The sequence below is a fragment of the Rana temporaria genome, chromosome 1 (genome assembly GCF_905171775.1).
Source record: "Rana temporaria chromosome 1, aRanTem1.1, whole genome shotgun sequence".
Classification (NCBI taxonomy): Eukaryota; Metazoa; Chordata; class Amphibia; order Anura; family Ranidae; genus Rana; species Rana temporaria.
The window spans coordinates 41,916,980-42,061,158 of record NC_053489.1 but is presented as its reverse complement, the minus strand read 5'-3'; positions in this window follow the sequence as shown (position 1 = coordinate 42,061,158).

Here is a 144,179-nt window from a genome sequence, read left to right as displayed (position 1 = left end):
ATTCATAGAATCAGTTACGCATAGATAGGGCTGAGATCCGACAGTGTTACACTGTGTTACACTGTCGGATCTTTTTTTTGGATTTAAAAATGGCGCCGGGGGCGTTCCCGCTGATTTACACTGAATAATATGTAAATCAGCAAAATACGCGAAATTCACTAACGTACGCGGACCCGACGCTGTGTTCTTACGTCGTTTCCGTAGCGCGGTACCCGTCGTATACTTACCCCTGCTAAAAGCAGGGGTAAGTATTGTTAAGTATGGCCGTCGTTCCCGCGTCGATTTGTATTTTTTTTTACGTAGTTTCCATAAGTCGTTCTCGAATACGGAACTACGTAGTTTGCGTATGCATCAAAACCACTGACGTCCTAGCGACGTCAGTGGGAGCAATGCACGCCGGGAAATTCCCCGGACGGCGCATGCGTATTTAAATCGGCGCGGGAGCGCGCCTGATTTAAATAGTACACTCCCCCAGCCGCGGAATTAGAATTCCGCCGGGGGAGTTAGGATCTGCCGTCGCAAGTTTGGAGGTAAGTGTGTTGTGAATTTGACACTTTCCTCACAAACTTGCGAGGGCGGATCTTAAAACACATAGGTTACACGGATCTAAAGATCCGCTAACCTTTGTGAATCTGGCCCTATATGTCTATATGAAAGTCATTTAGAACAGCTTACTGAACACCTTACTGAGGAGGAACAGGAAGTGAGAAATTCAGACAAAGAAAACAAAGAAAATAAAACATTTAGAAGGGAAATCGAAGGAAAAGGTAAGTGAAAAAAACAATGCACTAGCTTAAAGGAACCTATTTAGAAAATAAAAAACAAACCTTTACAACCCCTTTAAGCTTACTTATTGAATATTGTATTGACTGTTTCTTTATTGTATCTATATATGTTTTGTGCAACCATTTTTTCTCCCTGAAGAAGGAATATAAAAAACATTTTCTGAAACACGTTGGATTAGGGTTCAGCTGTGAACATCTCCTGTTGGGCCATTATTCCATCCTGGTCGGCTCGGCGCTCCAGCCCACCTTACGAATCAGGTTTTGTTATTTTATCATCATGTTATGCTCTTATGTATTTTATTGTCCCCTCTTGGGAAATACTTTTATATTATGTGACAAACTATTATTTTTTCACACTCCCCTAATCTGCCTATAAAGTCCACACTGGGGCAATTTATTTCTTAAAGGGGTTGTAAACCTTCATGTTTTTTCACCTTAACGCATACTATACATTAAGGTAAAAAAACACCTTGCAGTGTCCGGCCGCCCAGCCCCCCCCCCCCCCGTTTTACTTACCTGAGCCCCCGAATTTCCGTGGGTGCGATCCATGGGTTCTCCACGGGTTCTTGGCTCTTCATTGGATAGATGGATAGCAGCGCAGACATTGGCTCCCGCTGCAGACAATCAAATCCAATGACGCGGGCAACGGGGGACGGCGCAAAGTCCTGCATTCGGCTGCTATGGACGCTGAATGCTGGACATGGGAGTGTGCCCGCAAGGTAACCCCCTTGGGAGAGAGCTTCCCAGAGGGGGTTATCTGATGCGAGGAGGAGCCGAGAGAGCCATCGTGGGACCCCAGAAGAGGATGTTCGGGGCCACTCTGTGCAAAACAAACTGCACAGTGGAGGTAAGTATGACATGTTCGTTATTTAAAAAAAATATCAAATCTATAATATCACTTTAATTGCATTTGGGATATCAACAGGTGGGTTTCTACGGTGGTTCATTAGCTCCTCCCCCTTGACACATCTATAGAGAAAACCTAGCATAAACTATTTCCTTTCAGGCACTCTATAAGAATATATACATTACTGTGACACAGTTTTAGGCATTTGTAAAAAAAATTATAAAATGCACAGGCTAAGCGATTGACGTATGACAAAAGCTTCCCCCCGGCGCATACGGCCGCGTCACGAGAAAGAAGCCGGACTGCGAGTCGGCTCTATACGGCGCCTGTGCACCGACGTTCGGCAACTCGTGAGGTGGCCGTATGCAGGGCTGGCCTTTGGGGTGTGCAAGCTGTGCGGCCGCACAGGGCGCCATGGGCAACAGGGGCGCCGTGCGGCCAGAGGGGGCAGGCCGCACCAGGGTGACACACACTGGGGGGTGTCAGGCCGGCACCCCCCTCCATGACTTAAGCAGTGACAGTGCCGCCGCCACCGCTCCGTTACTTTAGGCAGCGTAGCGGCAAATAAGAGCTGCAGGGAGACTCGAGGCACAGGCAGATACCGCAATACAAAGGGGGGTGCGGGGTGACATCGCTGCATAATCCATCCCCTCTTCTCACAGCCTCGGCTGAGCTGTCCCAATTAGCGGTGTTCGCCACTTCTCACAGAACACCTGATGTCACACAGGCACAGCCGAGTAAAGCTGCCTCCCCCACCTCTCTGTTTACGTGTACAGAGGGGGAGGGGACCTTCTGTGCATGTACTGCCGCATGCTGATCTGAGGTACTGACTGGGAGGGGAGTTTGCACTGGGGGAGTCTGCACTGGGGAGGGTTTGCACTGGGGGGGTGTGGTTGCGATGAGGAGGGTTTGCACTGAGGGGGGTTTGCACGGGGGGGTTGCACTGAGAGGGGGTTTGCACTGAGGGGGGGTTTGCTCTGAGGAGGGTTTGCACTGAGGGGGGTTTGCACTGAGGGGGGTGTAAACTGAAGTGGGGTCTGCACTGAAAGGGGGTCTGTTTAATATTAAAGGGTCCGGAGGTGCAGGGGGATGTGTAATGTAAAGGGGTGCAGGGTGCTGTGTAATGTAAAGGGGTCCAAAGGTGCAGGGGGCTGTGTAATGTAAAGGGATGCAGAGGTGCAGGGGGCTGTGTAATGTAAAGGGGTGCAGGGTGCTGTGTAATGTAAAGGAGTCCAGAGGTGCAGGGAGCTGTGTAATGTAAAGGGGTCCAGAGGTGCAGGGGATGTGTAATGTAAAGGGGTGCAGGGTGCTGTGTAATGTAAAGGGGTCCAGAGGTGCAGGGAGCTGTGTAATGTAAAGGGTTTGCACATGCACTTAAATTAACTGTTATTAAAACAAATTATTTGTTACAAATATTTTTTTCCTCTTTGTGTATGTTTAGGTGACCAGGGGGCGAGGGGTGAAGATGGGGGGGGGGCGCCACAGGATTAGCTCGCACAGGGCGCCTGAACACCTAAGGCCGGCCCTGGCCGTATGCGCCAGGGGGAAGCTTTTGTCATACGTCGATCCCTTAGCCTGTGCATAGGAACGCCCACTCCCGGGGGAGAAAATAACGATACAGCGGTATGTACGGCAAAAAAAAAAAAAGATCAGCATACTGTCAATGTCGGAAGTGAGCTCAATGTAATGTTAGAATTTTTTTTTTAGGGTGAACCCCCGCTTTAACCTACGAAGCTCATATACTTAAAATAAATACAATCCAATATTTCACTCTTTACTTTTAAAACAGCATCATTACTCGCAGGTATACTTGTACACAGTTAAGACTTTTTCAGGCATATGGCTTAGTGCATGATTAAGCAATTATACCAAACAGGCACTTAAGATCAACAAGATATTGTGAAGGTTATAATACCATGAATAAATCAAATAGAATAAGCTGTGTAAGAGAAATGAATTCTGGCGAAAGAAAGAAAGACACTTTCTTTTATGAAGTTGAGGTAGCTGAAGACGGTCCAATGTAAAAAAAAAGGCTGGCAAGGCACAGGGTGCTGTTTGGCAGAAGCCTAAAGTAACAGGCAGTATTAAGGATCCAAAGCACAGCGGTTAGCCAAGAAAACTTAGTGCAGCAAGTTAAAAACACAAAATGCTGACTTCCCTAAGATTAGAGTGGTTTGGGAGCCGATCGCTCCATGGGTTGAGGTGTTAGCCTCTGGACCCATGGAACTGACGCCTCAAAATTTTCTGTTCCATGGGACCCTGATGTCTATTAGATCCTATAGAAAAAGTATTAACCCGCATTTATTGAACGCATCCAAATTACTAATACCCAGGTTATGGAAACAGACCAGGGCCCGGATTCAGAAAGAATGGCCTAAGTTTCTGCTGGCGTAGCGTCTCTCATATACGCTACGCCGCCGTAACTTTGAGAGGCGAGTACCGTATTCACAAAGAACTTACGCCCTAAGTTACGGCGGCGTAGCGTAAATGGGCCGGCATAAGCCCGCGTAATTCAAAGTAGGCTGGCAGGGGGCGTGTTGTATGGAAATGAATCGTGACCCCACGTAAATGACGCGCATAACCAACGGCGCATGCTCAGTATCACGTCAAATTTTCTCCTTAAGTTACGCCGGCTCAATGCTTAGTCGACGTGAATGTAACCTACGCCCATCCCCATTCTCGCACGACTTACGCAAACGACGTAAAAAATACGACGCTGTTCCGACGTTTCCGACGTCCATACCTAACATGACTTACCCCTGCTTTATGAGGGGTAAAGTTACGCCGGACCGACGCCTTACGTAAACGGCGTAGCTAAATCCGACGGGCGCAAGTACGTTTCTGAATCGGCGTATCTACCTCATTTGCATATTGAACGCGGAAATATACGCGGAAATATACGGAAGCGCCCCTAGCGGCCAGCGTAAATATGCACCCAAGATACGACAAGTTCAGGGGAATATGGGCAGGATGGCAATGCTGCTCCGTAGAGATTGGATAGAGCAAATAATATATAGAGCCGTATGCTGGGGTTTGGATGCACAAGGGCCCCTGGGATGAGAGAATAATGCCACGTACACACGACCGTTTTTCGATCTTTTCGTTTGTCGTTTTTCAACCCGATCATTAAAACGGTCTTGCCTGCACACGATCGTGAAAACAAAAATGCTCTAGCAATGTGCGGTGAGGTACAACACGTACGACGGCACTTTAAAGGGGAAGTTCCATTTGGATGGCGCCACCCTTGGGGCTGCTTTTGCTGATTTTGTGTTAGTAAAAGACGATTCGCGCTTTTAAGTCTGTTACAGCGTGATGAATGTGCTTACTCCATTACGAACGCTAGTTTTACCAGAACGAAGCGATCCCGTCTCATAACTTGCTTCTGAGCATGTGCGTTTTTTCATGTCGTTAAAGCCCACACACGACCATTTTTTACGACGCTAAAAACGACAACGTTAAAAACGTCATGAAAAATTAGAGCATGTTCAAAATTTTTAATGCCCATTTTTACACAGTGAAAAATGCTCCGGAGCCCACACATGATTGTTTTTAATGACATAAAAAAAAAACTTAATTTTTTACAACCCGAAAAACGGTCGTGTGTACGCGGCATAATTTTCTTTTTTCTTGATTTTTTTTGTTGATGCTGTTATTTGTTTTCCTCTACCTTTCTCTCCATTTGCACATGTGTAGGGGTGAGAATGATACACGGGACATTTTGAATTAGATACTGTCCTCTGAGGCCTTGTACATATGATAGGTTAACCAGAGGACAACGGTCTGAAGGACCGTTATCATAGGTTAACCGATGAAGCTGACTGATGGTCCGTCAGAACGCGGTGACGTAAAACACAACGACGTGCTAAAAAAAATAAAGTTTAATGCTTCCAAGCATGCGTCGACTTGATTTTGAGCATGCATGGATTTTTAACCGATGGTCGTGCCTACTAACGATCGGTTTTGACCTATCGGTTAGGAATCCATGGGTTAATTTTAAAGCAAGTTGGCTTTTTTTTAACCTATGGTTAAATAACCTATGGGGCCCACACACGATCGGTTTTGACCGATGAAAACGGTCCATCAGATCGTTTTCCTCTGGTTAACCTATCGTGTGTACGAGGCCTAAGGCCCCGTACACACGAGAGGATCCATCCGCTGGAATTGATCCGCGGACCGGCTCCAGCGGATAGATCCTATGGTGTGTACACTCCAGCGGATCTGTTTCCGCGGATTTTTATCCCCTGGGATGGATTTCAAGCGGATAAAAATTTGAAGACATGCTTTAAAATCTATCCGCTGGAATCCATCCCAACGGATTGATCCGCTGGTCTGTACAGACTCACCGGATCAATCCGTCCGAATCAATCCCCCGCATGCGTCGTAATGATTCGACGCATGCGTGGAATTCCTTATATGACAGCGTCGCGCACGTCGCCGCGTCATCATCGCGGCGACGGCGCGACACGTCATCGCGATGGGATTTTGCCGCGGATTTCGATCCGATGGTGAGTACACTCCATCGGATCCAAATCCGCGGAAATCCTCGAGAGGATTCTCGTGTGTACTAGGCCTGAGGGGATTTATATAGAGAGGGAGAAACCAGCCTGTCCTAACCTGCACTCAACCGCATACTTTTACACCTGTCCCAGCTTTACCTGGCAATGGACCCCACTGTGACTCCAATGCAAAGGGCTGTTTCTGGGAGACACTCCTAAGTAGGTGGTTAGAGCAGTGGTTCTCAACCCTGTCCTCAGGTACCCCCAACAGGCCATGTTTTGGGAATTTCTCTTAGATACATTAGCTATCCAAAATACCAAGCCATTGACTCTGATTTAAAGTACCTGTGCAAGATAAAGGAAAACATGGAAACATGGCCTGTTGTGGGTACTTGAAGACAGGGTTGAGAACCACTGGGTTAGAGGAAGTAGCAGTCCACACCAGAAAGTGTCTCTTCAAGAGTTTACTAAATTTATAATGCAAAATACAGATCATATGGTGCACAAGGACTTTCAAGGACGTGTGATCGGGCATTCCTCCCACCTTTTTTGTTAATAGCATGGAGATTCAACCTATACAGTCCTTGAGACATATAAAACATTGTCGGGGGTTTCACTCTCCTGCATCTACTAACAACTGAAATAGTTTTGTATGGACTGACCCTTTAACCACTTAAGACCCGGACCAAAATGCAGCTAAAGGACCAGGCCCCTTTTTGCGCGGTCGTGCGACGTGGCTCCCAAACAAAATTGGCGTCCTTTTTTTCCCACAAATAGAGCTTTCTTTTGGTGGTATTTGATCACCTCTGCGGTTTTTATTTTTTGCGCTATAAACAAAAATAGAGCGACAATTTTGAAAAAATTTTAATATTTTTTACTTGTTGCTATAATAAATATCCCCCAAAAATATATAAAACAACTCATTTTTTTCTCAGTTTAGGCCGATACGTATTCTTCTACCTATTTTTGGTAAAAAAAATCGCAATAGGCGTTTGTGCAAAATTTATAGCGTTTACAAAACAGGGGATAGTTTTATTGCATTTTTATTATTATTATTTTTTTACTACTAATGGCGGCGATCAGCAATTTTTTTCGCGACTGCGACATTATGGCGGACACTTCGGACAATTTTGACACATTTTTGGGACCATTGTCATTTTCACAGCAAAAAATGCATTTAAAATGCATTGTTTACTGTGAAAATGACAATTGCAGTTTGGGAGTTAACCACTAGGGGGCGCTGATGGGGTTATGTGTGACCTTATCTGTGTTTCTAACTGTAGGGGGTGTGGCTGTAGGTGTGACGTCATTGATTGTGATTCCCTATATAAGGGAACACACGATCGATGACAGCGCCACAGTGAAGAACGGGAAAGCTGTGTTTACACACAGCTCTCCCCGTTCTTCAGCTCCGGGGACCGATCGCGGGACTCCAGCGGCGATTGGGTCCGCGAGAACCATGGCCGTGGTCACGGAGCTTCGGACCGGGTCGCGGTACGTGATTGTGCCCAGCCGTGCCATTCTGCCAACGTATATCGGCGTTAGGCGGTCCTTAAGTGTTTAAGCATACAACATGGCGCCAGTGCCGGCCCAAGAAATTTTGCTGCCTGGTACCAAGAATGAAATGCTGCCCCCCCCAAAAAAAATTACGCCCACCAAAATGCCCCCACATGCATTATTTTATTTCATGATAACTAAAGTGGACCTATCATGGCTCTATACATGTATATAGGAGTATAAAAAGGACCTGTTATGGCTCTATTCATGCAATTAACCCCACAGTGGAGCGGAGAGCGGAGCGGAGAGCGGAGCGAAAGGAGCGGTCAGGGGGGCAATTAGCCACACAGTGGAGTGGAGAGTGAAGCTGGCGGAATGGGATGGCGTGCAGGCAGGAAATTTGCTGCCCCCCTGAAAGTGCTGCCTGGTACAATAGTACCATCGGGTCCCATGGTAGGGCCGGCCCTGCATGGCGCCTCTGTAGCTAGTTGGGAGTTTATTCCTGGTAAGTTGCCTTGTTACTGTGATTTACTTTCCGCCATTGAAGTTTGCAAAATTATCTGATAAACTTTTGTCTCTTTCCAGACAAATGCAGCAGATGGACAAAGTTGGTGGCATTTAAAATCAATGTGAGAGCGATGTTCTGAACTTAAGTGAAATAGCATCGGCGGAATACTAACGTGTTTTAATTAGATTGTTGCCAATTGCAGTATAATGGATTGCTAGCACTGCTTTATTTGTTCACAAGTGTATGCCCAGAAAATAGTTTGTATTTACTTTTCTTCTTTCCTTGTTCTTATTAGTAAAAAGTTTTAGTTTGATATTTCTGAAAGAAATAATCCAGTTAGGCTTAAGGCAATGTTTTTTCTCTGCTAAAGGTCGTATAGTTGAAAAAAACCCAAAGCCAAGCTTTGGCTAAGCAAGGCAAAGCAACGGGCATAGTTAAGGCTGAATTCACCACCCACCCTACTTGCCCCCTGATGCCATGGGTACTTCCTTTCTTTCCTTGGGGGCTGTGGTTGGGCATCATGACAGCATGAGCCCACAAGTACTGGGTTGGTTGACTCTGGCTGTCATTTAAACTATAAGATGAGCGATGCTGGACGGTAAGTTTGCAGGGCACAGTTCCAGGGACTAAGGGCCAGATTCACGTACAATAGCGCCGGTGTAACGTAACCTGTTTACGATACACCGCCGCAAGTTTCCAGTTTTAGTGCCCGATCCACAAAGCACTTACCTGGAAACTTGCGGCGGTGTATCGTAAAGACGTCCGGTGCAAGGCGGGCCAATTCAAATGGGCGTGTGCCATTTAAATTAGGCGCGCTCCCACGCCGGACCTACTGCGCATGCTCCGTTTCGCAATTCCCGTCGTGCTTTGCGCGCAGTGACGTCATTTTTTCGAATGGCGACGCGCGTAGCGTAATTCCGTATTCCCGGACGGCTTACGCAAACGACGTTCATTTTTAAATTTCGACAGGGGAACGACGGCCATACTTTATACAGCAATACGATTGCTGTGTAAAGTTAGGGCACCTAAAACGACGACTAACTTTGCGACGGGAAACTAGACGAACGCGAAAATCCGTTGTGGATCGCCGTAACTCCTAATTTGCATACCCGACGCTGGTTCACGACGCAAACTCCCCCCAGCGGCGGCCGCGGTACTGCATCCTAAGATCCGACAGTGTAAAACAATTACACCTGTCGGATCTTATGGATATCTATGCGTAACTGATTCTATGAAACAGCCGCATAGATAGAACAACAGATACGACGGCGTATCAGGAGATACGCCGTCGTATCTCTTTTGTGAATCTGGCCCAAGGTGAATATTGAATCACTTAAAAATAAATAAATAATAAAGATGCTGCAAAGCAGGGATATGGACGTCATGTTTGTGGCTGTCAGAGTCTTTCAATGCCTCATGGGACTTGTAGTTCTGCAACAGCTGGAGGTCCGCTAATTTCATATCCCTGCTGTAAAGCATGGGTCCTCAAACTACGGTCCTCCAGTTGTTAAGGAACTACAATTCCCATCATGCCAAGTCATGTCTGTGAATGTCAGAGTTTTACAATGCTTCATGGGATGTATAGTTCCGCAACAGCTGGAGGGCCTTAGTTTGAGGATCTCTGCTGTAAAGAATAAGAGCTGATTAAGAGTGAAGCATGCCCTAGGTACTTGAAAATATCACTTAAACCAGCGTTTCTCAACCAGGCCCTGGACTTCATCCAGACTGGCCCACTTTGACAGGTCTCTCCCATGGCTGCCGGACAACTCCCGCACCCCCCCCCCCCCCCCGCCCGGCCATCCAAGCCCCCTCTCCCCCTTCACTAGCCGTTCTACTTTAAAAGAGTAGAACGGCTGGTACTGGTACTCCTATAGGCAGTACCAGTGGGGAAGCTAGACATTATTTCACCCGGGGCAAAGAATCAGTTCGGTGCCCCCCCTTATGGGACAAGATTAGGCAGAAGTGAGAAACTCCCAGGCCATAGCTGTTGAGTCAGCTGTCTGTCCCCTCCCCCATGCTCTTCTGTCGTCCCCCCTGCTCCTCTGGTCCTCCCCCTGCTTCTTTGTTCCCCCCCAGGTGAGCATTGCAGGGAGGGAGAGGAGGCGAGCGCTGCGGGAAGGGAGAGACAGAGGAGCGGAGGGGGGCGGCGGTCCGCTGTCACTGAAGCCGGCCCACTGAGCCATCGGCCCACCGGGAAACTCCCTGTAGTCCCAATGGCCAGTCCATCCCTGGGTTCCTCCATAGGTTGCAATTGGTTCCTTGAGCAAAGAGCAATTGCTGCCTCTCAGATGAATTCACACCGACACCTGGATCTTTTTAGCTACCTGTAAGGGGGTAATTCTTCCCAGTGACTACAAGTGTAAGGAGCATTCTTCCCACTGACCATCACACTAATGTATCATGAGTAGAGTTGAGCGAACCCGAACTGTAAAGTTCGGGTTCGGTACGGACTTTGGGTTTTTCCCGAACCCGGACCGAACCCGAATAATTGCTGAAAGTTCGGGTCCGGGTTCGGAGTTCGGGAAAAAAAATGCGCGGAGGTCCCCCCAAATTCAATAACCAGACCCGCTAGGTCTGGTATGGATATTAAGGGGAACCCCGCCGTCAATTTAAAAAAAAAATGATGTGGGGTTCCCCCCAAATATCCATAACCAGACCCTTTGCTTTGACGTTTCTTTTATAGGGGAGGCAGGGCCACGCGTCACGTGACCCCGTCCCCCTCTGACGCACACTCTGCTACGTCACTGGGACAGCCCAGACATGCCCCTTGCATTAGAGCGGGACGGGGTCACGTGACACGTGGCCCGCCTCCCCAATAAAAGAAACGTCAAAGCATCGGCGCGTCATTCGCTGAGCTGTGCTCTGAATGAATGGATGTTCTCATCGCTGGACCAATCGTCCGTCGCTGGAGACATCACCCGGCGCTGGATAGAGACAACGTTGGAGCAGGGAGCAGCATCGATCATCTATTTTCACCGCTGGATTTTTATTTGGTTTAATTAATAAAGTAATTTGTTCTACGGTGTGTGTGTGTGTGTTTTCTTTCTGAAAACTACTATTTACACTTCCTTTGTGAAATGGTAGGGGTACAGTGTACCCCATTACCATTTCACACAGGGGAGGGGGCCAGGATCTGGGGGTCCCCTTTGTTAAAGGGGTCTTCCGAATTCTGATAAGCCCCCTGCCCGCATACCCCCACAACCACCGAGCAAGGGTTGTGGGGATGAGACCCTTGTCCCCATCAACATGGGGACAAGATGCTTTGGGGGGCACCCCAAAGCACCCTCCCAATGTTGAGGGCATGTGGCCTGGTACGGTTCAGGAGAGGGGGGCCGCACTCTTTTCCCCCTCTTTTCTGCGGCCGGCCAGGTCAACGTGCTCAGATAAGGGGTCTGGTGTGGATTTTAGGGGGAACTACACGCCATTTTTTTTTTTAAATTTGGGGTGGAGTTCCCCTTAAAATCCACACCAGACCTGAAGAGTCTGGTTATGGATATTTAGGGGGAACCCCACATCATTTTTTTTTTAAATTGACGGCGGGGCTCCCCTTAATATCCATACCAGACCTAAAGGGTCTGGTTATTGAATTTGGGGGGACCTCCGTGCATTATTATTTTTTTTTTTACTAAAAGTCTGTGTCCAATTGACTTCAATGGGGTTCGGAGTTCGGGTTCGCTGAGACTGGAAAGTTATTTCAAGGGTTCCTCTGCATTGAAAAGGTTGAGAAAGGCTAAACAAAAACGAGAGATATATAGGGCCCCTAGCATTGATGTTTAGCAAACATTCTCTGTAGGTGAGTTTTCTAGATCCATGTGTTTTGAATGGCCATGATTGATCCTCCAGCATAGAATGATTAGTAAAAGTCTCATTCACTGCTTTATGAATTAGACCTGTTAGTTTTCAGTAATGATCCGCCCCGTGAACCTCCGCTTGCTCAGCGGGGATCGCTCCGTTGATCCCCGCTAAACTGGCGGATGACAGGGCGGTCCCCGCACACTGTGCAGGGACCGCCCTGTCTTTTCTCCGCTCTCCCCTATGGGGGGATCGGATGAACACGGGCCGTCTGTCCGTGTTCACCCGATCCGATCCGCCAGACAGATGGAAAAGTAGGTTTTCCCTCCGTCACACTTTGGCGGATCGGAGCGGGTCGGATGTCAGCGGGCATGTCACCGCTGACATCCGTGGTTCCATAGAGGAGCACGGCGCGCCCGTTCAAGTCCGCCTAAAAACTGGCAGGCGGACCTAAACGGTCCACCCGTGTGAAAGAGCCCTGTGTTTTCATTTATTTTATATTATTTTTTTATTTAAGCAACTTTTTTTTAATGGCATATTTGTGTTGTGTAACCTTTTCATGTGGGTGTTCATTATTTCTATATTTGTGTATTTTTTATTTTGATTTCTTTACTGTCAATTTTTTTTTTTTTTTTGTGAAAAAAAGAAATGTAAAATAATGAGGCTAATGAGTGTCCGTTTTTGGCACCATACCACATCCAGGATAGTTGAAAGGAGCTTTCATAATCTAAAGTGGATTTAAACCCTCCATACACCCAGTGAAGTGAACAGTCTCAGATGATATACAGAGATGAACTAAATCTCCCTACAATAGTGTTTTACATGTATATCTTCACATTTATATACTGTTTAGAAAGTTCAGATCTTGTTAAGAAATATTCTCTTCCTGTTTAACACAGTGTGATGTCTGGACATAAAAAGTGACCACACTAAGCCCCCGTTCACACCTAGGCGTATATACGCCTGTAGTGCGACGCCGCAACCGCCCCTGAGACGCTGGAGGGATGATTTCACATTGCCCTCTATGGAGATGGTTCACATCTCCACGGTGAACGCGAACGCCGTACGCCTGCCGCCTGAAAAAAAGTCCCGGACCTTTTTTTCAGGCGGCTTTCGGCGTTCGGCATAGGAGATGTGAACCATCTCCATGGCTGCATTCACAATCGCGGCGTTTTGTCGCCGCAAATTGCGTTACAAAGCGCCGCAATTTGTCGCCGCAATTCGCGGGACAAAACGCAGCGATTTTGTACGCCAAGGTGTGAATGCAGCATAAGCAAGAGAGTACATAGTGGCCAGTTCTCTCGCTATGCTGGGAACTCAGTGGCCCGGATTCAGATAGAGATACGACGACGTATCTCCTGATACGCCGTCGTATCTCTGAGTTCCGACGGTTGGATCTATGCGGCTGATTCATAGAATCAGGTTCCGCATAGATCTCCCTAAGATCCGACAGCTGTAAGTGACTTACACCGTCGGATCTTAGGCTGCAATCTCCCGCTGGCCGCTAGGTGGCGTTTCGTTTTTTATACGCGACGAATATGCAAATGAGGAGTTCCGCCGATTCAGAAACGAACGCCCGCCCGTCGTGTTTTTTTTTACGTCGCTTGCGTTCGCCTTTTTCCGGCGTATAGTTACCCCTGCTATGTGAGGGGTATCCTATGATAAGTATGGCCGTCGTTCCCGCGCCGAGTTTTGAATTTTTACGTCGTTTGCGTAAGTCGATTCAGAATACGGCCGGGCGCAAGTTACGCTCACGCCGAAACCAATGACGTCCTAGCGACGTCATTTGGAGCAATGCACGCTGGGAAATTTAGCAGGCGGCGCATGCGCAGTTAAATCGGCGCGGGGACGCTCCCCCTAGCCGGGGAATTTGAATTCCACTGGGGGATTTACGATACGCCGCCGCAAGTTTTGAGGTAAGTGCTTTCTGAATACAGCACTAGCCTCAAAAATTAGCGCAGGCGGATCGTAAATCAGATAGATTACGCGGATCTAAAGATCCGCTAATCTATCTGATTCTACCCCAGTGTGCTCTCCTTCAATGATCAGACTTGTCCTGACACGCCCCTGCTGCACACCCTTTCCCTTAGAAGACCAGTGTCCTGCTGTTTCTCTTCCCCCAGCTCTTAGACCCAGTTCACACTGGGGAGTTTTTCAGGCAGTACAGCGCTAAGAATAGCGCTGCTATACCGCCTGAAAAACTCCTGCCCAGCAACCCGAGGGCTTTCACACTGAGGCGATGCGCTGGCAGGAGAAAAAAAATCTCCTGCCAGCAGCATCTTTGGAGCGATGAGAGGAGCGGCATGTATACCGCTCCTTCCCATTTAAAACAATAGGAAACTGCGGCAATACCACCCGCAATGCGCCTCTAAAGAGGCGCATTGCAGGCGGTATTAAAACCCTTTAACGGGGTTAATACCGCACCGCTACTGGCCGAATCCCGCGGCAAATCCGGCGCTATAGCGCCATTATTTTTAGCGCCGCTATACCGCCACTGCAGCTTCCGCCCCAGTGTGAAAGGGGCCATATGCAGTTGAACTGGAATGTGATAATTTATAAAAAAGGGGAAAAGGGTATTTATAATGTTTTTTTTTATATCTATAAAAACATTTTTTGCCTTTCATTTCTATTTTAACTGAATGTACAAGGTGATTGTTTACAATCACTTTTAAGTCAATGCTTGATGAAACAAGCTTTTACCTTTTTTTTCCTCTACTGTGCCCTAATCAACAAATGGCAGCAGACAAGGAGAAACTGCAGGAATTTAACCAAAAGTGAATTAACAATTTTGTTTGATTGACCTTTTGCAAGGAAAATATACCCAACGCGAGTTATTATTTTACCGTTTTATCTTGGAGTAAATTTGAATATATGTTTCCCATTTCACTGGCTTGCTGTGCCATTGCTTCACATTGATATTTTGTATGCAGATTTGTAGATTCTCCCCCTAGCAACATTCTGTAGGTCAAACAATACAATCAGAATCCTGCAGAATGTCTTCGGAGATATAATAATTTACGGGGTGAGACATGGAGAGACTGGATTGTGTTCAATCAATCATTAGGAGTCTGAGCTGATCCTAAGAACATAAAGCACATTCACTTGCTGTGCAATACTCAATAGAAAAAAAAACAACATATATGAAAACTATGGCTGCCTTCATGCGCATTCAAAAATGTAAGGGCCCTTTATACTGCAATGTCGTGCAACAAAGCATGTATTTTCAGCCCATTCAAAACTAATGTAGTAAAAAGCAACTAAATACCATGTATAAACCATTGTAAACTCCTTAAAGGGTCACTGAAGGCAAATTTAAAAAAATAAAAATAAATAACTAACATGTTATACTTACCTCCACTGTGCAGCTCGTTTTGCACAGAGTGTCCCCGAACCCTGTCTTCTGGGGTCCCTCGGCGGCTGTCTCGGCTCCTCCTCGCAAAAGCTTTCCACCTTCATGCGAGCGAGCGAGCTCGCATGGTGGAAAGCTTTTGCGAGCGCGCTCCCGTGATACAGCGGCGGGCATAGCCGCCGACTGTATCACTCGGCCCCACCCCCCCGGCGCGCCACGCCATCCGCAGTGATTGACAGCAGTGCCAGCGTCTGCAAGTCGTTCAGAATACGGCCGCTCGACTTGTGACTGGGAAAAAACCATGGGAATCAATCTCACCTTCACTGAGATCCCTTCATTGGTTGCCAGTAAAAGACAGAATCACTTTCAAGGCACTCTGCCTAATACATAAGTGTATTCAAGGCAACGCCCCCCAATATCTATGCGAAAAAATAAAAGCCCATAACTAGGGTTGTCCAGATACCGATACTAGTATCGGTATCGGGACCGATACCGAGTATTTGCGGGAGTACTCGTACTCGCGCAAATGCTCCCGATACCTAAATAGAATACTTTTTTTGTATTTATCAACATGTTCTATGAAAATTCTTTGAGTTTTTTACTACTGCGTGACAAGCAAATAAAACATTTTTATTCATTTTTACTCATTTTTATTCTTTTATAATGTCTTGAGTTAGAGTTCTTCATAATTCTAAAGAAAATATCCTTAGTCTGTATTGTGGTTTGAAAACTGTCACATGACATTTAAAAAAAGTATCGGTATTCGATATCGGCGACTACATGAAAAAAAGTATCGGTACTTGTACTCGGTCCTAAAAAAGTGGTATCGGGACAACCCTACCCATAACCTCAATCGCATTCTGCGATCCACCAATCAAAACCTCCTCCAGATACCCAAAGCCAGATACAAGTCCAAAGGAGATCGAAGATTTGCAGTCCAGGGACCTCGCCTGTGGAATGCACTACCAACCACCATCCGACTGGAGTCGGACCACTTGGCCTTCAGGAGAAGGATTAAAACCCATCTCTTCTGAGGTCAAGGGGTTCCTTACCCATGAAATAGATACAGCGCCCAGAGGCGATTCAGTTTGCATGTGTTGCGCTTTACAAGTCTCTCTCTCTCTCTCTCTCAATCCGTCCAGCCTAGCCAATCATCTGCCAGGCTGGGAACCGAAGAGGATCACGTGGACGCGTGCGGGACTTTCGAGGGGTCAGGTAAGTAAAACGGGGGTTCGGGGGGGGGGGGCGGTACCGTCGGATGTTTTTTCACCTTAATGCATAGGATGTATTAAGGTGAAAAAACATTTACCATTACAACCCCTTTAACCACTTCCTTACTGGGCATTTAAACCCCTTCCTGACCAGAGGACTTTTTGCGATTCGGCACTGCGTCGCTTTAACTGACAATTGCGCGGTCGTGCGACGTGGCTCCCAAACAAAATTAACGTCCTTTTTTCCCCACAAATAGAGCTTTCTTTTGGTGGTATTTGATCACCTATGCGGTTTTTATTTTTTGCGCTATAAACAAAAATAGAGCGACAATTTTGAAAAAAAAAAAAAGACATTTTTTTACTTGTTGCTATAATAAATAGCTAAATTTTTTTTTTACGTTTTTTTTTATCCTCAGTCTAGGCCGATACGTATTCTACATATTTTTAGTAAAAAAAAAATCGCAATAAGCGACTGGTTTGCGCAAAAGTTATAGCGCCTACAAAATAAGGGACAGAATTATTATTATTTTTTTTTTTTTTTACTAGTAATGGCGGCGATCTGCGATTTTTATTGGGACTGAGATGTTATGGCGGACACATCGGACACTTTTGACACATTTTTGGCGCCATTCACATTTATACTGCAATCAGTGCTATAAATATGCCCTAATTACTGTATAAATGTGACTGGCAGGGAAGGGGTTAACACTAGGGGGTGAGGAAGGGGTTAAATGTGTAGCCTAATTAGTGTTCTAACTGTGGGGGAAGGGGGTGACTGGGGGGGTGACCGATCTGTGTCTCTATGTACAAGAGACACAGATCCGTCTCCTCTCTCCCCTGACAGCACCGCTGTCTGCGAGAGCCGGGAATGAGAGATGATCTCATATGTAAACATATGAGATCATCTCTCATTGGCCGCACAGATCGCCTAGGAAACGGCCACTCCGATTGGCCGTTCACGGCGATCTGTGACTGGCTGTGTCCAAAGGACACGGCCAGCACAGCAGTTCCCCGCTGCGCGCTCGGGAGCGCGCGCGGGGAACGTGCAAAGGGGCGGCCGTAAAAAGATGGCCTGTTAGAGATTGGGAGCCGCGCTGAGGCCGTACAAAGTCGTACGGCCGTCAGCTAGTGGTTAATAAAAAATCATTGGAAAATAAAAAATAGAGCAGACTGCATTTTATTTGCAGAACATGTTCATTGTGGGGGTACATGGGGGTGCCCATGCACATAAAAACAACAGGTTAACTTTAATGCAGACCTCCACAGCAGTTCTGCCTCCAAAAGTGAAATTCCGATGTAAGCTTCAATAACCTGTTATAAGTTTGCAATGGACTATAGACTGCCCTTGTGAAACTGCTGATGTGCCCAGAAATGCCTATCTGCATCCCAGTACCTGCATGATTCCCTATTTGTTCTATTCAACAACTTGTTATCAGTAGAGTTGAGCGGACACCTGGATGTTCGGGTTCGAGTCCGAACCCGAACTTTAAAAAAAAAGTTCGGGTTCGGGTACCCGAACCCAAACTCCGAACCCCATTGTAGTCAATGGGACACGGACTTTTAGAAAGAAAAAAAAAATGCGCGGAGGATGGATATTTAGGGGAACCCCGCCGTAAATTTAAAAAAAAATGACGCGCGGTTCCCCCTAAATATCCATAACCAGACCCATTATCCGAGCACGTTGACCTGGCCGGCCGCAGAAAAGAGGGGGGGACAGAGTGCGGCCCCCCCCTCTCCTGAACCGCACCAGGCCACATGCCCTCAACATGGGGAGGATGTCCCCATGTTGATGGGGACAAGGGTCTCATCCCCACAACCCTTGCCCGGTGGTTTTGGGGGTATGCGGGCGGGAGGTTTATCAGAATCTGGAAGACCCCTTTAACAAAGGGGACCCCCAGATCCTGACCCCCCCCCGTGTGAAATGGTAATGGGGTACACTGTACCCATACCATTTCACAAAGGAAGTGTAAAGTATTGTAAAAAAAACACACTGACACCGTACTGACACCGTACCGAACCCGAACTTTACAGTTCGGGTTCGCTCAACCCTAGTTATCAGCACCTGTGCACTCCAAGCTTGCAGTTAGCTTCAGTGGTTCCCTGTGCTCCTCTAGTCATATTCTTGCTCTGTGTCCCCCCACACACCAGCCTGCTTCCAGTCATCCTGTCAGGAACCTAAGGCCGGCCATGCTCATTTTCATACTCGTGCTCATACTTGTGAGCATAGATGTATAACTGGAAGTGCAAAAATGTTACCAAGCACGCTCATGGGAGGCACACACCATGGCACACATGTAGACACACTGTAAAAGAAACCTGGGTAACAAGCACACATTGGCGCATGGGCACGGGCATACCAGGATGTGCACAAGAAAAGGCTTGCACTGGCGCATGCCGGCTCGCGCGCGGGTGCCAGTGCGCCTATTTAAACCAGGCAATGACCTAAACACTTTTCTGAGTGGTCTTTCAGCTAGTTTCCTGTTACCAGAAATGTTCCTGTTCCTTGTGTCTGACCCGGCTTCATCTGTACCTGTCTTGGATCTCCGCCTGCCTACCTGTGACCTCAGCTTGTTTTGACTCTGCTCCTGCTTTATGTTCCTGTACCTCGCCGCCCGACTGTGTACCAGACCTGGCCTGCATCCTGACTTAGTCTCTGCCTCACGTCTCTGTACCTGCTCTGCTTGGCTGTCGATGACCTCCTGACTTCCATTCCGGCTACGCCTCCGCCTGCTGTTCCAGCAACAAAGAGTTCCTGTCTTCAGTACCGGCCCAGTGATCTCCAGCCATCAGGTCTCTGCCAAGGCCCAGCCGGAGCCATCTACTACATCGGCTCTCGTGCCACTCTGTGTCCTATGCTCCCTGTCATCTCTACCAGGGGCTTTGGACAGGAGGTGCAAGAGAAGTCCCCTCTACTGCTCAATCTCCACCAGGTACGTGACACACACGGGCATGCCCACAGATTCTGGTGCCCGACAGCCTATTTAAACCAAGGGTCTGTCTAGTATCATTGCTGGATGGGTTCGGCTTTCCCTTTTGACTTGTGTTACAGAAAGCCTGCTTGATCCTGTTACTGAACCAGCTCTGATTCTTTTTTGGATTCCCCTTGCCTGCTTATGTCTGCTACTGGTTCATGTTACAGACCCCGGCCTGGACTTTTGATTGCTGATTTTCTACTTCGCTGCCGGCATGTTGCCAACTCCTGCTTGTTTCTGGCCTGGTCGATAATTGTGATTCTGTAGTTACAGATCTTGACTTGTGACTCCTCACTTCTGTTTATCCCATGTCAGTACTTGGACAGGGCCGTCTTTAATACAGTATGGTTTGGGCCCTGGGCAAACATTTTTTTTGGGCCCCACTCCAGCTTTTTTTGGGCCTGGCTGGTTCACATGCATGTGTTTTGGCGGCCCTCATTTGTGCAGGCACAGCAGCCCATTGATTTGAATGGGCTGCCATGCCTTTGTATATATAAAAAATAAAAGAAATAAAGAAATATATTAAAAAAAATGTTTTATATATATAAAAAAGGGGGATTGTCATCCGGGGCCCTGGGGACCTCCAGAAAAAATTGGCCCTTTAATAAAAAATAAAATAAAAATATATTAAAAAAATATATTTTTTTATTTAAAAATAAATAAAAAAAGAGGGGTTGCCATCTGGGGCCCTGGGGGCCTCCGGGCCCCTCGGGACCCCTTTAATAAAAAAAAATATATATATATATTAAAAAAATATATATTTTTTTATTTATAAAACAAAAAAAAAAAGGGGGGGGGGTTGCCATCTGGGGCCCTGGGGACCTCCGAACCCCTAAGGGGGTTGCTTTGGGCCCCCAACAGTGACAGGGCCCTGGCAGCTGCCCCTGTTTGTCCTATAGTAAAGACGGCCCTGTCTCCAAGTTCAAGTTTGCTGCACCCATGTCCTGGTACCTGTGCCCTTTCGCTGCCCTAGCAGTCCCTGTCTCCACCACCAAGGGTGCTTGGACAGGAATTCTGCAAGAGGCCACCCTCATCATCTCGTGCTTCACTTACTGTACAGACCCCATGCACACCCCAGACAAAGGGATCACTGCCAGCCTAGACTGTATTTTCTACTGATTTGTGATCCCAACACCTCTATGACTTTTGCTGCATACCTACTCCTGTCCTAGGTAGCTGACCACTTGAGTGAGTCAGAGGGTTTCAACCTGGGAGCAGCAAAACCTTGTGGGGTACTCTGGAGAAGACCAAGCAACTTCTTAGGCTCTGCAGTACTTTTAAGGACAATAACCTCCGTTGAAGGAGCAGGCATACTGAGCTGATTCCGTCTGGTGTCATCGGGTATTCCGCCTCTCCACTATTGCCGCCTCCCCAAGACTGCTCAAATCTCTCTGTGTCCATGGCTTGCCCTAGCCGCTATAATCAAACCCTGGTTATTCAGTCTGCCCCATAGAGGGGACAGACTCCCAGCTTTGATACATGTAGAACATGTTCTTACTGTGTTAAAGGAGTTGTAAAGACAGAAGGTTTTTCATCCTAATGCATTCTACACATTGGGGCCAGGTTGGGGCTCCGTGTCTGAATGGATACACGGAGCTCTGACTTGGCTTGGGTGCCCCCTGAAACAAGCTGCTGGCTGAGGGGCACTCAAATTCCGTTGACTCGATGTCCGCCAGTGTCCACCGATCATGACACGGAGCTGCAGAATGGGGAGATGCCTATGTAAACAAGGCATTTCCCTGTTCCGCCTAGTGACATGACAGAGATCTACTGCTCCCTGTCATCGAGAGCAGTGATCGCTGTCATGTCAGTGGTAGCCCATCACCCCCACAGTTAGAATCACTCCCTAGGACACACTTAACCCCTTGATCGCCCCCTAGTGTTTAACCCAGTGTCATTTACACAGTAATAAGTGCATTTGTTTAGCACTGATCACTGTATAAATGACAATGGTCCCAAAATAGTGTCACTGCGTCGCTTTAACTGACAATTGCGCAGTCGTGCGATGTGGCTCCCAAACAAAATTGGTGTCCTTTTTTTCCACAAATAGAGCTTTCTTTTGGTGGTATTTGATCACCTCTGCGGTTTTTATTTTTTGCGCTATAAACAAAAATAGAGCGACAATTTTGAAAAAATTCAATATTTTTTAGAATAGAATACGCATCGGCCTAAACGCTTATTGCGATTTTTTTAACCAAAAATAGGTAGAACAATACGTATCGGCCTAAACTGAGGGAAAAAAAACATTTTAATTATATTTTTGGGGGATATTTATTATAGCAAAAAGTAAAAAATATTGAATTTTTTTCAAAATTGTCTCTCTATTTTTGTTTATAGCACAAAAATAAAAAACCGCAGAGGTGATCAAATACCACCAAAAGAAAGCTCTATTTGTGGGGAAAAAAGGACGCCAATTTTGTTTGGGAGCCACGTCGCACGACAAAGCAATTGTCAGTTGAAACGACGCAGTGCTGAATCGCAAAAAGTGCTCCGGTCTTTGGGCAGCAATATGGTCTGGGTCTTAAGTGGTTAACGGGATCGTACATGTACGCCCTTGTGCCCAGCCGTGCCATTTTGTCGATGTATATCGTCGTGCAGCGGTCCTCAAGTGGTTAAAGCGATGCAGTGCCAAATCGCAAAAGGTGCTCTGCTCAGGAAGGGGGTACATTTTTCCGGGGCTGAAGTGGTTAATGTCTACATACAACTGAGATCCATATGGTGATAGGTGTTCTTATTCCTATAATCCAAAATTAAATTGATGAATATCTTCTCCAAGAAAAAAATCTAAACTGTGTCACGTAATACCTTGTAGATCTCGCCACTCTTGGAAACCATGCTCACTGGGAGGTGTGACCTCCAAATTATAGGCAGGTCATATTGAACTAAAGAACCTTTAAAAATAGAAAAACATAGTGGGGTAGATTCACAAAGGAGATATGACGGCGTATCTCCAGATACGCCGTTGTATCTCTGAGTCAGGCCGGTCGTATCTATGCGCCTGATTTATAGAATCAGTTACGCATAGATTTCTATTAGATCCGACCGGCGTAAGTCTCTTACACCGTCGGATCTTAACTGCATATTTACGCTGGCCACTAGGGGCGTGTACGCTGATTTACGCCTAGAATATGTAAATCAGCTAGATACGCAAAATCACGAACGTACGTCCGGCCGACGCAGTACAGTTGCGCCGCTTACGTTAGGCTTTTCCCGGCGTAAAGTTACCCCTGCTATATGAGGCGTATATGAGGCGTACCAATGTTAAGTATGGCCGTCGTTCCCGCGACCGAAATTTGAAAAATTTACGTTGTTTGCTTAAGTCGTCCGTGAATGGGGCTGGACGTCATTTACGTTCACGTCTAAACCAATGACGTCCTTGCGGTGTACTTTGGAGCAATGCACACTGGGAAATTCCACGGACGTGTAAAACGTCAATCACGTCGGGTCAGGGTTAATTTACATAACACACGCCCACCTCTTCACACTTTGAATTAGGCGGGCTTACGTCGGCCTATTTACGGTATGCCGCCGCAACTTTCTTTTAAGAATACGGCACTTGCCTGTAAAAGTTGTGGAGGCGTAACGTAAATAGGATACGTTACGCCCGCACAAACATACGCCATTCTACGTGAATCTACCACACTGTCAGTAATTTTACAGGTTTGGTGCTGCACATTTTCTGCTGTTTCCAAATTATCATCAAAATTACCACTATTTCTACAAATCTTTAGGTTAATGCAATAAAAGTTTGAATTACCGTATTTATCGGCGTATACCGCACGCCGGCGTATAATGCGCACCCAAAGCTTAAAAGGGAAGTTTAAGGGAAAAAAAACTTACATTTTGAATGCTCGTTGGTGCAGCCTTGTTGGTGTCCGTCTGCTGTCTTGCCCGGCGTCCATCGGCGGCCTTGTCTGGTGTCCGTCTGCGGCTTTGGGGGTGTCCATCTTGCCCAAGGTTGCAGCATTGTATTTTTGAGCTTGGCGCCGCAGCCGAGCTGTACAGAGCCGGATTTCCTGTGTGTTCGGCTCCTCTCGGCTTCTCTTGCGGTCCTTCAGGTGGAGCTGAGCTCCTCTCGGCTTCTCTCGCGTTCCTGCGGGCGGAGCCGAGCATGGCTGAGCCTAGCCGAGTGTGCAGTATACTCGGCTCGGCCCGGTCTATGTCGGCAGCGCTCAGATACAGCGGGAATCGGCATATAACGCGCACCCACGATTTTCCAATGATTTTAAGGGGAAAAAAGTGTGCGTTATACGCCGATAAATACGGTATAAGGATACCCTGCAATCTAATTTAAAATGATTCAAAGTTTTCTGAACTGTCCAGTTACATTCCATTTTTTTTTTCCCCAATACACCTAATTATAAAGTGCCCAAACATTTTCTATAATATTGAAATGACTATTATAAAATATTTGAGTTGGAATGTGTGTGGGCCCTGTTAGAATAGAACAAATGGAGTGTACTGGCTCTAATTTTTCTATGATCTTATCTCTTCTAGAATAACTTTAGCAGGATAAAGTGCATGTTCATGCCGGTGAACACAAGATTTTCTTATTTTCACATTATTGCTGATTAGTAGCACAAGGGAGTTAATCATTGCTCCTCGTTTCATTAGCTGCTTAGCCAGAGATCATCAGGAACTTATTATGTTACAAAATAAAGTCATTAGGGGTTGTTGAGTATTCATCAAACATTTCAAACAAATCACAGAAGATTAAAGAGAAGTCCAGTTTATAGGTGCCTAGAGAACGTTCTCCCTGTCCTTCCATTTACATATATTTGTAGGCCCTACCCAACCATGGCAGAACCCAACTGCCTAGCTCAGCTTTGTGGAGAAAACTGATTGGCTGGGTTGAATATTTTCCAGCCAATGGCTATTGTTTTACCTGGAGTGACACTGGGAAGTCCATAGTGTATTCCTCCTCAACCTCACCTTGGGTACTACGTCACATAGCGCTCCTGTTTCTCCTAAAGGTTTGACTAAGGCCTCGTACACACGATAGGTTAACCAGAAGGCAACGGTCTGATGGGCCGTTTTCATCGGTCAAAACCGATCGTTTGTGGGCCCCATAGGTTATTTAACCATAGGTTAAAAAAAAGACAACTTACTTTAAAATTAACCTATGGATTGGTAACTGATAGGTTAAAACCGATCGTTAGTAGGCACAACCATCGGTTAAAATCCACGCATGCTTAGAATCAAGTCGACGCATGCTTGGAAACTCTTAGGTAGATTCACGTACAGTGGAATAAAGTTACAACGGCGTAGCTTAGTGTGTTTAGGCTACGCCGCCGTAAATTAGCTAGGCTAGTAGTGATTCTCAATCTACTTACCTGCTAATATACGGCGGCGTAGCCTAAAGCGGGCGGGCGTAAGGGCGCCTAATTCAAATTGGTTGGAGGGGGGCGTATTGTATGGTAATGAGGCCTGACCGCACGTTTTTTGACGTTTCTTGCTACTGCGCATGCCCCGGGCGCCTACATTTCCCAGTGCGCATTGCGGCTAAGTACGCCGTACGGGCCTATTGATTTCGACGTGGATGTAAACGACGTAACTCCCGATTCGCGGACGACTTACGCAAACGACGTAAACAATTCGAACCTCGCGGCGGGAACGGCGGCCATACTTTAACATTGTTATTCCACCTCATAGGTTAGTACGTTCGTGAATCGGCGTACAAGCTCATTTACATAATCTACGCCGGCCGCAATAGAAGCGCCACCTAGCGGCCATCCGAAAAATTGCAATCTAAGATAGGACGGCGCAAGCCGGCCTATCTTAGATATGTTTAAGCGTATCTCTGTTTGAGCATACGCTTAAACATACGGCGGCGTAGATTCGGAGTTAGGTCGGCTTATCTACTGATAAGCCGGCCTAACTCTTTCTGAATCTACCTATCTGAACTTCATTTTTTCCAGCACGTCGTTATCTTTTACATCCTCAGCGTTCTGACATGATCGGTTATTTAACCTATGGTGTGTAGGTGTGACGGACCATCAGTCAGCTTCATCGGTTAACCTAGGACAACGGTCCTTCAGATCGTTGTCCTCTGGTTAACCTATCGTGTGTACGAGGCCTAAGAAACGTTGTAGAGCTCTGAAATATGTTACCGACCACATCCTACATCATGTCCGGTGTCACTTCTAATTCCGGCCCAGCCGTTGGCTTACGTTCCAGCATGATTATGGCTCTCACTGGTGGATACTGTTTAACCACTTCAGCCCCGGACCATTTGGCTGCCCAAAGACCAGAGCACTTTTTGCTATTCGGCACTGCGTCGCTTTAACTGAAGATTGCGCGGTCGTGCGAACGTGGCTCCCAAACAAAATTTACATCTTTTTTTTCCCACAAATAGAGATTTCTTTTGGTGGTATTTGATCACCTCTGCAATTTTTATTTTTTGCGCTATAAACAAAAATAGAACGTCAATTTTGAAAAAAAAAACACAATATTTTTTTACTTTTTTGCTATAATAAATATCCCTCAAAAATATATAAAAAAAATGTTTTCCTCAGTTTAGGCCGATAAATGGTAAAAAAACAAAAAACGCAATAAGCGTTTATTGATTGGTTTGCGTCTACAAAATAGGGGATAGTTTTATGGCATTTTTATTAATATATATATATATATTTTTTATTTTTTTTAAGTGTATTTTGTGCGTGTACTCGAGAGAGGAGCCGGACTGCAGGAGTTGGGAGTAGGCGGGCCTCCCTCAGAGGCAATCTGCCACCTTTCTCCATGCCCCGGGTGGCAATGGTGGGTGTGTGAGGGGGTCCTCCCACACAGCCCGCCCTACCTGCTCCGCTTTGAAGCCCAACGGAGCAGAGGGACTCCCTATAGGGGAGCGAGAGGATCTAGCCCGCTCAACCAGCCCCGTTAGCCCTTCGCCTTTCTTTTTTTTTAGAGACCGCGTGGTCAAAGTGCGTGCATGTTAACCCAATTTCGAGTGCGTGTAAGTGTGGTGGTTTTTGTGGGAGGGGGGTGGGCGTACTAAGCACAGGCTTACCTCGCATAGCACACCCACCGGGAGCCGGGCTGAGACCACCAAACTCAATTCACATGTAGCTGACCCCTAGCTGCAGAGGTGAATGGCTTGTCAGTGCAGTGCCAATCGCGTTGAGCCACCGCAGCTCCCCCTATTAATATTTTTTTTTAACTAGTAATGGTATCTGCGTTTTTTATAGTGACTGCGACATTATGGCGGACACATCAGACACTTGTGGCGCTATTTTGGGACCATTCACATTTATACAGCGATCAGTGCTATAAAAATGCACCGATTACTGTGTGAATGTGACTGGCAGTGAAGGGGTTAACCACTAGGGGGCAAGGAAGGGGTTAAGTGTGTCCTAGGGAGTGATTCTAACTGCTAGGGGGCATGGCTTACTGTGACATGACACTGATCGCTGCTCCCGATGAGAGGGAGCTGACGATCAGTGTCCTGTCACTAGGCAGAACAGGGAGATGCCTTTTTTACACAGGCATCCCCTGTTTTTCAGCTCCATGACACACGATTGCGGGACACCGGCGGATATCGAGTCCGCGGGTCCCACGGGCACGATCATGGAGCTTGCAGCAGAGCCATGTCTACGTTGATTTTCCTGTCCGTGCCATACTGTCGACATAAATGTGCGTGACCCGGTCCTTAAGTGGTTAAAGTGATTGTAAAGTGTCGTTTTTTTTTTCTTCCAAATAACAAACATGTTATACTTACCTCTAATGTGCTGTTGGTTTTGCACTGGGCAGCCGGGAACCTCCTCTTCTTGGGTCCCTCTTGACTGCTCCTGGACTCTCCCTCCTGTCGAGAGCCCCACAGAAGCAGCTTTCTATAGGGGCACCCGAGCCGAGCTGCAGCTCTGTGTGTCCATTTTCTCTCTCCCAATTGGCTAACTGACTTTGATTGACAGCTGGGAGGCTGCTACACACAGAAGGCTTTTTACCTTAACTACTAGCCGACCAGCCGCCGTCATTCTACGGCGGCAGGTCGGCTCTCCTGGGCGAGAGCCCGTAGTATAACATCGGCTCTTAGAGCGGCCACTAGGGGCCGCTCTAAATGTGTCAAAAGTGTCCGAAGTGTCCGCCATAATGTCGCAGTACCGAAAAAAAATCGCTGATCGCCGCCATTACTAGTAAAAAAAATATATTAATAAAAATGACATAAAAATACCCCCTATTTTGTAAACGCTATAACTTTTGCGCAAACCAATCAATAAACGCTTATTGCGATTTTTTTTTACGAAAAATACGTAGAAGAATACGTATCAGCCTAAACTGAGGAAAAAAAAATGTTTTTTTATATATTTTTGGGGGATATTTATTACAGCAAAAAGTAAAAAATATTATTTTTTTTCAAAATTGTCGCTCTATTTTTGTTTATAGCGCAAAAAATAAAAACCGCAGAGGTGATCAATTACCACCAAAAGAAAGCTCTATTTGTGGGAAAAAAAGGGCGCCAATTTTGTTTGGGAGCCACGTCGCACGACCGCGCAATTGTCAGTTAAAGCGACGCAGTCCCGAATCGCAAAAAGTGCTCTGGTCTTTGGGCAGCAATATGGTCCGGGGGTTAAGTGGTTAATGCATAGAATATAAAAAAAAATTCTGACTTTACAATTTCTTTGAGCCTTGCATCTCTCCTTATCTGGATGTCTCCTGCACAACAAAGTTGCTTCCTGGTTCCATCTGCCAGCATTTTGAACGCTTTCTATCAAGTCCTGCAAGTGACTGAAGATGATCCTGTTTTTCTTCCATTCTTATGAGGGAATTTTTAACCATTTGTTAAACTGATACACTTAGATTGTGGCGCCTTCTGCTTTTTTGTTTATTGTAGTGCACACGGATCATCCAATACTCTGCTAGAAGAACTGCAGCCATCATACAATTGAGTCTCACTAATTAAATTTATTTACAGTTGTTTACATACCCAGAATTTATGATTTCTTGGCCATATTTTTCAGAGAATATGAATGATAGCACGAAAACATTTTTGGCACTTGTGGTGAGTGTTTGGCTGAAGACATTTAATATCAATCAACTGTGTTTACTCCTTTTAAATCATAATGACAAGAGAAACTACCCAAATGGCCCTGATCAAAAGTTTACATACCCCATTGATTTTGGCCTGATAACATGCACACAAGTTGACACAAAGGGGTTTGAACGGCTATTAAAGGTAACCATCCTCACCTGTGATCTGTTTGCTTGTAATTAGTGTGTGTGTATAAAAGGTCAATGAGTTTCTGGACTCCTGACAGACCCTTGCATCTTTCATCCAGTGCTGCACTGACGTTTCTGGATTCTGAGTCATGGAGAAAGTAAAATAATTGTCAAAGGATCTGCTGGAAAAGGTAGTTGAACCGTATAAAACAGGAAACGGATATACAAAGATATCCAAGGAATCCAGAATGCCAATTAGCAGTTTTCAAACTCTAATCAAGAAGTGGAAAATAAGGGGTTCTGGTGAAACCAAACCACGGTCAGGTAGACCAACTAAAATTTTAGTCACAACTACAAGGAAAATTGTTCGGGATGCAAAGAAAAACCCACAAATATCAGGACTCTCTGAAAACATGTGGTGTGGCTGTTTCAAGATAAACAATAAGGAGGCACTTGAAGAAAGATGGGCTGTATGGTCGAGTTGCCAGAAGAAAGCATTTACTATGCAAATGCCACAAAGTATCCCGCTTACAATACGCCAAACAGCACAGAGACAAGCCTCAAACCTTCTGCCATAAAGTCATTTGGAGTGATGAAACCAAATTTGAGCTTTTGATCCACTATAACTAAAACTCATGTACACTGCTGCTGGTAAACGGACGTTTAGGAGCAGTTGGGCATTTGGGCATTCAGCTGCCCCTGAACTCTCCTATATGTTATCTTTTCAATACTGTACATGTGCACAATTGTAATATTTTTTTAAAAATGCTCCTAAACGCAAATGCGGCAAAACACAGCAAAAAACACCGCTAAACGCAGCATGTAAATGTGGCTAAACTGACGTTTTTAAACGTTGGATTCTAGCTGTCAAGTTAAAATCGTTCAGGAGAAGTTAAAGGGTCACTAAAGGAAAAAAAAAATTTGCTGAAATGACTGTTTACAGGGTATAGAGACATAATAGTTAACTGATTCCTTTTAAAAACGATTAAAAATAGATAAAAAACAATCATATAATGTACCTGTAGTTTTTTAGTTTCGTTTTTGCATTTAGTTTAGTTTAGTCTGTGCTGGACAGTGCCATAGAGCAGTATTGGTTTGAAAACTAAACTAAAATCTCCCAGTACTGTGTTGATCAGGAAACAGATAACCAGGAAGTGTCCAGAACAGAGGAGAATTACAGCAACATCAGAGCAAAAATGAACAATGAGGACATGAAACCAGGACTGGCTGTGAAAAAAGCTGCGCTGCGAAATGTGAAACAATATCAACGTGACGTTCAAATATAAATAGGTGCTACATGCACAAATCACTAGTGAATTCTAAGAAAACTAAGAAAACAAATGAATAGTGCAAAGTCCATATGAGTGGAGAAATCGCAGAGAATATCAAAAAGAAGGCAGAAAATTCTCCAAATGGGTGAAAAGTATCCTGGCAGTATCCCGTGAATCTGTAAGACAGATGATAGTGTCCTCCACCAGTATATCCTAGCTGCTTACCAGATAGTTGAAATAATCAAGCATGTAGCCAAGTAAAACCACCGAGACGGTTTCCAGGATCTCCAGGGTACGTTTTTCACTTTCACAAATCAGACCACTCAATCTCCATAGTGTAACCCAAAAGAGAGAAGGCTGACATAGTGTTTTACCATAAAAAGGGTTTTTATTAATAAAAGATGTTGCACTTACAATTATGCAGTAAAAATCGTGCGTGTAGTTTGTTTAGCCGGCCGGCTGTACTGTCCGCTCGTCCTTCCGGATAGACAGCGCAAATCCTGGTGACGTCAGCACGCCGCTCTTCCCAACGCCGTTTCGTCCAATGACTTCTTCCAGGGGTACGAGCGGCGTGCTGACTCACCACTCTTTTAAAGCACAGAACAACGCCCAGGACCGCCCAGCTCTGAGCTTCAGTGATCGCGGGCGCAAGCCGCCATATTTGAATTGGGATCCTTGCCCTTATTACACGGCAGTAGAAAAAAACTCAAAGGCAGACATTTAAAGAACCAGAGGGCATATTAACGCCATATAATTCTTGTAATCTGAACAACTGAATGCTCAAATCAGCTAGATTGAAAATCTAATAAAAAAAGGGGTTAGATTATGAATAAGGTATAACGCTCTACATAATATCCAGCCCTAAAAAATCAAGAGGAAATGTATGTTGCATCAATTATTTAAAAAGATAAAACACAAAAATAAAATGAAAATATTAAAAAATGTGTATATACAGGCCCTCTGTATATTTGCAATCGTAGGATATACACCATTAGCTGAATAGGTAGCAGTTAGAATACTGCCATCTTGTGGCCACAGCAATAAATTGAGCATTAAAACTTTTTTACAAAGTAGTAAAAACCTGGTAGGTCAAACAAATTGGAGCCTCTCATTAAGGAGGATCCAGAATGTTAACACTCCAGTATTACTAATTGAATTCAACGGTACAACGGTACAGTTAAAAATGGATTAAATATATATCCATATCTTAGATGGAATTTTGGAGAGAAAAAAGAACCAAATTATAGGAGACCATGAATATAATTTAAAATATAGAATGCCCTGATATACCAAAACTCAGAGCTGGTTTACAAAGAATAATATTACAAGAATCTAAATCAACCATTATCTATAAAGGCGTTAACATCAGTCTCTATGTTTAATCCAAAAGGGACATATGTGCGTATTTTGTATATCCAGGCCATTTCGAGCCTGGATAGTTCTCTCACCAATGAATTACCTCTCCAATGGGGGTCGAACTTGTCGATCCCGATAAAAAGAGTGCCTTCAGGGTTGCAATTATGGTGTTGTTCATAATGGCTGGATACAGAATGCTGTAGGAATCCAGACCTAATATTGGTGATATGCTCACCCAATCTGACATTCATAGGTCTTTTGGTCCTGCCAATGTATTGCAACCCACAAGGGCACTCTAAAAGGTCATCGACAAGTTCGACCCCCATTGGAGAGGTAATTCATTGGTGAGAGAACTATCCAGGCTCGAAATGGCCTGGATATACAAAATACGCACATATGTCCCTTTTGGATTAAACATAGAGACTGATGTTAACGCCTTTATAGATAATGGTTGATTTAGATTCTTGTAATATTATTCTTTGTAAACCAGCTCTGAGTTTTGGTATATCAGGGCATTCTATATTTTAAATTATATTCATGGTCTCCTATAATTTGGTTCTTTTTTCTCTCCAAAATTCCATCTAAGATATGGATATATATTTAATCCATTTTTAACTGTACCGTTGTACCGTTGAATTCAATTAGTAATACTGGAGTGTTAACATTCTGGATCCTCCTTAATGAGAGGCTCCAATTTGTTTGACCTACCAGGTTTTTACTGCTTTGTAAAAAAGTTTTAATGCTCAATTTATTGCTGTGGCCACAAGATGGCAGTATTCTAACTGCTACCTATTCAGCTAATGGTGTATATCCTACGATTGCAAATATACAGAGGGCCTGTATATACACATTTTTTAATATTTTCATTTTATTTTTGTGTTTTATCTTTTTAAATAATTGATGCAACATACATTTCCTCTTGATTTTTTAGGGCTGGATATTATGTAGAGCGTTATACCTTATTCATAATCTAACCCCTTTTTTTATTAGATTTTCAATCTAGCTGATTTGAGCATTCAGTTGTTCAGATTACAAGAATTATATGGCGTTAATATGCCCTCTGGTTCTTTAAATGTCTGCCTTTGAGTTTTTTTCTACTGCCGTGTAATAAGGGCAAGGATCCCAATTCAAATATGGCGGCTTGCGCCCGCGATCACTGAAGCTCAGAGCTGGGCGGTCCTGGGCGTTGTTCTGTGCTTTAAAAGAGTGGTGAGTCAGCACGCCGCTCGTACCCCTGGAAGAAGTCATTGGACGAAACGGCGTTGGGAAGAGCGGCGTGCTGACGTCACCACGATTTGCGCTGTCTATCCGGAAGGACGAGCGGACAGTACAGCCGGCCGGCTAAACAAACTACACGCACGATTTTTACTGCATAATTGTAAGTGCAACATCTTTTATTAATAAAAACCCTTTTTATGGTAAAACACTATGTCAGCCTTCTCTCTTTTGGGTTACACTATGGAGATTGAGTGGTCTGATTTGTGAAAGTGAAAAACGTACCCTGGAGATCCTGGAAACCGTCTCGGTGGTTTTACTTGGCTACATGCTTGATTATTTCAACTATCTGGTAAGCAGCTAGGATATACTGGTGGAGGACACTATCATCTGTCTTACAGATTCACGGGATACTGCCAGGATACTTTTCACCCATTTGGAGAATTTTCTGCCTTTTTTTTGATATTCTCTGCGATTTCTCCACTCATATGGACTTTGCACTATTCATTTGTTTTCTTAGTTTTCTTAGAATTCACTAGTGATTTGTGCATGTAGCACCTATTTATATTTGAATATATTTGTCACGTTGATATTGTTTCACATTTCGCAGCACAGCTTTTTTCACAGCCATTTGTATTTATGTCCATCTAACATATGAGTTGCAGCAGCTTGTTTTTTTGTTTTTCATCTGGTTATTTTTATTTTGTTATTTTTATGTTTTTTATTCATTCGTGGCTGGTCTCATACCATTTATGTTTGAATTGACCAGCGCAGTATTTATTCCTATACACATGAAACCAGGACTGCAGTAAGATAAAGGAAGCTATTTAGCTAAAAAAAAAAATCCTTTAGTGACCCTTTAAACGAAGTCCCATGTACACAAAGCCTAAACACTATGGGCTAGATTCAGAAAACACTTACGCTGGCGTATCTACAGATACGCAGCGTAAGTGTAGAGATGCGCCGTCGTATCTATGCGCTTTATTCACAATACTAGATACGCCTGAAATATGGCTTCTTCCGACCGACGCAAGTCTTAGTACTTGGGTGCATATTTACGCTGGCCGCAAGGGGCGCTTCCGTCGATTTACGCGTCAAATATGCAAATGACCTAGATACGCCGATTCACGAACGTACTTGCGCATATTTACGCTGGCCGCAAGGGGCGCTTCCGTCGATTTACGCGTCAAATATGCAATTGACCTAGATACGCCGATTCACGTACGTCCGGCGTAAGTTTACCCCTCATAAAGCAGGGGTAAGTCATGTTAAGGTATGGACGTCGGAACAGCCGTCGATTTTTACGTTGTTTACGTAAGTCGTACGTGAATGGGGCTGGGCGTAGGTTACGTTCACGTCGTTGCCATTGAGCCGTCGTATCTTAGGGTGTAAATTCGACGTGATTCTGAGAATGCGCGCGCATGCGCCGTTCGTACGGCGCTCCATTTACATGGGGTCACGATTCATTATAATACAACACGCCCATTACCAGCCTACTTTGAATTACGGGGGCTTACGCCTGCCCATTTACATTACGCCGCTGTAACTTAGGGAGCAAGTGCTTTGTAAATACTGTAATTGCCTCTCTATGTTACGTCGGCGTAGCGCATAAGAGATGCAGTACGCCCGCACAGAGATACGCCGATCTCTGTGAATCTGGCCCTATATTTGGAGAGGAGTCAACAAGGCCTGTGATGAAAGGTACACCATCCCTACTGTGAAACACGGAGGTGGATTGCTGATGTTTTGGGGATGTGTGAGCTACAAAGGGGCACAGGAAATTTGGTCAAAATTGATGGCAAGATGAATGCAGTATGTTATCAAAATATACTAGATGAACATTTGTATTCATCAGCCAGGAAGGACATTGGTCCAACATGACAATGATCTAAAACATAAGGCCAAGTTGACCTGTCATTGGCTACAGCAGAATAAAGTGAAGGTTCTGGAGTGGCCATCTCAGTCTCCTGACCTCAATATCATTGAGCCCCTCTGGGGAGATCTCAAACATGCAGTTTATGCAAGACAGCCCAAGAATTTACAGGAACTGGAGGCTTTTTGCCAAGAGGAATGGGCAACTTTACCATCTGAGAAGATAAAGAGCCTCATCCACAAATACCACAAAAGACTTCAAGCTGTCATTGATGTTAAAGGGGACAATACACGGTATTAAGAACTGGGGTATGTAAACTTTTGATCAGGGTGATTTGGGTAGTTTCTGTTGTGATCATGATCTAAAAAGAGTAAACACAGTTGATTGATAATAAATGGCTTCAGCCAAACACTAACCATGAGTGAAAAAAAAGTTTTTGTGTTATCATTCATATTCTCTGAAAAATGGCCAAGAAATCATAAATTCTGTAAACTTATGAGCACAACTGTACCGACGGAATTTATAAGTCTTCTTTATTGCACTATTGAGTTTGTTTTTCTAAACCCTAACTGGATGACAAAAACAAAATACTGTTTTTACCATTTTTCTTCCTTCTGTGCAGCTAAAAAACTGTTAATCTCTTCCATTATGTTTGGGGACACTACCTGTCTACATGAATGAACTCTACCAAAGAAAAGATAAATACTTTATTGTCATTGCAATGCAAATTACAATGAAATTCTATAAAAGATCCACAGATGTATACAGTAAAACCTTGGATTGCAAGCATAATTTGTTTCCGGAAACATGTTTGTAATCCAAAGCACTTGTATATCGAAGCGAATTTCCCCATAAGAAATAATGGAAACTAAGTCCTTCAGTGTATAGTCCATATAAAAAGATTATAGCAATGTGACAAGGTTGTGTAACCATAAAATGTCCATCCACAAATGGCCACCTCCACAAGGGGATTAGCAGTAAAATCCAGCAGAATCCAGAGAGTACAAAAGAGGAGATGAACCTTCAAGTGTAGCAATATGGTTACTTTTAATGAAGGTACAACATCTGTGGTCATTGGGAATAACTACCTCCTTATAGATAGCTAAAATGATCAATGTTGTCAGTCGGAATTTATCGAAGAGGCAGAAATTGCCAATGCTGAAGGAACCCCTGGCAACCTCTGGAGCAGTGGTTCTCAACCTTCTAGCGCCGTGACCCCTTGATAAAATTTCCCAAGTTGTGGGGACCCCTAACAGTAAAATTATTTGCTTGGCAAGACAAGTAATTTGCGCCCCTAACCCACAGACATTTAGCGCTCCCTGAGTCCCTTCCACTCGTACAGTGTTAAAACCCCTTATGGTACATTTTAGGATGTACCACTCTTTCTCTTTGTTCTCCTATTTTTCCCTTGTATCTCTCTCTATCCTAATTTCTTGTTTTTTTCCCCCATCCCTCTCTCTAGCCATCTTTCTTGTTATTTCTCTTATTCTTCTCTCGGTTTCTCCCCCTTTTCCTCTCCCTTCCATGTATTCTCTATTTTTATTCCTTCACTTACTCCTTGGTGGGAGGCCACAGGAACGTACCAGCTGGGAGGTCACATGCTCCAAGGACAGCCCTGCTGGGGGGCCGCAAAAGGCTGGGAGAGCAGTGTGGGCTTCAGGAACAGCCCAGGATTCGGTGACCCCTGGCAAATCATCATTTGACCCCCGAGGGGGTCCCGACCCCCAGGTCCTGACCCCCACTGCTCTGGAGGAACACTAGGGTTCCACGGAACCGTGGTTGAGAATTACTGATTTAGGGACTGGTTCACTCTTGGAATGAAACTTTCCTTGAATCAGTTTGTCCTCACCTTTATATTTCTGAACCTCCTCCCAGATGGCAGGAGTTCAAAAAGATAGTTTCCAGGGTGGGACGGGTCACTCGCTATTTTGCCCGACCTGCTGACACAATGGGACTTGTACATTTTGTTTACACGTCATTGCTTAGGGTGGACTACCTAATTCCAAAAGCAGTGGAACATATCTGTGCACTGAACACAGGACCATCTGCATAGAGCCCTATACAGAAATTACAGTGACAACTTAAGAGAACATTTGGGAGACCAGGATAGATCGTTGTCACCCTATAACAGGAAGTGTCTTACAATGACCTTCATTGCAGGATCACTACATGGTTTTTTTTTTTTGGTTTTTTTTAACGGTCGATTTCAAAAGATTGAAAATTACTTTCGAAATTTCTACCTATACATGTTAAATATTTTATACTGTAAGAGCTTATTAATTGGGCTTAACTAATCCAACAAGACTATTAATAGAGCTGTATGTGGATACTCAAGTATGCCTCCATTTAAGAAACTTTTCCTTTGCTTAATTAGCAACCGATAAAGCTTGCTAGACGTTGGATAGCAATTACACATTAAATAATGATGATCTGTGTCAACAGATCTTTTCCTTCCCAAAATTCACATACAAGTGCAGGCTCATTATTGAATGTCTTCATTTAAACAGGGGACAGCTGACAGGCAGGCAACCAAGCATAGAATAAAACATCAGCTGAATGGAAAATTAGTGAACTGGTACTAGGAAGGCGGCAGGCAGATAATGTTGTAATACAAGCTGAAAATCGGGACCGGCAACAAGTTAATGAATCACAAACCAAAGACAGGCCAGAGTTCCAACCAGGACCGAGAACAAAAAACAGGGTCTAGAGCAGTGGTTCTCAACTTCGGTCCTCGGGACCCACTTACAGGCCAGATTTGAAATATTACCTTGAGGAGAACGTTTCAGTTAATTTCAGTTATTTTGAAAACGTTTCAGTTATTTTGAAAACGTGACCTGTTAGTGGGTCCCGAGAATCGGAGTTGAGAACCACTGGTCTAGAGCCTAACATAAGACAGATTACAAGCCAAAAGGTGGCAGGAACAGTTTGGAAATGTAGCACCATATTAATGGAAACAGAGGTCAAGGTTTGAACTCTGTTTTCATTAAAAGTAATGTGTTTTGGTTAAATTAGCATTACTGTAGTAAAAAAAACAGGCAGGAAGTGATCCATAGTCCCGTCCCTCCCCTTCCTTTCCTTGCCTCCCCTCCGTCCTTCCTACCTTCTTTCCTCCCTTCTTTTTTTTCTTTTCTTCCTTATGTTTCCTTCCTTTCTGCCTTTTCCTTTTCTTCTTTCTTTCTTTCTTTCTTTCTTTCTTTCTTTCTTTCTTTCTTTCTTTCTTTCTTTCTTTCAATTCTTCATTCCTTCCCTTTTCCTCTCCTTCCTCCCTTCTAATTCTTGCCCATTCTTCTTTTCCTGCTTTCTTTTCTCCTCCTTTTTTTTTATCCTCTCTCGTGCCTTCTTGCTCACCCTTTCTTTCCTTTTCTTTTCCTTCCTTTCTTCCAATTCCTTCCTTTCTGCCTTTTTTTTGCTTCTTTCATTATTTTCCTCCTTTCTCCTTTCCTACCTCCCTTCCCTTTCTTTCCCATTCATTCATTCATCATTGCTTCCTTCCTTCCTCCATTTCTTCCATTCTCTTTCTCTCTTTTTTTTTTCTCCCTCCCTCCTTTCCTTTCTTCACCATTTTACATTCTTCCTTCATTTCTTCCTCTTTCTTTCCTTTTCCTTCCTTCCTTCTCTTTCTTTCTTCCTTCTTTCCTATCCTTCCTTTACCCTTCCTTCCCTTCCTTCCTTTACCTTTCCTTCCTTCCTTCCTTCCTTCCTTCTCTTCCTTCCTTCCTTTCCATCTTTTCCCATCCTTCCTTTACCTTTCCTTCCTTTCCTTTCCTTCCTTCCTTTCCATCTTTTCACATCCTTCCTTTACCTTTCCTTCCTTCTCTTCCTTCCTTCCTTTCCATCTTTTCACATCCTTCCTTTACCCTTCCTTCCTTTCCTTTCCTTCGTTCCCTCCTTCCCTTAGGCCCCTTTTCACACGGGGCAGTGGAGGTGCGGTGACAGTATAGCGGGGCGTATTTACCGTGATATTCGGCCACTAGCGGTGCGGTTTTAATCCCCGCTATCGGTAAACACCCGCTCCTATACCGCTCCAAAGATGCGGCTAGCAGGACTTTTGGAGTGGTCCTGCTAGCCTAATGCTTCCGTGTGAAAGCCTTTGGGCTTTCACATTGAAGACTGTAGGGCACGATTTTTTCAGGCGGTATAGCAGCGCTATTTTTAGCGCTAAACCGCCTGAAAAACGTGTTAGTGTGAAAGGGGCCTTACTCCCTTCCTATCTTTTCACATTCTTCCGTTACCTTTTCCTTTCCTTTCCTCTTTTGCAGAGTCCATAAAACTATTGGCAAATAGATTTCTAACATTCTCCCAGCTATTACCTTTGATAGTTACAGAGCTTTATAGATCTTCCCCTGAGAGTTTCCCCTTAGGTGAAGATTAGTCCTACCTAGGGCCTTATTCATTCTTAATCCACCTATAGCTTGTATACAGCCACACCATTGACTTTTTGCCTGCACTGCCTGTCCCACAACAGAAAGGCCATAGGCATGCTCTCCAAAGTGAGTGGTGCTGTCACAAGAACAGGAACATTCCCTGTCACTTGTTCCATTGACAACTGAAACACATTGCTTTTATCATCCCTTTCTGTAGCAGACAGTGATTGTGGGCGCCAGGACCAACAAAAGATGAATCCCCCTAGGTGGAAATTGCTACTGCAATGATATCTTTCTAGGGGTTTTTACCCTTGCCTACTCATTATGAACCAAAGCAAAACTGGGCTTTATGAGTACATAAATTTTCAACCTACATAAGTGATATTAGTGTGTTAATATAGAAACACATAGGTAGATTCAGTAAGAGTTAGGCCGACTTATCAGTAGATAAGCCGACCTAACTCAGAATCTACGCCGACTTATGTTTAAGCGTATGCTCAAACAGAGATACGCTTAAACATATCTAAGATAAGACGGCTTGCGCCGTCCTATCTTAGGTTGCAATTTTTTGGATGGCCGCTAGGTGGCGCTTCTATTGCGGTCGGCGTAGAATATGTAAATGAGTTGATACGCCGATTCACGAACGTACGCCCGGCCGCCGCAGTAGTTTTACACCGTTTCCGTAAGGCATTAGCAGGCCTAAAGTTATTCCATCTATTAGGTGGAATAACAATGTTAAAGTATGGCCGCCGTTCCCGCCGCGAGATTCAAATTTTTTACGTTGTTTGCGTAAGTCGTCCGCGAATCGGGATTTACGTAGTTTACGTCCACGTCAAAATCAATAGGCCCGTGTGGCGTACTTAGCTGCAATGCACCTTGGGAAGTGTAGGCGCCCGGCGCATGCGCATTAGAAAAAACGTAAAAAACGTGAGGTCAAGCCTCATTACCATAAAACACGCCCCCCTCCAACACATTTGAATTCGGCGCCCTTACGCCCGCCCGCTTTAGGCTACGCCGCCGTATATAAGCAGGCAAGTACATTGAGAATCATGTACTTGCCTAGCTAACTTACGGCGGCGTAGCCTAAACACGCTAAGCTACGCCGCCGTAACTATAGGCTTCTCTACATGAATCTACCTAACAATTTCTTACAACAGGACCTGCTTCTTATCTCCTTCTCAATGACACTGTTAGTTCTATGGCAATCTGTCCGCTGTCCATGGTACTGAAATACAAATATTAGCTAGTCCAGCAGAGTCCTCTGCAAATATGTGTTGACCCAGCCTTATGCCGCGTACACACGATCATTTTTCGGGTTTTAAAAAACGACGTTTTTAAAAAAAGTACTTTAAAACGATCATGTGTGGGCTTCAGAGCATTTTTCGGGTTCTGAAAAACTGCCAATTTTTTTTTCGAACATGCTCTATTTTTTCACGACGTTTTAAACGTTGTCATTTTTCGGGTTGTAAAAAATGATCGTGTGTGTGGGCTTTAACGATGTGAAAAATCCGTGCATTCTCAGAAGCAAGTTATGAGACGGGATTGCTCGTTCTGGTAAAACTACCATTCGTAATGGAGTAAGCACATTCATCACGCTGTAACAGACAGAAAAGCGCGAATCGTCTTTTACTAACAGGAAATCAGCTAAAGCAGCCTCAAGGGTGGCGTCATCCGCATGGAACTTCCCCTTTATAGTGCCGTCGTACGTGTTGTACGTCACCGCGCTTTGCTAGAGCATTTTTTTTTCACGATCGTGTGTAGGCAAGGCCGTTTTAATGATCAAGTTGAAAAAAACGTTGTTTTTTCTAGACCCTTAAAAACGTTGGCCCCGGATTCAGGTAGATTTGCCCCTTATTTACGGAGGCGCAGGGCAGCATTTTTGCCCTGCGCCCCTGCAAATTTACTGCGCTATGCGCGATTCACGGAGCAGTAGCTCCGTAAATTGCGTGTGCGCTGTGTAAACTTGCCCTGCGTAAGGGCGCCTAATGTAAATGATCCCGTAGGGGGCGGGAATCATTTAAATTAGGCGCGCTCCCGTGCCGAGCGTAGAGCGCATGCTCCGTCGGGAAACTATCCCGACGTGCATTGCGGCAAATGACGTCGCAAGGACGTCATTTGCTTCAAAGTGAATGTGAATGGCGTCCAGCGCCATTCACGAATCACTTACGCAAACGACGTAGATTTCAAATATCGCGACGCGGGAACGACGAGTATCCTTTAGCATTGGCTGCGCGTGCTATTAGGATGTGCAACCTTACGCGAAACCCGACGTACGCAAACTACGTAAATTGCGTACGCAGGGCTCGCGCAACGTTGTGAATTGGTGTTAGTATGCAATTTGCATACTATACACTGAGCACAATGGGAGCGCCCCCTAGCGGTCATCGCTAGAATGCAGCCTAAGATATGCGGGCATAAGAGCCTTATGCCAAGCAGATTTTAGGCTGCAGTCGGCGTTACGATGTTCCTGAATCAGGAGCATTCGTAACGCCGGGGCAAGTAAGCAATTGCGCTCTGTAACCTATGGTTACACAGGCGCAATTGCTTCTTGAATCTGGGCCGTTGTTTTTTACAACACGAAAAATGATCGTGTGTACGCGGCATAATGCCTCGTACACGCACGCGTTTTCTTGGCAAGAAACAGCAAGAAAACTACTGCAGAGTTTTTTTTTTTTTTTTTTAAATTGTTTATTTATACACAGCAAGAAACTGGTCCACATGAACCACAACAGAAACATTACAGTCATTGTATCATCACACTCAGAGAGGTTGAATAAATGAAAAAAAAAAAAACAGAAATTTGAGATACCGGAGAGGACAGCTTTGCGGGGATAATACCTGGCATTAATATATAGGTCATCTTACCCGGGTGTGTCCCCCCGGACTCCCACCTCCACTTCCCCACCAGCTCCGCCCCCGCTCAACTCCCGGCTAGAGTCCAGAGCCGATGGGGCGTGACATGTTAGTGTGATCCAGCGGACACAGCTCTCCCCATTTTCCGTTTTCTAAGTGTCAGTAAGTTAAAGAGCGCGAGAGAGTAGAGTGCAAAAGTCGCACAGAAAGCAGCTAGAGAGTAGAAAGATAAGGTTGTACAGCGGAGGAGCTGTACTAGAAGGGGGAGGGTAGGGTGGGAAGAAGGGAGGGGGGTGGGGGGGGGAGTCGCGAGAATGGCCTACTCGAGTCTGGGCTACCGTCGGGCTTCAGTGGCCCTCTCCAGGAGTTTTTTCTAACCGTTCGTTTGTCGACCCATCCAGTTCCAGTCACTGATCGTCACCCTCTAGGGGTTGCCCCTGAGGGCTTGGCCCTCTTCAGAGTACTTAAAAGAGTTCCACAATCTCCACGTCTGAGTGTACAGTTCAGTCTTGTCTTGTTTTGTCAGTATCAAGTCTTCCATCGTGTTGATGTCGTCCACCTTCTGTATCCACAAGGCAACCGTCGGTGGGTGTGGGGATCGCCAACAGAGTGGTATGCATGCCTTCGCCGCGTTCAGTAGGTGGCGAACGATCGATTTCTTGTATATCCGAGCTGGGGTATCGTTCACGTGTAATAGAAAATACGCCGGAGCATTCGGGACCGTACGATCCGAGAACATTTGCGTTATTCGCCTAATTTCGCTCCAGTATGTTTGTAGGCGTGGGCAAGACCAGAATATGTGCAGTAGGGTGCCCCTGTCTGCCTGACACCTCCAGCAGGTGTCCGGCACCGACGGAAACAGACGGTGTATTAGGTCTGGGGTCCTGTACCATCTCGTCAGCAACTTAAAGTTTGTCTCCTGTGTTTTTGCACATATCGACGACTTGTGTGTGAATCTAATTATTTTTTGCGTCTGAGCCGGCGTAAAGTGGCATTCCAGATCCCTTTCCCATTTACCCAGGCTCGGGATCCGGTAATCTTCCGACGGTGTAATCAGAATCGCGTGCATCATCGATAGAGCGTGTGGTAACGGTTCCGACTCCGAGCATATCTCCTCCAAGGGCGTAAGTACACGTCCAACTTCGGAGGGTGGTGTTAGCGTTCGTAGGAAATGACTCAGCTGTCCAGTTCTCAGGAAATCTAGTCTATATTGGCCCGTAGGGTCCATAATCTCAGCCACCGTTTTCCAGCGTCCTGCGTCACTAAAGTGTGAGGCCTGGAACAGACCCGAGTCTCTCAATACGCGAAACCCGGGGTCTGTCAGGCCTGGTGTAAAGGATGGGTTGCCCAAAATCGGGCGTAGGGGGGAGGCATCCGAGGATAGGCGAAACCGCGCCAACAGCCCGGAACACACCTTGATAGTGTTACTAATGAGTGGGTGACTGTTTACGTCGCTTGGTTTCATATCTTGGCACCACGGGGCAGACCTCAGCTGTACGTCGCATTGTGCCTGCTCCATCCGCGGCCAAAGCTTAGTCTGTCCATGGCGGCACCAGTCTACCAGTCGATTTAGCTGGGCTGCATAGTAGTACATCCTAACATTTGGCGCCGCGAGGCCCCCGTAATTTTTGGGCATGGTAAGTATAGACCTGCTAACTCTGGGATGTTTGCCCGCCCACAGGAATGTCCCAAGCATAGACTGGACTCGCCTAAAATAGGCGGCCGGCATATGTATAGGGAGGGCCTGTAGGAGATACGTAAATTTAGGTAGTATCGTCATTTTAAGGATACTACACCTCCCAAACCATGAGTGAAGGCCCGTGGTCCACTGATCTAGCTGTTTCTGTACCTTTTGGAGTAGTGGGGGGAAATTAAGCTTGAAGATGTCAGCTACCTTGGGCGGTATGCGGGTCCCGAGATATGTCAGGGCTGTGCTTGTCCATTTCAGACTAAAGTGTTGTTTAAGGGTCTGTAAATGCGCTTGGGGGATCCCCACTGCCATCGCTTCAGATTTGGTCATATTAATTTTTAGGTTGGAAAGCCTACCGTATGCGTCAAATTCTCGTAGGAGATTTGCCAGCGAGGATGTTGGGTTTGTCAGGGAGAACAGCATGTCATCAGCGTATGCTGAGACTTTGTGTTGACAGTTACCTATAACTACTCCCGTGATGCCAGGGTTCTGCCTGACATGCTGTAGGAAGGGTTCAAGTGTTAGGGCAAAGAGCAAAGGTGACAGCGGGCAACCCTGTCTGGTCCCGTTCGAGATCGGGAAAGGGTCCGATGTAGTGCTATTAGCCCGTACCCTGGCCGAGGGGTCTACATAAGCTGCTCCTATCCAGCCCATCATCCTCTGTCCCATTCCTATGTGCCTGAGCGTTGCAAACATGAATTGCCAGTTCACTCGGTCGAACGCCTTCTCGGCGTCCGTCCCTACAAACACTGCAGGCGTCTTGGTAGTGCTGGTGACGTGTAGGAGGTTCAGGACTTTGGTCGTGTTGTCTCTGGCCTCCCTAGTCGGCACAAAGCCCACCTGATCAAGGTGTATTAGGTCTGGGAGGTGCCGTTGGATTCGCGTGGCCACTATCTTGGTGAATAATTTAATGTCTGAATTTAGGAGTGATATGGGGCGGTAACTTCCGCACTGACCTGGGTCCTTTCCCTCCTTGTGTATCACCGCAATTTGGGCTTGAAGGGTGGAGGAGTGGAACTTTCCACCCGCGCCCACCGTATTGAACAAGTGTAGCAGTCTATCTCCCAATGATGGGAGCAGGGTCCTGTAATAGGGAACCGTGAGACCATCCGGGCCCGGGGCCTTGCCAGGCTTGGTGGATTTCAAAGCCGTCTGGAGTTCCATCATAGTGATTGGTTCTTCCAGCAGCTCTCTCACCTCAGGTTTCAGCTTCGGCATTCGGGAGTCGGAGATGTAGTTCAGGGTTCGGTCCGTTATTGAGGTCGGGGATGTGGGGGGGAGATTGTATAAGTCTCGGTAAAAGTCTTTGAATTCATTGGAGATTTGCTGAGGGACAGACACCCTCTCTCCCTTTCGTGTGGTAATGTGCGGTATGTACGACGCCAATTTCTGTGAGTGGAGTGCTCGGGCTAGCATCCTCCCACATTTATTACCCGACTCGTAAATTGTACGCCTGCAAATCTGCATCGCCGCTTTGGCCTTGTGTCGCAGTAGGTCTGTTATATGACCGCGGGTGGTATTCAGATCAGATGTTATCTGTGCCGTTTGAGTCTGTTTATGTTGTGCTTCAAGGGATTGTAGCTTCTGAAGCAATACATTAAGTTGTTCCGTTCTCTGCTTCTTCAACCGCGACCCGTTCTTAATAAGGATCCCTCTAACAACTGCCTTGTGGGCCTCCCACACCACCCCCGGATCACTGTCCTCGGTGGTGTTTGTGTTGAAGTAGTGTCCCACCTCCCTTATCACCTCTGTCATAGTGTCTTTGTCTTGCAGTAGGCTCTCGTTTAGTCTCCATGGGTGTCTTCGGTCAGTCAGGGCGTCTGTCAGGCCGTAGACCAATTGTATCGGCGCGTGGTCCGACCATGTGATGTTACCTATCAAGGTTTTTTTAACCGCCGATAGGTGCCGGTGAGGAATCAGGAACATGTCGATCCTTGAGTAGGATTGATGGGGCTTCGAGAAGAAGGTGTAATCCTTCTCGCCCGGGTGAGTCAGGCGCCAAACATCCACCAGTTGATGTTCATGGAGCGTTGCGTGCACTCGTTTACGGAGGTCCACCGACAGAGCCGAACGCCCAGCGGAGGTATCCTCCAGTGGGATCAGGGGGATGTTAAAATCACCTCCTATAATCAGTTGTCCTGTCATAAAGCGTGTCAGTTGGGTCAGTCTTCCCGCGAGAAACCTGTCTTGTCGGTCGTTAGGGGCGTAGAGGTTTGCAATTGTTACTTGTGTCTGTCCTATGCGTCCCTTTAGGAACAGCGAGCAGCCCTCCGGGTCCGTTTTCATCCCCTCTAGTGTCCACGGGACCCTGGCTGATATAAGGATGGATACCCCTCTAGACTTTGCCTCCGTGTACTGAGAGTGGTAGACTATAGGATAGAACCTATTCTTTAATATAGGGAGACTGTTGTCTCTGAAATGTGTCTCCTGGAGTAGGACCACGTCCGCCCTCATCCGGCGCATGTCATGTAGGAGCATTCTCCTTTTTTCAGGGATATTCAATCCCTTGGCATTTAGTGACACTACCGTTAGCGTATCCATTCTCGCAGATCGGGGTTAGGGGAGGAGGGGGGGGGGTAAGGTCAAGGTCGTGGCCCTCAGAGGAGGAAGAGCAGAAAGGAGAGGGAATAGGTAGAAAAGAAAATCCGCCGCGTAGATACAGCGGAGAGAAGAGAATTAAGTTAGGAGGCCTGCACTAGAGTGTGCGGCAAGAGAAAAAGTGTCTAAATTAGCCCAAACGGCTATAGCACTCGCCAGTCCTGGACTGGGAATCGAGTGTAGGCCTATGTGGGTAGGTGGATAGACAAGCCCAGCGAGACGAGCTCCCGGGCCCTATCCCCCCTCCCTCGGCCTGCAATGATGAGCGATGCAGGGCATTACAATCTATTTAATATGTTATTTAATGTAGTTGGTAGAAGAGAGGTCTAATTATGCAGAGCATCATGAAATCTGAATTTACAATTACTTATAAACTTATAAACTTATAAACTTATAAACAGACAGGAAGCAGCAACAGCATTCCCAACCCCCAACATGGGGGACGATCCCCACCCCAACATGGATACAGTAGCAGTCAGGATAACAGCTTCCCAAGGGCCTGGCCCGCCACCCCCCCCCCCCCTCCCCATGTCCTGTGTGTCCGAGCAACATCCCTTTTGGGCCTCAACATGTAGTGCTCTAATATACCGCCTGCCTCATTAAGTAACGGTTCATCCCATCCAGTGTCATCACTCTGGGTACAATCCACCATATTATTTAAGGAAACGTCTCCAGGTCCGAGTGGGGCATCCAACGACGGTGGGCTCACTTGTGCTGGAGAAACAACCATCACCATAAGTTGGCCTGGGATCTAATAGGTAGCCATCCCCCTCCCCCCGTAAGAGGGGCTGCGTCCCCCGTGTGCCTGATGTGGTTCTCTCCCCAGTGCAGGGCTCACGGATCCCCCTCCCTCAGCATCGCGGGGTGACTACCCCCGCTTGGCTAGGTAACCGTCAGGTTGTGGGTTCTGGCCTGTTTTCACTTGGGGTGTCCCCTAACAATGAGTAGGCCGGGGTGGCCCCCCGCCGACATCGTTCCCCACCCCGGTTTGCGGATATCATATGTCCCGGTACCCCATATTCACATGGTGCCTGGTGTCTGGACGGGGCAATCCGTTTTAGTTGCCATCCCCCTCCCCCTCCCCTCTTGGGAATGTTGGTGTCTGGCCGCTGCCGGGGTGAGGTTTCTCACGTTAATTCTGCATGGCGTCCGCTCCCGGCTTTTGAAGGGTGGTCTTGCAGGGGTGAGAGCTCGGTACAGTCACCAGGCGACCCTCCGGGCCTTAAAGTGAGGAGCCCCTTCCGGGGCACGGGGCAGTGTTGTGCGGCAAAGTTACATTAACAGGGGGGGGGTGAGAACAAAGTATGGATAGCGGGTTGCGGCCCAAGGCCTACTCACAGTTCAGTCGCGCTGACCTCCTCCTGAGGGGGCTCTCCGTCTCCCCCTGCCCTGTCTCTGCTGGCGAGGTGGGTATGGGACCCCAGCACCGGAGGGGCCCGATCTCCCGGCCGGTCTTGGCATCAACTGTAGCCAGTCCGGCACTGGAATCCGGTCCGCTCCCAGGAACAAGAATAGGCCGTGGAGGTCCGCCGGTGTCTGCAGGGTGTAGGCTCGGCCTTCCTTTCGGAATGTAGCTGACAGAGGGTATCCCCACCTGTATGTGAATCCGCTTTCCTTGGCCAGCTCCAGCACGGGCTTCAGCATCGCCCTGCGGCGCAGCGTTGCTCTTGACAGGTCAGGTAGTATCTTCACCTGGGCCCCCTCCACTGCGACCTCTCCACGCTCCCACGCCATACGGAGGATCCGTTCCTTCTGCGCGTAGCGCAGCAGTCTGCACACCACATCTCTAGGCCTGTCCTGTTCTGGATTTCTCGGGCCTAGGGCCCTGTGCGCGCGGTCCACCTCTACTTCCTCCGCCGGCTCCCCCAGGATCTCTCGGAATAGGCCCTGCAGCCTTCCATCCAGGGCCTCCGCTCCTACCGTCTCCGGGACCCCGCGGATCCTCAGATTGTTGCGGCGACTTCTGTCCTCCACGTCCTCCAGGTGGAGCTGCAGGGCGATCGCCGTGTCTCGGTGCTGGTCTCGCGCCCGCTCCAGGCCCGAGACCCTCCGCTCCAGGTCAGCTAGGGACGATTCGCCCGTGGTCACTCTTTCCGTGAGTGTGGAGACCTCCGCCCGGACTTCCTGAAAATCGCGGCGATGCGTCTCCTCCAGCCGCAGGATAATGGCCTCAATATCCGACCGCGTGGGTAGGGCCTGCAAAAGGGCGCGGATGTCTTGCTCCACCGTCGGTTCACCCTGAGAGGGGGTCGGGGACGCCATGAGCCGCTCCGGGGACGCCGGCGCCGACCGTGGCTCTGCAGGTATGGTTGGGTCAGTCGGGTTAAAGGTCCACAGTCCCCGCTCCAAGTCCTCGGGCGGTACTTCGTCCGGTGCGCCTCGTGTTGCTGCCGCTACTGTTCCTGCCCCCAGTAGGCCTCTGCGGTCTGGGTTGGAAAAAATCGTGTAAATCTCCCGCAGTTGCTCCAGAACGGGTCACGCGGGTAGACGATTTGGATCCGCTCTTCTTGGCAGATTGCATGCCGAGTTTTAAGATAGTTAGGCCGATAAAAGGGGGTTTCAGGCCGGGAGCTCAGCTAACTAGCAGCCTCACTCGGTCATGTCCAGGCCACGCCCCCCCCCTGCAGAGTTTTTTGCTGAGAAAACCGTGCATGTGTATGTTTTTTCGTTGAGAAAACTGCCTGGGATCTCGACGAGAAAAATAGAGAACCTGCTCTCTATTTTCTCGTTGGGATTCTCGGCAGTGTTTTCTTGCAGAGAAACCCGAGCGTGTGTATGCTTACCTGCCTCCATGGAAACCTGTGCATGCTTGATGAGACTTCGACGCATGCGCGGTAGCTTCCAAGGCATAGTGTAGGGTGTAGCAAGATGGCGGCGACGGCATTGAATGTGACGAGCGCATGACGTCACCACGTTCTTGCCATTCAAAAGAACGGCGGTTCTTTTGAATGGTGTGTGTGTACACTCGGCGAGCAGGAAAGCTTGCCAGGAATCTCGCCAGGAAAACCAATGTTTTTTTTCCTGACGAGATTCCCAGCCGTGTGTACAGGACTATACACCGATCAGCCATTCATTTTTTTTGACCACCCATCTAATATTGGGTAGGTCCCCTTTTGCCACCAAAATAGGACTGGTCCATTGGGTTATGGACACCACTAGACCTTTAAAGGTGTGTTATTTGGCACCAAGTAACAGATCCACTAAGCCCTGTACGTTGTAAGGTGGGGCCTTCATGGATCAGACACAGATACTTGATCCCACAAATGCTTGATTAGAGATATGGAGAATTTGGAGGCCAAGTCAACTCCTCGCTCACGTTGCATCCCTCAAACCATTCTTGAACCATTTCTGCAATGTGCTAGGGCACATTATCCTGCTGAAAAAAGTCACTGCCATCAGGGAATACCGTGTCCATAAAGAGGTGTACTTTGTTATCAACATTGTTTAGGTAGGTGGTATGTGTCAAAGTAACATCCACATAAATGACAGGGTCAAGGTTTCCATTGCCCAAAGCATGACACTGCCTCTGCCATCTTTTTTCCAGGTAAGCAATGCTCATACACCCTGCCATTCAAATGATAAATAAAAGAAAACATGACTAATCAGACCAGGCCACCTTCTTTCCATGCTGCGTGGTCCAGTTCTGATTTTCACATTCCCATTGTAGGGTACGTGAGCATCAGAACTTTTGGCTGTGGACCTGTGTCAGCAGTGCCGGCCCAAGACATTGTGCTGCCTGGGACCAAGAATGAAATGCTGCTCCCCCCCCCCCAAAAAAAATCATGTCATGGCTCTAAACATGTATAAAGAGGACCTGTCATGGCTCTATTCATGTGATAAAGACAAAATTGCTTAAGGAAAGCAACCAATGGTCGGACTTTATAGGCAACACAGACAGGAATAGCAAAAAATATATAAATTTATTACAAATTAGTTACATAAAACAACATTAAAAAGAAAACCATACAAGATGTCAGGTATGTATGTTGCCTATAAATGTCCCCTGTGCATCTACGCGTTTCGCCATGAGGCTTCTTCAGGACAGACAAGAGAGGAAAATAGTCAAAGTCATCCGAACCACATAGGCATAGGCATAGATATATCCTGTACACAGGCTGTCTCCCGGGGGTAAACGCTGCTATCCAATCTGCCATAATGAGTAATTACATTGTATCGGGGACACGCACGGGGACGGGGCGGTATTAGGATCATAAAAATGTGTGGGTAGAGTAGGAGGGAGCGGCAATGCAGAGGGCTGGAGAGGCGGATTTCCGATCGGAGCCGAGAGCTAGGGGGGAACAGATTCCGATGGACAACCATTCTCGGCACAACAGGTTCCTCGGAGCGGCGCCTGCCTTTCTCACTCGCAGACTGCTCCCCTCCGGCTGTGAGTGTCCTCACAGGCAGAGGAGTGGGCTGTCTGGCGGGCGGCAGAATGCTGCCCCCCTAAAAGTGCTGCCTGGTACCCATGGTACCACCCGGTCCCATTATAGGGCCGGCCCTGTGTGTCAGTATGGGTATGGGACCAGTTTGTGGCTCTGCAGCTCCACACACAACAAACTGCAATTCTAATTTTTCAGCTTTCTACACATTAACTTCAGGGACAACATGGCTGTTCAGGTTTACCGGTTCCCAAATATACCCCACTGACTTTCAGATACCAGTGTAATGAGATAATGAATGTTATTCAGTTAACCTGTCAGTGGTCATAAAAGTTACAGCTGATCAGTATATACAGAACAAGGCTGGAAGTAAAATCTAGCTGATTTTTCCATTATGAAAAAACTGCATGCCCTGTGAAAAATACCGGTTATATCTACACGCGGGCACTAAATCCGGTAATTAGACCAAAGGGACGTTTTAATAATTTTGACATGCTGTGAATTACTACACTTTTTTCCTACATTTTGTTGAAAATGCCCAAATTATATTTCATTTCTACAAGAACACTTACAGCTTAATCAAGGTAGGCAAATTAAATTGTATCTAAGCCCAAGAACACATTTGTAATATTGGAGCTTACCAGTCTTCAGATCTGGAGGCTGCATTAGCTTGATTTTTTCACCTGGTGATCCTACTAGTAAAACACTTCTCCTCTCTGAGGGACAACACTCACTACACTGTGGGCTAGATTCAGAAAGCCCGCCGTAAGTTTGTGCGGGCGTAGCGTATCTCAGATACGCTACGCCGCTGTAACTTAGTGAGGCTGGGGCTGGATTCACAAAGAACCTGCGCCCTAAGTTACGGAAGCGTAGCGTACATCTGTCGGCGTAAGCGCGCCAAATTCAAATTGAGAAGAGGTGGGCGTGTTTTATGTAAATAAAACATGACCCCGCGTAAATGACGTCTCGAACGAACGGCGCATGCGCCATCCGTGAACGTATCCCAGTGCGCATGCTCCTAATCACGTCGCAAATAGTCAATGCTTTCGACGTGAACGTAATTTACGCAAAGCCCTATTCGCGAATGAACCCCCACTACGCAAACGACGCAATATTCGCGCTGTCCCGACGTCCATACTAAACATTGGCTATGCCTCAAATAGCAGGATTAACGTTACGCCGGAAAAAAGCCTTACGCAAATGATGTAAAAAAATTCCGCCAGGCACACGTACGTTTTGAACTCGGCGTATCCAGCTCATTTGCATATTCTACACTGAAATCGACGGAAGCGCCACCTATCGGCCAGCGTAAATATGCCAATAAGATACGACGGCGTAAGAGACTTACGTCAGTCGGATCTCTAGCCTAATTTTCGGCGTATCTTGCTTTCTGACTACAGGAAGAAGATACGCCGGCGCTACTTTGAATTTTACGTGGCGTATCATATGATACGCCGACGTAAATTCTTGCTGAATCTAGCCCCTGTATCTATTGAGGAGCAGATAGTTACATAGTTACATAGGACCAGATTCACAAAAGGAGATACGACGGAAGTATCCTCAGACTTTCTCCGTCGTATCTCTCAGAGTTTCTATGCGACTGATTCATAGAATCAGTTACGCATAGATTATCCCTAAGATCCGACCAGGTGTAATTGTTTTACACTGTCAGATCTTAGGATGCAGTACCGCGGCCACCGCTGGGGGGAGTTTGCGTCGTAAACCAGCGTCGGGTATGCAAATTAGGAGTTACGGCGATCCACGATGGATTTTCGCGTTCGCTACGTCGCCGCTAGTCTAGTTTCCCGTCGCAAAGTTAGTCGTCGTTTTTGGTGCCTTAACTTTACGCAGCAATCGTATTGCTGTATAAAGTATGGCCGTCGTTCCCGCGTCGAAATTTAAAAATCAACGTCGTTTGCGTAAGCCGTCCGGGAATACGGAATTACGCTACGCGCGTCGCTGTTCAAAAAAATGACGTCACGCCGCGCAATGCACGACGGGAGTTTGGAAACGGAGCATGCGCGGTAGGTCCGGCGTGGGAGCGCGCCTAATTTAAATGGCACACGCCCATTTAAATTGGCCCGCCTTGTGCCGGAGGCCGCCGGCGTAGGTTTTCATCGCAAGTGCTTTGTGAATCAGGCACTTGCGATGAAAAATTGCGGCGGTGTAACGTATCTACGATACGTTATGCCGCCGCTCTTCTATGTGAATCTGGCCCATCATCACTAGAGTCACTTTTTGGATATGAATACGTATAATAACCCAATTTGCACGTTTGTCTCTGTGAATTGATGAAAATTGTGAAAAAAAATGTTTTTTTTGGACACTTGATATTAAAGTGGAGGTCCGGGGAAATTTTTTATTTTTTTTTAATTAGAAAAATTAAAAGCCTTTTAATAAATGGACACTTACCTGTCCTGCTGTCCCTCGATGTCGGCCCCGCAGATGATGTTTCCATCAGCTGTCAGGGGCTGCTGCCACCATTGTGGGTAAGGGAACCCGGCAGTGTAGCCTTTAGTCTTCATGCCAGGAACCCTACTGCGCATGAGCGAGGCCCGCTCCTCTCTCCTATTAGGGAAGGAGGGAGCCCTGCAGTGACATCACTGCCGCTTCACGGCCACGGTATCCTGTCCCCCCTCCCCCCAAAAGATGCCAATTGTGGCACCGGAGGAGGGGGGGATTCGATGAACAGAAGTCTTACTTTAGGGTGGAGCTTCACTTTAAGGAATAATACAACATTCCCTGCACTGTGAGCTTGCTTGTTACACAATTATTATTATTTTTTCTGTACACAGTTACATTTCTTTAGCAATATTGATTTTCATTGTTTATGGCTGTAACGGATCTCGCATACCCCAGGTAGGCACATCCGCCAGACCTGTGTCTCCTGTCCTCCAAACGCACCCGCAGCCTGCACCAGCCCTTAACCCCTCAATCACGAGACAAGCCACACAGGTGTTGAGGGTTAAACATGCAGAGCATAAACTGTTTATTAAATACAATACATACACTTTTACACACAGTTAGGGACACTCCCCTTAGCCTTGTCATAGAGGGGAGGGGGTAGGGGACAAGGAACAACCAATGGGAACTGAACACTTGTGCATTGAAACAGACTACAGATAAACATAAAGGCCCCGGATTCAGATACAATTGTGTATCTATCGGCGGGCGTAACGTATCTCAGATACGTTACGCCGCCGTAACTTAGGGCGCAAGTTCCGTATTCAGAAAGAACTTGCGCCCTAAGTTAAGGCGGCGTAGCGTATGTGGTCCGGCGTAAGCCCTTCGGAATTCAAATTCTCCATGCAGTGGGCGTGTTGTATGGTAATTAAGGCTGACCCCACGTAAATTACGTTTTTGGCTAACGGCGAATGCGCCATCCGTGAACGTATCCCAGTGCACGTGCTCCAAATTAACCCGCAAAAAGCCAATGCTTTCGACGTGAACGTAAATTACGCCCAGCCCTATTCGCGAACAACTTACGCAAACAACGTAATCAACGAAAATTTTTACGCTGGCCCGACATCCATACTTAACATAGGATACGCCTCATATAGCAGGGGTAACTTTACGCCGGAAAAAGCCTAACGTAAACGACGTAAAAAAAATGCACCGGGCGGACGTACGTTTCTGAATCGGCGTATCTACCTAATTTGCATATTCCACGTGTAAATCTATGGAAGCGCCACCTAGCGGCCAGCGTAAATATGCAGCCTAAGATACGACGGTATAAGAGACTTACGCCGGTCGAATCTTAGGAAAATCTATGCGTAACTGATTCTACGAATCAGTCGCATAGATACGACCCCGCACACTCAGAGTTACGACGGCGTATCCGGAGATACGCCGTCGTAACTCCTATCTGAATCCGGGCCAAAGGGATTATGATAAGCAGACAGCCTCTCAATACACATCCCATGGCACTATCTTTGCATTTGTAAGGTTTAGTATCACACAGCGCTGTTTTTTGTATATATGTTTTTACAGATTATGGGATTGTGATGAATGCTTAGCAGCTGTGAATTTGCACTTTGTGTCACAGGAATTGTTATACCACACTTGATGCCAGGTTGTAACCTCGGGTTATTTTACACCTGACGCTGATTGCAGTCTCAGGTTGCTCACAAGATTTATATATTTTTCGTTAGTCGCATAATATTATTATATCAAATTAAAATGCATTTGTGCTTCCCCCTTACCTGTGAACCTTTTGTGAATGGAGTGCAGTTGCCTGCCTTTTTCGTAATGGATAAACTCAGGTAACTGCAATGGCACTTAGAAAAACAACAGTTTTCTGTGCACATCAGAACGTTGTGTTTCTCTAGGTTCCAGAAATGTGCAATATTATGTAAAAAGTTTGCATAATATCACACCTCTCTGGATGGCTCTGCATGTCACCGCACAGCAAGCATAGCGCACCATGCTGCTGTGTATTGACATGAATATGTCACTTTGTGCTCTTCACAGAAGTAAAAAGAAAAGGAGCTAAGTGATGCAATTCCCTAGTAGTACAGGAGCAGCACTGTCCTTCTCAGCCCCGCATATGTGCAAAACTATTCCTTGTATCCACAAATGACCCCTGCACCGTGGCGGCTGGTGGTCAAAATTGTTGGGGGGCGCAAACGTAAAAAAAAAAAAAAAAATTTAAGCCTCGCTGTGCCCATCAAATGCAGCCACTGTGCCATCAATTGTCACCACTGTGCCATGCCATCAAATGCAGTCACTTTGCCATGCCATCAAACGCAGCCACTGTGCCATCAATTGTCACCACTGTGCCATGCCATCAAATGCAGTCACTTTGCCATGCCATCAAACGCAGCCACTGTGCCATCAATTGTCACCACTGTGCCATGCCATCAAACGCAGCCACTGTGCCATCAATTATCACCACTGTGCCATGCCATCAAATGCAGTCACTATGCCATCAATTCACACATGTGCCATGCCATCACACTGCTGTCACATGCCATCAAACGCAGTCACTGTGCCATGCCATCAAACGCAGTCACTGTGCCATGCCATCAAACGCAGTCACTGTGCCATGCCATCAAACACAGTCGCTGTGCCATGCCATCAAATGCAGTCACTGTGCCATGCCAAACGCAGTCACTGTGCCATTCCATCAAACGCAGTCACTGTGCCATGCCATCAAACACAGTCGTTGTGCCATGCCATCAAATGCAGTCACTGTGCCATGCCAAACGCAGTCACTGTGCCATGCCATCAAACGCAGTCACTGTGCCATGCCATCAAACACAGCCACTGTGCCATCAATTAATACCACTGTGCCTTGCCATCAAACGCAGCCACTGTGCCCCTCAATTGTTGGCACTGTGCCAATTGTCACCACTATGCCCCTCAATTGTCGCCACTGTGCCAATTGTCACCACTGTGCCCTTTAATTGTCGCCACTGTGCCCATTGTCACTACTGTGCCCATTGATGCCACTGTGCCCATTGTCACTACTGTGCCCATTGTTGCCACTGTGCATGTCACTGTGCCCTTTAATTGTTGCCACTGTGCCCATTGTCACTACTGTGCCCATTGATGCCACTGTGCTCTTTGTCGCCACTGTGCCCATTGATGCCACTGTGCCCTTTGTCGCCTCTGTGCCCATAGTCGCTGCTGTGCCCTGTAAAATGCACTTACCTTACTCCTTCCACGTCCCTCGATGTCTTCTCCCGCCTTGGTGACGCTTCAGCCAATCAGGTTACCGATAACCAGTGAGTACACCCCTCACATTTTTGTAAATATTTTATTATATCTTTTCATGTGACAACACTGAAGAAATGACACTTTGCTACAATGTAAAGTAGTGAGTGTACAGCTTGTATAACAATGTAAATTTTCTGTCCCATCAAAATTCAACACACAGCCATTAATGTCTAAACCACGGGCAACAAAAGTGAGTACACCCCTAAGTGAAAATGTCCAAATAGGGCCCAAAGTGTCAATATTTTGTGTGGCCACCATTATTTTCCAGCACTGCCTTAACCCTCTGGGACATGGTCACCAGAGCTTCACATGTTGCCACTGGAATCCTCTTCCCCTCCTCCATGATGACATCACAGAGCTGGTGGATGTTAGAGATCTTGCGCTCCTCCACCTTCCGTTTCAGGATGCCCCACAGATGATCAATAGGGTTTAGGTCTGGAGACATGCTTGGCCAGTCCATCACCTTTACCCTCAGCTTCTTTAGCAAGGCAGTGGTCGTCTTGGAAGTGTGTTTGGGGTCGTTATCATGTTGGAATACTGCCCTGCGGCCCAGTCTCCAAAGGGAGGGGATCATGCTCTGCTTCAGTATGTCACAGTACATGTTGGCATTCATGGTTCCCTCAATGAACTGTAGCTCCCCAGTGTCGGCAGCACTCATGCAGCCCCAGACCATGACACTCCCACCACCATGCTTGACTGTAGGCAAGACACACTTGTCTTTGTACTCCTCACCTGGTTGCCGCCACACACGCCTGACACCATCTGTACCAAGTAAGTTTATCTTGGTCTCATCAGACCACAGGACATGGTTCCAGTAATCCATGTCCTTAGTCTGCTTGTCTTCAGAAAACTGTTTGTGGCCTTTCTTGTGCATCATCTTTAGAAGAGGCTTCCTTCTGGGACGACAGCCATGCAGACCAATTTGATGCAGTGTGCAGCGTATGGTCTAAGCCCTGACAGGCTGACCTCACACCCCTTCAACCTCTGCAGCAATGCTGGCAGCACTCATACGTCTATTTCCCAAAGACCACCTATGGATATGACGCTGAGCACGTGCACTCAACTTCTTTGGTCGACCATGGCGAGGCCTGTTCTGAGTGGAACCTGTCCTGTTATACCGCTGTATGGTCTTGGCCACCGTGCTGCAGCTCAGTTTCAGGTTCTTGGCAATCTTCTTATAGCCTAGGCCCTAGGCCATCTTTATGTAGAGCAAAAAAAAATTTCAGTTCCTCAGAAAGTTCTTTGCCATGAGGTGCCATTTTGAACTTCCAGTGACCAGTATGAGAGAATGAGAGTGATAACACCAAATTAAACACACCTGCTCCCCATTCACACATGAGAGCTTGTAACACTAACGAGTCACATGTCACCGGGAGGGAAAATGGGTAATTGAGCCCAATTTGGACATTTTCACTTAGGGGTGTACTCGCTTTTGTTGCCAGAGGTTTAGACATTAATGGCTGCGTTGAGTTATTTTGAGGGGACAGCAAATTTACACTGTTATACAAGCTGTACACTCACTACACAACATTGTAGCAAAGTGTCATTTCTTCAGTGTTGTCACATGAAAAGATATAATAAAATATTTACAAAAATGTGAGGGGTGTACTCACTTTTGTGAGATACTGTATATATATATATATATATATATATATATATATATATATTATATAATGTATTTTCCGGCGTATAAGATGACTTTCTAACCCCTTAAAATCTTCTTGAAAGTCGGGGGTCGTCTTATACGCCGGTAACCTAACCTTACCTTATCCTAAAGACATCCAGAATCGCGGCCATATGTTTTTTCAAAAGCCGCGCCTCCTACGTCTTCTGTTCCGTGATAGGCTATCACGGAGGCCCTCTCGTTCTGTGTTTAGTGTCCGCCTATCACAGAGGCCCTCTTGTCCTCGGACGAGAGGGCCTCCGTGATAGGCGGACACTGAACACAGTGCCTCCTGGGAATCTGACTGTTCCGCCTATCACGGAACAGAAGACGTCGGAGGCGCGGCTTTTGAAAAAAACGTACAGTACGGCCGCGATTCTGCATGTGGATAAGGTAAGGGCACAGCGAGGGGGGACACGGAGCGGAGCGCAGATGGGTGAGAACAGCACAATGGAGGGGTAATGTAATGTAATGGGGCACAGTCTGGTCATGTAATGGGGCACAGTCTGGTCATGTAATGGGGCACAGTCTGGCATGTAATGGGGCACAGTCTGGCATGTAATGGGGCACAGTCTGGCATGTAATGGGGCACAGTCTGGCATGTAATGGGGCACAGTCTGGTCATGTAATGGGGTACAGTCTGGTCATGTAATGGGGCACAGTCTGGTCATGTAATGGGGCACAGTCTGGCATGTAATGGGACACAGTCTGGCATGTAATGGGACACAGTCTGGCATGTAATGGGACACAGTCTGGCATGTAATGGGACACAGTCTGGCATGTAATGGGGCACAGTCTGGCATGTAATGGGGCACAGTCTGGCATGTAATGGTGGCACCGTGAGGCGAGGCATGACTAGTAGGAAGGGGGTAGTCTTATACGGTGAGTATATCCCAAAACCAACATTTTGGCTGGAAAATTAGGGGGTCGTCTTATACGCCGGAAAATACGGTATATAAACATTTCAAAGCAAAAAAAAAAAGGACAGAATTGACCCATATGCATTATAGAGTCTCTTTATAGTGCCCACGATAATTTCGGATAATGGGTCCTTCTTGTTCTCTAAAGGCCACAGTGGGGGTCCTTACTGCTTCACTGAACAACGATTGTATAATGGAATGTAAGCGCCGTTCTGTGAAGTTGTACAGGTTGATCCTGTCTGATTATGACATACACCAAGGTTGAATGACGCTGACCAACAATCCAATCTGCAAGACTGAGGACATCTTGTGATGAAAAATAATTACTATGGGGGCAGCTGCAGTTCAAAGATAAGTATTGCAGCAAAGCTTTTTTTTTTTTTTTTTTTTTTTACTACTGAGAAATTTATTGTGTTTCTTTATTCATTTATTTATTTTTAGCTGGAATTAAGCATTAAGCTTCATGAAGGTCCAAGATGAAAACAGAAAGGATTAAATACTGTAATCTAAACCACATAAATAATTTTGGTTTTGGAACCCAAGGTGCTGCTTCTTTGCAATAGATAGCATTTGGGAAGTGTTTAAGTCGCGGAGCATGCACACAGCTGTGATAAAAAGGAATATGTGCTGCTGGAACTGTTCAAAATTCACCTAAGGTCATCATGAGCTGTGGCTATTCACAAGTACAAGGAATAGAAATGAGGTTGCCTTCCTCAGTTTTCACAGAGAAAAGGTCAATGGGATCCTGGATCATCTGTTAGCGCCCGCTGTGTGGCATATCACCTATTTCTATTCTGCTTCATGGTCTACTGAACTACTGAGATGTACTCAAGGAAAGGTCTAAACGGAGCACAAAACGCGCTAGTAATCTGGGATAAAGAGCCACCTAAAACATAACCGCATATTAATTTAATTATCACAGGATATCAAATATGTTATTGCTACACAAGCCATTAGGCAACTTAAAATGTAACTCTGGGCAAAATCAAGAATGGCATTACTACAGTATTTTTTGTTGTTATACTTTTTTTTTTTTAATCAAATTGTAAACTGTTAAATGTTACATTACAAAGTACTACATTTGTGGGCTTTTCTTGGTCTCCACAGAGGCTGAAGTCAAGTAACTTTTTACCCCTTTCAATATTTACAGACGGTGCTGCACCTCTACAGGAATGCCAGGTGCCATGGGTGGAATGGGTGTTTTTATTACACCAGGATTGATCATTTGATTACAAAAGGCCAACGACTTATCAGTAAGGCCGCGTACACACGATCAGTCCATCCGATGAGAACGGTCCGAAGGACCGTTGTCATCGGTTAACCGATAAAGCTGACTGATGGTCTGATGTGCCTACACACCATCGGTTAATGAACCGATCGTGTCAGAACACGGTGACGTAAAACACAACGACGTGCTGAAAAAAACGAAGTTCAATGCTTCCAAGCATGCGCCGACTTGATTCTGAGCATGCGCGGGTTTTTAACCAATGCTTTTGCATACTAACGATCGGTTTTGACCGATCGGTTAGGCGTCCATCGGTTCAATTTTAAAGCAAGTTCTAATTTTTTTGACCAAAGGATAACTGACCGATGGGGCCCACACACGATCGGTTTTGACCGATGAAAACGGACCTTCAGTCCGTTTTCATCGGTTTCGACCGATCGTGTGTACGTGGCCTAACTTGCACTGGCCACTTATCTCCTGAGCTATATTATTATCTGCAAGGAATAAAAAGGCAAGATTGCAGAAGATTGACCAAAACCCCTGCAGTATATACTGTATAGTAGACCTGGATAAGTTGATTTTGAACAAAGCTTGTTTTCAGAAACAATACTGAACCCCCAAGCAGGGCCAGGACAGGGGGTGGGCAGAAGTGGGGCAGCATGTATTGTAGGGATGGGGGCGCCACAAGTTCCTTCTACTTTGAGGCTGACAAGAGTAGTGACGGTGGCATCACTACTTCTGTCAGCCCAGCACTGGAAGTGATAAGGAGAGGAAGAGAGAGCTGAGATGAGGTGCGGCTGTGCTCTCCCTCCTCCACTTTAACTTGCAGATAATGAAAGGGGGGGCACAGCTTGGCATCCTTACTCTGGGCATTGGATGATCTTGTCCTGGCACTGCCCCCAAGACTTTTTAACTTCTGCCCCCAAAATGATGTACTCTGTGCAGAGCCCTAGTCACTGCAGACCAGGGCCGCCATCAGGGGGGTACAGGCAATACACCTGTAAGGGGCCCGGAGGTCCCCAGGGGCCCGAATGGCAACCCCCTTTAAAAAAAAAAAAATTAGGGGTTCGGGGGTCCCCAGGGGCCCGGAGGCCCACAGGGCCCCAGATGGAAACTCCCCTTTTTTTAATTTATTTTTGATGTGTAAGGGGCCCCATAATTCCTGATGGCTGCCGTGCTGCAGACTTTGTAATCTGATCAAGCACAGGACATGTCCAGATTCAGCCTCTACAAATCAGTTCAGGAGCTAACAACTTTCCCAAAGATCTCCCTCATTTCCCACAAGAAGGGTACTCCTAAAGCTTTTGTATGAAAGTTCATACATAAATTCTCAATACTAGACATGTGCGTTCCCGTTCGTAGCGAATGGATTTTCGTACGAATTTGTTAGTATTCGTACATTCGGATCAATTCGAACATCCGAAAAGCTGAAAAAACAAAATACGAAAATTACGGAATTACGAATAAGCAAAATAACGAACAAGCGAAAATACGAACGTACGATTGGACAATCTTACTAAAATACAAAACACCGAAGAAGCAAAAGAACGAAAATGACATCTATAACGAACAATTTGCATTCCGTATTTTAAATCCTTTGTCTGTTTGTATTTTCATTCGTATGTTCGTATTTTCATTTGTGTGTTTTGTAAATTTGTTTCTTTGTCTGTTCGTAAATCTGTGTACTCATATCGTTCTTTCGATTGGGCACTGGGCAGTGTAGTTAGTGAGTGATTACTTAATATCTTAGCCAATCAGCTTATCTCTTTTGTGCTCATTGGACAGGGTAAAGCCTCGTACACACGATCGGACTTTAAACAAACGTTTCCGTGGATTTTTGTCTGAAGGGAGGTTGGCCAGACTTTTGAAACCGAAAAAGTTTGTCCCCCATTAGAGCGCTACACACGGTCGGATTATTTTTGGAAAACGCTTATTTTGGCGTTTGTCGTCAAAAAGTCTGACTGTTTGTACGGGGCTTAAGAGAAAAGTCTATCTTTATATGGATTAGCCGCGCGTTGCTATGTATTTACGAAAAGTACAAAATTACGAAACCCATTAAACAAAAATTATTATCTAACAAAATTACGAATTTCGAATCAACGGAATAAAATTAGACAGAATTACGAATCATTCAGTATAAAGAAAATTAAACTGTTCCGAAAATACGAACGTGTCCGAATAGGAAAACTTGCGCCTTATGAAATTACGATCTACGGAACGAGACGAAACGGAACAAAAAAATACGATAATTTTGTTGTGCACGTGTCTACTCAAATACATTTAACGGCTTGACAAATGTTGTTTGTAAGTACTTCATCAGGAGCAATGCTGCTACTGTACAGATGGGCAAAGAGCTGGATTAAGTGAGGACTCAGGTAAGAAAAGGTGTTGTGGGTGGGGGGGGGGGGGGGGGGGTTGATGCTGTTACCTAAACATGTTTTAATTTAATTCAGCAGGGAATTCATTAAAATAAAAAATGTTTAACCTTTAGAACCACTTTAAAGGTAATTTGGATCTGCGACCCATTTGTCTGCTGAGGTTGCAGAGCCGGATCCACCCACATGCCTGAACCGGCACCTGACTCAGGCTCTCAGCAAGCCGCTGAGAGCCTTAGCTGGTCACTTCCGTTCCCTCCACAGCTCAGCACTCCAGTGAGCGTGGGGCAAAGTAGAGAGTCAGTGATTGCGATCTGAGGTGTTTGATCGCTCGGTTCTTAGCCTTAGAGCAGGCAGGGGACAGATGTAACATCGGACCGATGCTGCATCCACTTAGGTAAGTATGCTTTTTTTTTAAAGTAATTATAAAAGCAAAGGATATTTTTGGAAATTAGGAAATTAAATAAGTTTGGGGCAGTCAGCATGGCTCTGGAGCAAGCCCACAGATGGTACCCAATAGCAAGCGGCTTTCTACGGGGTACCACTGAAAAGAGAGGGAGCTAAGAGCAATGGCAGGGGGACCTAAGAAGAAGAGGTTCAGGTCTTCTCTGTGCAAAACCATTACACAGAGCAGGTAGGTATTAAATGTTTGTTATTTTTTTTTTTATGTAGCGCCTGTGTACTTTCAGTACAGGTGCTATGTTAAATTTAGAGGGGGATGAAAGAGTTACTTTGCTCTCATCCATGTTGATTTGTTAAATTGGGTTTCTGCCAGGCTGGGCTGTTCTGTGGTTCCATTTTGTGTTCCAGAGATACCGTTCCATCTTTGGATAGCAGGTGGCGCCAGAGGGGTCCAGGCGGTGGCGCCTTCCTGCCAGCAGCCAATCAGAGGTGTTTCTCCCTCGCAGGGCATGCTGGGGAGGGTACTTCTAGGGCAGAGGCCATTTTGTGGGGTTCTTCGCTCATTCCTGGTTCCAGGTGCGGCACCCACCTTTAGGGTGTGCGCACATCACGGGCCCCAAGGATATGGCGTACCAGGCCGGGTGCACGTGCCACACGGAGTTCCTGACTCTGGGCCCCCTATGGCCCGGAGCAACTAAAGCTGCAAAGGGGCCCCAGTGACTTGCTGGGTCCCCACACTTCATGAGGAAGATCCCAAGCGAGTTGTGTTGTTTGGTGGGGCTTCGGTCTGAGGTGAGCCCGGAGGCAGGTGATCCAACAGGGCTTAGACGATCCATCGGGGATCTGGGTGACCGGATACTGAGAAGTTGTATGCTGCAACTTATCAGTTGGTGACCCCAAACTAAGTCCACCTGAGGGAGATTCAGGCAAATTATATTTACTGGGAGGATTCTCTCTACTATTCATGTTCCTGAGTAAAAGGGCCTGTGGCAGAGGTCCCACTACCAATTCCAATTCTACTAGAGCCAAGTCGGTGGCAGAGACTTGTTCCTTCCCAGAGGTTCTAAGTGATACTCTGGCTGCCAGGTCGGTGAGAGAGGCCTGTCCAGGTACACTTTACAACCCCCCACTCCCGGCTGGCGAGAGGCGACGTGAGTTAAAGTCCCATTGGAGGCAGGACTGCTTCCGTTATCCATAGGCCTGAATCTGCCAAGTTCTCCTTTCACCAACCTATCTCTATCTACCTCAAGTTAATTGTTTGCCATGTTGGGCAAGTAATAAAAGCACAGAAAAACGAACCCCTGCTGTTTGGACATTCTGTTACTGCCATCACATAATCATCATCATCCCTAGACACATCGCAGAGGTAACATAATCATGCCGTCCCATTTCTAACCAGCGGCTCATGAGGGGGGTGGGTCTAGGTAGCGCTTACATTTTTTATTGACTCAGAATCACTTTAAAAAAAAAAGTATTTTTGACATTGGTTTCCATGGCATCACTTTGAAAAAAAGACCTTTGGTGATAATCTCTATTATCCATTAAATAACTATGATTTCTCTGTAATAGAATATTGGAACATAGCATGTTCTCATAGCGATAAAGAATAATACCAAACGGTTTTATAACACTGATCAAAATTCTTTTTTTAAATGTTTCAATTCATGTTATGTGAAAATCTTTTTTGAATATTATTTAGTGAAGAAAAGATTATTATATTATATGCAGGAAATATTATTTAGTGAAGGCTAACGCTCACACACATAGAGGTTGAAACATTATGTACCTGTGTCTTTTTTACCAAACTATTACTCTTCATACACAGGTGTTAGGAAGGTCTTTGAAAGTACATCTGGAGTCAGATTCAAACTTTTGTATTGTGGTAACCCCCTGCGCGGCCACACGTATTGCTTCAACATGTGATAACACTCTGTAACATGTTCATTTTTCATTATGTATATAGAGCAGTGGTTCTCAACATTCTAGTGCCGTGACCCTTGATAAAATTTCCCATGTTGTGGGGACCCCTAACAATAAAAATATTTTCGTAGCGTGTGTTTCTCAGACCACCAAGGCAAGACTAAGTAATTTGCACCCTTAATCCATGGAATTTAGCGCTCCCTGGGTCCTTTTAGTGGCAACTATACTTCACAGGTAGTGTCACTCACTGTGTCTCCGCCTTCACTGTGCTTTCCAACTTTGTTGGTGTCTCGTAGCAGTGACACCTATGCCAAAATCAGGAGATAGGGTCTCCTCTATCCCCTCCCACTTCACATTTCTCACCAGTCAGCTGACCTCTAGTCTTTGCCCCCCAGCCTTGCTGTGAACTGAAAGGGCACCTGCGAAGAGGCTGACGTGGGCGGCCACATGCTCCAGGGATGGCCCTGCTGGGTGGCTGCAAAAAGGCTGGGAGAGTGATGCAGGCTTCAGAAACAGCCCAGGATTCAGTGACCCCTGGCAAATCATCATTTGACCCCTGAATGAATGAATGAAAAACTTATATAGCGCAGCACATGCGAATTTAATCGCCTTTGGGCGCTTGTTGTTCCTGTCTCCTTTGGTATCAAAAGAGATGAGTCTTGATCTTTCTCCTGATATGCTAAGTGATTCTCCTCAACGAATGCTGGTTGGTAAAGCGTTTCCCATAGTCTAGGCCCTTGGACCGCGCAAATCTCCTTTCTCCTTTGGATTTGTATCTGGCTTTGGGTATCTGGAGGAAATTTTGATTGGTGGAACGCAGAACGCGATTGGGTTTATGAGCTTTTATTTTTTCGCATAGATAATGGGGAGCATTCCCATAGATACATCTATGCGTTAGACAGAGTGCTTTAAAAGTGATTCTGTCTTTTAGTGGTAACCAGTGAAGGGCTCTCAGTGAAGGTGAGATTGATTCCCAAGTCTAGCGGCCGTATTTTGAACGACTTGTAGACGAGCGATTTGGTACTTGGGGAGTCCGAGGTAAAGGGCATTTGCATAGTCCAATCTTGAGTTTACAATAGCTCCCACCACGACCGCTATGTCTTCCTTGGGAATAAAAGGAGTAAGTCTGCGTAGTAGGCGCAGCAGATGGTGAGAACCGCTGACTACTGACCCGACCCCCAGGTTGAGAACCACTGTTATAGAGCATCACAACCCACAGCAAAGCATGGCAGCATGGGCTGACCTAACGCAACTTGCATTTACGTGCATGCCCTGGAGTCCCAGTGTCTTCTGCTGCCTGTCTTTATTCTCCAACTACACCCGCAGCATGTCTACAGTCTCTGACCATCATTTCCTCTAGTATGTCTGCAGTCATTGACCCCCTCTCTTTGTCAGATAGCTTCTATTTATGTGATTTCTTGATTCCACAGGTCTGGCAGTAATCAGGCCTGTGTGTGGCAAGTGAAATTTACCTCAGCTTTTCAAAAAATTGTGGTTAATCAAAGATCATTCATGATTCAGCATGGGAGGGGGCAATCACTTTTTCCCATAGGGCCAGGCAGGTTTGAACAGCCTTTTTCCCTTAATAAATGAAATAATGATTTAAAAACTGCATCTTGAATTTACTCAGGTTGTGTAATCTTTGTGTAATATAAAAATGTGTTTGATCTGAATCATTTAAGTGTGAGAAAAGGGGCAAATACTTTTTCACAACACTGTATGTGTATATAAAAAAATATATATATATATATATATATATATACACACACACTGTATGTGTATATATGTAGAGATGTCAGGAGGACTTGCAAAGTCAGGGCAACCGGTGGGGTACAGGTTCTATCAGCAGCCCTCACGAGGGTAGCGATACATATGGGGGCTCGTCCGGGATAGTTTGAGCCAACATCCGTCGAAAAACATCCACGGTTTTGTTGTCGGAAATTCCGATCTTGTGTACGCGGCATAAGAATTCCTGTCAATAAGGCAAAAATCAAACCCTATTTCAGTCCTTGGAACCTAAATAAATAGGAAGGGGACTGACACTTTTGTTGACTGTGTCAGACCTCTCCCTTCTGTATTGTCAGCCCACAGGCACTTAATATCTAAGCAACTGGTGGAACTTTCAGCAAACTGTTGTATTTATGATATTGCTGGCGCCTTTAGGCAGAGTTCCAGGTAACTGAAAGGCTTGGGAAGGGATAAAAGGGGTTAAAGGTAACTCGGTGGAATCCGACAGGTCTTCAGCTAGCACTTAAAGAATGGTAGATGAAATAATCCTGGATGGTAGAGCGGAGCAAATTTAGCTGGTATGTGGTTAACCAATAGAGGATGCAGATGTTTCCTGTATAACCTAAGAACAAGTGATCACAGTGTCAGTTTGTTTAATGGTATTGTATACTGTAGGACTACAGATGCCAGAGATTTGAGCGAAAGCAAAGGTGTCTGTATACAGTGTCTATGAGATTAAATGAGCTTGCATCCGGTGGCATGACAAGTGCCAGAAGTGTGGACAAAGACAATGGTGTCTGTATACAGTGTCTCTAGGACTTAATGGGCAGGTACCCGCCAACCGACACTTTAACTAAAGTCGCTTGTAGCGATGAAGATTGGGATGGCTTTGCAGGATCTCCCCCTGGGTCCAGTCTTAGGGAATGGCATCTGACCTCCGTTGCACCGCGCCACGACCCACCCGGATCTAAAGTGCAGGTAGCACGGAAGCAGCAGGAACAGTTTCCAGACCGCTCTAAAATAGGGAGACGATGCTGTCTGCAGATGTCCCTCTGGACGCCGCTTCATAACTCTTTCTTGTACAGGCCTCAACTCGGCTACAGCACACACACAGAGTTCCTGCTGGCATATCTAGGCCGGGGGGGTCCCAAGAGAGTGATCGCAGCCTAGACCAGCCTCTTTATATCCTCTCTCAGCAGTCTGTTCTTTTCTCCCAGCAGTCTGGTAGTTGTAGTTCAGACCAGTCCTGATAGAATTGAGACCCCAGCATACTGAACTACATATCCCACAATGCTTTGCTTTGCTCAATGCTCTAACCTTAGGAAATGACAACAAGGTGTCCAAGCCAACACAAGAGGGAGACCATATCTCCATATCAACTCCATATGAACAGCACTGGACACTGTCCCTGAATTGCAGGCAACAATAGCCAGCTCCAGGCTATATATATATACATATATATATTTATATATATATATATATATATATATATATATATATATATATATATATATTATATACAAACCGGCGGCTTTAATAGGTACACCTTGCTAGTGTCGGTTTGGGCCCTCTTTTTGCCTTCATAAATGCGTTCATTCTTCATGGCATAGATTCAACAAGGTGAAACATTTCTCAGAGATTTTGGTCCATAGGGACATGATAGCATCACGCAGTTGCTGCCGATTTGTCGGCTGCACATCCATGATGTGAATCTCTCATTCCACCACATCCCAAAGGTGCTCTATTGGATTGAGTTTTGGTGACTGTGAGGACCATTGGAGTACAGTGACCTCATTGTCATGTTCAAGAAACCAGTGGTGAGATGATTTCAGCTTTGTGACATGGGGCATTATCCTGCTGGAAGGAGCCATCAGAAAATGGGTACACTGTAGTCATAAAGGGATAGACGTTGTCAGCAACAATACTCAGGTAGGCTGTGATGCATAAACGCTCAATTGGTACTAAGAGGCCCAAAGTGTGCCAAGAAAATTTCCCTCACACCATTACACCACCACCAGCTGGAACCGGTGATATAAGGCAGGATGGATTCATGCTTTCGTATTGTTTACACCAAATTCTGACCCATCTGAATGTCGCAGCTGAAAACGGGACTCATCGGAGCAGGCAACGTTTTTCCAATCTTATAATGCAATCAGATGGAGCAGCGCTATCAACAAACAATCATGTGACTCAATTAATAAAATAATACAATCACCATAATATCACTGAAAAAAAAATCTTTAAAGTGCATAATAGTCAATAAAAGAGTAAATGCAATGATAAATAAAAAAAATAAAAAAAATCATAAATGACAATAGTCCAATCAGTTCAGTGCACGAAGCTGTGAAAAATATAAACATATATACAGTATATGGCACAAAATAAGTCTCTCATTGTGCAAAAAGTGCAAAAGACAATAGAAGAAAAAAGTGTCCAAGTGCAAAGAGATTTCAATGTAAACGTGATCAAGATTTGCAGACCCCTTTTGAAATCCACACACAGTGTGCTTAAGCCTCTCACCTCCAATATAGACCACAGTGGGTCTAATCACACATCTGGGTACTCCTTACGGGCAATCTCCACTGCTCTCCTCTTTGTTTGGGAATATCACAGCAGGATAGAGTAATGGGTGTGGCTACAAATGGCGATGGCTCCTTTCCTGTATAATCTTTTTTGAAACCATTGACATTTATACAGCGATCAGAGCTTTAGAGCTCATTCACACCTAGGCGTTTTGTCGCCTGTAGCGCGACGCTCACAAACGCCAGAGGGACCAAAATACATGAAAGTCTATGGGGATGGTTCACATCTGAACGCTGATGCGCCTGACGCCCATCGCCTGTAAAAAAAAAGTTCCGGACCCTTTTTTGTCGCGCGTATCGGGCGGTTTGGGCGTATTTGAGCGTTTCCATTTCCCATAGAAAGTAATGGAAACGTTCGATTCAAGCGACTTGCGCGACAACGGGCGTTTGCTACAGGCGTTTCGTCGCTTTAATCAATAGAACTTGTCGCCCATGCAGAAGATTAAAAAAATCTACCAACATAGCAACAAGTGATGAAAAGATGATAGTTTTTCCTATTGGCTAAAATAAAAAACGTCAAAGTACAAAAACGTCGGACAACGCTGTATGCAAACGCGCAAATAAGCATGAATACGCGCGACAAAACGCCGGAAAAAAACGCAGACGCTCAGGTGTGAATGCAGCCTTAAATAGCCATTGATTACTGTATAAATGTCACTGGCAGGGAAGGGGTTAACACTAGGGGGCGATCAAGGAGTTAAATGTGTTCCCTGTGTGTGTTCTAACTGTAGGGGGGATAGGACCGAGAGGGGGAGGAGACCGATTGGTGTTCCTATATACTAGGAACACACGATCTGTCTCCTCTCCCCTGATAGGATGTGGATCTGTGTGTTTACACACACAGATCCACATTCCTGCTCTGTCACAAGCGATCACGTGTGCCCGGCGGACATCACGGTGCACGCCCCCTATGCCGACAGGAAGCTGAGGACGTCATATGACGCCCACCCAGGATGGGATAATGCAAAATGAAGGAAGGATTTCTGGAAAGCCGCACTCCAAAACAAGTTGCTTTTATTATAAAAAAAAAAAAAAAAGGATACATGCCACAGCAAACGGGGTCCAAGCTGACGCGTTTCACACTAAACTTTAGTGCTTAATAATAGCTACAAAGCTATGATTAAGCACTAAAGTTAGGTGTGAAACGCGTCAGTTGTACCCCGTTTGCTGTGGCATGCATCGTTTGTTTTTCATTTTACAATAAAAGCAACAAGTTTTGGAGTGCGGCTGTCTAGAAATCCTTCCTTAATATTTGCATTTTCATATGCATTGCCAGCACCTGTGGCTTCTGATTTGGTGAGGAGATTCCTAAATGGTATCCTTGAGCGGTGATACTTCCTCTCTATTCGCCCAGGATGGGAGATCTCATCTACGGACGTCATTTGACTATAGGTGGGATATGAAGTGGTTAATGTGCGTTCAAACATTTTTTAACCACTTGCCACCAATATAGAATATATACTGCGGCAAGGTAGCAATGCAGCAACGAATCAGGTACTAGGTATGCACTCCACCGGCGACCCGCTCCCGCTGTGATTAGACACTGTGGGAGCCGGTTATTGTGGTCTCAATGTCTGCTGGCACTCGCCGGCACAATATCGCAGTCCCGCTAAAAGTCACTGATCGCTGCCATTACTAGTAAAAAAATAAATAAAAAAATTATAAAAATATCCCATAATTTGTGGGCGCTATAACTTTTGCGCAATCCAATCAATATATACTTATTGGGATTTTTTTACCACGCATTTTTTGTTTATAGCGCAAAAAATAAGAACGTAGTGGTGATAAAATACCACCAAAAGAAATCTCTATTTGTGGAAAAAAAAGGACATCGATTTTGTTGAGATACAATGTCGCACGACCACGCAATTGTCAGTTAACCGGTTAAGACCCGGACCAATATGCAGGTTAAGGACCTTGCCCCTTTTTGCGGTTCGGCACTATGTCGCTTTAACTGAAAATTGCGCGGTCGTGCGACGTGGCTCCCAAACAAAATTGGCATCCTTTTTTCCCACAAATATAGCTTTCTTTTGGTGGTATTTGATCACGCTATAAACAAAAATAGAGCTTTTTGCTATAATAAATATCCCCAAAAAAAGATATAACATTTAAATTTTTTTCCTCAGTTTCTTCTACATATTTTTGGTAAAAAAAATCGCAATAAGCGTTTATCGATTGGCTTGCACAAAATATATAGGGCCTGATTCCCAAAAGAGATACGCAGACTTAACTCCAGTTTTCTAAATTTACACGGCGCGTATATTTGCGATCTTCAAAACGACTTAAGCAAAGATTTCGGTATTTTCAGCCGTACTTAAATTAGTTACACCAGCGCATCCCCGGGCGCAAATTACGCTAGTCTCGCCGCTGTTTTTGATAGGCAAAGATGCAAATGAGGGAGTTAGGGCGATTCTCAAAATTAAGTGTGTGCGCCGTATTTTCCGCCCTGTGCGCACCTGTTAGTTTTCCTGACTAAATTTCCACATTATAAAACCAGCCCTAATTTTACACATGCTGTGGAAGGGTTTGCTGTAGGTAGTGACTAGAGCTTAGAGCTATAGTTGAGAAGGTTCTTTTTGGAAAAATGCCAGGGCCAGCTATGATTCTGACGGCACTTGCTGCCTTACAGGCACAAAGGAGGAGGAGGGCACAGAGGAGGAGGATGAGGGCACAGGCGAGAGTTTATCGTCCACGGCGTGATCTTTTGGAAATGCCAGATTATGAGGTGTATGGCAACTACAGGTTCGATAGGGAAGCCATCCTGGAGATCACCCAACTTCTTCATGAGGATCTTATCACCCCAACCAGACGCTCCCATGCCCTGACACCTCTTCATAAAGTGATGGCAACCCTGCATTTTTTATCCAGTGGCTCATTCCAGCGTGCATCTGGAGGTCTGGCTGGGATGGTGCAGTCGACAATGAGCAGATGTGTCCATCAGGTGGTCCCTGCCATACTGCGGCGCATGACCAACCAGTTTGTGATGCCCACCCAGGAGGAGCAGCGTGTGCAAGCCATGACAGACTTCTACAGCATTGCTGGCTTCCCAAGGACCATCGGGGCGATAGACTGCACCCATGTGGCACTACAGCCCCCCCATGAAACTGAACACCTGTTCAGAAATAGGAAAGGCTAGCATTCGATCAATGTCCAGGTGATCGTAGATGCCCATGGCCTCATCTGGCACGTTTGTGCCAAGTTTCCAGGGTCGTGCCACGACAGTTACATCCTACGGCAGACCAAGATCTACCAAGACTTGGAGCAGAATGTGTATGGAGACAGCTGGCTGATTGGTGAGTGACATTGGTGTCAGGTATGCCCCCCCCCCCATGATGCAGACATCACAAGGGGCACATGCATGACTAATATCCTCCTGTCTTTTCCCTTACAGGTGACTCTGGATATGCGTTGGGACCCCACCTGATGACCCCCTTTAGGAACCCCCAAACACCCGGAGAACGCAAATTCAATGAGGTGCACATCCAGACCCGGGCAATAGTAGAGCGGACATTTGGCCTTCTCAAGTCCAGATTTAGATGCCTTGACAAGACTGGGGGTACACTCTTGTATTCCCCAGACTTTGTCTGTCAAATTATTGGGGCATGTTGCATCCTCCATAATTTTGCTGTGAGAAGGGGCCTGCATGTGGAGATATGTCCTGACCTAACCCCCCCCCCAGGCAACCCCCCCCCCCCCCAAACCCCTCTACCCGGTCTGCTGAGGGCCAGGCAATAAGGAGACAACTGTCTGAAGGCATCTTTGCCCAGTAAATGGACCCTAATTATCTTTTTATTTTGGCTTTCCCCTGAAAAAATCACAGAGATTATGTGACATGTAAAAATTTTCTTTGCACATAAAATGCACATTACTTATATGACAATGAGAATGTTTTTTTTTTGTTAGAAAACGCACAATAATTATCTCACAATGAGAATGCATGAATGCACGTCACTGTGGTCCCTAGCACAGACACATCACATGCACATCGAATTGGATTAGATCCAAGTACCCCCCCCTTTGGTACTTGGGAGCAGTAACGCCCCGCCACGGCTCCAATTATGTCACTGTGCATTCATACACCATTCAGGAACCTAGGATGACTTCTCCCTGGTCCTGGGGATCCCTACTCCACCAAAACTGAGGGTGACACCCTTATGTTTTCAGGAATGCCACCCCCCCACATTCACACATCATTCACACACATAAACCAAATCATAAGTACAGTATAAAAAAAAAAAATCAAAAGTACCCCTGCAACTTATGGATGTTGCCGAGTGCTCCTTCTGGGCTGCCCACGGGCACGGGCACGGCCACGGCCACGGGGACGGCCACGGCCGACTGGGGGATCTTCATGGGGGGGGTCTGTGCAGGGGAGGGAGTATTTTCATGGGGGGGGGGTTTGTGCAGGGGAGGGAGTATTTTCATGGGGGGGTCTGTGCAGGGGAGGGAGTATTTTCATGGGGGGGGTCTGTGCAGGAGAAGAAGGAGCCTCCCCTGGTGTCTGTCCTCCTGCTGGTCTTCCCTCCAAGGCAACGGCTATCCTTGTCAGACAGGAAGTAATGTCAGCCGTATTAGCCTGCACAGCCCGGGTATTGGCCTGCACAGCCTGGGTGAGGGCAGTCACCTCCTGGGTCACGCCTGTTGTTGCGTTTTTCAGGTCCCACAAACACGTGATGACCCCCACTGAGTTGGTGGCCACCTCACCCAGGGACTCCCTCATTGCACCCAGGCTGCGCTCCACCTTGGTTAGAGATTTTTTCATTTCAGCCAGACTGCGGGTCTGCCGGACATTGTCCCTCAACAGACTGACCGGCAGACGCACCAACCCCCCCCTGGTTTCAGGGGTCGGCCTCCTACTTGCCCCTGAGGCTTGTGGCCTTGGAGGAGGAGTTGGAGTGAGCCATGGGTGCTGCTGCATGTTGGAGGAGGGTTGGAAGGGGCGACCCATGATGGTGGCCTGACTGCTGGGCGCCTGTGGGGTTCCCTCAGGGGATGACTCAAAGGTCATATCTTGGCCCATCATGATTTGCTGCCCAATCGCAATATTGTCATCTTCCTCCCCCTCATCCTCCTCCCACTCAACATCCAAATTAGGGGAGTTGTAGGCACTCCCCTCCCATGACGAATCCTGCCCTTCTTGGGACTCTGCATCAGCCTGTCTTGGGGGTGGTGCAGCAGCCTGCCCTGATGGGCCAGCAACCTCCTGCCCTGATGGGCCAGCAACCTCCTGCCCTGATGGGGCTGCCACCTCCTGACCTGATGGGGCTGCCACCTCCTGACCTGATGGGGCTGCCACCTCCTGACCTGATGGGGCTGCCACCTCCTGACCTGATGGGGCTGCCACCTCCTGACCTGATGGGGCTGCCACCTCCTGGGCTGATGGGGCTGCCACCTCCTGGGCTGATGACCCAGCAACCTCCTGGGCTGATGGGGCTGCAACCTCCTGGCCATCTGGGGAGGACACAAAACAATCACAGGTTGGTGGATCCACACACTTGGCACATCTTCCCTTCCCCCACCCACACATGCTAATCACCAGATATAAATTTAAAAAAATTGCCTGTCCTCCTAAGAGGATCATTGTCAAAGCCAGGCAGGCCCACCACCTGCTGTGGGTGGAAACACTGGGCCACTGCCCATTCCTCCTCACTCATCCTGACTGGGCAGGGTCCCCCTCCTCCAGTGCCCCTGGTATGGGCATGCAGCGTTGCCAGCTTGTTCCGGGACACGCTCCTCAAGTCATTTTTTTTTTTTTGAACTCCAGCGATGGTCCTGGTCTCCCCCCCCCCCCCCCCCCCCGCCGCATTGATCCGATCTGTAATATTTTTAAGGATCTCCTTCCTCCTGGCCGGGGTGGTGTTGTGGCTCTCAGGGCCATGGAGAAATCGCCCATATTTAATGACGCCCTGAGCAAGTATATGCTTCTCTGCCGGTGTAAAATTTTGCTTCCTGCGCTTGGGAGGCATGACAGACAACACCCAGCAACAGGGAACTCACCCAAAAAACAAACAACAATACACACACACAACAAAGAAAATAAAAACAATCAAAAAAAAAATAAAAAAACAGACAGCTACTATAAATTCTAAAAATAACAGGCAAAAAAGGGAAACCAAAAAAAACACACACCAAAAAAGACACACTTATCAAAAACAAACAGGCAAAAAAGGGAAACAAAAAACAATCACACACCAAAAAAGACACACTTATCAAAAACAAACAGGCAAACAATCAAAACATAGAACAAATTAGCAAAAACAAACACCAACTATACCCTCCAACTCCACAAACACTTTTCTCACAAACAAATCTTACCAACAAACACTGACAAACGTTCAAAGCAGAAGCAACTTGCTTTAGGAAGGGAACACAGGGAAATACTTTTGAAATAGAAGTGTGTATGACTGGGGGTATTTAGACACAGGACGATCCTCAAACTAAGTACGCTTGGCCTTTTACCTATCTCACTGATTGCGATGACCAAAGTTCTGCACATGCGCAGTGAGGTCCAGATTCGTGCGCGAATGCGCAGTACGGCCGGCACTTCATTTGCATGGGGTCACGGCTCATTACAATGAAGCACGCCCACTTCATTCCCACTTGCCATAACCACGCCTTACGCATTGGAACTTAGGTTAAGGATGGCGCAATTTTGTGCGCAAATGCGCTGTGGATACGGTACTTACGACACCAACTTAGGGCGCCGTAACTTAAATGACATAAGGTAGATAATCCTAAATTTACACAGGTTTTTGGGAATCAGGCCCACAGTGTTTACAAAATAAGGGATAGTTTTATGCCATTTTTATTAATAATTTTTTTTGTACTACTAATGCCGGCGATCAGCGACTTTTTTCGTGACTGTGACATTATGGCGGGCACATCGGACACTTTTGACACATTTTTGGGACCATTGTCATTTTCACAGCGAAAAGTGCTATAAAAATGCACTGATTACTGTGAAAATGACAATGGCAGTGAAGGGGTTAACCACTAGGGGGCACTGTAGGGGTTAAGTGTGACCTCATGTGTGTTTCTAACTGTAGGGGGTGGGGCTGGACGTGTGACATCACTGATCACCGTTTCCTATAACAGGCAACAGACGATCAGTGACAAGCCACAGAGAAGAACGAGGAAGGTTTGTTTACACTCACCTCTCTCCGTTCTTCAGGTCCTGTGACCGGATCGCGGGACACTTGCGGCGATTGGGTCCCGCGGGCGCGGTCACGGAGCTTCGGACTGGGTCGCGAGCTTGCAACGGCTGGGCTCTTATATATACGTCCATGTGCCCAGCTGTGCCATTCTGCCGACGTATATCGTCGTGCGGCGGTCCTTAAGTGGTTAAAGTAACGCAGTCCCGTATTGCAAAAAATGGCCTTGTCAAGAAGGGGTTAAAAATATTCCAGAGGTCAAGTGGTTAATAAACTGCCCACTAGATGGCGCTTTTCCCTTTCTATACACTCACACACAGGAGCGATGGGGGGAAATCGCATGTGATTCGGACAAGTTCCAAAGTTTACTTACTGAGTCATGAAAAAATTCAAGGCACAAAAGCAATGTTAAATAGTCATTTAGGGAAAAGGTTACTTATCAGAAAGAGCAGCACATGGATTAATGGCATCACTTCACAACGTTGCTGGAATAAAATCCTCGGATAATCTGCGGTCAGTCTCGCCCTGAAGCTTCTGCATAAAGAACACAGCGGTGAGAGCCATATGGGAGCTGATACTTTCCGCTGAAGAGAACGAAGAAGGGAAAGAAACTCGCCGAAGGACAAGAGATTGATTATTTCGATACATATCATCATCATTTATTTTATATTCCAAACCCACAAAAGATTCTGTAGCCAGCAGTATCTGAATGGAGAAATCCAAAGTTTTTTGTAACTTCTGTTCCTCAATGTAAATCAGCGTCCAAGTCAAATAATTTTAATAAAGTGAATTTTTTGTATTTTTAGGATGGCGTGGACAAAGGTCAGAACCCATCAGGTTTCTCTGCCATTGGAAGATAGATAGGGCAGATATGTGAAAAAGGTCGTCCCTAGACATGCGCACTTCTGGAAAATTTGTTAGTTTTTGCTATATTTTTCTATTTATTTATTTCTGTTTTTCGGGTCATTTGTTATGATTGCAATTCGGAAATTCATAATCTTTTTAATTTGGAAATGTTTTAATTTGTACATTTTTCAATTCTAAATTTCGGAAATTCGTACATTTTTTAATTCGGAAATTTGAATGTTCGAAAATTCGTAAATTTGTAATTTTGAAAATTCAAAAATTAGAAAATGCGAAAATCCGGATATAAGAAAGAAAAACCCGAAAATTTGAAAAAACGAAAATCCGAAAATTCTAAATACAAACTAACTAATAATAGCTAACTATTAAATTATAGGTATTGGAAGTTAACGATAACGATAACGAATGCCGCATCTAAACAAATGGGACGGAATTCATTAATAATAATTAATAATAAAATGTTTTTATTATTATTATTATTAATTTGTTACGTTCCATTTGTTTAGATGCGGAATTCGTTATTTCGGATAATTCATAACTTTGGATAAATTCGTATTCGTTACATTCACTAACAGCCAAATGTGAAAGGAAATTCCAATACCTATAATTTAATAGTTAGTTATTAATTTCAGAATTTCAAATTTTGGGATTTTCAAATTTCAAATTTTACGAATTTATGAACCCACCAGGTTTTGTTGCCATTGGAAGATAGGGCAGATAAGTTCACTGAACGCCTGCTAAAAAGGTTGTCCCCTAGACATGCGCACTGACGAAAAATTTGTTCATTTTCGTTTTATTCATTATTTTTCATTTTTTGGTCATTCGTTATCAATAGGAATGACAGGGGGATCCATTTGAGCTACGAGGCGACTAGTCAAGAGAGGATTAACTTCTTGGATTTGACCATTTTTGTCAGCAATGACAGCTTTGTTACATCAACATTTTTTAAAGCTACAGACAGGAATGCGTTCATACCCAAAGAAAGTTGCCACCATGCCTCGTGGCTAAAGTCAGTGCCCAAAAGCCAATGGGGCAGATCCACAAAGAGAGTACGCCGGCGTACTTTCAAATTTCCCGCGTCGTATCTTTGTTTTGAATCCTCAAATCAAGATGCGACGGCATCTGGGTTAGATCCGACAGGCGTACGGCTTCGTACGGCTTCGGATCCCAGATGCAATACTTCGGCGTCCGCTGGGTGGAGTTCTCGTTGTTTTCCGTGTCGAGTATGCAAATTAGCTATTTCCGGCGATCCACGAACGTACGCGCGGCCGTCGCATTCTCTTACATCGTCTCTAGTCGGCTTTTTCCGGCGTATAGTTAAAGCTGCTGTTTTGTGGCGTATAGTTACACCTGCCATGTTAAGTATGGCCGTCGTTCCCGCGTTTAATTTGAATTTTTTTTTTTTTGTTTGCGTAAGTCGTCCGTGAATCGCGGGATGGACGTAATTTACGTCCAAGTCAAAACAATGACGTCCTTGCGACGTCATTTTGCGCAATGCACGGCGGGAAATTTAGGGACGGCGCATGCGCAGTTCGTTCGGCGCGGGGACGCGCTTCATTTAAATGAACCACGCCCCCTACCCGCCCAACTTGAATTCCGTGCCCTTACGCCGCGAGAGATAGACTACGCTGCCGTAACTTACGGCGCAAAATCTTTAAGGATTCGAACCAAAGAGAAGTAAGGTACAGCGGCGTAGCGTATCTCAGATACGGTGCGCCGGGGCAGATCTTTGTGGATCTGCCCCAATATCTCCAATTAAAGCGTAACTGCACTGAACAAGGAACCTTTGCGGAACAAGCTAAGGTTTTGACACAGAGATTTGTGGAAAAGGGCTATTCCACTGACTTTTTGTCAAATACCTTGGATTCAGTCAACAATGTGGATAGAGCAGATTTATTGAAAGAAAAAACGGATCGAGAGAGAGACAAAAAGTCCAGGAGCCTTTTGTTACCAATTATTCTTGCCAACATGCAAATATGAAACATATAGTTAACAAACATTGCCACATTTAAAAAAATGACAAAGTTCTTGGTAACATATTACCTGATAAACCTCAGGTGGTTTTTCGGGGAGCTCCTTCCCTGAAAGACAAATTAGCCCCTAACATACTGAACCCTCCCAGTATTAGTTCAATGTTCCTTTCCGGTCTTACTGGATATTACCAATGCAGATGATGCCAGGTTTGCTCCTTAAATGGATGCAGAGATAGAAGAACCACTAGATTTAGTTCTACGTGCCCTTTAAAGAGCTATTTTATTTAGTCATTACGTGCTCTTCCACTGGGGTAGTGTATATGCTCCAGTGCCCATGCGGCCTTCAATATGTGGGCAGAACCATGGGCGTCCACTGAAATTTTTTTAGGGGGGGGGGGTGCTTCCGCAGTGGCGATGCAGTCGCATTTAACCCTTTCTTCAAATGCTAGCAGGGGTTAAAAGCACCCTGCTAGCAGCCAAATAGCACAGCTAAAACAACGGTAAAGCGGCGCTTTACCAATAACGCAGCCAGCTGGCAGTGTTTCCTCCCCCTGTGTACACATAAACACTGGAGGGGGAGGCGGCTTCACTCTGCTCGCTGTGTCTGTGTGACATCTGGCCCGGGACTGCTCAGACAGCCCACAGCCACGAGACTCTTCAACACCTTCTCGATTTTCCAGGGGGGGTCAATTGCCCCCCTTTGCCCTATGGAGCGGACGCCCATGGACAGAACCAAATGCCCCTTGCAGGTACGCCTAAATGAACATATTAACAACATCAGAAGAGGTTACACCAAGCATTCAGTGTCCAAGCACTATTTGACTGCACATAGTAGGGATCCGACTAATACTATTTTCTTGGGGATAGACAAGTTCAGCCCTCATTGGAGGGGTAGTAATTTAGTGCATAGCATTTCCAAATCAGAAATGTCCTGGGTGTATAAACTTAAATGTTATACACCCTTCGGCTTAAACATAGATGTTGACATCAACTGTTTCATTGACAATTCATAGGGTTAATACAATGTCTGACTTTTTTATGGTATTTGTTGATATTATTTAATATATTCATTGATTTGCCTTGATATGGGCCTTCCTATGCCACCCACTGGCATAGGAGATAATGATATTAATTAATATTTGTAATATCTGTGAGCTTGATGTGTGTCCCATCCAGCTGTTATTAGATTTTAGAATTACAACACATTAAGGCATGAAGGATCATGAATAGTTTATTGCTACGTTGTGGTAGCACTTTTAAAACCCTTTATGTTGGGACGTTTTTGAGCGCAGGGGGTTAATATATATACCCTCTTTGTGCGCCCTCTCTTTCTCCCATCCTAGTATTTTTATTAGTTTAGAAATTATTGGCAGTTGTCTGAATTCTGCTTTGGTCTGCCTAAACACATTTGGCATGTTAGGATTCATATGGCTTAATATGCAAATTTCAGGTGGATCTACTAAACTGGGAGATTTTTAAAGGGGGACGGTCCTTAATATGACTCACCTTTTTTAAATATTCTTTTTTTTAATATATTTTTTACATATATGTCCATCCATTGTTTATGCTGTTCATCCGCTATAGGGATATATGTGGATGTTAAGTGATCGGGTATGCGACTTCCTGGGTCTTTCTTTCTCTTCTTTTTGCCCTTTTTTCATGGTAGGTTAGTCAGTATAAACTTACGCACATATTAATTTGTTTTCCATTAGTTAAAATGGCGCTGGTGCAGCTGTTTTGGGACTCACACTGCCATTAGTGTTTAAAATGCGGTGATTCAGAACGCCGCCTGTATGTATGACCACGTCCCCATCGAGACGAAACGTTGGGAGGTTCAAATTTCAAATAGAACAAATTTGAATACAATAAAAAAGAGAAGAATAGAAAAAAATATATATAATAGAAAAAAAAAGAATAGACTAGAATAAAATAGGAAGAAATTCGGATTTCAATTAGAATAAATTCAAACTTGAATAGAGAAGAATAGAATAGAATAAAAAACAATAGAATATAATATATAAATACTAAAAGCCAAAATTTGAATAGAATACATTTGAATAGAGTAGAATAGAAATAGAAAATAAAATAATAGAATAGAATAGTATATAACCATCTTCCGAAATTCTAATTTGGAATAGAATAAATTTGAATTTAACCACTTACCCCCCCGGACCATATTGCTGCCCAAAGACCAGAGTACTTTTTGCGATTCGGGACTGCGTCGCTTTAACAGACAATTGCGCGGTCGTGCGACGTGGCTCCCAAACAAAATTGGCGTCCTTTTTTTCCCACAAATAGAGCTTTCTTTTGGTGGTATTTGATCACCTCTGCGTTTTTTATTTTTTGCGCTATAAACAAAAATAGAGCGACAATTTTGAAAAAAATTAATATTTTTTACTTTTTGCTGTAATAAATATCCCCCAAAAATATATAAAAAAAAAATTTTTTTCCTCAGTTTAGGCCGATACGTATTCTTCTACATATTTTTCGTAAAAAAAAATCGCAATAAGCGTTTATTGATTGGTTTGCGCAAAAGTTATAGCGTTTACAAAATAGGGGGTATTTTTATGGCATTTTTATTAATATTTTTTTTTACTAGTAATGGCGGCGATCAGCGATTTTTTTTTCGGTATTGCGACATTATGGCGGACACTTCGGACATTTTTGACACATTTTTGGCACCATTGGCATTTTTATAGCGATCAGTGCTATAAAATGCATTAGATTACTATAAAAATGCCACTGGCAGTGAAGGGGTTAACACTAGGGGGGGGGGAAGGGGTTAAGTATGCTTGGGTGTGTTCTTACTGTGGGGGGGGGTGGCCTCACTAGGGGAAACACTGATCTTCTGTTCATACATTGTATGAACAGAAAATCAGCATTTCCCCTGCTGACAGGAACGAGAGCTGTGTGTTTACACACACAGCTCCCGTTCCCCGCTCTGTACTGAGCGATCGCGTGTGCCCGGCGGCGATCGTGCCCGCCGGGCACAAGCACGGGAGTCGGGGGCGAGCGGGGGGCGCGCGCGTGCGCCTCCGGCGGCGCACGTGCGCCCCTAGTGGCGGCTAAAAGGCAGGACGTCCATTTACGTGGTCTCGCCTAGGAGAGCCACCTTGTGGACGTATAATGACGGTGCGGCGACGGCAAGTGGTTAAAAAGAATATAATAGAATACATAGTAAAGAATGTCGTTTAGCATGCCAATTGATTGGCATGTCAATAGGAATGCCCACTCCCGCGGGATTCCCTACCCGGAAGCCGCGGTGAATTCCACGGCTAAACGATATCTACAGGGAAAAAAAATAAAGGTCAGTGTCATTTTATATGCAGCACGGTGCTGGATGTAGTGTTAGAAAATTTTTATAGGGTGAACCTCCACTTTAAGTGGTTAATGAGTGAAATAAGTATTTGATCTTCTCTCAATGAGCAAGATTTTTGCCCCCCCAGGTGTCTTCTACACAGGTAACAATCTGAGATTAGGAGCACTTTCTTAAAGGGAGTTCTCCTAATCTCAGCTTGTTACCTGTATAAAAGACTCCTGTCCACAGAAGCAATCAAGCAATCAGATTCCAATCTCTCCACCATGGCCAAGACAATCAGGGAGAAGATTGTAGACCTACACAAGGCTGGAATGGGCTACAAGACCATCAGCAAGCAGTTTGGTGAGAGGGTGACAACAGTTGGAATTATTCTCTAATGGAAAAAACACAAAATAACTGTCACTCTCCCTCGGTCTGGGGCTCCATGCAAGATCTTACCTTGTGGAGTTTCAATGATCATGAGAACCAGTGGCTGCTGGAGCTCAAACATTTTTGGGGGGGGGGCGCAAACGAAAAAAAATTGCAGCCTCACTGTGCCCATCAAATGCAGCCACTGTGCCATCAATTGTCACCACTGTGCCATGCCATCAAACACAGCCACTGTGCCATCAATTGTCACCACTGTGCCATGCCATCAAATGCAGCCACTGTGCCATCAATTGTCTTCACTGTGCCATGCCATCAAACGCAGCCACTGTGCCATCAATTGTCTTCACTGTTCCATGCCATTAAACGCAGCCACTGTGCCATCAATTCACACCACTGTGCCATGCCATCAAATGCAGTCACTGTGCCATGCCATCAAACACAGCCACTGTGCCATCAATTTGCACCACTGTGCCATTCCATTAAACGCAGCCACTGTGCCATGCCATCAAATGCAGCTACTGTGCCATCAATTGTCACCACTGTGCCATGCCATCAAACGCAGCCACTGTGCCATCAATTTGCACCACTGTGCCATTCCATTAAACGCAGCCACTGTGCCATGCCATCAAATGCAGCTACTGTGCCATCAATTGTCACCACTGTGCCATGCCATCAAACGCAGCCACTGTGCCATGCCATCAAACACAGCCACTGTGCCATCATTTGTCACCACTGTGCCATCAATTGTCACCACTGTGCCCTTTAATTGTCACCACTGTGCCCTTTAATTGTCGCCGCTGTGCCAATTGTGCCCAGTGTCCCCACTGTGCCCATTGTCCCACTGTGCCTATTGTAGCCAATGTTGATGTCACTGTGCCCTTTAATTGTCGCCACTGTGCCCATTCATGCCGCTGTGCCAATTGTCCCCATTGTCACTATTGTCGCCACTGTGCCTATTGTCACCACTGTGCCTATTGTCGCCACAGTCGATGTCACTGTGCCCTTAATTGTCGCCACTGTGCCCATTCATGCCACTGTGCCAATTGTCGCCACTGTGCCTATTGTCGCCACTGTGCCCATTGATGTCACTGACTGTGCCCTTCGTCGCCGCTGTGCCTGTAAAGTGCAGCCAATCAGGTTACCGGTAGCCAGAACCGGCCAACCTGATTGGCTGAGACGCCTGTCAGTCTTATCAAAGGTACGTTCCTGCATCCGGAAGGCTGAGGGCTGTACTTGGAAAGCACTTCCGTACAGCCAACCAACTGCCGTTATTCAGATGGCCGGACATGAGCGCCGACCATCTGAATAGAACAGCGGCGATAATAACATAGATTCGTGCAATGCATGAATCTATGTTATTAGACTCAGTGGCGGTGAGAGCCAGAGGGGGCGGCGCTCCAGCTCCCTCTGTGGACGAACCGCCACTGATGAGAACGGTGAGGAATCAGCCCAGAACTACACGGGAGAATGTTCTCAATGATCTCAAGGCAGCTGGGACCATAGTCAGCAAGCAAACAATTAATAACACACTAAGCCGTGAAGGAGTGAAATCCTGCAGTGCCCGCAAGGCCCGCTGCTCAAGAAAGCACATGTACAGGACAGTCTGAAGTTTGCTCATGAACATCTGAATGATTCAGAGGAGAACGGGGTGAAAGTGTTGTGGTCAGATGAGACTAAAATCGAGCTCCTTTGCATCAACTCAACTCGCTGTGCTTGAAGGAGGAGGAGGAATGCTGTCTTTGACCCCAAGAACACCATCCCTGCCATCAAACATGGAGGTGGAAACATTATGCTTTGGGGGCAGGGCCGGCCCTACCATGGGACCCGATGGTACCATTGTACCAGGCAGCACTTTCAGGGGGGCAGCAAATTTCCTGCCTGCATGCCATCCCATTCCGCCAGCTCCACTCTCCACTCCAATGTGGGGCTAATTGCCGCCCGACCGCTCCTCCCGTTCCGCTCTCCTCTCCACTGTGGGGTTAATTGCATGAATAGAGCCATAACAGGTCCTTTTTATACTCCTATATACATGTATAGAGCCATAACAGGTCCTCTTTATACTCCTATATACATGTATAGAGCCATGATAGGTCCACTTTAGTTATCATGATATAAAATAATGGATGTGGGGGCATTTTGATGGGCTTATTTTTTTTTGGGGGGGGGGGCAGCATTTCATTCTTGGTACCAGGCAGCACAATGTCTTGGGCCGGCACTGTTTGGGGGTGTTTTACTTCTAAGGGGACAGAACAACTTCACCACATCAAAGGGACGATGGACAGGGCCATGTACCGTCAAATCTTGGGTGAGAACCTCCTTCCCACTCATGACCCTGAAAATGGGTCATGAGTGGGTATTGCAGCATGACAATGACCCAAAACACACGGCCAAGGAAACAAAGAAGTGGCTCAAGAAGAAGCACATTAAAGCAGAGTTCCACCCATAAATGGAACTTTCCGCTTTTCGGAATCCTCCCCTCTTTCCGCTGCCACATTTGACACCTTTCAGAGGGGGGGTAGCAGATACCTGTCTAATTGACAAGCTCATTGACAAGATTCTCCTGTGTAGTTCTGGGCTTATTCCTCACTGTTCTCATGGTATTTTGCTCCCAGTTCCGGGTATAGATAGCTAAAGCCACCCACGACTATCTACGCCATGTCCGACACTTCCTCTGCCCCCCGCTGTCTTCTGGGAGACACACAGGTCCAAGAAGACAACAGGGGCCAGTGGGATCGAGCAGCGCGAGTTGCGCATGCGCAGTAGGGAGCCAGGCTGTGGAGATGGCGGCAGCATCTGAGAGCCCAGGGACAGATCTGCTTCGGGTGCTGACATTGCGGGCGCCCAAGACAGGTAAGTGCCCTTATTTTTATTTTTTTTAAATGGGCGGAGCTTTAAGATCCTGGAGTGGCCTAGCCAGTTTCCAGAACCTAATCCCATAGAAAATATGTGTAGGGAACTGAAGGTTTGAGTTACCAAACATCAGCCTCGAAACCTTAATGACATGGAGACAATCTGCAAAGAGGAGTGGGACAAAATTCCTCCTGACATGTGTGCCCAGCATGACAATTACCCAAAACATACGACCAAGGCAGCAAAGGTGCGGCTCAAGAAGAAGCACATTAAGGGCCAGATTCACACAGCAGATAAGACGGCGTATCTCCTGATACTCCGTCGTATCTGTTGTTCTATCTATGCGACTGATTCATAGAATCAGTTACGCATAGATAGCCATAAGATCCGACAGGTGTAATTGTTTTACACTGTCGGATCTTAAGATGCAATACCGCGGCCGCCGCTGGGGGGGGAGTTTGCATTGTAAACCAGCGTCGGGTATGCAAATTAGGAGTTACGGCGATCCACGACGGTTTTTCGCGTTCGCTACATCGCCGCTAGTCTAGTTTCCCGTCGCAAAGTTACACTTTTTTTTTGGTGCCTTAACTTTAGTCAGCAAGTGTATTGCTGTCTAAAGTATGGCCGTCGTTCCCGCGTCGAAATTTAAAAATCAACGTCGTTTGCGTAAGCCGTCCGGGATTACGCTACGCGCGTCGCCGTTCAAAAAAATGATGTCACGGCACGGCAGGAGTTCGGAAACGGAGCATGCACGGTAGGTCCGGCGCGGGAGCGCGCCTAATTTAAATGGCACACGCCCATTTAAATTGGCCCGCCTTACGCCGGAGGCCGCCGGCGTAGGTTTTCATCGCAAGTGCTTGGTGAATCAGGCACTTGCGATGAAAAATTGCGGCGGTGTAACGTATTTAGGATACGTTACGCTGCCGCGATTCTACGTGAATCTGGCCCTAAGGTCCCAGAGTGGCCTAGCCAGTCTCCAGACCTTAATCCCATCGAAAATATGTGGAGGGAGCTGAAGGTTTGAGTTACCAAACATCAGCCTCAAAACCTTAATGACATGGAGACAATCTGCAAAGAGGAGTGGGACAAAATTCCTCCTGACATGTGTGCTCAGCATGACAATTACCCAAAACACACGGTCAAGGCAACAAAGAAGTGGCTCAAAAAGAAGCACATTAAGGTCCTGGAGTAGCCTAGCCATAGAAAATATGTGGAGGGAGCTAAATGTTTGAGTTACCAAATGTCAGCCTCGAAACCTTAATGACTTGGAGAAGATCTGCAAAGAGGACAAAATCCCTCCTGAGATGTGTGAAAACCTGGTGGCCAACTACAAGAAACGTCCGACCTCTGGGTTTGCCAACAAAGGTTTTGCCACCAAGTACTAAGTCATGTTTTGCGAAGCGGTTAAATCATTAATTTTGCAATTAACTTTTTTGAAATGCTCTTTTTCTGGATATTTTTGTTGTTATTTTGTCTCTCACTGTAAAAATAAACTTACCATAATGATAGACTGATCATTTCTTTATCAGTGGGCAAACGTACAAAATCAGCAGGGGAGCAAATACTGTTTTCCCTCACTGTAGCTTGCATCTAAACCCAAGAATAAATATTCAGGATTTTAATTACTGTAAATTATTTCCCCCCTATGATTCTGTAGCCCACTCCCTAAGGAGCCACTGGTGAATTCGGTCCTATGTACCCGTTCTCAGCACACACAGCCAGGCACACAGCATTTCCTTCATTTTTCCACTGGCTCAGAAAACAATCTAGGTATTAACCACTTAAGCCCCAGACCATTATGCAGGTTAAGGACCTTGCCCCTTTTTGCCATTCGGCACTGCGTCGCTTTAACTGACAATTGCGCGGTCGCGCGACGTGGCTCCCAAACAAAATTTAGCGTCCTTTTTTTCCCACAAATAGAGCTTTCTTTTGGCGGTATTTGATCACCTCTGCGGTTTTTATTTTTTGCGCTATAAACAAAAATAGAGCGACCATTTTGAAATAAAATCTATATTTTTAACTTTTATAAATATCCCCCAAAAATATATAAAACATTTTTTTTTTACTCAGTTTAGCCTGATACGTATTCTTCTACATATTTTTGGTAAAAAAAAAATAAGCGTTTATCGATCGGTTTGCGCACAATTTATAGTGTTTACAATATAGGGGATAGTTTAATTGCATTTCTATTAATATTTTTTTTTTTTACTACTAATGGCGGCGATCAGCAATTTTTTTCATGACTGCAACATTATAGCAGACACAGCGGACAATTTTGACACATTTTTGGGACCATAAAAAGTGCTATAAAAATGCACTGATTACTGTAAAAATGACAATTGCAGTTTAGGAGTTAACCACTTGGGGGCACTGTAGGGGTTAAGTGTGACCTCATATGTGTTTCTAACTGTATGGGTGGGGCTGGACGTGTGACGTCAGTGATCGTCTTTCCTTATATCAGGGAACAGACGATCACTGACATTGCCACAATGAAGAACGGGGAAGTTGTGTTTACACACACCCAGGCCCGGATTTACTCCCTTTGCCGCCCCAAGGCCGGGTCCTTCAATGCCTCCCCCACCCCCACCCCCACACACCAAAACATAGGGGGCCTTCATCCAGACTGGCCCAGGGCACAACACATCAGGGTACAGTGCACATCAGGGTACAGGGCACAGCACATCAGGGTACAGAGCCCAGCACATCAGGGCACATCACATCAGGGTACAAGGCACAGCACACCAGGGCCCATCACAGCACATCAGGGCACATCACATTGAGGCACAGCACATCGGGGCACATCAGGGCACGGGGCACAGGGCACATCAGGGCACATAGCACATCAGGGCACATGGCACATCAGGGCATGGGGCACATCAGAACACATAGCACATCAGGGCACATTGCACATTATGGGGTACATCGTTTACCAGCCAGCATGCAGAGTAGCGCAGGAAGCGTGTGTAATAAGTTCTCTCTCATGTCACTCTGCTCCCCGGCGGCGCCTCCTCTCTTCTTGTCCATCCCAGATGATGTCACAAGCAAATGGGGATGGACGAGAAAAGAGGAGGAGCCGAGTGACATGAGAGAGAAATTATTACACACGCTTCCTGCGCTACTCTGCATGCTGTCTAAATCTCGATCTACCCGTCAGAAGCCAGCTGTCTGCGATTGACGGGTAGATCGTCGCGTACCTCCGATGCAGATTAGGCGGCTGCTGTAACCGGCCCACTGAGGCGGTGCCGCCCCTGCACCCACTGCCGCCCCGAGGCCTGGCCTCGGTGGCCTTGTCTGGAATCTGGCCCTGCACACACCTCTCCCTGTTCTTCAGCTCCAGTGACGGATCGTGGGACACCGGCGGCAATCGGGGCTGCGGGTCCCGCAGGTGAGGTCACGGAGCTTCGGACCGGGTCACAAGCGCGCCGCCTACGACACGCTCGCGACCCCACAGCTGGGCACTTAAGAGGACGTACAGGTACGTGCTTTTGCCCAGCCATGCCAAGGTATATTGGCGTGAAGGGGTCCTTAAGTAGTTAATGAACGAAGAGCTGCTATAAAGTGTGTCTTTTATAGCTGCACTAAACATACATCTGCACTAAACATAATACTAATGATGATTAGGAGCAAAAGCAATCAACAACATTAATATACCAGAAAACTTTTACTGCTTATGTAATGCACAGCATCCCATTGTATAGATTCCTTCAGATTGATATACGGCAACTATAAATGCCAGTTCCTGTCCAATTAGAGTGAGACAAATATGGAAGTCACAAACATGAGATCATTAACCTACATTGCAGTGTAAGTTGTATGAGGCTTCCTGGAGATCAATGATCTGAACACATGCAGATCCTGCAGGCAGTTGTGAGCTGAGGCATTTTTCTCATTAGGTCAGCTGGATAGATGATATAATTTTGCTCATAAATTGTGCAGATGGTCGACGTGTATACAAAGTAGGCCAGAGCTAATATAAAAATAAAATCCTGATTGTTAATGAAAAGCGTTTTCTCATTTCCATTTTTAATTAAACCCACATGCCCCAACGGATAGCACAATAATATGGGAATATTTTATTCATTGCGCCGCTGTTTCCAAAGGGCTCTGTGGGTTTCAAATTTGTATATATGCACGTGAAGGTGATTAGCTTAAAGGACAAGTGTCTTTTTTTTTCTTTAATTAGTTTCTATTAATGATGCTCACTGGTAAGATCTAGGAGAGTCTTTGGAGCCACAACAGTTGTCCCAGATATCAGACACAATAACAAAGAAGGCTGTCAGGAAAGGGTTCACCCGTTGGTGACGCCGTTGGTCCTGTGGATCGCAGTACCAGTGTCCACTAGCGGGTGTCTTCTTACAGCCAGGATCTGTAATAAAGGATTTCACCTGCTGGTGGCACTGTTAGATCCATGGGTTGTAGTACCGGTGAACACCAGCGGGTGTTTACCGGCAGTGTGAAGCCGACATTATCTCCTGCGGTCAGGCATCACCTGAGCCTGATTGCAGAAAATGTGTATAAATACCCGGCAACTCACACACTCAAGTTGCCTTGGTATCGTCCTTGTGCCCTGACCTGCGAGCCTGTTATCCTGAACCCGTGTCTGATCCTGAGTCTGTACCCGATGCTGATCCCGAGCTTATCCGGGTCCTGTCCCTCCTGTGTTCCTGTTCCCTTGCATCCCTGCTCTGTTTCCTGATCCTGTCCACCTTCTCCCTCTCCTATCCTGTCCCTTCCCCCATCTGCTGATTCCCTGGGTATGACCCTAGCCTGGCTAACGTTTACGATTCTGGTATACCCCATCTAGTGTTCTCGCTTGTTTGTCTGTTGCTGTTTTTGGGTCACTGTCTTGTTGTGGGTTTATTGTATATAGTTTGTGATTGGTGGTGTGTTTATTTATATTCACTTTCCTTAATAAATTATTATTCACTTCACATGCGTTTTGGTTCTCTCTTTGCAGTCCACACAGTCTGGTCTTACCTGTAAATGACAAAGGCGTACATCGCGCATGCATGATGACATGTATCCTGGCTCCACCCTACACATTTCATCATACCTGACATCATCAGGGGTTCAGGATACATGCCCATCATCATGTATTTATATAGGGACCTGCTGAAAGAGGATCGGCGCTCAATTCATCATTCATTGGGTGCAATTATAGGCAATTGTGTATGTAAGCAGAGATTAGTATCTCTTTTTGTGAGACCCATTCCCGGATATGTTTTGTGGGTGGGACTAGTCTACTTGGGGCAAAGAGCATAGGTGTGTGCAGCCTGCTTCATTAGGGTGCGTACCCCAAAGGAGCATATTACGTTACACCCTAAATACGGGTGTAATGTGTTCCTAGTGATGAACCTAGCCTTTAACATAATAGGGGCATTTACACTGGCCACTGGTACCCCCCCCACCCGGTGCTGCCCCTGGATAATGCTAATGCACATGAGGTGATTAGGGTGTGCCCAGGCACATACGGCAGACACTGTGCACATGCCTATGGCAAAGAGTAATAGGAAAAGACTACCCTAACATACTGCCATGTAAGCCTGTGGTCTAAGGAAGTAAATTCTTGGGGTAGGCCCTTAACAGGTTTAATTGGAGGGCCCACCTATAAGGGACTTACGGTGAGGACAATGGAAGTGTTGGAGGCCATTCTATGTTCATGTTGGACTTATGCTGTGGATAATTATGGATGTTGGGATTGAAGGAGAAGGTGGGGATGTTGATAACTTATCATTTAATTTCTGCTATAGTAAAATTATTAAAAGCCTGAACATGTGGGCATTCCTTATTTCTGGAGGTGATACTCAGGCAAGAAAAATGTGAGTGACCAAAGATGGTGGAGCTTTTTCATATTACAAGTGTGTGAGTACCCTATCTCCTTTCTGAGCAGGAGGGGCCCTTAGAATAATGCGGAAAGACAGCAGCGCCCTGCACATGCGGAGCTCTGCGTTGTGATGCAGTTGGAGTGCTACCCTTAAGCTGGCCTCTGGAGGGAATTCTGCCTCGTTGGAGATGTGCCTCCTCCTCCTCCTCTCTCCTATCAGGCACCCACGTGGAGTCAGTGACCTCATCATCCCCTCCCTCCTCATCACTGTAGAAAACCTGGCAGTATGCTGCAGCTGGGGGAACATGACTGCCAGATTGCTGTCCTTCTTGGGCACCCCCTCTCTCTGCGCTCACGTTACTGCCTTCATCTAGCTATGTACCATCATCGGAGCCTTCAAAACGCTGCGCATCCTCCTGCAGCATGTACCCAACACTGTGGTCAAACAGTTCTGGGGACTCCTCCTAATTACTTTTAGGAATAAATGTTATTTCCCACGTAAACGTATATCATATGTAGTTTGCTTTTGGGTTTTTCTGGTTTTAGATAGTTAGGGCAGCAGCCCACAGTTAACATGGTGGGTGGGATATAAGAATAGCCTACTTCCGGCTGCTATGTCTATGCGGTTTTAAACACCAAGAAGGTTAACTACTAGTTTTCCCCTCCGTCCCTCCTGTCTCACAGTGTGGTCCTTGTCGAACGCAGAGAGAGAAGGTTTGGGATCGGAACGGGGGTATATAACGATCTTTCCCAGTAGGGGCAGTTTGCCATCTTCTAATATGGCAACTCCAGCCGCGAGGACGCTTGGAGTTCCTGCTGGGGCGGTCATGTCACTCGGCGCATGGACTTCTGTGTTCCGGACCATGTGTGAAACGGAGGATGCTGATTCACCTACCTGTCTTTTATTGGTGTTTATCTGGCACATGGGCACCATTGATTAATGTGAGTTAACCGATTTTAGGATTGGGCTCATATTAAGCTGCTGTCGTGCTTTTAAAACAAGATGGGCAGCTGCCCACAGTTGATATGGCGGCTCATTTAACTGTGTAGCCATGGCCAATTTCTGCTGGTCCTTTAAGGTGGATTTAACTATATACTCCTATTGACATTTCGTCTGTCCCTCCTTCCTATCGCTATGTTGTTGTAGGAATCCATAGCTAGATGGGTTTATAGGGGGACGGGGGTACTCGGTGTTCTCGTGATGTAAGGGCAAATTGCCCCTATTCAAAATGGCAACATCTGTCATGGGGATGCTGGGAGCTCAGATGGGGGCGGTTTCGCCTGTATTTTAGATATAAATAGCGGTGAGTCAGTACGCCGCTCGTGCGCCTGGACGAAGTCAGTTTTGCCGAAATGACGTAGGGAGAAGCGGCGTGCTGACGTCACCACTACACAACAAGAGTCCCGGAGTGAACGGGCTGTGTTAGCCGGCCGGCTATACAATTTCACGCGCAAATTTTTATCTACACACTGTAAGTGTAATTTTAACAATTTTTTTAATAAATGTTACTGTATTACGCTATGTTGGCCTTTTCTCTTTCCTCCCCTGGCTGTGACTATATGTGACTGTTTGTGAGTGGCTGAGGATTGATACATTGCCGAAGAAGGCATTTCCTGTCGTACAGATACACTGGCTGGGTTATAGGCCATACACCAACAGAAAATCTCTAGTTGGGATCTTCATCTTCGGTAAGAGGCAGTCATTTAGAAGGTGGAGGATTTCTTTCCTATCACGTAACTTTTCTTTGGTCTGCTCTGGTTTGATGTCACTAATTCACCTATAGGAAGACTTTATATCTTCAAGTACTTGGCTAAACATAATCTGATGTTTTTCTGAAAATATCAGAACATTCATTTGCTCACATTTTTGGGACTCATTGGATCATTCTATTGATAGGGCATCCTATCTGTGTTGTGTCACTATAATTATTGATATTTAAATTTTCATACACTTATGTTCAATGATTGTATTGGCTCATTTGGATAGTTTTTCATCCTTTGCGCAGCTTGTTATTTATATAAGACTCATCAGGAGGACATGGTGGGGCTAGGGAAGGAGTGACTGATGCCATTGAGCAGAGGGAAGAGGCCACGTTGGCAGCTGCTTTGCCAGACAAAGTACCCTGAGCCTGGGTGAGAGAGGATGAGGACGGCTTGATCATCCATTCTACCAAGTCTTCGGCATGTTGCGGCTCAACATGGCCAGCTGCCGAAAAAAGGACGAGAGTGTCCCATGGCCACGTGCTGATGAGGATGCACCGTGTCCACGACCAGCACTGTTGCCTCTAGACGCAGAGCCTGCTTGCCCTCTTTTATCGGCTCGTGAATCTCTGCCTCTCCTTGTTATCCTTCCAGACATACTAATGGCCTGCAGGGAGATGTAGCTGCACAAATACTGACAATACTTGCTGATCACTGCCTGTGGTTTTAATCTGAGAACACCAGCAAATCTATTGACGTAGCTTTAGGTGCACCCTGAGCAGAGGACACAGTACACCAGGTGAGAATACTTGCAGATCCCTGCCTGTGGTATTAATATGAGCAGATCCCTGCCTGTGGTATTAATATGAGAACACCAGAAAATCTATTGACGTAGCTTTAGGCGCACACTGTGCAGAGGACACAGTACACCAAGTGAAAATACTTGCAGATCCCTGCCTGTGGTATTAATATGAGAACACCAGGAAATGTATTCACGTAGCTTTAGGTGCACACTGTGCAAAGGAAACAGTACACCAAGTGAGAATACTTGCTGATCAGCCAATGCCTGTGGTATTAATATGAGAACAACAGCAATTGTATTCACGTGGCTTTAGGTGCACACTCTGCAGAGGACACAGTACACCAAGTGAGAATACTTGCTGATCAGCCACTGCCTGTGGTATTAATATGAGAACAACAGCAATTGTATTCACATAGCTTTAGGTGCACACTGTGCAGAGGACACAGTACACCAAGTGAGAATACTGCAGCTAGCACAATCACCTGCCTGCCTGTCACTGTCAGTATATTATGAAGACAGATCTAGCTAAACTCAATACAGTGTATAAATATATATACAACACCTGGGATGCATATATATCCTCTACACACTGTAACTCTAACTGACTAGCCTGCCTGCCTGCCTGCTATATCTAACTTAAAAAAAATGACACTCTCTTTCTCTGTCTCTCTCTGTCCACTCTTAACCACCGCAACACACTACACAAGGCCGATATCCAGGTGGCCTTATATAGTGTGGGGCTTGTACTAAACCCCCTGAGCCATAATTGGCCAAAGCCACCCTCACGTTTTTTTACCAGCACAAAGAATGCATGAAGATAAAAAAAAACTTCTGCCTTCAGAACCACTTTAAATAGGAAAAAATAAATTAGCTAAGGGAAGAAATGGAGGAATTCGTTAGTTAGGGTCATGACTAATTAGGGTTAACTAAGGGTTAATAAGAGGTTAACTAGGAATACATTTTAAGTATAATAAAAATCATTTGTAAGGTTTCCTTTAATTGATGTAATTTGCAGAATAAAGGTCACACCTTTGATCTACTTGTGAATGAAATACTGAATACAAGGAAGCAATGCATTCATTCATTGTATATACTTGATGACATATTTTTGTCAGATGTTACAAAGGTAATGTTAATTGGACCCTGGGCAAAAAAAAAATCTTGGCTCATCCCCCCCCCCCCTTTCAATGCAATTTTGCTCTCCACCTGCTCTGAGACATACAATAAATATCAGCTAGACTTAAAATCAGTCTACTGTATCAGATCAGGCATTGGTTGCCAGAGGTTACAGCATATCATTGCCACTTACTAACTGGTTGCTAGAGGTTACAGCACACATTACGGCTCACTGATTAGTTGCTAGAGGTTACAGCACATTATTCCTTCTTTTGTTGATTGGTTGCTAGAGAATACGATAAAGTAATACTGCTCACTAATTGGTTGCTAGAGGTTACAGCACACATTAGGGCTCACTGATTAGTTGCTAGAGTTTACAGCACATTATTCCTTCTTGATAATTGGTTGCTAGAGATTACTGTACAGTAATACTGCTCACTGATAGTGGGGATGGTGTTCTTTGGGTGATGTGATGTGTTGGGTTTGCGCCAAACATAGCGTTTTCTTTGATGGCCAAAAAGTAAAATTTTAGTCTCATCAGACCAGAGCACCTTCCTCCATACATTTTGGGAGTCTCCCACATTTTTTTTGCAAACTCAAGCTGCCATTTTGTTTTTTGCTGAAGGTAATGGCTTTCTTCTGGCCACTCTGCCATAAAGTCCAACTCTATGGAGCGTACGGCTTATTGTCATCCTATGTACAGTACATGTTGCCGAGAATGTGTTTCCAGCACGACAGCATCGCGCTGATTCTCGGCGACATGGTGCCGACATCTCGCACTCGCTAGAATAGACAAAGCACATTCCAGCGAGCGCGTCATAGAAGCGACGGGGATCTGACTTGGATTCCCGCCAATTCTAGGTGCGACATTTGGTATGCATTCCTGAGAGGGCGAACTCCACTCCAATTTTTAAATAAAAAACCGACATGGGTTCCCCCCCCCAGGAGCATACCAGGCCCTTAGGTCTGGTATGGGTTGTAAGGAGACTCCCCTCTACGCCGAAAAACCGACGTAGGGGGTCCCCCTACAATCCATACCAGACCCGTATCCAAAGCACGCTACCCGGCCGGCCAGGAAAGGAGTGGGGACGAGCGAGCGCCCCCCCCCTCCTGAGCCGTACCAGGCCGCATGCCCTCAACATGGGGGGGTTGGGTGCTCTGGGGCGGGGGGGCGCACTGCGGGACTCCCCCACCCCAGAGCACCCTGTCCCCATGTTGATAAGGACAGGGCCTCTTCCCGACAACCCTTGCCATTGGTTGTCGGGGTCTGCGGGCGGGGGCTTATCGGATTCTGGGAGCCCTCTCAAATAAGGGGACCCCCAGATACCAGCCCCCCACCCTAAGTGAATGGATATGAGGTACATCGTACCCCTACCCATCCACCTGGAGGCAAAGTGTTAAAGTTAATAAAAAAACGACACAGGGTTTTTAAAATCATTTATTAGTCTGCTCCAGAGGCCCCCCTGTCTTCTTTAGCTCTTTTAGCAGGGGGGGCTTCTTCCGCTCTCCGGGGGGGTCTTCTGCTCTCCGGGGGGTCTTCTCCGCTTTCCGGGGGTCTTCTCCGCTCTCGGGGGGTCTTCTTCTATCTTCGCCGCTCTCCGCTGTTGACTCGGCGCACCCCGGTTCTTCTCCTGCTGTCCGGTGCCTTCTCCTCCAGGGCTGGCCGCCGCTATCTTCGTGTGTTAGCTCAATTACTAGCAGGCGGCCAGCCCACTCTTCTGTGACGTTGTCTTCTTCTTCTCTTCTTCTCCCTTCTTCCGATGTTGACCCGATTCCTCTTCTTGCTGCAATGACAGGTACGCGGCTTGCATCCGACTTATATAGGCCTCACAGTCCCATCATGCTCCGGTACCGGTACCGAAGCATGATGGGACTGTGAGGCCTATATAAGTCGGATGCAAGCCACGCACCCCGACAACCAACGGCCAGGGTTGTCGGGAAGAGGCCCTGCCCTTATCAACATGGGGACAGGGTGCTCTGGGGTGGGGGGGGCCCGCAGTGCGCCCCCCTGCCCCAGAGCACCCAACCCCCCCATGTTGAGGGCATGCGGCCTGGTACAGCTCAGGATATGTAGTGTGAAGTATAAACTCCCAACTAAAAACAAAACAAACAGAATGCAGGGCAACTGCTGAGGGGTCAGGTACTCTTAGGCTTGACTAAACTTGTGCACCCCCCAATTTAAATATGACCCACCCCTACCTTTCAAGGCCACACCCTTTTCTGTTTAAGACCCGCCCTGAAATTTTCAAGTGGGGACACTAGTTCTGAGGGCCTGTGGGGGGCGCAATGGATTCCCTTAAAGGTTCACTAAAGGAATTTTTTTTTTTTTTAGCTAAATAGCTTCCTTTACCTTACTGCAGTACTGGTTTCATGTCATCATTGTTCGTTTTTGCTTTGAAGTAGCTGTAATTCTGCTGTGATCTCCACACTTCCTGGTTGCCTGTTTCTTTATAACCATCATACTGGGAGCTTTCTCACGGTGGTCTAAGCTGTCATTACTGTGTGTCTAAAACTCCTCAGAACCAATCAGATTCATTTTAAAAACAAAACACTGCCCTGGATTTGTTTGTTTTTGTTCTGTGAATCTTCCCGACTCACCTCTCACCCGGAACTTCATGTATGTACCTTTAAAGCCGAAAGTGAAACTAGAGGCACATTATATGATAGATTAAATTCATTTTTTAATCATTTTTAAAAGGAATCAGTTAACTTTTATGTCTTTATACCCAATAAACAGTAATTTCAGCAAAAAAAAAAATTTCCTTTAGTGACCCTTTAATTTAGATAGATTTCTTCTCACTTCCTGTTTGGCTATGGGACAGGAAGAATGGCACGGCTGGGCACAAGCACGTACCTGTACGTCCTTTTTAAGTGCCCAGCCTTGGGTCGCGGGCGCGCGTCCGTGACCCGGTCCGAAGCTCTGTGACCGCGCCCGCCGGAGTCCCGCGATCGGTCCCCGGAGCTGAAGAACGGGGTGAGCTGTGTGTAAACAGTGGCAGCTTCATTGATCGTGTGTTCCCTGATATAGGGAAACACGATCAATGACGTCACACGTCTAGCCCCGCCCCCCTACAGTTAGAAAAACATATGAGGTCACACATAACCCCTACAGCGCCCCCTAGTGGTTAACTCCCAAACTGCAATTGTCATTTTCACAGTAAACAATGCATTTTGTATAGAATTTTTTGCTGTAAAAATGACAATGGTCCCAAAAATGTGTCAAAATTGTCCGATGTGTCCGCCATAATGTCGCAGTCACGAAAAAAAATCGCTGATCGCCGCCATTAGTAGTAAAAAAAACAAAAATAATAAAAATGCAATAAAACTATCTCCTATTTTGTAAACGCTATAAATTTGGCGCAAAGCAATCGATAAACGCTTATTGCGATTTTTTTTTTTACAAAAATAGGTAGAAGAATACGTATCGGCCTAAACTGAGGATAAAAAAAAAAAAAAAATTATATATTTTTGGGGGATATTTATTAAAGCAAAAAGTAAAAAATATTGAATTTTTTTCAAAATTGTCGCTCTATTTTTGTTTAAAGAACAAAAAATAAAAACCGCAGAGGTGATCAAATACCACCAAAAGAAAGCTCTATTTGTGGGGAAAAAAAAGGACACCGATTTTGTTTGGGAGCCACATCGCACGACCGCGCAATTGTCAGTTAAAGCGAAGCAGTGCCGAATCGCAAAAACTGGCCAGGTCCTTTACCTGCATAAAGGTCCGGGACTTAAGTGGTTAAGCACACATTTCTGATAAGGACTAAAAAGATATAACCATGCCAATGGTGGAGCAGGAAACATATAGCACAGTGAGGAAGGTTTGTGGTCCAGGATAATAGGACAGACAAAATAAGAAGTCAAAATAAGAAGCAGCGACCCCCCCCCCCCCCAGTTGTGGAATGCCGGCCGCCCGCATAATGCAAGCAGTGTGGTCGCTTTATGGGGGCGCTAGACTAATTTGCCTTTCAGCCCAGTCTATCCCATAAGACTGGTGCTACACTAACAGTATAGAGCAAGCCGGGGGGGGGGGGGGGACTCTTTCCGTGCTGCCCCCCTGTGAAGTGCTGTCCTAGGCCTGGGCCTTGTTGGTCTAGGCCAGGATACAGCACTGGCCAGATGTAAGTAAAATATGTGGCAAAAAAAAAGAAGGAAAGACACCAACAGGCAGGCCTATAGAGGTCCGCACAGAGGCTCCCCTTACATCAGAGTCTGCACAGAGGCCCCCCTTACATCAAAGGCCCACTTACATCAGAGTCCGCACAGAGGCCCCCCTTACATCAGAGTCCGGACATAGGCCCCCCTTTCATCATATTTCGCACAGAGGCTCCCCTTACATCAGAGTCCGCACAGAGGCCCCCCTTACATCAGAGTCCGCACAGAGGCCCCCCTTACATCAGAGGCCCCCCTTACATCAGAGTCTGCACAGAGGCCCCCCCTTACATCAGAGGCCCCCCTTACATCAGAGTCCGCACAGAGGCCCCCCTTACATCAGAGTCCGCACAGAGGCCCCCCTTACATCAGAGTCCGCACTGAGCCTCCCCTTACATCAGAGTCCGCAAAGACCCCATATACATCAGATCTGATGTAAGGGGTGTTCTAAGAAACTTGAGTTAAGGGTGCATGCTGTGGACTATTGTGTAAAGAGGGTCTCTGCTCACCAAAGCCTGCCCCCCTCCCCTTTAACAAAGTCCACAGAGCACCCCTTTTTATACACTGGGAGGCAGGAGAGACTAGAGGGTGAGTTTACCAGGATGGAGGCTGAGGCGCAGCCAGTGCCCACACATGCCCGGGGAGTGTGGGCAGGGCAGACTCAGGAGGAGGAGCAGATGAGCTCTATCTCTCCTCATGTCTGTGCAGAGAGAGAAGGGGATGTCAGCGCTGGTGTGCGCTGAGGCTGAGCTATGTGTGAGATGAGACATAGCTCAGCTCTGCAGCCATCTACCTTGGAGCTGACTTAGGCATGGCTGCACAGTGGGAGGTGAGCAACGGCCGTGACCTTTGTTAACAGAGCTCCAGAAGGCATGTTCCTGCTCTGCAAAAACAGCATTTGGTAGTGGCGGCCGGTGGCTGTGCATAGTGTCACCAGCCTGGGGGGAGATTTCCACCCTGCCCCCCCCTGCCAGCCCTCCCCTGCCAACAGGGTCCTTACTTTATAGTAGTTATCGCTACTATTTCATAAAGGGCCATTGACCACAACCCACCCAAAAAGAGACCTCAGGAACGTCAGCTGCCACTTCAGTGACACACCAATTAGCCCTTGTAGCCACCAATTGCGTGTAGGTCCTGAAGAACTTTATTGTAGTTTTTTGGAAAAATATCTCTTACTTTCAAAATCCTCAAGTGGTTAAAAACCATCAGACAGCAGCCCTTTACACAGGCCCGGATTCAGATACAATAGTGTATCTATCGGCGGGCGTAACGTATCTCAGATACGTTACGCCGCCGTAAATTAGGGCGCAAGTTCCGTATTCAGAAAGAACTTGCGCCCTAAGTTACGGCGGCGTAACGTATGTGGTCCGGCGTAAGCCCGCCTAATTCAAATGTGGATGATGTGGGCGTGTTTTATGTAAATTAATTGTGACCCAACGTATTTTAAGTTTTTTACGAAGGGTCCAGTGCGCATGCTCAAAATTACGCCGCAAATTGTCAATGATTTCGACGTGAACGTAACTTACGTACAGCCCTTTTTTGCGAATGACTTACGTAAACGACGTAAAATACGACTCTGTTTGGTCGTTTCCGACGTCCATACTTAACATGACTTACCCCTGCTTTATGAGGGGGAACTTTACGCCGGAAAAAGCCTTACGTAAACGACGTAAAAAAATGCGCCGAGCGGACGTACATTTCTGAATCGGCGTATCTACCTAATTTGCATATTACTCGCGTAAATCTACGGAAGGAAGCGCCACCTAGCGGCCAGCGTAAATATGCAGCCTAAGATACGACGGTGTAAGAGACTTACGCCGGTCGGATCTTAGGGAAATCTATGCATAACTGATTCTACGAATCAGTCGCATAGATACGACCCCGCAACTCAGAGTTACGGCGGCGTATCCGGAGATACGCCGTCGTAACTCCTATCTGAATCCGGGCCACAGTGTTTAGCGTGCACAGGACAGAGAAAGACAATCACAGGCATCGAAAGGCAAAAACAAAATAGGCAAATAAAAAAGGTGCAAATGATAACTACTTGGAATCCTCGCACTCCATGGAAGAACAGTAAACTCCGAAATTTGACTTATTTCCTCCAGTAAAAATGTGAGCGCTCATAATGGTGACCACGCATCAAACTGTCACTTCATAATAACTATACTCAGGAAGGCAGTCTGATTGCCAGCGGCACCACAACACCTTCCAGCAGGAGCTCTGGACTATTGTTAGGGAGGAATTTAGAATCCAACTTACTCTTGTTTTGATGTCAGTTCTAAGCAGAAATTGTAGAACCGTAGAGAATACCCGACATCGACTGAATGTCTCAGTCTGAGATATTGGATCAATTCTCCACATCAGATGTTTGGGCCCCCAGGCAGGTCACTGGGATTGGATAATCTCCTTGCCATATATTATGTCAATAATAAAGTTGGGATTACATAAAACAAGGAATAAATATTATAGACTGTGGCATATGTCATGGACATAATAACAATAACCAGGAAAAAAAGATTGAAAATTATACATGTTTGATTGGGCAAGCTGATCTTACCTCTGAAGTTCTTAACCACTTGCCGACCGCTGCGCGCAGAATGGCAGTGGTAGGCAAATGGACGTACCTGTACATCCCCTTTAAGAAGCCGTGTGGCGGGCACGTGCCCGCCGCACTCTCCGTGACCGTGCCCACGGGCACCGCAAACTCGATGTTTGCCGGCGACCAGCGATTGTGTCACGGAGGAAGAATGGGGGGATGCCTGTGTAAACAAGGCATCTCCATGTTCTACCCAGTGACAGGACACTGATCTTCTGCTCCCTGTCATCGGGAGCAGCGGACAGTGTGGTGTCACAGGTAGCCCCCCCCCCCACACAGTTAGAATCACTCCCTAGGTCACACTTAACCCCTTCCTCGCCCCTTAGTTGTTAACCCCTTCCCTGCCAGTATCATTCACACGTTAACCACTTGCCGACCGCCGCATGTATATGTACGCCCACAGAATGGCACGTACAGGCATATGGGCGTACATGTACGTCCCTGCCTTTCCGCGGGTCGGGGGTCTGAACGGGACCCCCCCCGGTACATGCGGCGGTCGGAAACCCACGGGGAGCGATCCGGGACGAGGGCACGGCTATTCGTTTCTAGCCGCCCACTCGCGATCGCTCCCCGGAGCTGAAGAACGGGGAGAGACGTATGTAAACACGGCTTCCCCGTGCTTCACTGTGGCGGCTGCATCGATCGTGTCATCCCTTTTATAGGGAGACACGATCGATGACATCAGACCTACAGCCACACCCCCTACAGTTGTAAACACACACTAGGTGAAACATAACTCCTTCAGCGCCCCCTGTGGTTAACTCCCAAACTGCAACTGTCATTTTCACAATAAACAATGCAATTTAAATGCATTTTTTGCTGTGAAAATGACAATGGTCCCAAAAATGTGTCAAAATTGTCCGAAGTGTCCGCCATAATGTCGCAGTCACGAAAAAAATCACTGATCGCCGCCATTAGTAGTAAAAAATAAATAAATAAAACTATCCCCTATTTTGTAAACGCTATACATTTTGCGTAAAACCAATCGATAAACGCTTATTGCGATTTTTTTTACCAAAAATAGGTAGAAGAATACGTATCGGCCTAAACTGAGGAAAACATTTTTTTTATATATGTTTTTGGGGGATATTTATTATAGCAAAAAGTAAAAAATATTGAATTTTTTTCAAAATTGACGCTCTATTTTTGTTTATAGCGCAAAAAATAAAAACCGCAGAGGTGATCAAATACCACCAAAAGAAAGCTCTATTTGTGGGGAAAAAAGGACGCCAATTTTGTTTGGGAGCCACGTCGCACGACCGCGCAATTGTCTGTTAAAGCGACGCAGTGCCGAATTGTAAAAACCCCTTGGGTCATTTAACAGCATATTGGTCCGGTCCTTAAGTGGTTAAAATGTACTAATGGAGCAATATAGAATTTGGATGAAAGGTTTAGCACTGGGAAAGACTTTTTGAAAAATAAAAAGTGCATTTTATATATGTAGCACTACCCCCGAAGGAGCTGCTGGTTTAAATTTGGCCTGCCGTTACCTTACTGTTCCGTGCACTCGTCTCAGGGATTCTCCTTGCAGAAGTGGTTAACCACTTGACCACTGGGCACGAAAACCCCCTTAATCACCAGACCAATTTTCAGCTTTCGGTGCTCTCACAATTTGAATGACAATTACTCAGTCATACAACATTGTACCCATCTGAAATTTTTGTCCTTTTTTTCCCACAAATAGAGCTTTCTTTTGGTGGTATTTGATCACCTCTGCGGTTTTTATTTTTTGCGCTATAAAAGAATAAAGACTGAAAATTCTGTAAAAAAAAAAAAAAAATCTAGTTTCTGTCATATTAGCAGGTTATTTCTCACACACAGCATATGCATACTACAAATTACACCCCAAAACACATTCTGCTATTCCTCCCGAGTATAGCGATACCACATGTGTGCGACTTTTACACAGCGTGGCCACATAGAGAGGCCCAACATGCAGGGAGCACCATCAGGCGTTCTGGAGCACCCAGGCCAATTCTGACATTTCTCTCCTACATGTAAAAATCATCATTTATTTGCTAAAAAAATTACATAGAAACCCAAAACATTATATATGCTTTTTTTTCAAAGACCCTAGAGAATACAATGGCGGTTGTTGCAACTTTTTATCTTGCACGGTATTTTCGCAGCAATTTTTTGAACGCGTGTTTTTAAAAAAAAAACAGTTTTGTGCTTAAAAAAAAAAAAAAACAGTAAAGTTAGCCCAATGTTTTTGCATAATATGAAAGATGAAGTTACGCCGAGTAAATAGATACCCAACATGTCACCCTTCAAAATTGCACACGCTCGTGAAATTGCGCCAAACGTTGCTACTTAAAAATCCCCATAGGCGACGTATTGCAAGGTATTGGAGTATTGAGGGTATTGCGGAGTATTGGGGGGGTATTGCAGAGTATGGGGGGGTATTGCAGAGTATGGGGGGGGGGTATTGCAGAGTATGGGGGGGGTATTGCAGAGTATGGGGGGGGGATTGCAGAGTATGGGGGGGGGTATTGCAGAGTATGGGGGGGGGTATTGCAGAGTATGGGGGGGGTATTGCAGAGTATGGGGGGGGTATTGCAGAGTATGGGGGGGGGTATTGCAGAGTATGGGGGGGGGGTATTGCAGAGTATGGGGGGGGTGGGTATTGCAGAGTATGGGGGGGGGTATTGCAGAGTATGGGGGGGTATTGCAGAGTATGGGGGGGTGGGTATTGCAGAGTATGGGGGGGTGGGTATTGCAGAGTATGGGGGGGTGGGTATTGCAGAGTATGGGGGGGTGGGTATTGCAGAGTATGGGGGGGTGGGTATTGCAGAGTATGGGGTGGGGTATTGCAGAGTATTGCACTCATCATTATTTTTATTTTGCAGAGTATTGCGCAGGGATGGCTGGATCTGTGACTGCAATTGTCACAGATCCAGCCCACAGTGCGGCGGCTGCTGCTGCCGCCCGATCCCCCCCCCTCCCTCTCCTCTCACACTGTACCGAACGGTACAGAGAGGAGAGGGAGGAACCGGCGTCATTACATGACGCCGGTTTGTTTACAAGTGATCGCGCCGTCATTGGACGGCGCGATCACGTGGTAAGGAGCCGCTTCCATTGGCTCCTTACCGCGATCCGTGTTGCTGCGGGTCCCGTGGACCCGCCGAGCGCCGGTGATCGCGTGTGCGCGCCCGCTCGGGCGCGCAATTGTGACTCTCTGGGAGGACGTATATTGACGCCCTCCTAGAGTTAGGTAACCGCCTTGTAGCCGTATTTCGGCTATAGGGCGGTTACCAAGTAGTTAAAGGAAGAAATGTCTGCACCAAACACCAAGTCTCTTTTTTCTCCCCCTGCAGAGAGGGTTTTTATTAAAGACAACTTCAGAAAAGAGGGATGGAGGTTTAGGGGAGATTCAGGCATCTCTGACTTGCAAACCACTGATATTCTTTTAGGTCCAGAGAAACAGCTGTTTCCATGCTGGACTCAACGACCACTGGATAGGCCCACTCTCACTGGTCTAGCAGCGAAGCTCGATCAAAGGATAGTCTCTGCCACAGACTAGGTGAATTATAGAACTTGTTCGATAGTCTCTGCCACAGACTAGGTGAAGGTAGGGTGACCACCAGGGCCGATCCTAGGCAGGGTGCGTGGGGTGCTTCGCACCCAGGAGCCGCAGAGGTGGGGGCGCCGAAGCTCCAGAGTGCTCCCCTCCCTCCTCCTTGTCTGTGTCCAGAGGCAGAGTGCATGTAGCAGGTGCTGCGGTTCCCCATCCCGCTTGCTCTCTCCACTGGCAACTGACAAGAGTGCATACCTCCCGCTGTCCCCGGAATCCGGGCTGGGTACTGCAGCACAGCCTAGTACCGGAACGTGTTCTGGTACTAGGCTCTACTAATTATTCTGTCCGGTGCGCGTGGAGCAGTCTCTGACCATCTTTTGTAGCTTGTTTGCAGTCTCTAACCATCGCCTGTACTATGTCTGCAGTCTCTGACCATCTCCTGTACTATGTCTGCAGTCTCTGACCATCTCCTGTAGTATGTCTGCAGTCTCGGACCATCTCCTGTACTATGTCTGCATTCTCTGACCATCTTTTGTAGTATGCCTGCAGTCTCTGGCCATCTCATGTATCATGTCTGCAGTCTCTGACCATCTCCTGTACTATGTCTGCAGTCTCTGACCATCCCCTGTACTATGTCTGCAGTCTCTGACCATCTCTCATATCATGTCTGCAGTCTCTGACCATCTCTTGTATCATGTCTGCAGTATGTCTGGGGGCTCTTTCTAACAGACTCTCTAACAGAAGCCCTCTCTGTGAGCATTAGAGAGACCCCCCTCCAGGCCCCATTAGTGTACTAATTTTCTTTATTGTTAAAAGATCATGGGAGGATCCCAGGATAATAAAGACTTTTTAGGGGAGCATCTCTGTGTTTGAGTCGTAGCCATAGAAACATTTGTAAAGGGGAGGAGTTAGTAAGATGATCACGCCCATGTGGGGGCGCCAGAAATATTTCTGCACCCAGGCGTCTGTGACCCTAGGATCGGCCCTGGTGACCACATTTCCAAACTGCCATTCAGGGACACACCCCCTCTCTCACCTTCCCCCCAAAAAAGAGGGGAGGGGGTGGGGGGGAAATAAAGTCTCGGGGTTGATGGGGAATTTGGTTATTTGTCAGGTGAATGTGCCACTTGCCACCAGATGCAGTGCCGCTTGCCACCCATAGCCTGCCACTAGATGCAGTGGTGCTGTCACTCCCTCTGCATGAGTCACATGCGTAGAAGGAAAGGAGTCACTATCTGGAGAGTGAAGATCACACCAGTCCTTGCTGCTTGCTGCTGGGTGCCTGAGAAGGAGGAGGGGCTGAGGTGGGTGGGGACAGCAGTGCTGTACTAGGCGCAGGCCTCGCTCCCGGTCTCACTGTCTGAGAGTAAATTGTCACTGGTTGCAAGATGCCAGACAGCGCCGGCTCTAGCAACAAGTTCCGGAAATGTAGTTATCAGTTAGTAGGGGTGGCTGTGTCCTCTATTTCATTGAGGGAAATTGTATTTTTCCAGAATGAAGGTGCCTGGGACCGGGGACAGACATGTCAATTGCGGGACAGTCCCGGGCAATCCCGGACACATGGGCACCCTAGGTGAAGGTAGAACTCGGCGCTCTCAGTGCCAGGATCTTTCAGCCATTCCGGCAGCACTTTGAGATAAACTTTGAGATCCGGACATATCCTCCAATTGAGTCCTCAATTGCTCGGTCCCTTCCATCAGGCAAGGCGACACAGGATCATCCCTGGATCAGTAGGCCCCAGTAGCTGGGCCTACATCTCAGTTGCGATGCCTCAGACCAACGTGTCCCTCTGAGGCGGTAACTGCCAACACATCCCTGAGGCCAGGAGGGACCTCAGGGTGGGACCGGAAGACGAACCCCACAAAATGGTGTCTGGCCTTAAGTACCTTCTCCCAGAATGCACAGCGGGTTGCCCACGCCCTCTGGGCTGCTTCTGGGAAAGAGGAACCCAATACATCCAGCCTGTTGTCTTTCCAACTCTGACCAGCGGTGACAGCGACACCCACCGTCAGAGGGAAAATCATGCAACCAGCTAAACTGGAACAGAGCCATGAATTTGAAGGGAAGAGGGACAGAGGGACATTGTTCCAAATCAGGGACAGTCCTTCGAAATCAGGGACAGTCCTTCGAAATCAGGGACAGTTTGGAGCTATGCTGATCACATGCACCCTCCCAAGAAAAAAAAAACTCTCTAGCAATACTGTTAAGACCTGCAGTGGTTATGGTACTGTGGCCTTCTTTCCATCCCTCAATCGCCGAGCTTAAGTGATTATCGCTACCATAGGAGGTAGAGGGGATAGTGGAGATAAATGCAGTTTGCAGGATGATTCTTCCCAATGGTTAGAATATTCCCCCAAACATGAGCCAAGATTTCATGAAGGGTGTACCAGGCATAGAACAACTTTATTGAGAAGGCAGGCTCTTATATACACCAAAAAGAATACTTGCAGTAATCAGATGGATAATGACACACTCCACCCACAACATCATACAATGGGTACTAACGAGCCTCCAATACACATCTTTTAGGAGACAGACATTCTGTCTCTGGGATAATCTACATGAGTTAATTACTAATCATTTAGGTGACAAAAGATAAGCTCTTCTCACCTGCTACACAATACACATTTATCATCAATCGAAATTCACACAATACAGTGTCAATTAGCATCACACCATGAAAGGTTCCTGAGAGCCAGACTAAGGTTCATTTACATGACAGTAGCAGACAACATTACCACAGCAAGCTTTTATAGTACACCCACCCTCTCTCTGCCTGGGAGATATTGAGATCAGTTAAGGAATAAACCGATTATCTCCAGGCAGAGAGCACACAATTTCCCCAAAAGTTGGAACACCCCTTTCCACACAAGGTATCCCTACCATTACACATCCCCCTGATAGCCCCGATCCGGGGGACCAACATATCCAAATTTCACCCATATCGGTCCAGGGGTTCTTAAAAAACAAACCGAACCTATGAGAAAATACAGAATAAAGTATTTTCTTCACAAATACACACCACACTGAGCATGTGCAGAGGCATTCCCCAAGGCTCTGTACTATCAGGAGATGGATTGTGAACAGTGGAAGAAGGGGAGGATCAGAAAAGTATACTATGAAGTAAACAGTATACTATGAGTGAGGGCATACTGTCCCATGATGTTGATATTTTCTATATCTTCTGTTACTTAAAAACCTAAATAGATATTAATAGGGGATGATATTGATTCTCTTTAATTAACAATAACAGCATCTTCTGGCATTAATTAAAAAGTGATTGGCTGTTCATAACCCTGTGAAACATTTCTTGTGATTTATCTCCTAACAGGAGGGCTCCTTTAACCACTTCCAGACCTGCGCACGACGATGTACGTCCTATTTTTAAAGATGGATATCTCGGTAACGGCAGCAGCTGCTGTCACAACCGAGGTATCCATTTTTAGTGTGCGCGGTCTGGAATCCGATAATGGCGGTCTCCGCGGCGGATTCACAGCGAGATCGCCGTTATCGGTGGCGGGAGAGGGGCCCCCCCCTCCCGCCGCTCACCCGCGCCCTCCGCCGCTTACCGGAGCCGTCGGTAGCGGCGGAGGTGATCGGATGCTGTCGGCTGGTGAGCGGGGACGAGACTGAAGGAAAAATCTCCTTCGCCCGTCCCCATAGCTCGGCTGGGCGGAAGTGACGTCAAAACGTCAGTCCCGCCCAGCCTCTTAAAGAGACAAAACTTTTTTTGGTCATTTGAAAAAATGACATTTTTTTTTTTTTTTTTTTTTTTTTGCATTTAAGCCCAAATATGAGATCTGAGGTCTTTTTGACCCCAGATCTCATATTTAAGAGGACCTGTCATGCTTTTTTCTATTACAAGGGATGTTTACATTCCTTGTAATAGGAATAAAAGTGATCAAATTTTTTTTTTTTTTTCAGTGTAAAAAATAATAAAATAAATAAAAATAAATAAGAAAACAAAAAAAATTTTTTTAAAGCGCCCCGTCTTGACGAGCTCGCGCGCAGAAGCAAACGCATACGCGAGTAGCGCCCGCATATGAAAACGGTGTTCAAATCACACAAGTGAGGTATCGCCGCGATCGTTAGAGCGAGAGCAATAATTATAGCCCTAGAGCTACTCTGTAGCTCAAAAAATGCAATCTCTAGAATTTTTTAAACATCGCCTATCGAGATTTTTAAGGGTAAAAGTTTGACGCCATGCCACGAGCGGGCGCAATTTTTAAGCGTGACATGTTGGGCATCATTTTACTCAGCGTAACATTATCTTTCAAAATATATAAAAAAATTGGGCCAAATTTATTGTTGTCTTATTTTTTAATTCAAAAAAGTGAATTTTTTCCAAAAAAAGTGCGCTTGTAAGACCGCTGCGGTGTGACAAAAAGTATTGGAATGACCACTATTTTATTCTCTAGGGTGTTAGAAAAAAAAATATATAATGTTTGGGGGTTTTAAGTAATTTTCTAGCAGAAAAAACAGTTTTAGTCTTGCAAATACCGAATCTGAAAAACACCTAAGGTCTGGAAGTGGTTAAGAAATGTAAGAAGTTCCATAAGACTAAGTTGATTTTTAGCGGCTGAGTATAATAGTTTTATTTTCCAGGCACTGAGATTGAGCTTGGAATTAAATTGCGGTAAATGTTTTATGAAATGATTCTTGGTAAATTAATTTTTAAACTGAGAATTTAATGTACAGTGTTGAAAACAAGAGCTGTCTGAGAAAAGGATACTTTGCTGCTTAAAAAAGTCAACTAAAAAAAATCATTCTTAACCACTTCAGCCCCGGACCATTTCGCTGCCCAATGACCGGGCCATTTTTTTGCGATTCGGCACTGCGTCGCTTTAACTGACAATTGCGAGGTTGTGCGACGTGGCTCCCAAACAAAATTGGCGTCCTTTTTGCCCACAAATAAGAGATTTCTTTTGGTGGTATTTGATCGCCTCTGCGTTTTTTTTGCGCTATAAACCAGTGGCGGCCGGTGCTCAAAATGTTTGGGGGGGCGCAAACGAAAAAACAACCAAAAAACAATTGCAGCCTCACTGTACCTATCAATTGTCACCACTGTGCCATGCCATCAAATGCAGTCACTGTGCCATCAAAACGCAGCCACTGTGCCATGCCATCAAAACGCAGCCACCGTGCCATGCCATCAAAACACAGCCACTGTGCCATGCCATCAAAACACAGCCACTGCGCCATCAATTGTCACCACTATGCCATCAAACACAGCCACTGTGCCCTCAATTGTCTCCACTGTGCCCCCAATTGTTGCCATTGTGCCCCCAATTGTTGCCAGTGCCACTATGCCCCAATTGTTGCCATTGTGCCCCCAATTGTCGCCACTGTGCCCCCAATTGTCGCCACTGTGCCCCCAATTGTCACCATTGTGCCCCCACTTGTAGCCACTATGCCCCCACTTGTAGCCACCGTGCCCAGTACCCCCCCCCCCCCCCGGCACTTACCTTTATGGCTTCTACGTCCCTCGATGTCCCTCGTCCCGCCCTCGATGACGCTTCAGCTAATCAGGTTACCAGATTGGCTGAGACGCCCGTCAGTCTTAGCCTCGGACACACGGCCGGTATGTCCCGAGAATGAGCTTCAGGAAGCCGACTACAGCCTCAGGGCTGTACTCGGACCGCTGGCCCTGATAGGCACTTCCACACAGCCAGTCAGCTGCCACTATTCAGCTGACCGGCGCTCAATGTCCGGTCAGCTGAATAGTGGGCGGCAGCGGCGAAAATATACAGATTCATACAGTGTATGAATCTGTATATTTTACTGGCTGTGAGCGAGCCAGAGGGGGCGGCGCTCATGCGTCCCTATGGACGCACCGCCACTGCTATAAACAAAAACAGAGCGACAATTTTGAAAAAAAAAGCAATATTTTTTACTATAATAAATATCCCCAAAAAATATATATATAAAAAAAAATTCACTCAGTTTAGGCCAAAATGTATTCTTCTACATACTTTTGGTAAAAAAAAATCACAATAAGCGTTTATTGATTGGTTTGCGCAAAATCTATAGCGTTTGCAAAATAAGGGATAGTTTTATGGCATTTTTATTAATATTTTTTTTTTACTAGCAATGGCGGCGATCAGCGATTTTTATCATGACTGCGACATCATGGCGGACACATCGGACACTTTTGACGCCATTTTGGGACCATTGTCATTGATACAGAGATCAGTGCTATAAAAATGCACTGATTACTATGAAAATTGCACTGGCGGTGAAGGGGTTAACCACTAGGGGGCGCTGAATGGGTTAAGTGTGTCCTAGGGATGTGTTCTAACTGTGGGAGGGGTGGGCTACGTGTGACACACTGATCACCGCTCCTGATCACAGGGAGCTGTGATCAGTGTCCTGTCAAAAGGAAATGCCTTATTTACATCAGCATTTCCCCGTTCTTCCTCTCTGTGAGACGATCGCGCGCCCACAATGCCGCATCACAGGTACGTCCATCTGCCCAGCCGTGCCATTGTGCTGACGTATTTCATCGTACGCTGGTCCTTAAGCAGGTTAAAAAGGAACTGCAGTCTGCTCACATAATTTGTAATAAAAACAGCTTTGCCATATACTGTGATTCTGTACTTGTCAAATATGCTGCAGAAATCTCCCTCCACTAAGTCTGGCTGCAGCCATTTTAACTGTGTTCACTTCCTGATATTATTATTTATTTTTTTCTTTGTGGTTGAACTGGATGGACTTGTGTCTTTTTTCAACCTGACTAACTATGTAACTACAGTGGAACCTTGGATTGTGAGTAACATGGTAACGAGCGTTTCGCAATACGAGCACTGTATTTAACCACTTAAGGACCCATTCACGCCGATATACGGCAGAATGGTAAGGCCGGGCACAATCACGTACCTGTACGTGATTGTTAAATGCCCAGCCGTGGGTCGCTGGCGTGCGCCCACGGCGCGCCCCCACGATCCGGTCCGGAGCTCCGTGACCACGGCCGCGGGACTCACGGACCCGATCGCCTCCGGAGTCCCGCGATCGGTCCTCGGAGCTGAAGAACGGGGAGAGGTGTGTGTAAACACAGCTTCCCCGTTCTTCACAGTGGCGCTGTCATTGATCATCTGTTCCCTGATATAGGGAACGACGATCAGTGATGTCACACGTCCAGCCCCGCCCCCCTACAGTTAGAAACACATATGCTGTCACACTTAACCCCTTCAGCGCCCCCTAGTGGTTAACTCTCAAATTGCATTTGTTATTTTCACAGTAATCAGTGCATTTTTATAGCATTTTTTGCTGTGAAAATGACAATGGTCCCAAAAATGTGTCAATATTGTCCGATGTGTCCGCCATAATGTCGCAGTCACGAAATAAATCGCTGATCGCCGCCATTAGTAGTAAAACATTTTTTGTAGAAAAATGCAATAAAACTATCCCTTATTTTGTAAACGCTATACATTTTGAGCAAACCAATCGATAAACGCTTATTGCGATTTTTTTTTACAAAAAATAGGTAGAAGAATACGTATCGGCCTAAAAAAGTGTTTTTATATATTTTTTGGGGGGATATTTATTATAGCAACAAGTAAAATATATAGAATTTTTTTCAAAATTGTCGCTCTATTTTTGTTTATAAAACAAAAAATAAAAAAAACTGCAGAGGTGATCAAATACCACCAAAAGAAAGCTCTATTTGTGGGGAAAAAAGGACGTCACACGACCGCGCAATTGTCAGTTAAAGCGACGCAGTGCCGAATCGCAAAAAGGGGCCTGGTCCTTTACCTGCATTTTGGTCCGGGTCTTAAGTGGTTAAAAAAATCATGACTCGTTTTGCAAGTCGGCGCCGTTCGCAGGGCCGGTGCTAGACTATTTTGCACCCTAGGCGAGACCAGCTACTTGCGCCCCCCCCCCCCAAAAAAAATAAAAATAATAATATTAGCACCAGAACTCCAGGTGGAGGGATGGAGACAGGTGGACAGGAGAGGGGGTGCAGCCAGGAGAGGGCATTAAACAGGTGGGGGGATGAGCCAGGTGGATAGATGAGTCAGGTGGGGGGGATGAGCCAGGTGGGGGGGATGAGCCAGGTGGGGGATGAGTCAGGTGGGGGGATTAAACAAGTGGATGGATGAGCCAGGTGGATGGATGAGTCAGATGGATGGATGAGTCAGATGGATGGATGAGTCAGGTGGGGGGGTGAGTCAGGTGGGGTGGATGAGTCAGGTGGGGGGATGAGCCAGGTGGGGGATGAGCCAGGTGGGGGGGATGAGCCAGGTGGATGGATGAGTCAGGTGGATGGATGAGCCAGATGGGGGGTGAGTCAGGTGGGGGGTGAGTCAGTTGGGGGGGTGAGCCAGGTGGGGGTGGGATGAGCCAGGTGGTGGGGGGTAAGCCAGGTGGGGGGGTGAGCCAGGTGGGGGGGTGAGCCAGGTGGTGGGGGATGAGCCAGGTGGTGGGGGAGGAGCCAGGTAGGGGGGGATGAGCCAGGTGGTGGGGGATGAGCCAGGTGGGGGGATGAGCCAGGTGGGGGTGGGATGAGCCAGGTGGTGGGGAATGAGCCAGGTGGGGGGATGAGCCAGGTCGGGGGGGATGAGCCAGGTGGTGGGGGATGAGCCAGGTAGGGGGGGGATGAGCCAGGTGGGAGGATAAGTCAGGTGGATGGATGAGCCAGGTGGGGGGATGAGTCAGGTGGATGGATGAGCCAGATGGGCCCGTTCGGAAATGCATGGAAAAACCAGAGGACAGCACAGCTGACCTAGACAAATCTCGGGTAGGAAGTCTTTCCGAGGTTTGCCGAGGTCAGCCGAAAAGTGTCCTCAGGCCTTTTCAGCCATTTCCGAGACTCTCCGGTGCCCCCCCCCCCCCGCCTCTGGCCGCATGCCGTATTGCATCCCATTGAAGTCAATGCGGAACAAATTATTTTTGTTTCCATTGACTTCAATGGGGAAACTCACTTGATATGCGAGTACTTTGGATTACGAGCTTTCTCCAGGAACGGATTATGCTTGTAATCCGAGGTTTCACTGTATGTACATAACACTGCAAGCCACTGCACATGCTCAGTACAAGTTAGTGATATGAAAAAAAAAAATGATGTATTACAGTTGTCAAACCCAAATAGAAAAGGGCTTTCTAGATCTTCAGCGGTCGAGGGTCTTCAGATTCCTGCGCCTGATGTAATATTTTCAGTGTGATACCTTCCGCTGATTACTATTCAGGCCATATTCCAAAACAACTGAGCAAGCAATTAGAGATACAGCAAATCTATAGCGTTAGAACGCTGCCAAGTCCCGAAACCCGTTCCCAAGATCTGGCTGAATACCAAATCACAGACAAGCAGAATAAAATCTATAGAAACTTGAGGAACAGAGACACAAGCTGTTAACTAAATGAAAGATTAATAGATAAAAAATGTACTTAATAGTTTTGCATTGTTCTTTTATTTTGGTGAATTAATGATGAGATAATATGACACAATGCCGCTGTGGGGAAAACTCCGATATGTTAATGAGAAGTTTACTTTTATTATTAGAAGTTTCGCAGTTCATTATTCCTCTGGCGCTAGCGTTCAGATTTTACATGGCCTTTCCAGACTTTAACGATTTGAATAAAACTTTTTTATCCTTTTTTATTTCTGGGTTGTCTGCTTAATCGATCCTCACCTTTTTTTATTTATTTTTTATTCTAACTCAGAGAACTAGATTTGTACAAATTATTTCCACCTTTCTGTAAAAGAATGCGAAATGTCTCTACAAAGTGGGCAATTTCAGACACATTTCTTTGTCTGGTTGTGTGTAATTGGTTCGTCTAAAATAGAGCGTTCATTTTAAAGTAACCATGCAGAGCAATGCTTCATGTTCAATGTTAACCACTTCCATACCGGGCACTTATACACCCTCCTGCCCAGACCAATTTTCAGCTTTCAGCGCTGTTGCACTTTGAATGACAATTGCGCGGTCATGCTACACTGTACCCAAACTAAATTTGTATCATTTTGTTCCCACAAATAGAGCTTTCTTTTGATGGTATTTAATCACCTCTGGGATTTTTATTTTCTGCAAAAAAAATGACCGAAAATGTAGAAAAAAAAAGTTTTTTTTGTTTTGTTTCAGTTACAAAACATTGTAAATGAGTATGTTTTCTCCTTCACTGATGGTACTGCACTGACGGGCACTGATAAGGCGGCACCGATGAGGTGGCATTGATGGGCACTGATGATGTGCACTAATATGCGGCACTGAAAGGTGGCACTGATATGCAGCACAGATGGGCACCGATAGGCAGCACGGATGGGCACTGATAGGCGGCAAGGATGGGCATGGATAGGCGGCAAGGATGAGCACGGATAGGTGACATGGATTGGCACTGATAGGTGGCATGGATGGGTACTGATAGGCGGCATGGATGGGCACTGATAGGTGGCACGGATGGGCACTGAGAGGTGGCACTGATGTACGGTAATGTGTTGTACTAATGCATGCCAATCAGTGCCGAACAATAATGTCTGCCAATCAGTGATGCCCATTGTGGGCACTGATCGGCATCCATTGTGGGCACTGATTGGCATCCATTATTTATTTCTGTTTGGCATCACTGGTGGTCTAGGGTGGCATACCCATGGTGGGCATCCCTGGTGGCATCCCTGGTGGTCCAGTGTGGGCATTCTCGGGGGGGCTGCACTGATAATCGATCAGCACAAACCCCCCTGTCAGAGGAGCAGCCGATTGGCCTCACCTATATAAGAAATGTCACTAGCTCCAGCCGCGTCATTCGCCAGGCTGTCTCCGGGCTACACTTCCTTCATGAAATAGTAGGGGTACAATGTACCCCATTACCAATTCACATAGAGGGGGGCCAGGATCTGGGGGTCCACTTTGTTAAAGGGGTCTTCCAGATTCTGATAAGACTCCCGCCCGCAGACCCTAACAACCACCGGCCAGGGTTGTGGGGATGAGGCCCTTGTCCCCATCAACATGGGGACATCCTCCCCATGTTGAGGGCATGTGGCCTGGTATGGTTCAGGAGGGGGGGGTGCTCTCTCTTCATATGCTTACTTTACACCCCCCCCCCCCCCCCCGCCAGGTACGAAATTTAAAGGAATATTTCACTTTTATTGTTTCACTTTAAGCATTATTAAAATCACTGCTCCCGAAAAAAACTTTTTTTTGCATTGATACATGTCCCCTGGGGCAGGACCCAGGCCCCCAAACACTTTTTAGAACAATAACTTGCATATTGGCCTTTAAAATTATCACTTTAGATTTCTCCCATAGACTTTAACAGGGTGTCCCGCGGCTTTTCGAATATGCCGTGAACACCCCAAATTGTTCGTTGTTCGCCGAATAGGCGAACAGGCAATGTTCGACTCAAACTAGAAGCTCATCCCTAGTCCTGTGTAAATTCACCTTACCGATTTTTCTGTAAAGGTGAACTTACCCTTTAAAGAGAGTTCATTTATCCATTACAAGGATTTCACTGCAGCTTCTAAACTGTTTTTTTTTTTTTTTAAAGCAGTGTTTGGCTATTTAAAATAATTTGCACGTAAGGCATAAAGTTAGACTACGAAGATTAAAGACTACGTTTTCCAGATCTTTATTATAACCAATCAAGTATGTTCTAAGACCCCTTGTTGGAATCTTTGTACCTTGGAGAAAACCTCTATTCGTTTAACTTCCATAAAACATGAATATCGCAGCTCTGGAGTGTCAGGCATTCATGCCGAGGTTTAAAGGGCAGCCCAGTCCGTTTCACCTGTATTCATCAGTTTACAGATCTGTTAGCACATCTCAAACCTGTTCACCTATAATATGCACTCAATTTGTGAGATTTTGCAACTGCTGCAGATTACTTTTTTGTACTTTTTCTTATAAAATCTAATGAATTGAAGGCATGGAATAAATAGATATTCATTACAATAATAAATAGATATACATTATTATATATACATTATCCTAATTAACACTGATTGAAGACCAACTGAAGTCCTATACGTCTTTCTTTTCTCTTTATAGTCTGCTAAAACGAGTGAAATGTACGTATTGCACAGGACGCCATGGCTGGGTCCTGGAAGGACGTTATATTTCCCCTCTGTTTGGAATGTGGTGCCTTTAAGGGAATGGAAAGGGTTAACGCACCTGTCTAAGGAAGTAGTTTAAAGCAGACAGGAAGTGCAGGTGAGAGGAAAGGAGCGTAGGAGAGTCCAATGCATGGTGAATGGTGGACAAGGAAAGCTGTGGAAGCTATGAAAAGCTGTGAAAAGCTGTGAAAGGACTTGGCAGTGTCCTGCCTAAAAACCTGCTACTGAAGGACTTACCTGGAAGGACTGTTTAACTGTGATAGCAGTTCTGAGCTGTACAAGTCGGTGAGACTGTTATTTCTTTTGTTTTTGCTGCTGCTAAGCCATTTAAGTTTAATAAACCTCAGTTTTGATTTAAGAAGCCTGTGTCCTGCGATCAAGCTGGTCCCCCAAACATTACACTGGTGCTCGAATGCGGGCAGGACAGAATGACAGGCATAAGAAGAGAAAAAAAAAAAAGTTTTTTTTTTTTTTCTGTTGCATTGGACTTTATATTGAACTGACATTTAAAGGGACAGTACATTGAATTTATGTCCTGGGTTAAAGCTGCACAAACATTGAAAGTTGAAGCAATGGAGGAGCTAATTAAACAGCTGACCCTGTCTAACATGCAAGCGCAAACTTACCACAAAGAGGCGCTGGCTCTGCAGCAAGAAAATACTCGCCAGTTGGTGGCCCAGTTAGCAGCCCAGCAAGCAGCCCAGCAAGGGGTTATGCAGGCTCAGGTGACTGCCTTAAAGGAAGCGGTGCAGCAGCTGTCTCAGGTTCAGGAGCCAGCGGCAACCAGGTGACTGTGAGGGCAAGCCATTTTCTACAGAAATTGTCCCTGAGCGATGATGTAGAGGCATTTCTTGCTACGTTTGAGAGGACAGCGGAGAGAGAAGGATGGTCTCAGGACCAGTGGGCCGGCCTCATTGCTCCTTTTCTCACTGTAAATCCTCAAAAAGCCTACTTTGACCTGCCACCAGATGATGCTAAAGATTATCAAAAGCTAAAGGCAGAAATTCTGGCTCGTCTGGGGGTGACTACGGCCGTTCGGGCCCAACGTGTACACCAATGAAAATATCGTCCAGATCGGCCACCCCGGTCTCAAATGCATGACCTGGTGAAACTAGTAAAAAAATGGCTGCAGCCTGAGGTGTTGTCTGGCCCCCAAATTGTGGAGCGGGTCGTGCTGGACCGATACCTGAGGTCCCTGCCAGATGACCTCCAATGGTGGGTTAGCCATGGAGACCCCAAAACAGCAAACCTCCTTGTTGAGATGGTGGAACGATATACAGTGGTGGAGGACCTGCTCGAACCTACCAAGCGCATAGGGCCTGGTCTGCCACGGCCTGTTCGACCAACTGCTGCCCTTCGAAAGGATGTTCCAAGGAGCCCTGGGACAAACACCCCGGAAGGCCAAGAGACACTCCCGGTACCTTCGCAGCGTTCTGTTCCTGTTCGGAGAGGAGGGGATGTACAATGTTGGCGATGTCATTCCTGGGGTCATACCCAGGCACACTACCCACTGCAAGAGGAGCCCATGGAATGCGGGGTTCTTCGGAGGGGGTCTTTTTGTGCCCATAAAGTGTGCACCACACACCTCGACCTGGATGAGGAAAAGTTTGAGTGTGAAGTCCAAGTGAACCACCTCCCTGCCCGGGCTTTTTTTGGACTCTGGAAGCATGGTAACCCTGGTTCATCCTAGAGTGATTGGGAAGATCGGTCCGGTAAGAAAAACTTTACGGGTATACCACATTCACGGGGACACTAGAGAGTACCCGCTCATCACGTTGTCTATCTCCTCAGCATGTGGCACTGTTACTCAAGAGGTGGGGGTGATAAAGAACTTGGTGCATGATGTTATAATAGGACGAGACTGTCCATTGTTTACAAAACTGTGGGAACAAGGAGAACAGTTCAGAGACTGGGGAGAAACTAGCCCCCCTGTTCCTGCTGCTGAGAGGGATAACCCTGAACTGCCAAACGTTAATGTGGACCCAGATGAGGAAAATGCTAATGATTGGGTTAATGGTGATGAAAGTAGTGTTGATACTATTGAGGATGTCAAGATATGTGGTCCACAGACCTACCAAAACACTAAGGCCCCATACTCACGAGCAAACATGTCTGCTGAAACTGGCCCGCAGGCCAGTTTCAGCAGACATGTTTGGTCGTGTGTGGGCGCGAGCGGGCCGAATTCCAGCAAACATTTGCCCGCCGGGCCTTTTCCCAGCAGACAAATATTCCTGGACTTGTTTTAAAACAGCCCGCTGGAATTCAGCCCGCTCGGACATGTACGGTCGTCAGTACAGACCTACCGTACATGTCCAGGCGCCCGCCGTCCCTCGCATGCGTCGAATGACTTCGACGCATGCGTGGAAGCATTTTAAAGGCGGGCCGCGCACGTCGCCGCGTCATTGTCGCGGCGACACCGCGTCATCGACGCGGCGACACCGCGGACACGCCCCGCGTATTGTTTACGCGCGGACTTCTGTACGATGGTGTGTACAACCATCGTACAGAAGCCCTCTGGCAGACATGTACGGTGAAAACGGTCCGACGGACCGCTTTCACCGTACATGTTTGTTCGTGTGTACCCGGCCTAAGGGGGAGGAGCCTTTCCCACTTCAGGTAATGCTGGGGGAAGAGGATGAGGAAGTGGCCTCTACCCCTGCGCTGCCGGATTTGGGTGTTCCCCAGGGGGCATTTGGGACTGCTCAGATGCAGGACCCCACTTTGGCCCATGCACGGGAACAAGTTGTAGTAGTAAATGGGGTTCCCCAAGAGCCAGGTGCGAATGAGAGGTGGCCACACTTTGCAATATATAATGAATTGCTGTATCGGGTTACCAAGGAGAGAGAAAATGTGGTAGAGCAATTGTTGGTACCCCAACAATATAGACAAAAGTTTCTGGACCTGGCCCATGACGATGTGTTAGGGGGACACCTGGGAGTTGAAAAAACGGAGGCACGGATCACCGACCGGTTTTACTGGCCAGGTCTGAAAGCAAAGGTAAAGAGATACTGTACCTCTTGTCCCACCTGTCAGTTGACCGCTCCGGTGACTCATTTTCGGAGCCCTTTGGTCCCTCTGCCCATAATTGAGGTCCCATTCGAGAGGATAGCCATGGATATAGTGGGCCCTTGGTAAAGTCAGCTCGAGGTCACTCCTACATATTGGTGATTCTTGACTATGCCACCAGATATCCTGAGGCGCTACCCCTGCGGAATACCTCCTCAAAGGCCATTGCCCGGGAATTATTCCAGATGTTTACACGGACTGGTTTCCCCAAGGAAATACTCACAGACCAGGGTACCCCATTTATGTCAAGGGTTATGGCCGATGTGTGTAAGCTGTTCCGGATTAAACAGCTACGCACATCGGTCTACCATCCCCAAACGGACGGGTTCGTGGAACGCTTTAATAAGACCCTTAAGTCTATGCTCAAGAAAGTGGTACAAAGGGATGGGAAAGATTGGGACTGCCTGTTACCAGCTCTCCTGTTTGCTATCCGGGAAGTGCCCCAGGCCTCCACGGGGTTTTCGCCCTTTGAGTTGGTATATTGACGTGGTTAAAGAGGAGTGGGAAAGTGAACCTGTTCAGCATAAGAGTGTCCTGGAATATGTCTCCCAAATGCAGGAAAGGATCCAAACCGTGATGCCACTAGTCAAAGAGCATTTGCAAAAGGCCCAGGAGGCTCAACGACGGGTCTATAACAGGGCTGCTAAAATAAGGCACTTCCAAGTGGGGGATCGAGTAGCGGTGCTAATTCCCACTGTGGAAAGTAAGTTCTTAGCCAGGTGGCAAGGACCCTTTGAAGTTGTGGAAAAAGTGGGAGAGGTCAATTATAGAGTCCACCAGCCAGGCAAGAGGAAACCGTATCAGATATATCATGTCAACTTGTTAAAGCCCTGGACAGACAGGGAACCGGTGACCTCCCTGGCTAGTGCAAGGCTTGAGCCACAGGTTGGGGTGGAGAGTGTCCAAGTAGCAAATACCCTATCTAAATACCAAAGTCAGCAGGCAAAGGAGTTCTTGCAGAGAAATAAAGAGAAGTTTTCAGACTTGCCGGGGCTAACTAGTATCATAGAGCATGATATTATCACGGAACCTGGAGTCAAAGTTTTTGTCAGGCCCTACCGCATCCCAGAGGCTCAAAGGAAGGCCGTTTCAGAGGAAGTAAAGAAGATGCTGGACCGGGAGATCATTGAGGAATCGCAGAGTGAGTGGTCGAGCCCGATTGTGTTGGTACCAAAGCCCAACGGGACTCTGCAATTCTGCAATGATTTCCAGAAACTTAATGAGGTTTCACGGTTTGATGCCTACCCCATGCCCCGGGTAGATGAACTTATTGAGAGACTAGGTCCAGCCAGGTATATCACAACATTAGACCTTACCAAGGGGTATTGGCAAATCCCATTAACTAAGGCTGCTAAAGAGAAAACAGTTTTTTCTACTCCAGAGGGGAGTTTTCAGTACAAAAGAATGCCTTTTGGACTGCAAACTGCTCCAGCCACGTTCCAGCGAGCAATGGATAGGATTTTACGACCTCATCAGGAGTATGCCTCAGTATACTTGGACGACATAGTCATTTTTAGCAGAGACTGGGAGTCACACTTGCCCAAAGTCCAGGCAGTACTGGACTCTCTCTGGAAAGAGGGGTTTACAATAAACCCTGAAAAATGTGCTTTGGGAATGGAGGAGGTGAAATACCTGGGCTATATCGTGGGTAGAGGGGTGGTGAAACCTCAGGTCAGCAAGGTAGAGGCTATAAAGAGTTGGCCCCGCCCCCTCACAAAAAAGCAGGTGCGTGCATTCCTGGGCATGGTGGGATACTACAGGAGGTTCGTACCCAACTTTGCCACATTGGCGGCTCCATTGACCGATCTGACTAAGGTTCGGAAATCGGTCATGGTGGAGTGGAATGCAGACGCTGAGAAGGCTTTTTTGGTGCTCAAGTCAGCACTGTGCCAACACCCTGTCTTGATAGCGCCCAATTTTTCAGAAGAGTTTGTTGTCCAAACTGATGCTTCCGATGTAGGACTGGGAGCTGTGTTGTCACAGGTTGTTCGTGGTGAGGAACACCCAGTAGTCTTCCTCAGTAGGAAGTTGACACCAGCGGAGAAAAACTACGCTATTATTGAAAGAGAGTGTCTGGCCATTAAGTGGGCTCTGGAGTCCCTCAGGTATTACCTCTTGGGGAGGAAGTTTAGGCTCATTTCTGACCATGCCCCTTTAACATGGATGAGGCAGGGTAAAGAGACTAATGCCAGGATTACACGTTGGTTCCTGGCGCTCCAAGAATTTAAGTTTGTAGTGGAGCATAGGCCCGGGAGACTGCATCAAAATGCAGATGCCCTCTCCCGAGTCCATTGTTTGAGCTCCACTGTTGCCTCCACCTCCTTGGCGTTGGGGCACAGGGGGGGGGGATATGTACAGGACGCCATGGCTGGGTCCTGGAAGGATGTTATATTTTCCCTCTGTTTGGACTGTGGTGCCTTTAAGGGAATGGAAAGGGTTAACGCACCTGTCTAAGGAAGTAGTTTAAAGCAGACAGGAAGTGCAGGTGAGAGTGAAGGAGTGTAGGAGAGTCCAATGCATGGTGAATGGTGGACAAGGAAAGCTGTGGAAGCTAAGCAAAGCTGTGAAAAGCTGTGAAAGGACTTGGCAGTGTCCTGCCTAAAAACCTGCTACTGAAGGACTTACCTGGAAGGACTGTTTAACTGCGATAGCAGTTCTGAGCTGTACAAGTCAGTGAGACTGTTCTTTCTTTTGTTTTTGCTGCTGCTAAGCCATTTAAGTTTACTAAACCTCAGTTTTGATTTAAGAAGCCTGTGTCCTGCGATCAAGCTGGTCCCCCAAACATTACAGTATATATATATTTTTTTTTTCTTTTGTTATTGTGCACCATTTTAATAGGTGTGGGAGGCTGGATGTAATAAGCTATTGTATTGAGTTGGAAAGTTTCATTGAAATGTATCTGTAGTCCCCAGTAGGTGGTGCGCAAGTTGCGATGAGGATCTTGAAATGAAGAAATGATAATGGCAAAAAATTTATTGGCAAACTGTAATGTAAGTAGTAGTGGCTACGTGATGATAATAGATTTCTTGACTTGGGTTTAGGTCTATAGTAATGTAAATGATATTAAACATTTACCAAGGGGAGTTGGACCTCCTAAACAGGAAAAAGTCTCTGTATGTCTTCGGGGGCCCTACAACACAAGCCTACAGTGCCTAATGGTTAATCCAGTCCAGACTCCATCCAAAAATCACAAGGCATGGTGGCAAGGAATGAAAAAATAGGGTACGGCCAGGGCTGATCCGCCCTATAGGCTCACTATGCAAGCCGCTTAGAAGTCATTTTCGGCCCCTCACCCCGATTCTCAACTAGCTTGCTGCATGGGAGAAGAGGTAAGAAGCCAGCACCCCCGCTTCTCACTTTAATGTAAGATGTAATTTCCGACAGCAGAACACCCCCTCGCCCCGCTTCTCAACTTTAATGTGATATGTCACTGTCGGCAGCGCCCCCCGCTTCACAACTTTAATGTGACATGTCATTTTCGGCAACACCAACCCCCCCGGCTTCTCAACTTTAATGTGACATGTCATTTTGCTTGGGTCCCCAGGGAGCTCAGGATCGGCACTGGGTACATCATGTAACATTTGGCAACAGGGCAGTTCTCCACTTATTGTTGAAGAAATGATTGGAGCTAGGTATGCCAGGCTGCCACTTTCCATCTGTCTGACTGAAATGGCACCTCTTTTCATCAAGGGTGGCTGCATAGAGAGTTTTCAAGTTTCTTGAGGTATATTTTCTGGGGTATATTTCTGAGAATTTTTCATGGTCTGTAAATGCACGTATTAAAAAATCTCACCAACGATTAAACTTCCTGAGGTTACTTAGGAAGAATGGTTCAGGGGGGAAAGTATTAGAAACGTTTTATTATTCATCAATTGAGTCTGTATTGGCATATGGCAGGGCCGGGTGTTAAAACTCCTTTTTATTGTGGGCCACATCAGCATTATGATCGCCCTCAAAAGAGCCGGTTGTATCTGTAAGATTAAATGTCCAGCACATCCCCTCCCTCTTACATTAGATGTCAAGAGCCACCCCACCATCAGAAGTTGAGTCCCCCACTCTCCCTTACATCACAGTGTACCCCTCTTTCCTTATGCTGCAGCTGGGAAGAAGCTGGATGCATTGCTTGAAAGCAGAAAGTAGGGGTCTGGAGGAGGGCCAGAGGAGGACCGGAGCTTTCCTGCAGGAGAGGTGCGAGAGCCACATGAAATGGCCAAGAGGGCCGGATTCGGCCCGCGGGCCTTGTGTTTGACACCTGTGGCATATGCTATTTAACCACTTAACACCCGCCCGCCGTCAAATGATGGCGGGCGAAATGCTCTATTGTCCTGACAGGACGTCATATGACGTCCTGTCATTTAAAGCCTCTAGGGCGCGCGCCCGTCGCGTCACTGGGAACACAGTGCGCGTGCCCGGCGGCCGCGACAGCCGCCGGGCACCCGTGATTGCCCAGTAACTGAGCAGGGACGTTGAGCTCTGTGTGTAAACACAGAGATCCACGTCCTGTCAGGGAGAGAGGAGACCGATCTGTGTCCCTTGTACATAGGGACACAGAATCAGTCACCTCCCCCAGTCACCCCCCTTCCCCTACAGTTAGAACACACCCAGGAAACACATTTAACCCCTTCCCCGCCCCCTAGTGGTTAACCCCTTCCCTGCCAGTCACATTTATACAGTAATCAATGCATATTTATAGCACTGTTCACTGTATAAATGTGAATGGTCCCAAAAATGTGTCAAAAGTGTCCGATGTGTCCGCTATAATGTCTCAGTCCCGAAAAAAACACAGATCGCCGCCATTCCTAGTAAAAAAAAAAAAAAATAAATCATTATGTCCCCTATTTTGTAGGCAATATAACTTTTGCGCAAACCAGGTTATTGCGTTTTTTTTTTTTTACCAAAAATATGTAGAAGAATACATATCGGCCTAAACTGGGATATTTATTATAGCAAAAAGTAAAAAATATTGTGTTTTTTTTCAAAATTGACAGTTGTGCTCATAAGTTTACATACCCAGGCAGAATTTATGATTTCTTGGCCATTTTTCAGAGAATATGAATGATAACACAAAAACTTTTCTTTCACTCATGGTTAGTGTTTGGCTGAAGCAATTTATTATCAATCAACTGTGTTTACTCTTTTTAAATCATAATGGCAACAGAAACTACCCAAATCACCCTGATCAAAAGTTTACATACCCCAGTTCTTAATACCGTGTATTGCCCCCTTTAACCACTTCCCTACCGCGTCATTGTGAAATGACGGCGGCAGGAACCTCCTCGATCCAGGAGGACGTCATGTGACGTCCTGGGCTTTGCGGGTGGATATCTGAATGATGCCTGCAGCTAGAGGCATCATTCAGATATCCTTCTCTTGTGCCGGCGATTCTGCACAACGTAAGAACGATCATAGCGGCGATTCCGCCGCTAGATCGTTCTTACAGGCGGCGGGAGGGGACACCCCCCCCTCCCGCCGCCATCCGGTGCTTCTCCGGGCTCTCCCGAGCCATCGGGGGCCCGGAGAACGAATCGTCCGGCGCTGGCAGGAAGCATAGAGATGACTGGTGACCAGATGGTCACCAGTCATCTCTATGACCGTCGGAGGACCCGGGCGCGATGTGATGACGTCACGCCCGGGTCCCCGTAAGTAAACAAAGCCGCAATTGCGGCTGCTAAGCAACAGCAAGCATGAGATCGGTGAATTTTTTTTCACCGATTTCATGCTTGTAAGCCTGGAGGAGAGATGTGGGGTCTTATTGACCCTGCATCTCTCCATAAAGAGGACCTGTCACACACATTCCTATTACAAGGGATGTTTACATTCCTTGTAATAGGAATATAAGTTATAATAAAAAAAATTAAATAAAAAAAAAAAGTGTAAAAAAAGAAATAAATATGTAAAAAAATAAATAAATAAAAAATATTTTTTTTAACGCCCCTGTCCCCAGTAGCTCGCGCGCAGAAGCGAACGCACACGCAAGTCTCGCCGACATATGTAAACGCCGTTTAAACCACATATGTGAGGTATCGCCGCGTGCGTTAGAGTGCCAGCAACAATTCTAGCACTAGATCTCCTCTGTAAATCTAAACTGGTAACCTGTAAAAAATTTCAAAGTGTTGCCTATGGAGATTTTTAAGTACCGAAGTTTGGCGCAATTCCATGTGTGCGCAATTTTAAAGCGTGACATGTTGGGTATCTATTTACTCTGTGTAACATCATATTTCATATTTTACAAAAAAATTGGGCTAACTTTACTGTTTTGTTATTTTTTTAATTCATGAAACAATTTTTTTCCAAAAAAAAGGCGTTTGAAAAATTATTGCGCAAATAGCGTGCAAGATAAAACGTTTCAATGACCATCGTTTTATTCCCTAGGGTGTCTGCTAAAAAAAACATATATAATGTTTGGGGGTTCTGCGTAATTTTCTAGCAAAACAATTATGATTTGTACATGTAGGAAAGAAGTGCCAGAATAGGCCTGGTATGGATGGGTGTATAACTGCCCTGTATGGAAGTGGTTAACATCAATGACAACTGAAAGTCTTTTGTGGTATTTGTGGATGAGGCTCTTTATCTTCTCAGATGGTAAAGCTGCCCATTCCTCTTGGCAAAAAGCCTCCAGTTCCTGTAAATTCTTGGGCTGTCTTGCATGAACTGCACTTTTGAGATCTCCCCAGAGTGGCTCAATGATATTGAGGTCAGGAGACTGAGATGGCCACTCCAGAACCTTCACTTTATTCTGCTGTAGCCAATTACAGGTGGACTTGGTCTTGTGTTTTGGATCATTGTCATGTTGGAATGTCCAAGTACGTCCCATGCACAGCTTCTTGGCTGACGAATCCAGTATTTTTTCATAACATACTGCATTCATCTTGCCAACAATTTTGACCAAATTTTGTAACTCACACATCCCCAAAACATCAGCGATCCACCTCCGTACCTTTCATCATATGGCTTGTTGACTTATGAGCCCTTGTTTGAGGCTTGTCTCTGTGCTGTTGGCTCTGTATGTTTTTAGAGAGTCCTGTATTTCACCTGAAGTTATTTAAGGGTTTTTCTTTGCATCCTGAAAAAATTTCCTGGCAGTTGTGGCTGAAATTTTAGTTTGGTCTACCTGACCGTGGTTTGGTATCAACAGAACCCCTCATTTTCCACTTCTTGATTAGAGTTTGAACACTGCTGATTGGCATTCTCAATTCCTTGGATATCTTTTTATATCCTTTTCCTGTTTTATACAGTTCAATTACCTTTTCCTGCAGATCTTTTGATCTCTTCACTGTTAGGAGAGTGAATCTGATGAATCTAAGTAGCTCCATCGAGGGTAGCACTACATATCTGTATATAAGGACTTTTTTGACTTTCTAATTACACTTCTGTCCATAAATTTCTAGTCAGAGCTGAAAAAGACAGCACAGCATTGTATAGCCGACTTAGTTCATTACATGCTATAATGAAAGCATTGAGAGAGAATGTAAAACAGAACATCAATGTAATGAAAAAATAAATAAAAAGTAGCAACAAAAATGATGTACAGAAAACAAAGTTTTTATTTTTGCTCTCAGAATCATAGCAACAGTGAAATTGTAAACATCTGAAGACTTTTTATTGTTGAAATAATTTAAGAGGCATAGTTCTAGAGCATTACATTTAGGCGTATTTCAAGTTAGTTTATGAAAAATATATTGGTTAATACTTAATAGGCTTTTAAGTGTTTAAATGAATCAGCATTGCGGCTGCAGCCTATGATTCTTCTGGGAGAGAGGCAGAGGAATGTTAGAACATTTGGCAAAGGGGTTATAATCATCAGACAGACCTTATAAAATATCTGCCAGGGCGATCCAGGGTTCAGCATTACAGAATCATTAGGCTTATTTTAATCTTAAAGATGGTTATGAAATAACTGTCATAAATACAAGGATATTAGGAACTAAAAGAAGAACTTTCACTTAAAGCGGGAGTTCACCCGAAAAAAAATTTTTAACATTAGATTGATGCTCATTTTGTCAAGGGGAATCGGGTGTTTTTTTTTTTAAATCGAAGCAGTACTTACCGTTTTAGAGAGATCTTCTCCGCCACTTCCGGGAATGGTCTTCGGGACTGGGCGTTCCTATTTGATTGACAGGCTTCCAACAGGCTTCCGACGGTCGCATGCATCGCGTCATGAATAGCCGAAAGAAGCCGAACGTCGGTGCGGCTCTATACGGCGCCTGCGCACCGACGTTCGGCTACTCACGGAAAATCGTGACGCGATGTATGCGACCGTCGGGAGCCTGTCAATCAAATAGGAACGCCCAGTCCCGCAGCCCATACCCGGAAGCGGCGGAGAAGATTGCTCTCTAAAACAGTAAGTACTGCTTCGATTTAAAAAAAAACACCCGATTCCCCTTGACAAAACGAGCCTCAATCTAATGTTAAAAATTAACTTTTTGGGTGAACCTCCACTTTAAATTTCTTCAGTATTCTGTCCCCAAAGATACAAAGTACATGATGTTCCTACATGCTTTATAAGCTTAGCTTCGAGGTCGAACAGGGTGCTCCCTTTTCCCCCACAGCCCTCCGACAACATAGCTACCAAGGAGATGGCTGCTTCATAACTGGTGCTTGCCTCTGCTCCAAACACTTGCCTGAAACAAACGGCAACATGAAGAATGCAGAGGGAAGACGGGAGTGTCAAGCTTCCCATTCCTCTGCATTCCGATTGTCTCAGGCAAGTGCTTGGAGCAGAGGCAAGCCTGGAGGTGGGAGAGGGGGTTAATTGTTATGGAGGAGTGCAGAGATGAGCAATTGATGAGATGTGAGGGATACAGTGGATGTGGGGTACAGAAGCCAGTGTAGCGCTACCCCAAAGGAGCCGCCAATATATTTGGGTCCTCTGTTCTTCCTTGGCTGTAAGTGGAGCCCCACCCCTGCTGATACCACTAGGATACCTTGGCTGTAGAGTGCTCCGGCAGTCACAGAAGGAGGATAAACACCAACTGTGATCAAATAAACAGGTTGTAGTGGTAGGAATATAAAGGTAGGGCAATGCAACCGCTTAAATGTAAGTCGTTAAACATAGCGAGTTAACGCAGTAACAAAACAGTACAGTCAAATACCCTTTAAAGTGTGTCCACCTATGTCCTGCAGAACCAAAAGCATAAGCAGTAGCCCTCTGACTGGGGAATAATTTCCTAAGTGGGACATATAAGAATAGCAAAGAAATATCAGCTCACATGTAGGCCCTTAGTCAGGAGAGTCTAGGTTTAAGCCTGAACATCTATTAGACCTCCTGCACACCAGTATTAAAACATTAGTAGTCTGAAGGTTGAGGCTTCTGCCGGTTTAGTTGGGGCCCGTACATTGGTGTGTGATGTAAGATGCTTTCCCTTCAAGATGTGGAGGTAATAGGACAATTCCCTATAAAAATCTAAATTACTGGCGTACATTCCCTTAAGAGGTGAAGATGTTGGCACAGTTTGCTTTAAGATATGAAGTTGTGGCCCAGAGTCACTTTAAGATAATTAAATTGTAGATGCGGTTCACTTTAACAGGCGAGTTTGATCAGCAAGAGAGCCCTCAATAAATGTCTTGGACTGAAATAGATGCAGCTACAGAGATAAATTCTGACTAGCAGGGAGAAAGGGGGTGGACCACCACAATACTAAACAAGCAACGGCAGCGGATAGCAATATAGGACGAATCTATGTTTGTCTTTGCTAAAGATTGTTGTAGTCTCAGCAAACCTGACTGGTAATTGAGGTAAACATCAGGGCATGCTCCTAATGAGACGACGGATGGTGTCCTGGGGTATTTCCTCCCAGATCTGGACCAGAGCATCACTGAGCTCCTGAACAGACTAAGGTGCAACATGGTGGCACCAGATGGACAGAAACATAATGTCCCAGAGGTGTTCTTTTGGATTTTGGTCAGGTGAGCGTGGGGGCCATTCAACGGTATCAATTTCTTCATCCTCCAGGAACAGTCTGCATGCTCTCGCCACATGAGGCCGGGCATTGTCGTGCACCAGGAGGAACCCAGGACCCACTGGACCAGAGTAGGGTCTGACAATGGGTCCAAGGATTTAGTCCCGATACCTAATGGCAGTCAGGGTGCCATTATGTAGCCTGTAGAGGTCTGTGCGTCCCTCCATGGATTGTGCCTCCCCAGACCATCACTGACCCACCACCAAACCGGTCATGCTGAATGATGTTACAGGCAGCATAAAGTTCTCTGCGGCTTCTCTAGACCCTTTCACGTCTGTCACATATGCTCAGGGTGATCCTGCTCTCGTCTGTGAAAAGCATGGGGCACCAGTGGAGGACCTGCCAATTCTGGTGTTCAATGGCAAATGCCAATCAAGCTTCACAGTGTCCGGCATTGAGAACAGAGCACACTAGAGGATGTCGGTCCCTCAGGCCACCCCCATGAAGTCTGTTTCTGATTGTTTGGTCAGAGACATTCACACCAGTGGCCTGCTGGAGGGCATTTTGTAGGGCTCTGGCAGTGCTCATCCTGTTCCTCCTTGCACAAAGGAGCAGATACTGGTCCTGCTGATGGGTTAAGGACCTTCTATGGCTCACCTAGAGTAACTGCCTGCCTCCTGAAATCTCCTCCATGCTCTTGAGACTGTGCTGGGAGACATGGCAAACCTTCTGGCAATGACACGTATTGATGTGCCATCCTGGAGGAGTTGAAATGCCTGTGCAACCTTTATAGGGTCCAAGTATCGCCTCCTACTACCAGTAGTGACACTGACCCTAGCCAAATGCAAAACTAGTGAAAAACAGTCAGAAAATATGAGTAGGGAAAAAAATGGCAGACACCTCCACCTGAAAAACCATTCCTGTTTTGGAGGTCGTCTCATTGTTGCTCATCTAGTGCACCTGTTGTTAATTTCAATTCACTGCAAAGCAGCTGAAACTGATTAACAACCCCCTCTGTATACCCCCCTCCCCCTATGCGTACACCCCTCCCCCTCTGCTACTTAACTGATCACATCAATATCCCAGGAGTTCTGATTCAAAGTGTTCCTTTAATTTTTTGAGCAGTGTATAACAAAGCATAGAGGAAAATGTGGATTACTACAAGCCAAATACTGTGTGAACAACCCCTTGAAAGTTTATTTCTACACATGGAGGCATATGACCCCCTCTTGAAATCACTGACAATTAAAAGATACAGTGGAACCTTGGTTAACGAGTAATGCGTTTTATAAGACCAGCAACTTATTTTTTTTTAATCCTGACTTGGCTTGCGAGTGTTGTCTCGCAATACGAGCAGAATTCAAGCTAATAGGTTGTGCAGTACCACATTTGGGCAGAGGTGCGGGGGCGCAGGTGACACTGGGAACGGTTTGGAGCTGCTCGGAAGTACGTGGAATAACTCGGAAATATACGGAAACACTTAGAAATACTCCGTTCCTGAGGGTTTCAGAGTTCACCCGTGCTGTCCCTGAGTATTTATGAGGCTCTCTGGTATTGCATGTAATAGAAGTTAATGCGGAACAAATTAACTTTGTTTACATTGACTTCTATGGGGAAACTCGCTTTGATATGCAAGTACTTTGGATTACAAGCATTCTCCTGGAACGGATTATACTCGTAATCCAAGGTTCCACTGTGCTGTAAATCTGGCAATTTCTCTTGCTATCATTCACATCAAACCCATCCCCTCTATTAGTTTGTGTTTCTCCTGCATGCTGGTGGGTGGAAGGCTAGAGCCCAACAGATCACCAACTATGTCAGATCAGAGACCTATCACTTTCTGCTTTCTGAAAATAGACAGCTGTCTAGAAATGAAAACATAATTACTTATATTGCTGGCGAGAACACTGATCAATATCCAGGCAGGACTTATACCTGTAGAACATTTCCTGCTACCAAAATGTCGATAAAAGAGAGAGGTTGTAGAAGGTATCCACCTGGGATGGATCCAAGTCTACAGAAAACAAAATAAACAAACGGTAACTTTTGGCAACCAATCAGATTCAGATCTGCACTAAAAACTGACAGTTGGAGAAAGAAATGTTTAATCTGATTGATGAGATGGGAAGGTGGGACTCTTTATATTGCAAGATTTTCATGATAAAAACACACTGGTGACCTCCCTGGATCCTTATCCCATCATTTCAGATAGAATCGACAGACAGACCTTCAATACTTCATTCTCAAAAGTTATGTTTTTAAAGTGGTTGTAAACCTCATGCCGCGTACACACGATCATTTTTCATCATGAAAAAAAAAACACGTTGTTTTTCAGCATGTTCAAAAAACGAAGTTTTCCCAACTTCATCATTAAAACGACGTTGCCCACACACCATCGCTTTAAAAAAAATGATCTAGCAAAGCGCGGTGACGTACAACACGTACGACGGCACCATAAAGGGGAAGTAACTTTTGCATGACTTACTTGCATAACTGTGGCTTATTACACTGCATAATTTTAGCTTCAACTGACCTTACTTTTTAACATCCAGTTGTCACTATAGACAAAAGCTTAATCAAGGCCTTGTGTTGACACCCTCATGTTTAAAAATAACAACTTTAGTTTTATCAAAAAAAATGGTGCAGAATCCACGTGTTTTTTTTTTTAAACAATTACTTTTTCCAACCATGCACCTTTATTTCAGATTTCTGAAAAAAGTTTAAACACTAACGTGTTCAGATCCATAGGGGAAAAAACTCTTTGTCATGACTGACCATCTGCTTAGTAACTCAACCTCCATTTCTCTGTTAATGACACACTTCCAAAGAAAGATCTGTCACTGTCAGTCTTAGCTACCATTCACTATACAATTTGTCTAACCAATCTCATTTTATCGTTTTTACAATTTTTAACCTTTTTTAAAAATTTTAAAGCATATTTGGTTTGTACATCTGCTAAAAATCATGTACATAACAATATAAAATGACTTTGATTATAATAATGACAAAAAATTTGCGGAACAATCTCATGAAACCCAGATTGACCCCTGCGCATGAACCGACCTGCGTTTCCTCGAGAAAATTACTCCAACCAACTCTTTATCAGAAATACTCAATTTCTCAAAAAACTTTTAACAATAGTTTTCTCATCAATATTTGCTAATTTTGGATTGAACAAAACTTTCATATTTTAATATTTTTCCTGGGTAAACTTTAGTATTTTAGAACAATTTACTACTTTTAATTAAATAACCAAACTCACATTTGGAAAAATTACTCAATCCTTAACTTATTATTTCCTGCAACCAAATCTGTAGGATTTTTGTTAAATACTAAATACCTTGTTGTTTACCATTAACTGAATTTTATACAGTTCTTACATAAGCTATATAAATCCTGTATAATAATAATAATAATAATAATAATAATAATCTTAATCAATAGTTTTTCCTTTAAACTTCTGCCCCTGTATGTGCTTTGAATGACATGCAATAACACATTTCTGTTGTTTTAGGCTAAAATATTCCCGAACATATATATGCAGCATTAAACTTAATTTCATTATTAAAGAACTTCTTACACTCTGGTATTAATTAATTAATTACCCCACTATTGTTTACATGCCTGCATTGCATATATATATATATATCAATTCCCGAATATTACTGAGATATACTTCTGAACCTTGAGATTTTTAACCATCCCATGTTAACCCACTTATATAAAAAACATATTTACCCCTTGTTTAGAATGATTTTCCTGTGCACTTAAAAAAACAAGAGATGCAATGTCCTTTAACTTTGTCTTCTTAACTTTAGTTTCTTTCGTTTGCGTTTGTTACATTGTCTATCTTTGGTGATTTTTCTTGTTGCATTTTCATGTTGCTGTATCTTCATACGTTGCTTTATCTTGGAAGAGTAATGTCCTTATTTTCTTTGAAGAATTAATTTTCTAACAGTTCTTGTACATCTCTGGCTCGCCTGGTTCCTTTTTTCTGTTCCTTTTGGCTCACGTGTTAGTGTAAATGTTTATTTAAGCTGTAAAGTAAAAAGGGAAATGAACCGCGCTTAGGACCCACCAAGGCTAATACAAGTGCAGAAAACTGTAGTGTGGGGCCAATATGTGCCAATGAAGTAGATGTATAACAAGTATAAAGTAAAATGTTAGGCTGCAGCCCCCCAAAAACGATTCCCCGAGGGGAAAGGGTAGAAGAAAGATAGAAAGTGGGATGGGGTAGTGGCGCTGCCCTACTTATAAACTGTGTAAATATTAATATATTAAACAGTGACCCTATGGGGTGCGTGAATAAGTAAATAAATAATATATATAAACCGTGAAACCAACAAATGTGGACCTGCTGGGTACTAGGTGTAATAACAGTGACCAGAGACTGGCATATAAAGACTGAACTTAGCCAGAAGGTCATACACTAAACAGGTAGACCAAGCTGTACTGTCATTGATAGGCTATGCGCTAGCCTGTGTGTGTGTTTCCACTGAGTGGGTGCAATACGCTTATAAGACCCATAAACATATGGGAGGTGTAGTGTTATAAATGCAAACAATAACTCAATTAATATAGTACAGTGGAACAATCAATCTTCATAGGTATTGAATATATAAAAAATGAAAAGTGAAAATAAAAATAGTCCAAAACTGTGATGCAATATAAAAGACAGTCTTCATAAAAATAATAATTGAATGAATTAACAAGGGATAAAGTCCATCCAAGAGTTGAAGGGATCCGTGCTTGTAAAGGTGCACCTAAAAAGGTGAGTGCTCAAATGAACATTGGTGACAATTCCACGCAGTGATCACGGTGCTCCCCCTTTGGGTCCCCACTCACCAGAGGCACTAACCCCTGCAGGGGTACAGTGCAAGAAGTATGCCTCCAACGATTCTGGGATCTCCCACGGTTCCTCTGTTGTCCTTGATGTCTCCTTTCCTCCTTATTGATGGAATTCCGGGTTTCAGGAGTGGGGGTAGTGTTTATTGGTCCGCAGTCCTCCAACAAAACAAACTAGCATAGCGTAGTAGGTTTGATCAAACGCTAATTTATTGACACTAGCAATAACATGCACAGTGTGTAAATATAAAAAATAAAAATACTGAGAAATAAAAACAATAGAGCAAAGAAAATACTCTATATAGGATAAAACTAAAAGCAAAGGTTGCAGGTGGAGTGGCTAACATATGCTAGCATAACTCCTAGCGCCGCACTGCGTGTACCAGGAAGTGTCGGCAATAGCCTGGAAACGGCGTGCGTTCCACCAACGACCAGCTGGAAACCGGAAGTTCCTTCCTCACCCTTCCCACCGCCTCGGTATGCGCGCGCAGCACCAAATGTGAAATTCCGTTCCGAGTCCCCTCGGAACGGAATTTCACATTTGGTGCTGCGCGCGCATACCGAGGCGGTGGGAAGGGTGAGGAAGGAACTTCCGGTTTCCAGCTGGTCGTTGGTGGAACGCACGCCGTTTCCAGGCTATTGCCGACACTTCCTGGTACACGCAGTGCGGCGCTAGGAGTTATGCTAGCATATGTTAGCCACTCCACCTGCAACCTTTGCTTTTAGTTTTTATCCTATATAGAGTATTTTCTTTGCTCTATTGTTTTTATTTCTCAGTATTTTTATTTTTTATATTTACACACTGTGCATGTTATTGCTAGTGTCAATAAATTAGCGTTTGATCAAACCTACTACGCTATGCTAGTTTATTTGTTTTGTTGGAGGACTGCGGACCAATAAACACTACCCCCACTCCTGAAACCCGGAATTCCATCAATAAGGAGGAAAGGAGACATCAAGGACAACAGAGGAACCGTGGGAGATCCCAGAATCGTTGGAGGCATACTTCTTGCACTGTACCCCTGCAGGGGTTAGTGCCTCTGGTGAGTGGGGACCCAAAGGGGGAGCACCGTGATCACTGCGTGGAATTGTCACCAATGTTCATTTGAGCACTCACCTTTTTAGGTGCACCTTTACAAGCACGGATCCCTTCAACTCTTGGATGGACTTTATCCCTTGTTAATTCATTCAATTATTATTTTTATGAAGACTGTCTTTTATATTGCATCACAGTTTTGGACTATTTTTATTTTCACTTTTCATTTTTTATATATTCAATACCTATGAAGATTGATTGTTCCACTGTACTATATTAATTGAGTTATTGTTTGCATTTATAACACTACACCTCCCATATGTGTATGGGTCTTATAAGCGTATTGCACCCACTCAGTGGAAACACACACACAGGCTAGCGCATAGCCTATCAATGACAGTACAGCTTGGTCTACCTGTTTAGTGTATGACCTTCTGGCTAAGTTCAGTCTTTATATGCCAGTCTCTGGTCACTGTTATTACACCTAGTACCCAGCAGGTCCACATTTGTTGGTTTCACGGTTTATATATATTATTTATTTACTTATTCACGCACCCCATAGGGTCACTGTTTAATATATTAATATTTACACAGTTTATAAGTAGGGCAGCGCCACTACCCCATCCCACTTTCTATCTTTAAGCTGTAAAGTAGCCTCAAGTAAACAAATGTAAAGATGCGTGCGTAAAAAATAATGTCTTTCTCCTTTTTGTGTATGCGAAAGGAATGTATAATGTATAGTGTATTCTTGGACCGTTCAAACATCAAAATCCCGACTTTCAATAGCTCACTCAGAGTGTACATCTGCCTGTGTGACTACAATGGTGGCCTTAAATATAACGTGAAGCTTTAGATTCTATTTCTTAAAATCTTCTTGGCAGGTCTCCACGTACGTAAACGTCTACGATTTTTCTCCATAACCAGAAAAGTCCTCAATGGATTTTGCATGATATCTTGAAACCTTCTGTCCAAAATAGCTTGTTAGCCTCGTGTAAGTTTTTTTTTTTTTCTTCTGCTCGTAAGCTACAAGCATTCTGACAGGTGAGAAAACAAAACAGCGTAAAAACTCACCCTGTGTTTTAGAGCCTTCTCTCGTCTGATGGAACACAAACGCCTTTCCGTTTCTAGGTTCTTTGGTCGTATTTTTCTTCAAGACTTGAAAGAACATCTTTGACTTCATTTCTTCAGTTCCTTGTCAAGGCTTTAGGAAAAAAAATGACCAGTCTGACTGGCGATTGCCATTGTTAAATGCCGGTGGGCAGGGGGAAGAGGTGACAGAGATAGATAGATATAGAACAGAGAGGACATAGTGGACATATGCCTCTAACAGGTGTCATGCGATGTGTTGTCAAAAACCTCTTCCTTGACGCAAGTCTTCAGGCGTTGCTTCCAAAATATTCAGACATAACTTCATTATATGATGGTTTATTCTTCCAACGATATGACAGCAAATAGACAGTTTATGCTTACATTGATTACAGCTGGTAAGACATCATGGCAGGTAGGCATCACAAAGTTACAGAAGGAGGAAATAGATGTTAAGATGATTTGATCTCTCTTGCTTGGGAGAGGATCCCATCCCTCCCCCCATCTCTCCAGTCGGGCCGGGAGACCCAGGAAATCCTAACTTGCTATGCTTTACACGTGTACATTTATACAGGTTTAACAGCTAACTAAGCACAAATCTAGCTTTCCAAAGCAGGTTGCGATGAGCTCTAACGCTCGCTATGTATATTTAAGTAACATCTCCTCCCCTATCCTTGACATAGGACTTTTAAGAATAGATATGGCCTATGCTATTACAGCTGTTCTGTCGTCATAACTGACCTTCGTTTGTCTTTAACAAACCTTCAAATGCTACCATGTTTAAACTAATTTTTCAGAGACCTTTATAACATAATATCAATACATTTAAAATCTAACATACAGCGTGATGAATGTGCTTACTCCATTATGAACAGTAGTTTTACCAGAACGAGCGCTCCCGTCTCATAACTTGCTTCTGAGCATGAGCGTTTTTTTTTTGTAATTTTATCCCACACACGATCATTTTTTACAACCCAAAAAACGACATTGTTTAACCGGTTGCCGACCGCCGCATGTATATGTACGTCCACAGAATGCCACGTACAGGCATATGGGCGTACATGTACGTCCCCGCCTTTCCTCGGGTCGGGGGTCCGATCGGGACCCCCCCCCCCGCGCATTACATGCGGCGGTCGTGAACCTGCGGGGAGCGATCCGGGACGAGGGTGCGGCTATTTGTTTCTAGCTGCCCCCTCGCGATCGCTCCCCAGAGCTGAAGAACGGGGAGAGCCATATGTAAACACGGCTTCCCCGTGCTTTACTATGGCAGCTGCATCGATCGAGTCATCCCTTTTATAGGGAGACTCGATCGATGACGTCAGACCTACAGCCACACCCCCCTACAGTTGTAAACACACACTAGGTGAAGCCTAACTCCTACAGCGCCCCCTGTGGTTAACTCCCAAACTGCAACTGTCATTTTCACAATAAACAATGCAATTTAAATGCATTTTTTGCTGTGAAAATGACAATGGTCCCAAAAATGTGTCAAAAATTGTCCGAAGTGTCCGCCATAATGTCGCAGTCACGAAAAAAATCGCTGATCGCCGCCATTACTAGTAAAAAAAGAATAATTAATAAAAATGCAATAAAAATATCCCCTATTTTGTAAACGCTATAAATTTTGCGCAAACCAATCGATAAACGCTTATTGCGATTTTTTTTACCAAAAATAGGTAGAAGAATACGTATCGGCCTAAACTGAGGAAAAAAAAAAATTTATATATGTTTTTGGGGGATATTTTTTATAGCAAAAGGTAAAAAATATTGCATTTTTTTCAAAATTGTCGCTCTATTTTTGTTTATAGCGCAAAAAAAAAAAAACGCAGAGGTGATCAAATACCAACAAAAGAAAGCTCTATTTGTGGGGAAAAAAGGACGCCAATTTTGTTTGAGAGCCACGTCGCACGACCGCGGAATTGTCTGTTAAAGCGACGCAGTGCCGAATCGCAAAACATGGCTTGGGCATTTAGCTGCCTAAAGGTCCGGGGCTTAACCGGTTAATAATGTATAGCAAAAATTCATCTCATGTGGGACTTTGTTGCAGCCAGGATATTTTGTACAATATATATATTTTTTTTGCTTTTTAGTTTTTTTTCCCCCTTTATTTATGTATTTATTTATTTATTTATTTATTTATTTATTTATTAAAATGCTTATAAAACAACAGCGCAGTCTTACACATGTGCCTCGATGCGCTCCCCCCCCCCCCTTTATAATTTTTTAATTAGATATAAAGTACATACAATATTACAATCACAATCAAGTAGCCTATTCCGGCCCACAAAGATCTGCGGAAATACTTTATTTTCCACTTTTTAAGAGAAGAAAAAAAAAATGTTAATTACAGTAATTTCCTCTATAACCAATATCACTTTGTTCCAGTATGTTTTCATTTTTGGGCAAGACCACCATAAGTGTGACATAGTTCCCGGTTCCGGACATCCCCTCCAACAAAATTTAGAGGTTTCCCTTTGATAGTGGTGAGCTATGTCCGGGGTTATATACCATCTTGTTAAACATTTATAATTCATTTCTATCAAACCACAATTGGTTGATGTGATATGTGTCAGCTTTAATATTTTCCCAACATCTATCTCAATTTCACCTGTTTCCAATTCCTCTTCCCATTTTTTAATATACGCTGGTGGCCCCCGAAATTTTTAACCCAATCAAAATTAGGGTTGTCCCGATACCACTTTTTTAGGACCGAGTACAAGTACCGATACTTTTTTTCAAGTACTCGCCGATACCGAATACCGATACTTTTTTTTAAATGTGTCCCCAAATGCAGCCATGTCCCCCCACATATGCAGCCATGTCCCCACACATATGCAGCCATGTCCCCCCCCACATATGCAGCCATGTCCCCCCACATATGCAGCCATGTCCCCCCCCCCACATATGCAGCCATGTCCCCCATAAATCCAGCCATGTCCCCCCACATATGCAGCCATGTCCCCCCCACATATGCAGCCATGTCCCCCCATAAATGCAGCCATGTCCCCCCACATATGCAGCAGGTGTAATGCTCTTTGCAATATCCTGTAGAAAAAAAATAAAAAGTTGCACTATACAACAAAATATACGTGCATTTATTATTATTTTCCCCGAAAGGCAATTTGACCTTTTAAAATCACTCACACATGCCTGGGTAGCCTAAATTAAGCCAATAGACACATTGTGAACAGATTGAAAGCAAAAATCATTTGAACACAGGTTATAATTTCATGAAATAAAACATTTCCTGTTCCTCATATGCCTCAGAAATTCCAACAGCAGAAAATCAAAGGGGATCACAGTCCCATACCATTGGACAACATTGGAAATCACATCTAGTACTGCAGGGTGACTGAAACATGTGAGACAGGTCTCCTCCTGTGTGTGTGTGTGTCAGCAGGCTGGCATCGCTACTATGGGGACAGATTGTATAGGAATGCATGGGGAGATCTTCACCTGTGATCAGTTTGTTTTTTCTACTTCTGTGTCACAATAGATGACATCTATTGTGACACAGAAGTAGAAAAAACAAACTGATCACAGGTGAAGATCTCCCCATGCATTCCTATACAATCTGTCCCCATAGTAGCGATGCCAGCCTGCTGACACACACAGGAGGAGACCTGTCTCACATGTTTCAGTCACCCTGCAGTACTAGTATTACAGGTCACAGACAGACAAGCAACGAACAGATCACTACAGAGGAGCGATGTTAGCGGGGACCCCCGGCCTCCTGAGCGACACTGCAAGCTACGGCACCAGCAGATCCGGTCTGTGAGCGGCAATGGGGTGACTCCGGGTGTAGGACACGGCGCACTATTACCTGCCTGGGTGTCAGCAGAGCGGGGGTGCTGGGATTGGAGGATTTCAGGAAGCAACATCTCGAATAATGCGCAGCCGGCAAAACCGCCCTGTCTGCTATTGGTGAGCACTGCGGATTAACCCGTGCGACGCCGCCACATTCTGCTGTCACATGCGCGGCATGGAATGGTTTGCAGCGTGCGGGTAATATCACAGCTTTCATTTGAATAGCTGTAGTCTTTCCCGCGCGCCGCGTATAGACACTCCCCCTTGCTCGGGATTGGACAGTTCACCCGAGCAAGGGGGAGTGTCTATACGCGGCGCGCGGGAAAGACTACAGCTATTCAAATGAAAGCTGTAATGTTCCCCGCACGTAATAACCAAGCGGGGATGCGGCTGCGGCGGTGGTGGCGGGGACGGCGGCGGTGGTGGCGTCGGCGGCGTGCGGGAAGTATTCTATTTCGGTATCGGGGGTATTTGCGGGAGTACGAGTACTCCCGCAAATACTCGGAATCGGTCCCGATACCGATACTAGTATCGGTATCGGGACAACCCTAATCAAAATGTTATAAAGCTGGGAGATCCCTCCCCGTCCGTTTGGCGCTGAGCACAAGTGCTCTAATGGAAGCAGATTGCCCTCAACCCTCAACGGAACCGGAGAAAATACCTAAGGATCCGGAGCCAACCCAGGTGTTACAACATCGAATTAATTTTCGCTATTGAAACACTGATTCTTAATCTGGCCGATCAGAAGCAGATCTGAGACCCGTTTTCCGTATGGCCAAAAAGAGAAGAGTCCCAATTGGCCGCCGAGGAGGAGGGAGGAAACGGAAGCTGCTGTGATGCCCGTGGAGAGCAGAGGAAAGGAAATCCATTGCCGCCGCCGAGCAAGGTAAGCCACCGGGGAAGCCTGGGAGAAGTGCTGCAACACCCACCTGACCGACTGACGGGGGGTGATACTGTTTGGCGCCCCCCACCCCAAAAAAAATTACCACCGGCCGCCACTAATAGGGACTATGGAATGTGCAGTGTGCATAGAGAAGTGCACACGACTGCAAATAACTTTCTCTATCTGCAACGTAGAGAGCGTCCTGACTCTCCTGTAGTCCAAGGGAGGGGGCGAGCATGACACTCCACACCGGGGAGAAAGCCTCGCATTACAGTGTGGAGTTGCAGACAGAAGAACAGGAAGTGAGGATTTCTCAGAAGAAATAAAGATACTTAAAAGCAAAATGGAAGGATGAGGTAAGTGAAGGAGGACTGCACTAAGGTAAAGTAAGCTATTTAGGGGGGGAAAAATTGCCTTTACAACCCCTTTAAAGGCTCTTTAACTGTACGGCTGGAAGTTCGGGTGTTACATCCTGTGGCAGAGGATTCTGGACTGTTCAATTTGCTCTCAATCAGTCTGTGGCAGAGACTGTTATTGAACTGGTTCGTGCTTCATTCCGGCTGCTAGGCCAGGTGAGAGGGGTCTATCCGGGTGAGCAATACCCACTCCGGAGGGAGCGGTGAATGACTTTGGAGTTTAAGGGTTTTCCCCAGTGATCTGTACCATGTACCTGAACCTTCCCTTGGCAAAACTGGACAACACTTTAATTTTAAAACCCACTTGCAGTTGGGAACCACAATGATACCATGGAGTAATATAAATGCAATTAAATACTGTTACCTTATACTGGTCACCTGCTCCACCACTGTAACAGACAAGATTCCAACCAAGATGCAGTTTAACCAAGAATAAAGGGCCAGATTCACATAGAAATGCGTTACGCTGCGGCGGCGTAACGTATCCCATTTACGTTACACCGCCGCAAGTTTACAGCGTAAGTGCTTGATTCACAAAGCACTTACCTGTAAACTTGCAGCGGCGTAACGTAAATCCGCCCGGCGCAAGCCCGCCTAATTCAAATGGGGCGGGGACCGAACGTACTGCGCATGCTCCGTCCCTAAAATTACCCGACGTGCATTGCGCTAAATGATGTCGCAAGGACGTCATTGGTTTCGACGTTAACGTAAATGGCGTCCAGCGCCATTTACGGACGACTTACGCAAACGACGTGAAATTTAAAAATTCGACGTGGGAACGACGGCCATACTTAACATTGGTTAGACCACCTAGAGGGCATGCTTAGTTTTAAGCGACGCATCTCTACAGAAACAACGTAAATTTAGATCGACCGACATCGCGGACGTTCGTGAATCGCCGTAACTAGTCATTTGCATATTCTACGCCGACCGCAATGGAATCGCCACCTAGCGGCCGGCCTAGAATTGCAGCCTAAGATCCGACGGTGTAACACAGTTACACCTGTCGGATCTTAGGGCTATCTATGCGTAACCTGATTCTATGAATCAGGCGCATAGATACGACAATCGCATCTCAGAGATACGACGGCGTATCAGGAGATACGCCGTCGTATCTCATTTGTGAATCTGGCCCAATGTGTTTACTTGGTGAAGAAAAAAAAATAGAGCAGGATTAAACAGTAATACCGTGTACACAAGACCGTTTTTCGGTTTCTAAAAAAATTACTTTTTAAATGTCATTAAAAACGATCGTGTGTGGGCTCCAGAGCATTTTTCACAATCTAAAAAATGGGCATTAAAAATTTCGAACATGCTCTATTTTTTCACGACGTTTTTAACGTTGTCGTTTTTAAGGTTGTAAAAAATGGACGTGTGTGGGCTTTAACGACGTGAAAAAAACATGCATGCTCAGAAGCAAGTTATGAGACGGGAGCGCTCGTTAAACTACCGTTCGTAATGGAGTAAGCACATTAACACGAATTTAGCTAAAGCAGCCCAAAGGGTGGCGCCATCCGCTTGGAACTTCCCCTTTATAGTGCCGTCGTACATGTTGTACGTCACTGTGCTTTGCTAGAGCATTTTTTTTTTCACGATCGTGTGTAGGCAAGGCCGTTTTAATGATCGGGTTGAAAAAAACTTAGTTTTTTTCTAGACCCTTAACCACTTAACCCCCAGACCATATTGCTGGTCAAAGACCAGAGCACTTCTTGCGATTTGGCACTGCGTCGCTTTAACTGACAATTGCACGGTCGTGCGACGTTGCTCCGAAACAAAATTGGTGTCCTTTTTTTCTCACAAATAGAGCTTTCTTTTGGTGGCATTTGATCACCTCTGCGGTTTTTAGTTTTTGCGCTATAAACAAAAATAGAGCGACAATTTTGAAAAAAACTAATACTTTTTACTTTTTGCTGTAATAAATATCACTCAAAAATATATAAAAAAAACTTTTCCTTTTACTTTTTCCTCAGTTTAGGCCGATACGTATTCTTCTACATATTTTTCAGTAAAAAAAAAATCGCAATAAGCGTTTATAGATTGGTTTGCGCAAAAGTTATAGCGTTTACAAAATAAAAGGTAGTTTTATGGCATTTTTATTAATATTTTTTTTTTCACTAGT